This window comes from Myxocyprinus asiaticus, chromosome 29 (genome assembly GCF_019703515.2).
Source record: "Myxocyprinus asiaticus isolate MX2 ecotype Aquarium Trade chromosome 29, UBuf_Myxa_2, whole genome shotgun sequence".
Taxonomy (NCBI): domain Eukaryota; kingdom Metazoa; phylum Chordata; class Actinopteri; order Cypriniformes; family Catostomidae; genus Myxocyprinus; species Myxocyprinus asiaticus.
The window spans coordinates 642,226-780,000 of NC_059372.1; the positions used below are offsets into that span (position 1 = coordinate 642,226).

General features: G+C 41.9%; 5 protein-coding genes across 16 annotated transcripts in view; 4 read left to right on the forward strand and 1 right to left on the reverse strand.

Annotated features, from left to right (window-relative positions):
- Positions 1 to 21,093, forward strand: part of LOC127419817 (kinesin-like protein KIF1C) — a 42,010-nt gene extending 20,917 nt beyond the window's left edge. Inside the window, exons 12-25 of one of the 3 annotated variants that reach the window (XM_051661574.1) lie at positions 1,111 to 1,189; positions 1,376 to 1,524; positions 1,669 to 1,871; positions 2,005 to 2,084; positions 2,272 to 2,347; positions 4,073 to 4,152; positions 7,398 to 7,492; positions 10,953 to 10,982; positions 11,084 to 11,167; positions 11,243 to 11,423; positions 13,317 to 13,389; positions 13,573 to 13,671; positions 14,712 to 15,233; positions 15,797 to 21,093. In XM_051661574.1, coding sequence (XP_051517534.1) covers positions 1,111 to 1,189; positions 1,376 to 1,524; positions 1,669 to 1,871; positions 2,005 to 2,084; positions 2,272 to 2,347; positions 4,073 to 4,152; positions 7,398 to 7,492; positions 10,953 to 10,982; positions 11,084 to 11,167; positions 11,243 to 11,423; positions 13,317 to 13,389; positions 13,573 to 13,671; positions 14,712 to 15,233; positions 15,797 to 16,687 — 2,642 coding nt within the window. In that variant the 3' untranslated portion in view covers positions 16,688 to 21,093. The remainder of the gene's footprint in view (positions 1 to 1,110; positions 1,190 to 1,375; positions 1,525 to 1,668; positions 1,872 to 2,004; positions 2,085 to 2,271; positions 2,348 to 4,072; positions 4,153 to 7,397; positions 7,493 to 10,952; positions 10,983 to 11,083; positions 11,168 to 11,242; positions 11,424 to 13,316; positions 13,390 to 13,572; positions 13,672 to 14,711; positions 15,234 to 15,796) is intronic. The other 2 variants (XM_051661576.1, XM_051661575.1) reach the window with 2 other exon arrangements.
- A 6,184-nt stretch (positions 21,094 to 27,277) lies between these two features.
- LOC127419825 (platelet glycoprotein Ib alpha chain) lies at positions 27,278 to 36,542 on the forward strand. Of its 3 annotated transcripts, XM_051661590.1 has the most exons (3): positions 27,281 to 27,479; positions 28,596 to 28,941; positions 30,125 to 36,542. In XM_051661590.1, the coding sequence occupies exons 2-3, from the start codon at positions 28,659 to 28,661 to the stop codon at positions 31,975 to 31,977; spliced, it is 2,136 nt and encodes a 711-aa protein (XP_051517550.1). In that variant the 5' UTR covers positions 27,281 to 27,479; positions 28,596 to 28,658; the 3' UTR covers positions 31,978 to 36,542. The 3 variants fall into 3 exon arrangements, with proteins under 3 accessions (XP_051517551.1, XP_051517550.1, XP_051517552.1); XM_051661591.1 differs by having other exon boundaries at positions 27,278 to 28,941; XM_051661592.1 differs by having other exon boundaries at positions 27,291 to 28,763.
- Positions 36,543 to 36,950: 408 nt separating this feature from the next.
- Positions 36,951 to 88,341, reverse strand: LOC127419841 (proteasome subunit beta type-6-like). Of its 2 annotated transcripts, none has more exons than XM_051661613.1 (6): positions 88,199 to 88,341; positions 42,673 to 42,740; positions 42,430 to 42,561; positions 42,220 to 42,349; positions 37,245 to 37,389; positions 36,951 to 37,149 (listed from the first exon to the last, which is right to left on the reverse strand). In XM_051661613.1, the coding sequence occupies exons 1-6, from the start codon at positions 88,295 to 88,297 to the stop codon at positions 37,022 to 37,024; spliced, it is 702 nt and encodes a 233-aa protein (XP_051517573.1). In that variant the 5' UTR covers positions 88,298 to 88,341; the 3' UTR covers positions 36,951 to 37,021. The 2 variants fall into 2 exon arrangements, with proteins under 2 accessions (XP_051517573.1, XP_051517572.1); XM_051661612.1 differs by lacking the exon at positions 88,199 to 88,341 and adding an exon at positions 46,235 to 46,377.
- On the forward strand, positions 54,414 to 113,931 carry LOC127419848 (voltage-gated potassium channel subunit beta-3-like). 6 transcript variants are annotated; one of them, XM_051661620.1, is made up of 14 exons: positions 54,415 to 54,911; positions 55,245 to 55,288; positions 55,682 to 55,713; positions 62,580 to 62,659; positions 62,749 to 62,793; positions 62,899 to 62,942; positions 69,654 to 69,698; positions 69,928 to 70,014; positions 70,463 to 70,548; positions 70,666 to 70,786; positions 70,962 to 71,038; positions 109,128 to 109,248; positions 112,177 to 112,265; positions 112,757 to 113,930. In XM_051661620.1, the coding sequence occupies exons 1-14, from the start codon at positions 54,901 to 54,903 to the stop codon at positions 112,832 to 112,834; spliced, it is 960 nt and encodes a 319-aa protein (XP_051517580.1). In that variant the 5' UTR covers positions 54,415 to 54,900; the 3' UTR covers positions 112,835 to 113,930. The 6 variants fall into 6 exon arrangements, 1 of the variants encoding a protein (XP_051517580.1); XR_007893730.1 differs by lacking the exons at positions 55,682 to 55,713; positions 69,654 to 69,698; positions 109,128 to 109,248; positions 112,177 to 112,265; positions 112,757 to 113,930 and adding exons at positions 71,672 to 71,791; positions 75,712 to 75,800; positions 76,336 to 76,386 and having other exon boundaries at positions 54,414 to 54,911; positions 62,899 to 62,949; positions 69,928 to 70,719; XR_007893729.1 differs by lacking the exons at positions 55,682 to 55,713; positions 69,654 to 69,698; positions 109,128 to 109,248 and adding an exon at positions 71,672 to 71,791 and having other exon boundaries at positions 54,421 to 54,911; positions 62,899 to 62,949; positions 69,928 to 71,038; positions 112,757 to 112,807.
- LOC127419844 (trafficking protein particle complex subunit 1-like) lies at positions 88,986 to 90,614 on the forward strand. Of its 2 annotated transcripts, XM_051661615.1 has the most exons (4): positions 88,986 to 89,170; positions 89,258 to 89,328; positions 89,412 to 89,550; positions 90,468 to 90,614. In XM_051661615.1, the coding sequence occupies exons 1-4, from the start codon at positions 89,072 to 89,074 to the stop codon at positions 90,597 to 90,599; spliced, it is 441 nt and encodes a 146-aa protein (XP_051517575.1). In that variant the 5' UTR covers positions 88,986 to 89,071; the 3' UTR covers positions 90,600 to 90,614. The 2 variants fall into 2 exon arrangements, with proteins under 2 accessions (XP_051517575.1, XP_051517574.1); XM_051661614.1 differs by having other exon boundaries at positions 88,986 to 89,328.
- Positions 113,932 to 137,775: the final 23,844 nt, after the last annotated feature.

The following is a 137,775-nucleotide window of genomic DNA, read 5'->3' on the forward strand; positions in this document are numbered from 1 at the left end:
TTAAGTTTGCTGATGACACGACGGTGGTAGGTCTGATCACTGACAATGTTGAAACAGCCTACAGAGAGGAGGTGTACACTCTGACACACTGATGTCAGGAGCACAACCTCTCCCTCAACGTCAGTAAGACAAAGGAGCTTGTGGTGGACTTCAGAAGAAAAGATAGAGAACACAGTCCCATCACCATCAATGGAGCACCAGTGGAGAGAGTCAGCAGCTTCAAGTTCCTGGGTATCCACATCACTGAGGAACTCACATGGTCCGTCCACACTGAAGTCGTTGTGAAGAAGGCTCATCAGCCTACTGTATATTCAATATATACTATATATACTTTTTTTATTGAATAATGTGTATCTATATTGTGTGTATTGTATACTGTACAGTGTATGTTATTATTTGTATATTGTGTTGTGTGTAATTATGTGTATATTAGACTTTAATTGTGTTGTGTTAATTTGATGTTATTGTATATTGGTATATGTCTCATCACTGTCACGACTGCTATGTTGATCGGAACTGCACCCAAGAATTTCACACACCATTGCACTTGTGTATATGGCTGTGTGACAATAAAAGTGAAGTGAAGTAGAATAAAATTAGACTTCAGGTTCAAAGCTAGCTAGGTTGGGTACACTATTGCTAGTGAAACAGCTAGTTATAATCATCGATTAAACGAAAGTACCACACAAAGCCACCATAAATACAGAAATATTCTTAGCTATGCCATTATTATAATGATATGAGTTAATAGCCTGTAATAAAATGTTCGCCGCAAAGCCATGAGTTGGAAATGATCTCCTCAGCACGTAACCAGTCCAGTGAATCAGATAAAAGTGAAGCCCTCGGGTTTTTTGTGAATAATTGATTCTGTTTTTATGTTGTGTTTGCATGTTTTATGATTAGAATCAATAAAATTGTTCATAACAAAAAGAAATCCAATTAATTTTAGTGATCTGGTTTGTTTGGATGATTGATCGTTTAAACTTTAGTCTACTTATCAATTATGATATTGATTTAATCGGTTTACACTTATCAGGGAAAGAATGCTGCAAGGCACTGAACTGGGCACTCAAAGTGTAGATAGATTTGTTGATTGTGTGTGTGTTTCAGGTGGTAATTCTCGTACTGCGATGATTGCGGCTCTCAGTCCTGCTGATATTAACTATGAAGAAACTCTCAGCACACTCCGGTACATCCATCAATCAATCAATCAATCAATCAATCAATCAATCAATCAATCAATCAATCTGTTAACTGGTTTGTGACAGGACCGTCCTCTCACAGTCTCCTTGTTTGTTTGTGTGTGTGTGTGTGTGTGTGTGTGTGTGTGTGTGTGTGTGTGTGTGTGTGTGTGTGTGTGTGTGTGTGTGTGTAGATATGCTGACCGTGCGAAGCAGATCCGCTGTAATGCTGTAATTAATGAAGATCCAAACGCCCGTCTGATCAGAGAACTGAAGGAGGAAGTGAACAGACTGAGAGATCTGCTGCTGTCACAGGGACTCAGTCAACTCGTCACACAACCAGGTAAACACACACACACACACACACACACACACACACACTGAACCTGATCTATTCAACTAGTTATAATCTCAGCTAGTCCACAGACATTAGTTTGTGGGCATCACCACATACAGAAGCTCAAGTTTCTCTCTCTGTCTCTTTTAGCTGCTGAAGTCAATAATAATCGTGTTTGTATGAGTGTCTTGCCTGCTGGCCCTGGATCTAATGTAGCTCCACCAATCACAGCACCCGAATCAAGTGAAGGCTCCGCCTCTGAGGGTGACCCTGCCCCTGTGGATGCTGACAGCCAAATAGAAGAGTTTCAGGGGGAGATAATTACCAATGAGGAAGCAGTGGAGAGACTGAAGGTACGAGAGGGGCGGGGTTAATATGTTTGAGGGCGGAGCATGAATTTATTCTACTGAACTGCCCTGAAATCAGTTTGAATGGGAAGAATTAATGTGCGTGTGTGTGTGTGTGTGTATATGTGTGTGTTTGCAGGAAACAGAAAAGATTATTGCTGAGTTGAACGAGACGTGGGAGGAGAAACTGAGGAAAACTGAGTCTATACGACTGGAGAGGTAAAACACTCACATACAAACACACACTCCAAATCTGGCCCTGTTTTTACCTGGTATTAAGATGCGTTTCAGTTGATCTAATCACAAGTGGCCAGGCAAGACACTTCACCGTTTACACCTGGATGCTCACTAAGTTCACTAAGATTCTGTAAGTAATATGATCTTACTCTTGTGTGTTGTGCTGTAGAGAGACTCTTTTGGCTGAGATGGGCGTGTCCATTAAAGAAGATGGAGGAACTGTTGGAGTATTTTCACCTAAAGGGGTCAGTACACACACACACACACACACACACACACACACACACACAAACACACACACATTTGTTACACTATATTAGCAAAGGACATCTCATAGACATAGTTTTTTTTATTTTCACCTAATTTGAATGCCCAATTCCCAATGCACTCTAAGTCCTCGTGGTGGTGTTGTGACTCGCCTCAATCCGGGTGGCGGAGGACGAATCTCAGTTGCCTCCACGTCTGAGACCGTCAATCCACGCATCTTATCACGTGGCTTGTTGAGCACGTTAACGTGGAGACGTAGCGCGTGTGGAGGCTTCACGCTATTCTCCACGGCATCCACGCACAACTCGCCACACGCCCCACCGAGAGCGAGAACCACATTATAGTGACCACGAGGAGGTTACCCCATGTGACTCTACCCTCCCTAGCAACCGGGCCAATTTGGTTGCTTAGGAGACCTGGCTGGAGTCACTCAGCACACCCTGGATTCAAACTCGTGACTCCAGGGGTGATAGTCAGCAGGCCCCCTCAAAAGGTGTTTTTAAATATTTCCTGTTTCAGTGGCATACCCAAAATTAAAGGCTAATAACTCGGAAAAACAAAAACAAAACAGAAACAAGGAGGGTCAAGTGTTTGGTATCATTGTAAAGAAAACTTTTAATGATATAGATTATGATACATACTGAGACTCTCAACTTAAGAAACTGCTGAAAAATCACACAAATAAATTGAGCCAAAAATTTACTTCTTTTTCTTATTTGACTTTATATATCTCTGGGTGTAAATAAGGTGACTCCAAAAAAACTGCTTTTGTTTTGTTCCCAATCATGTCAACTGTATCTGAGAACATTTTTGTGTTGATACAGCAAAGCAATCAAAAGTTATAACATTACAAAAATAATTTATCATAGTGTCCAAAAACATCTCCAAACAAATAAAACATAATAATTGTACATAAGAACTAATTACACATGCAAACACAACAATGACTAAAGGTTTGTATAGCATGCAGACATGATTTTAGTAATGAGATTTCACAGAATGAGTTTCATTCTGTGTCATTTGAGTCATCATTGAGTCTGTGTCATATATTTGGCGCCATCTCCTGGTGGTCATATGTAACATTGTGCTTCATGTGGATTATCTAATGATCTATACATCTGATTATCTTGTGTGTGGACTCGTTTGAAAGATAATCACTTCCTCTAAGTAATGCTATGTGATATTTTATGTTCTGTTTATTTATCATGAAATTATAAGTGAAAATGCAGCATATAAGCAACACCAACATAATTGTCAAAGACATATACTTAACTATTACTCGCTATATTTGTGTCTGTGAGTAAAACAAATAGGCTGGTTGTATTCTACTCTTTGAGAGCTTTCCAACAACATATGACACATGACAATTTGATGAGATTGATGTTTTTACTGATTGTAATATTTACAGTACAATTTTTTTGGAACACTTCTGATTTATCTGCATATTTCAAAGCACTTGTTCAGTGTTGGTCATAATGTCTACATGCATTGTAAAGTAGAGCTTCTAAACTTTCAAACGATTAATATTTTGACAATTATTTTTCATCCGAGCTTAAAGCGTTAACTATATTAGTGGGGACATTAACACAAGTATAGCCAAACCTGTACATAGGAGAAACTGCAATCAGTCTTCACACTCGTTGTGGATATGACCATGTGTAATTAGATCAGTTATATTTTCATTATAATGATTGTTGTTTCAGACTCCTCATCTGGTGAATCTGAATGAAGATCCTCTGATGTCTGAGTGTCTGCTGTACTACATCAAAGAGGGAGTCACCAGGTAACTGTGTGTGTGTGTGATTTTCATCATTATTATGTAGTTCATGGTTTCAAGGCCACCACAATATGGTGAATTTGCCTTTGTTTTATTGTAAAAGAGAAAACACCATCCTGACGTTATTGACAACGTCGACAATAAAAAATTTAAACAAAAATGTTCATTGTCGAATAGTCGTTTGACCTCATTTAATGTAATATGAGATCATATGAAACTGTACTGCCGCACGTGCCTGATTGAGGAGAGGAAGAAAACGGCTCACAGTCCAGACGCGCTCCAAACTTTCCAAACAGCCTAAAAGGTGATGTAGATCGCAAAGTATGATGTATATTTTATGCATCCTTTATTAAAGTTCAGATAATAAGGGGGTAATGTAAATAAACTCTGAAACTGGCATTTCTCTGTGCGGTCAGAGCCACTTCTATGAGTCTCATGAAGTGACACAATCTAAGGAGGAGAGATTGAAACTGCAACCAGCTGATGCACAATCTAGCACACGTTTGCTGCAGCTAGACTATAACGTGATGGCTCGAAACATCAGTATACAACCCCAATTCTGAAAAAGTTGGGACAGTATGAAAAATGCTAATAAAAACAAACAGGAGTGATTTGTAAATTACATTCACCCTTTGCTATATTGAAAGCTCTGCAACTATACATGATATGATGTTTTACCTTATGAATTTTCATTGTTTATTTTATATACAGTAATTTCTAATCAGATGATTGCAACATGTTGAGTGTTTACCTCATTGAAACATCACCATTTCTTCTAATAACACTTATTAAGCATTTAGGCACTGAAGACACAAGTTTGTTAAGTTTAGAAAGTGGAATTTTGCCCTATTCATCCATTATGTAGGTCTTCAGCTGCACAATTGTACGGGGTCTTTGTTGCTGTATTGTGTGCTTCATAATGCACCACACATTCTCAATTGGAGATGTTCAGGACTGCAGGCCAATCTACCACCCGCACTCTCTGCTTATTCGGCCAGTATGTGGTTTGAAGTTGTCCTGCTTAAAATTCAGAGACGTCTCTGGATAAGACAGTGCTGGATGGCAGTATATGCTGCTCCAAAATTTGTTCATATCTGTCTGCATTAATGGTGATCTCACAGATGTGTGAGTTACCCATGCCATGGACACTGACACACCCCTGGCCCATATAGACACTGGCATTTGGACCTGATGCTGATATCAGCTTGGATAGTCTTTTTCCTCTATGGCCCGGATAACACGACAGCTTTGTCACTCAAAAACAATTTGAAATGTGGACTCATCAGAGCACAAAAAATGAGACCGAGCCCAGAGAAAACGACGGCTGTGTTTGATGAGTCCGAGCCCAGAGAAAACGATGACTGTGTTTGATGAGTCCGAGCCCAGAGAAAACGATGACTGTGTTTGATGAGTCCGAGCCCAGAGAAAACGATGACTGTGTTTGATGAGTCCGAGCCCAGAGAAGACGATGACTGTGTTTGATGAGTCCGAGCCCAGAGAAAACGATGACTGTGTTTGAGTCTGAGCCCAGAGAAAACGACGGGTGTGTTTGATGAGTCCGAGCCCAGAGAAGACGATGACTGTGTTTGATGAGTCCGAGCCCAGAGAAGACGACGACTGTGTTTGATGAGTCCGAGCCCAGAGAAGACGACGACTGTGTTTGATGAGTCCGAGCCCAGAGAAGACGACGACTGTGTTTGATGAGTCCGAGCCCAGAGAAGACGACGACTGTGTTTAATGAGTCCGAGCCCAGAGAAGACGACGACTGTGTTTGAGTCCGAGCCCAGAGAAAACGACGGGTGTGTTTGATGAGTCCGAGCCCAGAGAAAACGACGGGTGTGTTTGATGAGTCCGAGCCCAGAGAAAACGACGACTGTGTTTGATGAGTCGAGCCCAGAGAAGCGACTGTGTTTGATGAGTCGAGCCCAGAGAAAGCGACGACTGTGTTTGATGAGTCCGAGCCCAGAGAAAACGACGACTGTGTTTGATGAGTCCGAGCCCAGAGAAACGCGACTGTGTTTGATGAGTCGAGCCCAGAAAACGGACTGTGTTTGATGAGTCCGAGCCCAGAGAAGACGATGACTGTGTTTGATGAGTCCGAGCCCAGAGAAAACGACGACTGTGTTTGATGAGTCCGAGCCCAGAGAAAACGACGACTGTGTTTGATGAGTCCGAGCCCAGAGAAAACGACGACTGTGTTTGATGAGTCCGAGCCCAGAGAAAACGACGGGTGTGTTTGATGAGTCCGAGCCCAGAGAAAACGATGACTGTGTTTGATGAGTCCGAGCCCAGAGAAGACGATGACTGTGTTTTATGAGTCCGAGCCCAGAGAAGACGAGGACTGTGTTTGATGAGTCCGAGCCCAGAGAAGACGATGACTGTGTTTGATGAGTCCGAGCCCAGAGAAAACGACGACTGTGTTTGATGAGTCCGAGCCCAGAGAAAACGACGACTGTGTTTGATGAGTCCGAGCCCAGAGAAAACGACGACTGTGTTTGATGAGTCCGAGCCCAGAGAAAACGACGGGTGTGTTTGATGAGTCCGAGCCCAGAGAAAACGATGACTGTGTTTGATGAGTCCGAGCCCAGAGAAAACGACGGGTGTGTTTGATGAGTCCGAGCCCAGAGAAAACGACGACTGTGTTTGATGAGTCCGAGCCCAGAGAAAACGACGGGTGTGTTTGATGAGTCCGAGCCCAGAGAAAACGACGACTGTGTTTGATGAGTCCGAGCCCAGAGAAAACGACGGCTGTGTTTGATGAGTCCGAGCCCAGAGAAAACGACGGCTGTGTTTGATGAGTCCGAGCCCAGAGAAAACGACGGCTGTGTTTGATGAGTCCGAGTCCAGAGAAAACGACGACTGTGTTTGATGAGTCCGACAGTGTTGATGTATGGCTTCTCCTTTACAAAGTAAAGTCTTAACTTACATCTGTGGATTCAGCGGCGAGTGGCGTTGACTAACAAAGGTTTACTAAAGTAATCCTTGCTCTTGAAGGACTAGGCTGTTTTTGTTTAAGATGTTCATCATCGGACTCCAGGGCCTCATGAGATCGTGATAGATATGCCAATGCTGAAGAATTCAACAATCACAACATGTATTACTCGTATTATTTAGTAACAGGTTAGAACAGTACTTGAAATAACGTTCTGCAGTACATTTGGCAAAAGTTGTATCACAGTAGATAAATATGAATAATTAAATAATATTCCTGTTTATCACGATATATGTGTTTATGTGTGTGTGTTTCTCAGAGTCGGTCAGAAGGATGTGGATATTAAACTGAGTGGTCAGTTTATTAAAGAACAGCACTGTGTGTTTTACAGCTACATCAACCACAACGGAGAAGGTGAGACTATGTTAGTGTGTGTGTGTTTGTGCGCGTGTGTGTGTGAGTGTGCGTGTGCGCGTGTGCGTGTGTGTTTGTGCGTGTGTGTTTGTGCGTGTGCGTTTGTGCGTGTGCGTTTGTGCGTGTGCGTGTGCGCGTGTGCGTGTGTGTTTGTGCGTGTGTGTTTGTGCGTGTGTGTTTGTGCGTGTGTGTGTGTTTGTGCGTGTGTGCGCGTGTGTGCGCACGTTTGTGCGTGTGTACGTTTGTGCGTGTGTTTGCGCTTGTGCGTGTGTTTGTGTTGTGCGTGTTTGCGCGCGTGTGTGTGCGCGTGTGTGTTTGCGCTTGTGCGTGTGTTTGCGCTTGTGCGTGTGTTTGCGTGTGCACGCGTGTGTTTGCGCGTGTGTGTGTGTGTGTTTGCGCGCATGTGTGTGTGTTTGTGTGTGTGTGTGTGTGAGAGTGTGTGTGTGTGAGAGTGTGTGTGTGTGAGAGTGTGTGTGTGTTTATGTATGTGTGTGTTTATGTGTGTGCGTGTGTTTGTGCCTGTGTGTGTATCTGTGTGTGTGAGAGTATGTTTGTGTTTGTGCGTGTGTGTGTATATGTGTGAGTGTGTGTGTGTGTTTGTGCGTGTGTGAGAGTATGTGTGTGTTTGTGCGTGTGTGTATATCTGTGTGTGTGAGAGTATGTGTGTGTATCTGTGTGTGTGGAGTATGTGTGTGTGAGAGTATGTGTGTGTATCTGTGTGTGTGAGAGTATGTGTGTGTATCTGTGTGTGAGAGTATGTGTGTGTATCTGTGTGTGAGAGTATGTGTGTGTATCTCTGTGTGTGAGAGTATGTGTGTGTGAGAGTATGTGTGTGAGAGTATGTTTGTGTTTGTGCGTATCTGTGTGTGTGTGTGTGTGTGTGTGTTTGTGCGTGTGTGAGAGTATGTGTGTGTTTGTGCATATGTGTATATCTGTATGTGTGAGAGTGTGTGTTTGTGCGTGTGTGTATATGTGTGCGTGTGTGTGTTTGTGCGTGTGTGTATCTGTGTTTGTGCGTGTGTGTGTGTGTGTGTGTGTTTGTGCGTGTGTGAATATGTGTGTGTGAGAGTATGTGTGTGTTTGTGCATGTGTGTATATATGTGTGCGTGTGTGCGTGTGTGTGTGTGTGTGTGTGTGTTTGTGCGTGTGTGTTTGTGCATGTGTGTATATCTGTGTGTGTGAGAGTATGTTTGTGCGTGTGTGTGTATATGTGTGAGTGTGTGTGTGTGTGTGTTTGTGCGTGTGTCTGTATAAAGTCATTTAGCAGTTCTTGTAAAATTCTGGTTACATGGAATTTATGTGAGTAAAATGTTTTGGCTGATATATCACTGATATTCTCATTTGCATGTGAAGAAGCTGTCTGAGACATGTAAACGTCCAATCACAGTTGGTTTTGTTGTTACGTGCCATAGTGTTACTAAAGTAATAGACCGGCGTACAACAACGTCTCGTTTAAACTGTCCTGCGTATCAAAGTATGATGTTTAATGTGCTCACGTGTTTCATTCTCTCTCTCCTCAGCAGTTTCTTGTAACTGTTTTCTGTCTTGTCTAATGATAAAAAGGAAAATATCAGTAAAACTTCTATCCTATGCATTTTCAAATATGCGGATATCTCATTTAAACAGATTTAATTAATAAACTTCACAAAACGTAAGCAAATCCAGCGTTTTCTTCCTGTGTAGCACTCATAAATCTTCCTCTAAACCACGTATTCAGACTGGATCAAAACTCGTTTATCTGATTTACGAATGTTGCATGATGGTCAGTCCGTGACATTCCAAGCAGGCTATCCGGGCCATGTAAACTGAACGTTGTCAGGAGATTGCTGCTCGCTGGATCTGCACGAGAGCGAAAAAGCTCTTTTTTTAATTTGTTTTTATTTAATTTGTTTTATTATTAATATTATTTACAAAGTTAAAGTTTTGTGTGAAATTTTAAGTTAAGATATTGCTAAGTAAATGTTAATTTTTCTTTTTTTTTGGTGCAAATTTATGGAAGAGTTATTTACTATATTAATTTGTGTGATTTATCGGCCTATCGGTCACCTTGCTCTCTGGATATCGGCATTGGCCATTAAAAAACCCATATTAGTGAACCACCAGTAAAATGTGTGTAATTATCATGAATATAATTTCACAGTGCAAAACATTTAATGGTCCCAAAATCAGCTTCATTTTCTTAACCCCTTAAACACTATGGACCTGCCGGCGAGTCCAAAAGGGGGCGCTTTATTGCGAAAAAGTTTACGCTTAAAACATTAAAGTCTCCATATAAATAAATCAGGCATATGAGGTATCATTTGAAAGCTTAGAATCTGAACTTGTCAGAGATAACCATCACTTCTGCATTTGTGTTACTTAAAATAACAATATAAGGCCTCAAATAATTCGCGTTGATAAAGAGCGCCCCCTAGAGGTAATGAGGTAGAAATATTTATATAAATTAAAAGTCCTTAATATAACACATAAATGGACAAGTCATATATCAAATGAAAGCTCTCATTCTCAAGAATGTGACTGTGCAGTTTATTTTGTTGCACTAATACCACAGTTCAAAAGATTTTCAAAAGAATCACAAAGTGAAATATGATTTCTGTAAGTCATCAAATACAAACGTCTCTTTTCTGCTCTGATAACTGCTGCTGTAAACACCAAATAGCTAAAACTTTATATCTGCTTTTACCTTAGGCAGTTCCCTAAAAAATGAGCCGTTGTTTACTTGTCTGTGAGTTTGCTTGTGTGAATAATCCAATGTTATATCTTAGATGTCCAGAACAAAATATGCAGTCCCACAGGAAAAGCATGCAAAACAAATCATCAGAAATGTATGTTATCGACTATTGATGATAAAATGTTACATTTCAGATCTGTATATTGTGATGGAATGTGATAGAGGAAAAAAATATTTCTAGTGCTTTCTGCCATCTAGTGGAATAAAATGAGACTTTTATGAGTATTTAATATAACTTCTGTTAATCAACATCAGTAATAACAGCTCTACCTGAGACGTTTTCATAAGATTCACTCTTTATATCATCATAATTTAGAATTAGTCAACAGCCATTTACAACAAATATAATCAATAGTGTGTGCTGTACAGAAGACACTGTAGATGTGTGTGTGATTGTGTCAATAACACACACTCATGTGATGGTTTTCTCTCTGTCGGTGGAACAGTTGCTGGGATTTAACACAGGTATCATCTGAAAAAATCATAATTCATGAATTCTGTCCATCTGTTCCTCTCCAATCCACAAACAGTCTGTTCTCACATGTACCTGCTTGACCACTCATCCTCATTCTCCTCCTGTGACATTTAGACACTTGAATGTACATTTAATTCTTATTTTGCCACATACATTCTGTCTGTCTTGTATTCGATTTCAGTGTTAATGTGTTTTATTGGCATGATGAAAACTGTTCATGTGTATTTCCAACATGTTCGGCGCATTGCATACAGTGAGGAATTCTGCAAAACAAGGCAAACAAAGTAAAATAACAATAGTATAACGATATATTCTAGCAGGTAAATAAGGTGTGATCTGTCAGTTAAGTAACCACACACCTTCTCTCTGTCTGTCTGTCTCTCAGTGGAAGTGGCTCTGGAGCCGTTGGATGGAGCAGAGACGTATGTGAACGGGAAGCAGATCAATGAGTGTGTGCTGCTCAAACAGGGTGAGTGAGTGTGTGTGTGAACTCTGGATCTGAACTGACTGTCCGTCACCTGACCTTTAACCTCTTGTGCTGCAGGCAACCGTATTGTGATGGGTAAGAATCATGTGTTCAGATTCAATCACCCCGAGCAGGCGCGTCTGGAGAGAGAGCGCAGCACGTGTCTGGAGCAGCAGGGCGAGCCGGTGGACTGGAATTACGCTCAGAGAGAGCTGCTGGAGAAACAGGGCATCGACATCAAATTAGAGATGGACAGGAGGTGAGACACACAGGCCACTGAACACATGCCTTCTGAGCAGTGTTAAAGGAGTAGTTCACCCTGAAATTTAAATTCAGTCATTGTTTACTCACCCCTGTGTTGTTATAACCCTACAATAAAATGTTGTGCTCAGTTATGTCATACAATGGCAGTTTATGGTGACCACCTCTTCAAGCTTTAAAAGAACACAAAAGTATAATTCAGAAGTCTAATAAATTATTCATGAGACTCATGATTGTTATGAATGCATACGATAAGATCTGATGAGAAACAAACTGAAATCTAATGTATTATTTAGTGAAAATGTTCACTGACTGTTGATCTCATGTGTGCGTTCATGATAGGACACGAGAGCAACAGTTCACACAGACCCCTCGTGACATTGGGGGGCGTTCAAGTGAAAACTCATTTTGTTTATCTAAAAACAGATTCTCCACAGCGATAGTGACAACAGAACACAACACAGCTGCACACAAAACAGAGAACAGAACTTACTAAACATGTCTGAAGAGTTTGAGGTTGAAGAATTGATGCATTTCTATGCCCAGCCTTATTTTATTTTTCTCTTCTACAAACATGTTTTCAATGTTTATTGTGCACATGTCCCGCTTTCTTGCATGGCAAACTTCTAAAATTGCCCTTCATGATGCTTTCTGCAACACTTGTCATGTTGAGGGCAAAGCGGCACTTGACACGGGTGTCGAGCGAGTATTGACGCCCCGACACAAGCCATATGAAAGGCGCTTAACAAAAGGACTTTATTGAAACTCATGATATTTTTTATTAGGCTATTATTGTTGTCTTTTCTGATAAAATTCATGCTAAACAGTTTAAATACTGCAGAAAAATTATAGATCTGCTTTGTTCTCATAATTAGAGATAGACCGATATATCGGTTTTACCGATTAATCAGTGCCGATAGTTGCTTTTTGGAACTATCGGTTATCTGCAAAAATCTGTCAGTAGTTACTGATAGTTTTTTCATCATTTAGTAATTTCAGAATAAAAGTCCGCAGTGTCTTTCGGGCTTTTTATACTTAAAAGTCCCGTGTTATGCACCAAATCTGATTTTTTTCTGGTTATTATTTGGATTTTGGTGGAACCAAAAACTGCATCTGGGATTTTATTCATTTTGGACTCTTTGAAAAATAAGAATAAGATTTTTTTTACATTCTGTAAGTCAATTTGAAAAACTATCGGACAATGAATCAGTTATCTGCCTTTTCCACCATCTTATTTATCGGTATTGGCAAAATCCTCTATCGGTCGACCCCTACTTATGATGCTTAAACATTCTTTTGAAGTCAGTAGATTTGTAGACGTGTACATTTTAATAAAGTAGAAACTCATTATTGTTATTATTATTATTATTATTATTATTAGACTATTATTGTTGTCTGTTTGGATGAAAAGTCATGCTCAGCCATTCACAAACTGAAGGAAAATTATAGATCTGCTTTGTTCTTTTAATGCTTAAACACGATCATGTCTCTTGGTAGATTTCGGTCATGAACGACTCAAAATGATTTAATGACTCACTCATAGCACATAAGACACTCATTTTGCCACATAGTATCATCTCTAGAAGTTAGAGATGTAAGAAATGTGTGAAACAGAAGCAAGCCACACCAAAATACCCTTTGTTTTTGCAGCTAATTCTGCACAATTGTGCAGTTATTTTGCTATACTTGAATCATTAAAATAGCTGGAGTTAGTGCTTTTAGCTTAAATAAATATCCCCGTAAAACATGTTCGTGGACCAGTGATTGTCTCATCTTTTTTGACCTTCATGAGTTTGCATCCCTGATAAAAAAATAAGTCAAAATTAACACTGGTTTGGAGAATGTGTGTAATTTACCCTCACCTGTGTGTGTGTGTGTGTGTGTGTTTTAGGTTACAGGATGTGGAGATTCAGTATCGCAGAGAGAAAGAGGAAGCAGATCTACTGCTAGAACAACAGAGACTGGTGAGAGACAGACAGATAAAGAGACAGACAGACAGAAACAGTGATTGTGGGATTTTGCAGCAACTTGTGTGTTAATAGCTACTGTTACAAATCACACCGGAATACTTGATTTATAATTGCTGGATTAAGTTAAAATTTCAAAATAATCGTTTTAAGTGTGTGTGTGTGTGTGTGTGTGTTCAGTATGCAGATTCAGACAGTGGTGATGACTCTGATAAACGCTCCTGTGAAGAGAGCTGGAGACTCATATCATCCCTCAGAGAGAAACTACCAGCTAACAAGGTATTCCAGAAGAACACATGAGAGACTGTTGTACTCTGTTCCATTCCATTGTGGTCCATCTAGACCAGGGGTCGGCAACCTTTTTGACAGGGAGTGCCATTTTTTTATTTTCCTGGTCAATGGCTGTGCCGAATACAACCAGCCTATTTGTTTCACTCACAGACAAAAATATAGCTAGTAATAGCTAAGTATATGTCTTTGACAATTATGTTGGTCACAAAAAATAAAAGGAACATAAAATATCACATATCATTACTAGTGATGAGGTGATTATCTTTCAAACGAGTCCACACACAAGATAATCAGATGTATAGATCATTAGATAATCCACATGAAGCACAATGTTACATATGACCACCAGGAGATGGCGCCAAATACATGACACAGACTCAATGATGACTCAAATGACACAGAATGAAACTCATTCTGTGAAATCTCATTACTAAAATCATGTCTGCATGCTATGCAAACCTTTAGTCATTGTTGTGTTTGCATGTGTAATTAGTTCTTATGTACAATTATTATGTTTTATTTGTTTGGAGATGTTTTTGGACACTATGATAAATTATATTGTAATGCTATAACTTTTGATTGCTTTATCGTATCAACACAACATTTCTCAGGTACAGTTGACATGATTGGGAACAAAACAAAAGCAGTTTTTCTGAAACACCTTATTTACACCCAGAGATATATATGTCAAATCAGAAAAATAAGACAAAAAGTCAATTTTTGGCTCAATTTCTTTGTGTGATTTTTCAGCTGTTTCTTAGTCTGAGAGTCTAATTATGTATCATAATCTATATAATTAAAAACTTTGAAGTTTTCTTTACAATAATACCAAACACAACACTTTTTGTCGAGTTATAAGCCTTTAATTTTGGGTATGCCACTGAAACAGGAAATCTTTAAAAACACCTTCTGATCTTAAAGGGTTAAAAAACATTATTAAACCAGTCATTCAGGCTGGTCGACATCGAGAATGTGTACTTTTGCCCATTGTTACTCATCTGAACCCAGTTATTCTGTCTGTCTGTCAGGTGCAGTCTATAGTGAAGCGCTGTGGTTTACCCAGCAGTGGCAAACGCCGAGAGCCGTTACGAGTGTACCAGATACCACAGCGACGGAGAATCTGCAAAGACCCCGAGCAGGTGACCATGAGCGATCTAAAGTTACAGGCCGTCAAGGAGATTTGTTACGAGGTGGCGCTCGGAGACTTCCGGCACTCTCGCCGCGAGATGGAGGCGCTCGCCATCGTTAAGATGAAGGAACTGTGCCGCATGTACGGCAAACGTGCCGCCGCAGAGAAAGACACGTGGAAAGAGGTGGCGCAAGATGTGTGGGATACAGTGGGCATCGGAGACGAACGGGCTCATGAGACGACTGACGCCAACACGGACAGAGAAACCAGCAAAACCGGCGTGTACAATCTGAAAGCGCACATCGACAAACTGACGGATATTTTACAGGAAGTTAAAGAGCAAAATAACATGAAGGACGAGGAGATCAAAGCGCTCAGAGACAGAATGATGAAGATGGAGAGAATCATACCTGTACAACAGGTACACACACACACATACATGTACTCTAGGCCTGTTTGACTGACAGGAATTACAGGTGACTAGGTCCGTATGTGTTCTGAGAGTGTTTGATGAGTTGCGGTAATATGGAAATGCACCAAAATATGCACTTACTAGCTGATGCCGCTAGTCTTAAAGAGACAGTACTGATTAAACACGTGTTCTACATATCAATGTAAGTATTTGTAAGTAGTACAAATGAAACAAAAATAAATATGCAACATAATATATACAATTCAAGACATTAGTTGATGGAATAGACTGAATTTGAACATTTTCCAAAGCTAAAGTGTGACCAATTTGATGAAAAACTAATAAACAAATTATAATTTGTCAAATTGATATTTTCGAATTGTACCTAAAAAGATTGCCTAGAAGGTTTCTTTATAATTAAGAGCATTAGCTGAGAGAGAATTTATTTTATATGTAAGCAAAATGGACATAACTAAAATGTACCCAAATTAATTTGAATTGAATCAAGTGTATTCACACAAATATGCATAAACACGTACAGTGTTCAGTAACAATGTGTGACTGTGTTTCAGGAGGACGAATCATCAGAGGATCTGACTGTGGAGGGCAGTGAGGGGCGGGGCGATGAGGAGGATGAAAGTGGCTCTCTCCCTAAAGAGCAGCGAGTGTCACGATTGATGGAGGAAGACCCCGCCTTCCGAAGGGGCCGCCTGCGCTGGCTCAAACAAGAGCAGACGCGCATACACAACCTGCAGCAGCAGCAAATCACCAAGCGGCTGCGTAGAGGGGGCGGGGCTGGCAGTGGAGAGGGTGATGTCCACCTTCCCGGTACGGGCCGCTTTATTCCGCCGCAGGACCGCAAGCTGAAATTCCCCTTTAAGAGCAGCCCACAGCACCGGCTGTCCTGGGGCCCGAACACGTCCGCTGCACAGGACGACGGTAATGACGAGCGCGACGACGCTCGAGGCCCTGCCCCTGGCTTTCCGTTGCTTCCTATACCGTTCCAAGTGCCAGTCGTCATGCGCACGCCCTCTCCCAGTCGCCCCTGGCAGCCTCGCCACTACTGCAATGGCAATCAATTTCAACAGCAACAGTGGCGCTATCGGCGCAACTCGCTGGACGGCTCCACCCTGCCTGGCAACCAGGGTTATTATAGCAATGGTCACCACAACAATAACAACTCGCACCAACAGCAGGCGGGGCGTGGTCGTTACCGGCGACAGTCGCCGGGGCCTTGTGCGCACGGGGAAGGGGTGCGCGGCGCACCAGCATACACGCAAACATACAACAATCATCAGCGAGTCGCTCTGCAAACGTACCAGACTCTACCGCACACACATGCAGAACAACAGCACGCCGCAAGATGGACGAACAACCAAAAACACCAGGGCTACGTCACCCCCCCACGCATGAGGCGCCAATTCAGCGCACCTGACCTGAAAAGCAAAGAAACGCCCGTCTGATGCACGCACACCTGTGTGTGTGTGTGTGTGTGTGTGTGTGTGTGTGTGTGTGTGTTGTTGTCATGTCATGAAATGCGATTGTTTTCTGGGTTAGTTAACACACAGTCTTGAGTAGTTCGTTCCATATTACAGTTTATTCTGGCCATGAACCGCCCACGTACACAGGAAGAGACCTAATGTAAATGTAAAGATGTAAAGCGACCAATGACATTTCATTTTTTACATTTAGAGTAAATTTAAGGTAAAGTAGAATCTACATTTTTGCTGGAGGATCTCTAGTTTACTTGCTTTTACTGAAAGTCTCAAAACGCTCAATGCATTACAGCAGCCAATCGGATCAGAGCTTGTCATTTTGTGAAAGCTCTCACCATTATTATGAGCAATATGTATAATGTGGTCTTTGGGCGGTCCAAGGCTAGTTAACACAAACTGACCCAAACTCCGGTAACGTACAGTCGTCAGCGCCACTGTTTGCGTGTTTTAAGGAAGATATACCTCTCAGCAATAACTCTGCCTTTGTGTAAGTTTGTTCAGCACTAGATCTGGCCGTTTATATATTCTGCCTCAGTGCCTTAATGTGTGTGTGTGTGTGTGTGTGTGTTTGTGTGTGTGTGTTATAGATGGACAGATTTACTGTCTGTGTATCGGAAGGTGAAGATCTGGATGTTGTGGAGAGATGGAGAGGACAAATTGTTCTTTTTATGATTTGGTCGAACCGGATTGCGCAACTTTTAAAAGGGATAGTTCACCCAAAGTGAATATTCTCTCATCATTAACTCACCCTCATGCCATCCCAGATGTTTATGACTTTCATTCTTCTGCTGAAAACATTTGAAGAAAAATAGTAAAATATCTCAGATTAGAAGGTCATTATAATGCAAGTGGATGGTGATCAGACCATTTGAATCTCCAAAAAGAACAGACAGTCAACATAAACGTCATCCATACGACTCCAGCGGTTAAATTAATGTCTTATAAAACAAAACAATCGATTTTGGTGCAAAAAAGATAAATATTTAACCCTTATGTTGTGTTTGTTTTGTGCTAACACATTTTGTGTTCCCAGTCAAAAATGACCGGCCCACTAAGATTGTTAATAAATCTCTCATATTGCATATATTATCACCAGATATTGCATTAGATCTTTTTATCAACTTCTTTTTTACTAATTATGTAAATAACTAAATAACTAAATTAATAACCACTTGCTTGATCTGAACATAATAAGTGTCGTTTTAAAGCTTAGAATCTGGACTTTACAATGAATATAGCCGATCTTACCCATTCTTAAATAATTATTTTTAAATTGCTGACAAATAAGAACTGTTTCATCATTTGCAGATTTGTGACAATAACATATCGTAACTTACAGCAGACGATCCCGATTCAAACGAGCCCAAACACAACATAATATGATGAGGAGATCTTGAAATATTCCTCAAAGAGTGTGCATGGAAAGATGATGCACACATTGTGTCTGTGTCTGTGTGTGTCTCTGCGTGTGTTTGTGTCTGTGTGTGTCTCTGTGTGTTTGAGTGTCTGTGTGTGTGTGTCTGTGTGTGTGTCTGTGTGTGTGTCTGTGTCTGTGTCTGTGTGTGTCTCTGCGTGTGTCTGTGTCTGTGTGTGTCTCTGCGTGTGTCTGTGTCTGTGTGTGTCTCTGCGTGTGTTTGTGTCTGTGTGTCTCTGTGTGTTTGAGTGTCTGTGTGTGTCTGTCTGTGTGTCTGTCTGTGTGTCTGTCTGTGTGTGTGTCTGTCTGTGTGTGTGTCTGTCTGTGTGTGTGTGTGTCTGTCTGTATGTGTGTGTGAGTGTGTGTCTGTGTGTGTGTGTCTCTGTGTGTGAGTGTGTGTCTGTGTGCGTGTGTCTGTGTGTCTCTGTGTGTGTGTTTGTGTCTCTGTGTGTGTGTTTGTGTCTCTGTGTGTCTGTGTCTGTCTGTCTGTGTGTTTCTGTGTGTCTGTGTGTGTGTGTGTATGTGTGTGTGTATGTGTGTGTGTCTGTATGTGAGGTGTGTGTGTGTGAGTGTGTGTGTCTGTGTGTGTCTGTGTGTGTGTCTGTGTGTGTGTCTGTGTGTGTGTGTGTGTGTGTGTGTGTGAGTGTGTGTGTCTGTATGTGTGTGTCTGTGTGTGAGGTGAGTGTGTGTGTGTGTGTGTGTCTGAATGTGTGTGTGCTCATCTAAAGGATTGTGATGCTCCTGAAAACTTAATATTTCTGTCTAATCCATTCATTTCCAATAACTGGTCATTTTTGACCGGGAACACAAGTGTAACAAAGTGAAATAAAACTAGAAAATGGTTTTTAATCCAATTTTTTTGTGTGTTTTCAGATATCATATGTGAACAAAATCTTGGATTAAGAAATTATTTTAAAAAATGGTAAGAAAAAAGTAATCCGGGTCAAAACGACTGGAACACAACATAAGGATTAAGTACTTTTAACCGTAAATCATCACTTTCATTCAGCAGCAGTACATGCGTGTGACACAATCGCGTTGGAATGTTCATGTGAGAACAGACGCAGGTGTGACACAAGGAAGAGCAGCACTGTTTACAACAGAGTAGAAGGAACGCTGTACAGAAGCTTTGTTGGTTTTATCTGTTTGTTCACTCACAGTGGTGCGTTTGTGTGCTCATCCTGGATGTCTCAACCGAGACAAAAACGTGAGATTAAGTCCGTAACATGCCAACGATAATATGTCACACGAGAGACCGCGTGAACTCCACCCTGTTGTGAATTTATACAACCCCAATTCTGAAAAAGTCGAGTGATTTCCATCCACTTGCATTTTAATAACCTACTGATCTGAGATATTTTAATATTTTTCTTCAAATGTGTTCTGATGAAGAAAGAAAGACAAACACATCTGGGATATCATGAGGATGAGTAAATGATGAGAGAATTTTTATTTTTGGGTGAACTATCCCTTTAAGGGAAACTTTGGTTGTAAAACTGTAAAGTGGATTGGAATTATAAACAACAGTATTTGACACAAATCCAAGAAGGCTAGATAGTTTTATCTGGCACTTATCTGACCACTCAACCCATCCAATACTGCCAAAAACACATTTATTTGAACATACATGAACTGTCCTCCCAACACGAGGGGAAAAAGAAACGATAGAAAACAGAGTGGAATGTGAATGAAATATCTGCCTGTTAAAGAAGGTTTTCACAGTGCTGGAAAGATTATAGATTGATGATGCAAGTGATGTTTAGGGTTCAAAGGTCAATAGAATGAGGACATGGGATTGTAGTGAAGAGAGGTTTTTCCACATTTGGATTTTTAATGACAAGGATGTGTTTTAAACGATGAGTTGGTGTTATTTTCTTCAACAGGAGTTTTGAAAATGTTCTGTAAACTGGGAGAAAATTATTCGTGATTCTGAGACTCATGCTGGAACGTTTATTGTAGATCCCACTGCAGTGAAAAACACTAAACTACAGACACAATGAATGTTCAAAGAGACGGTTCACGAGTACATGAAGTGGATCTGCCATTTTCATATGCACAGGACGTGTTGTTGCGTTCATTAACAGACAAATGTTACAGTTGCAAACACTCAATACACTTCAAATGCATGCTCCGCCCCCAGCTTCTTCTGATTGGTCCATGTCTTTATAACTGACATGTATGCACGGTGTGTTTAAAAAAATTGCGTATCATCTTACATTTTGTGACATAATTTGCCACACAATGGCGTACATACACCGGCACTTTAAAAACAGCGCATTTAGAATGCGCCCTGTGTGAACGGCCGCTAAACACGTAGATGCGAACTTCACAGGGCCGTTTAGTTCGAGGCTGCTCTGCTGTGATTGGTTCAGCGATGTCACAAGTGGGCGGGGTTATGCGAGACTAAATGTCAGGACGTGGAGCACAGGATGGGGTTGAGAGGTGCTAAACGGAACGGTTTCTGACGATGACCTTTGACCTTTAACAAAACGTGACAATCTTTTGATTGTCATGTTTGACGATGATGATGATGTCACTTATTTACACTTTTGCAAATGATTTCCTGCCTTAATATGACGCTTGTTTAGTTTCATCTTTTATTAGTTTTTCAGTTTGATTATGATTTAATTAGTAGTTCATGTTTTGTTTAGCGTTTACATGTGTGCGCGTGAATGTGTTTGTGTGTTCACATTTGTCAGATGGGTTTTAAAACACGTGCAATGTGATTTTCATTTGCACACATTCATGCATCTTTACTGCAAATATACAGTGTGTGTGTGTGTGTGGGTTTGAGGGAAGCTGCTGCGCACAGATAAAGCGTTTGACTTCCTGTGTTCAAACATGATAAACCTCACGTGTCTCTGGACACGAACTGACGCTTCTGTTTTTATTTCTGTTGCTTTTTCTTTGGATTTTTAGTTTTAAAAATGGCAATAAATGAAAACATGCAAAACCGAAATTGTTTCAGGTTGTTTTTGAGCTTGAATATGTATTTATCCTGAAAACAGGGTACCCTTGCATCCTGGAAAACTTGGAATTTTGCAAAGCAGTTTTCCAGTCATGGAAAATGTAAAACAAATACACAAATGTCCTGGAAAATAATTCTTTTTCATGGAAAATATGTTAATATAATAAAACTGCGTAATATTAACTACGTTTCCATCCAAGGATTTTTTGTGAAAAACATTTCAGCGCATCAAAATTAAGCTGATGGAAATGCAAATTATCGCTAAGTGTCGACATAATATTTTTCCATTTAACTCTAGTGCATAAACTCTATGTCGATACATCAGATGTTGTGAAAAACTGGTTTGGAAACACTTTTTGTCGAGAAGATTGGCATTAACTAATAGAATTTGCCCCAATCGTTAGCCTGTGTTAATCATGACAACAAGGTATAGGATCCTTGAAAGCCAATTTATTGTATGTGATTATGGATTGATCTTAACGGCATAAAGATCCGATCACTGCAAACATGACACTTCCAGGAGTGCCAACACACATATCTCGTATCATGCACCAGTCATCGACAAGTACAAGGAGAACAAATGAATGGCCACTGTTTGCGATTAATCATGGTAGTCATACGTTTATTTTTTAAAGTTGCTTTTCCACACTATTCAAAATAATAGACAGCAGTCACGGAATTAGCCCACAATACAAAAAACATAATTTCTGTGCACAAAGATTTTTTAAATTATAAATAAATACACAATACTAGGAGAAAAACATCAGTGTGCTTTTCTGGAACACTAACATATAGCCCAATTCTATAAAATTATTCTTTAGTTTTTGAAAAAATGCTGGCACAATTCCCTGTATTAAATTAAATAAATTACCAAACAAAAAAAATATATATATTTTTAGACCTATATATTCCTTTTCTTTACACAAACTTAAATTAGCCGTACCCTGTTCTGTAGATGAATCAAGTCGGCTGAATGACATTTTCTACACTTCAGAACTATAAACTATCTGAACTATTTGTCCAGTGCTGAGTTCACTTTCAAAAAACGTCATGGTTACTTGTGTAACCTCCGTTCCCTGATGGAGGGAACGAGACATTGTGTCGATGTTGTGACATTAGGGGTCACTCTTGGGAGCCCGAGACACCTCTGGTCTTTGATAAAAGGCCAATGAAAATTGGCGAGTGGTATTTGCATGCCACTCCCCTGGACATACGGGTATAAAAGGAGCTGGTATGCAACCACTCATTTAGGTTTTATGCTGAGGAGCCGATATAAGGTCCGGCCATTTCAGCGGGTAGTTCAGCGTTGTGGCAGGAGGGACAACTCGACATTGTGTCGATGTAGTGACACTAGGGGTCCCTATACGAAACACCACAATTGGCTGAACTGTGTTACGTGAACTGGCAGTGTGTGGTGGGCAGACTACCGTGTGCCTCATAGCCAGCACACCAGGTCGACACGTAACCTCCCCCAACATAGTTATGAGTGTCGAACGGCCCTTTTTGGGGACAAGTCAACTACCCAAGAGATAGAGACAGGCTTAACCCAATTGTGGCCTCTTTTCCCCTTCTCTTTTTTCCACTCCCTAAAAAAGAAGGGGGATTATCCGACTGGGCCGCCAGGTCTAATTAGGGGGTGTCTCTCCCAAGGGGAAGACACAGCGGAGACCACACCTCGCCCAAAGTGAGGGTGGGATATTTAAGTGGAAGGATACGTCACATGGTCTGTCCAACCATGTGGAGAGTCTTCAAGGTAGATCCTGCCCTATGGGGAAGGAGTTATTACAAACATGGAGACTGGGGCAGAGGGGCTCTGCCCAAGGAAGACGCAGTTTGCCGACAGGGAAACGAATTAGTGGAAGATATACATCGCATGGGGCTAGCCTTACAGGGAACCACCACATATGGAGCACCTACCCCAGAACAGGACTCTTAGCACGTGTACTGGGCCGGCAGCGAATCTCTCCAAAAACTCGACTGCCACAGGGCTCGGAGGAAGTCAACCAGGGAACAAACTTGTGAACACTACTGGGAATTAATGGCGCACATCTTCAGCTCAAAAGGAGGTGGAAGGCGCTATGTGCAAGTGATGCACCCAGCCGGCTATCCCGGGCTTATCCGCTTGTGTTGCGTGCCACTACCTGGGACGAAACCGGTTCACCCGGAGGTTGTAGAACCTTGCAAAGGTGTTGGGTGTTGCCCAGCCCGCTGCTCTGCAAATGTCTGTTAGAGAGGCACCCCTGGCCAGGGCCCAGGAAGCCGCTACACCCCTGGTAGAATGGGCTCGTAGCCCTACTGGGGGCGGCATGTCCTGGGCGAGATATGCCATAGTTATGGCGTCAGTGAGCCAGTGGGCGATCCTCTGCTTGGAGACAGCGCTTCCTTTCCGCTGTGCAACAAAGCAGACAAAGAGCTGCTCAGAGGTTCTAAAGCTCTGCGTGTGATCCAAATAGATGCGTAAAGCGCGCACCGGACACAGCAACGACAGGGCTGGGTCTGCCTCCTCCTGGGGCAGCACTTGCAGGTTTACCACCTGGTCCCTAAAGGGGGTGGTGGGAACCTTAGGCACATAGCCCAGTCGGGGTCTCAGGATCACGTGAGAGTAACCCGGACTGAACTCCAGGCACGTTTTGCTGACAGAGAACGCTTGCAGGTCACCTACCCTCTTGATGGAAGTGAGCGCAGTCAGGAGGGCAGTCTTCAAGGAGAGTGCCTTAAGCTCGGCTGACTGCAAAGGCTCAAAGGGGGCTCTCTGTAGACCCTGAAGAACTACAGAGAGGTCCCATGAGGGAACGAGGCACGGTCTGGAGGGATTCAATCTCCTGGGTCTTCGCGTCGGGAAGAACACCACTTAGCGAACAGATGCCATTTAAAGGCATACAGGCTCCTCGTAGAGGGGGTCCTAGCCTGAGTGATCGTGTCTTCCACTGCAGGTGGTAGACCGCTTAGGTCTTCCGCGTCCGGTCCAGGGGCCAGACATGGAGATTCCAGAGGTCTGGTCGCGGGTGCCAGAGGGTGCCCCGTCCCTGAGAAGAAGGTCCTTCCTCAGGGGAATTCGCCAGGGGGGAGCTGTCGCAAGGAGCGTGAGGTCCGAGAACCACGTCTGGGTGGGCCAGTAGGGTGCTACCAGGACGACCTGCTCCTCGTCCTCCCTGACCTTGCACAGGGTCTGTGCAAGCAGGCTCACTAGGGGAAACGCATATTTGCGTAGGCCAGGGGGCCAGCTGTGTGCCAGCGCGTCTGTGCCGAGGGGAGCCTCGGTAAGGGCGTACCAGAGCGGGCAGTGGGAGGATTCTTGGGAGGCGAACAGGTCTACCTTTGCCCGTCCGAATCGACTCCAAATCAGCTGGACCACCTGAGGGTGGAGTCTCCACTCTCCCCTGAGGGTAACCTGCCGTGACAGCGCGTCCGCTGTAGTGTTGACCGGGGGAATCGCCGTATAGCCCCTGGCCGCCCCACCATCGAGGGTAGTGAGAGTGGGGGAACTGCGGAATTGGGGCCGGGCAGGAAAAGGTGCCTCCCACGACTTCGTCAGCTCCTCGTGCACTTCCGGGAAGAATGGCACTGGAGCGGGGCGTGGCTGCTTTGAGCAGTGCCGTGAGCCCTGGAACCAATCATTAAGCCACGAGGGTTCAGGGGAGAGCGGAGGGTTCCATTCTAACCCGACGCTTGTGGCCGCCCGGTAAAGCATGTCCGTCATTTCGGCATCGACCTGTGACTGGGCAATCGTCCCCGAAGGGGGAAGCCCAGCTGAGGCTTCTGCGTCCGACTGGACAAGCCTGTTCTCCGATGCTGCACTCAAGAGCTCATCATCTTCGCGGGCTCCGAACAAGAAGCCAGACTCACCGTGAGACGAGCCGGCAAACTCATCCGGAAGCCTGATTGGGGCAGATGAGCGTGCTGGGGCATGGGAGGTCCGCAGGGGGATACCCGGAGGAGACGATCCCATTGGGGTCCCCAAATCGCCCCCAGTGCTAGTCGCACTGGCCTCATACCCGTAGGTAGAAGGACCGAAGCGGAGAGCCGCTTGGGTGGTCTTACGAAAGCAAGCCGCGACCGCAACGTTGACATGGTCATGAACCATCCACAAACACTGCCTCCATGTGGGTCGCGCCCAGACATGAAAGACAGCGATCATGACCATCCGAAGTTGAGAGATAACGACTGCAACCAGGAGTAACACACAATCGGAAAGGCATCTTTAAAAAGACGCATCTTTAAAAAGACGTTCCATGTGTGCCGTTCTTTTAGAGAAATATATACTCTTTTAGAGGAGGAAAAGCTCTTTCAGAAAATATACTCTCGTTTTTCTGCTGAAGCGCCCAGGGGCGTTCTCTGCAGTGCACCAGTGCAGAGAAGGGAGAAGCCGCTGAAATGCGCCGTCAGATCCAGCAGAGGTGAATGAACAGTAGTATTCAGCTCAATGAGCATGACCGTTCGGCTCCGAAGAGAAAATCTGAATGAGTGGTTGCATACCAGCTCCTTTTATACCCGTATGTCTGGGGGAGTGGCATGCAAATACCACTCGCCAATTTTCATTGGCCTTTTATCAAAGACCAGAGGTGTCTCGGGCTCCCAAGAGTGACCCCTAGTGTCACTACTTCGACACAACGTTGAGTGAGTGACAGATAGGGAACCAGCTTTTGAACATTTTAAAACATTTAAATATTTTAAATCTAACCCTCTTTACCTCGGATCACATTTGCTGAGCTTCTTCAGAAAATGTAAATTGCATTATGACGCTAAAATTAATTTGAGATAATAATCAAGTTCAGTTTGTCGTTAAAAGTTGCTGGACAAATATGTGGGACATAATGCAGTTGTGATGGCGATGCTTTAGATTAGATGATTGTTCAAAATAGCATATTGAATATCAGGAATGTATCATAAACACTAATATTACACCGCATCAATGTTTCTTTAATAGCTGTGCACACAGCATATACACATCGATGGATGCTCCTTATACTAAGACCAAAAGATTCCCCTACTACTTGGTGCAGGTTTCCAGCTTGAACACGGCCATGACGATTCGCTTTTGGGTTGGAACCGATGACAACCTGCGATAGGCACAACATCAGGACCAATATTACAGTCCTATCAGAAGGACAACTGCTCTCTTTGATTGCAGTTCCTCCTCTACTGATTGCTTTTATTTCAGATTATTTCAGATACATTCAGATTGGCCCGGTTGCTAGGGAGGGTAGAGTCACATGGGGTAACCTCCTCGTGGTCGTGATTAGTGGTTCTCGCTCTCAATGGGGCGTGTGGTAAGTTGTGTGTGGATCGTGGAGAGTAGCATGAGCCTCCACATGCTGTGAGTCTCCGCGGTGTCATACACAACGAGTCACATGATAAGATGCACGGATTGACGGTCTCAGAAGCGGAGGCAACTGAGACTTGTCCTCCGCCACCCAGATTGAGGTGAGTAATCGCGCCACCATGAGGAAGTGGGAATTGGGCATTCCAAACTGGGGGGAAAAAGGGGATTAAAAAAAAAAAGTGTTTCGGTCAAAAATGACCGAAAACCATAGGAGGGTTAAATTACAGCTTTATGGAGATTAATAATCACACTGGGCCATGTAGTGAAATTCTTATCTGTAGGTAATAAACTACCAAAAACAAAAAGAAATGCCAAAATAAAAGCTACATTTAAATGGACATATGCATTTTTGCTTAAATATTATACTTGTTGGGCACATAAAATGTCCTGGAAAATTGTGCCTTGAAAAGAGTGGGAAGTCCCTCCAATAATTTTCACCTGAATAAATCCCATAGACTTACACTGAAGGGGAATATCACCCAGACTTGATATTGGAAACTTTTGTTTTGTCTTGGACCAGTAATAAACACATCTATCAGTGACCCACAACATTATAACATTGTGGCGGTACTTCACAAAAAAAAATGCTGCTCTTATTTTCTTCAGAAAATGTAAAAATACTGTTATTTTCAGTAAACCATTGCTTCATTATTGCTCATTATTTCCACAGCTCAAATTCTTCCAGGAAAGTTTATAACAATAGTACATGGAATTCAAAACTGATGTGTTTTCTGCATAGTGTGATGTGCAGCAGTGCATCCTGTGAAATGGAAAGAAGTTTGTGGTTTGTGTTTTACACTGAGGAAGAGAGATAGAGCTCTGGATTCAGCAGAACACACAACGTCTCCATCTCCATGTAGGGCTTTATATTGAGTCCATCTCTACAGCTGAAGACACATTCAGCTCTGATGACACCAGCTACAGCAGCACTGACATGAAACTGAACGTTAGACTCACACCTGCCTAGAAAACTACAGACATCATTCAACTCTCTCTCTGTGTGTGTGTGTGTGTGTGTTTCACTCAGGTCCAGTGTTGGAGAACTGCTTGTCAGGTAACAGGTTTCATTTTTATGACAATTAAGCTAATTTTCCCCCAACATTTTCATTACTGTAATGCAAAAAAACATGTAAATACATTAAAGAAGTAATTAAAATCATCCTGTATAAAAATAATTTAAATATATGAGTGTTTCTTCAGCTATGGGAACTTTAAACGTCCCAGGGTTTGAGTTTTATAAACAATTTGTTCTTTTGTTATATCAACATTAAAACTGAATTGGAAACGTTATTTATTTTTGGTACTTTTCAGTCCTTTTGATTTGACTGTTTTAGTCTTCAGACCCTAATTTTAATATTAATCTATGATAATCCATGATAAGAATACTAATTATTACATGTTTAAAACTATAATCATCTACACAAAGAGTGAAATAAACAATATTTATTGTGGGAAAAAGATTTCTATCAATTATTCAAACATTTCCAGCACACTAAATAATTTTATACCCCTAATAAAATAAAGTGTGTTCAAAAGTTAGTGTACTTGTTAATCAAGTGGAGTGAAGAGCATGAAATATGAGACAATGAAAAATCAAGGGAAATATCACTTGTGAGCTGTAAAAAGTGTGAAAATATGATTGAATTGTGTGTATTTCAGACACATCAAATGTTATCTAGGAAATTAATCTTCGCAACACAAATGAGTCGAAAAGCGTTAAAAATGTCATTTCCAGCACAGAATTCTATTCAACACAATCCAGAATTTGAGATATGCTGGAAATGACACAAAAATGACATAAATGTCCTGTGATACATGTACATACAGTGTTGCACATTGTTAGTAGACAAATTAAATCAACTAGTGAGAATGTGAACAATTGTTTTAACAAGACTTTACTTTCTAGAAGTGATAAAGTGCTTGAGGTTTCAGAAACGCACGTAAATTAAATTCATTACGACAGATATTACCACGATGTACACATGCAATTATTCTATGTACATTTTAAATATATTTTAACTGTTTTTCACAGTAGTAAATGGAAATTGGGGTACAATGTGTTTGTCATTAAAATGTCACAATGACGTCTTCATTTATTATTTATGCATAATATAATTTCTTATTTCTTTTGATTTTGGTGTAAAATATGACCCGGACATGTTCTTGACAGGTTTAGTGGGATTGTTTTGAACTGTTCAAACCTGAGTCGTCTTCATTTTCTCCAACCTTCATCATGGGATCCATCATCATTATCACCCTCCTCTTCTTCATGATGCAGTTCTGTGTCGTCATGAGCAATATCTGTCAGAGCGACAGGAATCCAGACCATAAGCTGCATGTGAGTTGTGTTAGTCAGGGTCTAACAGCCGTTCCTGAAGGGATCGATCCACTCACACAGGTTCTAGTTCTCTCAAAAAATCAGTTTAGTTCTCTGTCCTGGTCTGCTTATTCTGGATTCACACACCTGCATGAGCTGGATTTGAGCTACAATCAAATCTCTGTGATAGAACCACCAGGTAAACGCATAAACATATGTTCAAAGCCTGAAATTTGACATCTGTGAACTCTAACTTTAGAAGAGTATATTTATCAAAACACACAACGCATCTTTCACATGTTGCCACAGAACAGCACTATGAATCCTGGATTAACGTGAGGTAAAGTGTCTTGCTCAAGGGCACTATAGATTTCACTTCATGACTAACCCCGAACCCTAACCTCAAGGTTGCAATCTTTGAACATCACCATTACATTACTGTCCCATTGGAAAGAAATACATAATATATCCCCCATGTTTGAGCAATGAGATTAGAGGAGACACATGAGATTACTGGCCTCTGGTCTCAGGAGAAAAAACCTAAGCAAAAATGTGCTCTCTGTTTAGAGTTTTAAAAGAGATCTTAACTACATTTCAGACTTTGCATACTTTGGTATCTTAGCAAATCACACAGCAATAGACAGAAAAGAGACGTCAATATGAACTCAAATTATTTCTGCCAAGACAAAATGATGTGAGCTAAATGATCCGTATTCGCTTTTTCGTAATATTCTCTTACAGTACAGTATGCCAACAATTAAGTTTTTGTGTCTAGAGAGACAATTTAAAAATCATTTGTCTCAAGAATCACAATTTGTGGGGGCCTGGGTATCTCAGCGAGTATTGACGCTGATTATCACACCTGGAGTCACGAGTTCGAATCCAGGATGTGCTGAGTGACTCCAGCCAGGTCTCCTAAGCGACCAAATTGGCCCGGTTGCTAGGGAGGGTAGAGTCACATGGGGTAACCTCCTCGTGGTCGTGATTAGTGGTTCTCGCTCTCAATGGGGCGTGGAGAGTAGCATGAGCCTCCACATGCTGTGAGTCTCCGCGGTGTCATGCACAATGAGTCGCATGATAAGATGCACGGATTGACGGTCTCAGAAGCGGAGGCAACTGAGACTTGTCCTCTGCCACCCGGATTGAGGTGAGTAACCGTTAAACCAACTAAAGTAGTGGGAATTGGGCATTCCAAAACTGGGAGAAAAGGGATAAAAAGAAAAAAGAATCACAATTTGTAACAGAATCTATTTTTTTTCCACCCCTGTTCAATCCCAAACAGAATTGCAAAAATTGACACTTTTCACCATTAAATCAAGAGTCATTGTTTCTGTAGTTTCTGTTTCCAGATTTACTGAACCCTCTCTCTGTGTTTCTCTCAGGTCCAGTGCTAAAGAAATTGAGTGTGTTGAATCTGTCTGGTAACAGGTTGGCTGGTTTGGGTGGCAGGGTGTTCAGTTGTGCTCCAAGCCTGATGGAGATTTACTTGAATGAAAATGAGCTTCGTTCTCTTCATGACGCCACCTTCAGCGAATTGCCTTATCTGGAGGTTATTGAACTTTCTCAGAATAAGCTTACAGCCCTCCCTTCTCACCTTCTGGAGAAGATGTCTTCCATTAGCCTGAAGACATTTGATTTGGAGAACAACAGTTTGTCGCTCATGCCTGACGATTTCTTCTCCTCCAAACCTGATATAGCTTACGTTTACCTGTCCCACAACCCCTGGCTCTGCAGCTGTGCAATTGGATACCTCCACAGCTACCTGAATGATCAGGATTATAACATTTACATACATGAAGGTCCAAAAAGCATCACTCAAGGTCCTGAAACTGTAGTGTGTGCCAAACCGCCACACCTGACCGGACGGAGCATAATTGAACTGGAGAAAGATGTCTTCTGCCCACCAGAACCTACAAATCCTCCAGCCCTCTACCACAGAGGAGACATAGGTTTTGACATGGCTCTTGATATTTCAGGTGATTTGGACACTATCTCAATCACACACCTCCCACCTCCAAGAACCTGGCCGACCACCACACTGCACACAGTTGAGTCCTGGACCGACATTTGGTCCGAATTCTGGACAGACATTTGGACAGAGTCCTCATATTTTTCCTTAACAAAAATTCTCCCAGTAGTCACTTCAACAGAACCTTCAATAGATGTTCCCACTGAAGTTACCACCGAATCAGCACGATCAGACATCTCAAAAACAATCAGATATACCATCCGACCCGAACTACAAACAACTATTGCATCAGTTACAGCCCTACCTGAACATCCACCCACTGGACCAATTACATACAATTACAATCTGGATCGACCCAAACTACAAACCACTGAACCAATTACTGCCCAACCCCATACCACAACTGGATCACAATCTGACCAAACAAAACTACCAACCATTGGACCAATTACTGCCCAGCTGCAAACCACAACTGGACCAATAACAGCCCCACTCAAACTGCCAACCAACACCCAAACAAGCAGCTTGCCGAATTGGACTGAGGGCACAGATGCTTGGGTGGTGAATGAAAGGATGTTGCCATGGTGCTGGTGGTTATTTGCTGGGTTTGTGGTGTTGTGTGTGCTGTCCGCACTCACTTCCTGTTTCCTGTTCCTTTGGCTCCTAAAAAATTACCTTGGAGTTTACTGCCGACTCAAGCGGCATACCTCAACCTGCTCGGACTGCAAGGGGGTCACCTTACAGGCATACAGGCGCTCTGAAAACACGTCAGCACAAGGAGAGGACAACAAGGGCGAAAGAGTGACGTTTCTACCCCTAATACAGCTAAAAGACGTGCAAGCTGTATTCCGGAGCGTCCTCTACATCTCCAAAGAAGATGAGCGGGATGATGGACACGGAATGAGGGATCTACATGGAGGAGGAACTAAAGGAAGAGATGTTTCTACCAAAATAGAACTGGTGTCCATCACAGAGGAAGAGAGAGATAAACGGAGAGAGGATGCAGCACAGATGATGCACGGGGACGTTTTCAGGAAGACGCTGTACAGAGTGATTAGCCGAGAGGAGGAAACCGATGGATGGGTAGAAGAAGAGGAAAGCTGGAGGACTACTCGAGACCAAAGAACAGCTCGCTACAGTCTGATTCTGAGGGAGGAGAGTGAGGAGAGGACAGGCAATGAGTGGGTGGTTGGCGAGTGGCAGATGGGAGAGAGGGGCGCAGCCTATGAGAGGGCCTGCTCCCTAACTGGCCAAGTGGAGAGCTGACTGCCCTCCTCAGCTACTATGGAGTGAACCGCTTTTTATCCGATAACGATGGACATACAGGCATCTGTAAACTCTTCAATATTGATCATTGGTTCAAATCCAATAAATTATCCCTTAACAATATAAAATATCTTACATGCTCAATAGAACTGTTCAGCTGTGACTTCAATTTGTAGGCAAACACGGAAGTCTAATTCGTCATTGGTTCCCTCAGGGTGTTTAGAATGTAGGGATTTTTGAATTACTAGTAAAATAAGATCTGTGGTTAAAATAACTTGGAGACTTTCACGTTTTGTTCTAGGACATAAGTTACACACAGTCATACCTCAGTCGTGTATTTTAAACCCATTGATTTTGCTAACCTGTAGCTAAAAAAGGACTACAACAGTCATCTTATTTCGCAAAGCACTGAGCTCACATGCTGATGGTAGTTGTAGTCCTACTTTAGAGCGCAACAGGGCCCGCCCAATTTTTCAGCCGCCTGGGTTCCGGAAGTATTTTCCCCATTAATTTCTTACATAGACTTTTAATAAAACCCTTCATAAAATAGTTGTGAGTCATGAATCAAACCAACCAGCTCCGAGGTGAATCACAACATCACAAACTTTGTTTTGAGGCAAAAAGTATTTGAAATTTGGACATAAAGACAAAGATATGAGGGTACAAACTACAATCCCATGATGCACTGCGAATGATGTCATTGACTAAAAATGATGGGAATTTTATAAAACTATCTAAACGATTTTAGGTTGTTGATTATAAGTATAGAAACAGTATATTTTAAGTTTATTGCTAAATATTCTAAGTAGTTTAAGGGTGAGGTGAGACCGACTCGATTACGTCATTCACAGTGCATTATGGGAGCGTGCAGTCGCTCCGAGACACGTTTCATGGGTTTTGTTGGCCATGGTTCTCTGATTGGCGGATCTTATTCTGCTGTACCATGGGTAATGTAGTTGTTTACCATGAATTCTGCTATCAGACATGATTTTTAAATGATAACACAGACAGATGGCTTCAACAGAAGTATATACCATAGATGAACATCCTCGGAGCTCACGGTCTGTCTTTAAAGGTTTATAAGTTATCGTTGAATATCTATTAGTCTATGGGATAAAAGAATGGGATTTTTACTTCCGGAACCAGACTGTTGCACTCTATTGATGAAGCTAACTGTTGTTCTACAAACTTTTTTTATTTTTTTCAAAATACCTTTACTGCGAGAAAATTTCTAACTTCCTATTAAAGCTTTCAGTCTACATCCACCAAACTTGGTACAGACCTTCAGACTGTTCTGGAATAGTGTGCTATTCCTTTTCTAACTGATCGGACTCACGGTACAATCCGTACAATGCACAGCGGACAATCAAATATTGGGGAAAATCCCAGAGGCTTACATTGATGGAATGTTCAAACAGGTCAGTGGAATGCTCATTAATTCAAACTCCATCTGTCAAAAATTCAAATGTAAACAAACCCACAAAAGGCCTTTAATCTGCTTAAACTTGCTCTCTTTATCGATCTGTCTCAGACTTTTAAAACTAGTTCAAACTTTCAGTCAAGACTTTGCCAATCAAACATCAAAGTTTTTGTCTTGGGAAACGTTGCATATCTTGTTAGCACTGTGATGGCAACATGCATTTAAAAAAAACAATTATAGCTTCAAAATTAATCTGTAATGTATGACTGTTATTTATGTTCTAGAACAAAACGTAAAAGTCTATTCAAGTAATTTTAACCACAGACCTTATTTTGCTCATAAAAAAATAAAAATAAAAAGTGATAACTGCCATTACAAAACCCATGGCTTGAAAATGCAAATTGTCTTCTGGGTTTTGGACTACAACCTGCACAGCTCTGTAATCACGGAATTGATAACCCTTCTTCAGTTCTTATGTCCAATAGCTTCATATCCCGGTGCCATTACACAAAACTTCTTGTTATACAGTACTAATTGATGGTAAACTGTGGTAATCAGAGCAATATTATTTTTTTCCAGCAAAGATAGCTAAGAACATTGATGTTAGAAGAATGAAACCCCTTGGGTCGTATTACAGAAACATCCCAAATCTAGATACCTGTCTTATCTGTTTATTTCCCATGCTGATTTCAGTTAAGATCTCATTTAGGACAATACCTATTACAGAATAACATTTCCTAAGTGAACTACCCCACAGGGAACAGGTGTCACAAAAGCATCCTAACTTACCAGAAAATCCAAAAAATTGTCCTAAATTTAGTATAACTGCAGACAGTCATAGCAGATAAGATTTCTAATTTAAGGATTTGCTTCTGTAATACAAATTTGTGAAAAATACTAACTTGAACTTGTCAGATATTTAGACTCTAAAACACAATAATTCACACATGATATACCCGTACCTGTCATACTGCACCAACTGGAATAGTGTTTATTGAACCCTCCTATGGTATTCGGTAATTTTTGACCTAAATACATTTATCTGAGCAGTGCAAAACTTGGTGACTTTTCCTCCATTTGCCATCTGAACATAAAAAAAAAAAAAAAAAAAAAAAGCAACACCTTTGGTGTTCACGGTCAAAACTCACCGACCGTTAATAATGAATAGGAAAGAACAAAAAACAGCATTTTTTTAATTTGTCAAATACAATCAATAAATCAACCATAATGCAGAGAAAAACAGACAGGAATTACAGGTTGAGACTCTAAAACATCCTCAGAGCAAAACACACACACACACACACACACACACACACACACACACACATACACAGACACACATACATACACTTACACAGATACACACACACACACACACACATACATACACATACACACACACACACACACACATACATACACTTACACAGACACACACACACACACATACATACACACACACTTACACTCACACAAAAATGAACTGGTGAGACTATAACACAGAGCTTTTTTTTTTTTTTTAACATTTGTCAAACACACACACACACACACACACACACAAAATAAGTGGAGCTCTACAACCATCTTTTGATCATTGTTGACATTACTAGTCAACTGTTTTCCAGCTGATGACAGCAATCTGACACGCACACGCATGCACTCACACGCACACGTTTGCAAAATACATTTTTACTATAGCGAGTTTGAAATTGCAAAATGTTTACTCTGATTCCTCTGTTTGAAGGCGCAGTCACATACATTTGCACTGCAAAATTCCACGGGCAAAACACAGTCATCTTAATGGGAATCTGCGTAGTGAACTTTCCCCTTGTGGATTTCAAGTTTGGTGAACTTTGCGGTGAACTCGCCATGTTGACCTATAGGAAGTTGCTTGGTTTGGCAGTGACCGAATGGGCGGTGCTTCGTACACAGCTACACTGAATATACACAATGGATAAGGATATAATTTCATTGGCAGAGTTTTTTTTTTAACAAATCTGCCAGAGTATGAAGTGCAGCATTAAAAATTGACTGCTTGGCTGTAATATTTTTGCTGATTTCACAGGCGCTCAGCATCCGCCCACGTCATCTTCGCCTGCAGAATTTCGCCATGCAACGATATCTGCGCCTTTACGCTCTAATTTAATTTTCAGAAATTTGCAGTTCATTTCTGTTTCTTGATGTTTATTTTTTTGACATTATTGTGCATTTATATTTTTATGTTTAAAATAACTTATTGGTATAAAAATGCTTATTCTGTGTCTTTTTGTAACACCATGGTCAGGTTTGATTGCAAGCATAATGATATTAACTGCAAAGTTTGATAATGTTTAAATATATATCCAAATGCATATCTTGTAATAAAATATAAAATTAGGTTACAAGTCATCAGACTACACAGTATGTGTCTACAGTCATCTACTGGCTGTTACTGGATTTTACTGGTTTTCAAGTCATGTTATTTATATTTTGTTCACCAGAGAGCATCAGTCTGCCTCCAATTTATGTCACATTTATGTAGAAGAGTAGACTGTGATTTAAAAGAATAAAAATAAAATGTGCTTATTTGTATATGCAAATTAATAGTACAATTTAGAAATGTACATGTAAATAAGATCAAAATGGCATAAAATCCCAAAAGAAATGCATCATTTTATTGTTCTTGGGGGAAAAAAATGGTATCATTATCATAAAAAAGGATTACACATCTGACCCGTCCGGTCAAAAATGACCATAGGAGGAGTAAGTAAACTCTACAGTCTGCATCATCTCTAGAAACAATCATTTGAATCCTCTTCACACTATCTAGCAAGCTTCTGTCTGCTTTTTTCTCCAGAAAATATACATTCTCAATATAATGAACAAACTTCAAATGTCAATTAATTTTCAGTGTAACTTCCAGGTTCATCACCACGCTGCAAGATCTTCATATGTGTTAAATATTGTATTTCATGTTTTATTCTGTTTATTGTGAATTTTTATGGAGCAAACCACTGTCAAATTCTGTGCAAGTGCAAATTGGCCAATAAATGTGTATTCTCATTCTGATGATCTTTCCTGAGGACATTATTGCATCAATTTACACGTTCACACACAAAACATACAGCAAGTTAATGTCAGCTTAAGCTACAAATTCAATAAACATTGCATTGCCCCACGCACATTTAAGTATATCAAGTTAACTTAAAATCGGAACCTCAGTAATAAATATTTTATTGCTTCTGCAATTTAAGAAACATGACAGTGAAAAACAGACCCACATTATAGGCCAGACTTACAGTAAATGCAACACTTTATTTATGGTGTCTGGATCAATCTCGCTATCCACCAAAGGAACTGAAATTCAATCTGAAACTGTCTGCCACTTTGTTTGAAGAAATGTCTTAAATGTCTTTAACATTTGGTCATTCTCAGTATCTCATTCAACATTTTGTTTAGCCTGTAATTGTTTGCAATTTCTTTGCAAAGTTTCATTCCATTCCTCATGTATGGCACGAATAAACTTTATATGACTGTTAATCTTTAAGATTGAAATAAAAACAATTACAGCACACAGTTTTGAAGTCATGTTTATTTAAACATTGTATGACAAACATCTCCATAAACCACAGGTGAGTGTGAGATTCAGACGGTGGAGAACTGTGGTAACTGGTTCCCGAGGATGACCTGTCTCTCCACACCCTGTTCAGAGATGACAGCCAGTCTCACCACTCCTCCGCTGGAGCCGTCTCTCTCCATGGCCAGAGTCAACGCTACAGACAGACAGAACAAGGAGATAGACTCATTTATGTATATATATATATATATATATATATTGACAAGGATAAAGTAATATTTGTGGTGTCACCTCCAGCAGTGAACTTCAGACACTCTTCTTTGCTCATTCCAGCTTTATAGTTTGAATCCACATAGCCGTAGATGTAACTGCTGCCAGATCCACCGACAGACACCGGCTGCCTGGTCAACATCCCGCCAACGGGCACCGTGTACACCTGAACACACACACAGTGATATCTCACGTTTGTGATGCTCTGTTACGCAGCACTTTATTTGACAAAAATAACCGTTCAGAATACAAGCACATAATCTGATAGAAATTATACAATATTATGTTGAAAATTAATTGTTTCATGTTCATTTGATTAAAGAAAAAGCCTTCTGATGCTAAAATTGAATTAAACTGCTGAATATGGAATTCAGAAAAAAAAAAAAAAAATATATCAAACTGAAAACATGAAACTTCTAAATGGAATTTGGAATAAAACACAAATTAAATAAAAACATAAAAATACAATTAAAAATCAAATTTCATAGCCCTCCATGTCAAAATGTTAAGAAAATGTTTTCTTAAATCAGAAATAAAGAAAACAAAAATTAAGAAAGTTCTTGTTCTTAAAAAAAAAAGAAAAGAAAACAAGAATAAAATGTTTAAAAAAAACAATAACAAATAAATCAATATTTTCTTAAAAACCGTGGTAAATATCCAGTGTTGGGTAAGTTACTTAAAAATAGTCATCTGTATTTTTTTATACGTATAATACAGTATTTATTTATCATTGTTAATGTTCTTTAAAATAAAACATTTCACTGTTAATTTGTTAGTTCATAGTGCATTAATGTTAACATATAGAACTTTTGAAAAATGTGTTAGTATATGTTTGAATTAACATTAATCAAGATTGATAAATGTTGTAAAAGTATTGTTCATCATTAGTTCATGCTACCTAATGTTGTTAACTAATGTTACTATAGTAAAAACAATAGTTAAACAATGGTATTTGTATAGTAAAATCATGATACCCACAAAATTATGGACTCAAGATGGCGCCGAGTATGGCTGCTGCGTTGCGAGCTCCGACACAACTTAGTAATGTTTTGTTTGTTTTGTTCACAATTCTTATGTTTTTTGTCTTGGATGTTGTCTGCCTTATTGTCTACGACAGACAAACACTTTTGGACATTGGTTCAGCGATCTCACACCGTAAACCGGACTTCACATTCCTCAATGCCGACCCGCTGTTTACAAACACGCAAGCGGAGCCCTTTGTCTGGGCAGCACGGCCGCGGAAACGCAGGAGGAAAAGGGGAAACAGAGCCGGCGTTCTCATCAGAGTAAGACGCCGCGCAAATAGACCCCCGCTACCCACTATTCTACTGGCAAATGTTCAGTCTCTGGACAACAAGCTCTGCGAGCTGAAAGCGCGGATCTCTTTCCAACGAGAGACGAGGGACTGCTGCGTTATCTGCCTTACGGAAACTTGGATGTCTGCGGAGATTCCAGACTCAGCCATTGAACCCGCGGGGTTCTCCGTGCACCGAGCGGACAGAGCGAAAGACCTCTCAGGTAAAACTAGAGGAGGTGGTGTATGTTTTATGATCAACAAATCCTGGTGTGATCAGAGGAACATACATTCTATCAAGTCTTTCTGTTCTCCTGATCTGGAATTTCTTATGCTTCTGTGTCGACCATTCTGGCTACCGAGGGAATTCACAGCGGTCATTATCACTGCTGTGTACATTCCCCCACAAGCCGACACAGACCGGGCACTCAAGGAACTGTATGGGAGTATAAGTGAGCAAGAAACCGCGCACCCTGAGGCCGTGTTCATTGTGACCGGGGACTTTAATAAAGCCAGTTTAAAATCAGTCGCACCAAAATATCACCAGCACATTAGTTTCAACACACGAGGGGACCGGGTTTTGGACCATTGCTACTCTCCGTTCCGGGATGGCTACAAATCCCTCCCCCGCCCACCATTTGGAAAATCGGACCACTCTTCCATTCTGCTTCTGCCTGCTTACAGGCAGAAACTGAAACAGGAAGCACCCACCCTCAGAACGATCCAGTGCTGGTCGGACCAATCAGACTCTACGCTACAAGACTGTTTTGATCGCACGGACTGGGAGATGTTCCGGTCCGCCTCTGATGACGACATCGAGCTTTACGCTGATAGCGTAATGTGCTTCATCAGAACGTGTGTAGAGGAAGTGATTCCGACCAGAACTGTGCGAATCTATCCGAATCAGAAGCCGTGGATCAACAGCGATGTTCGCGCAGCACTTAATGTGCGGACCTCCGCTTTTAATTCCGGGAATGCGGAGGAGCATAAACAGACCAGTTATGCCCTCCGAAAAACTATCAAAACAGCAAAACGCCAGTACAGGAGTAAGATTGAAGGACAGTTTAACACCACCAACTCTAGAAGCATGTGGCAGGGAATTAACATCATCACGGACTTTAAAGGGAATAAAAACTCCGCCATGAACACCGCTGCCTCTCTACCGGATGAGCTAAATACTTTTTATGCTCGTTTCGAGGGAAATAACACCGCCCTCGCGGAGAGAGCTCTCACGGCCGAAGCTACAGAGGTTAGTTCACTCTCCGTCTCTGTAGCGGATGTAACCCGATCCTTCCGACAGGTGAATATCCGCAAAGCCGCGGGCCCAGACGGCATTCCGGGCCGCGTCATCAGAGCGTGCGCGAACCAGCTGGCTGGTGTTTTTACGGACATTTTCAACCTTTCCCTCTCTTTGTCTGTAGTCCCCACATGCTTTAAAACATCCACCATTGTGCCTGTTCCAAAACAATCGAAAATAACTTGTTTAAATGACTGGCGTCCTGTTGCTCTGACCCCCATCATCAGCAAATGTTTTGAGAGACTAATCAGAGATTACATCTGCTCTGTATTACCACTCAATCTTGACCCGCTGCAGTTTGCTTACCGTAACAACCGCTCCACTGATGATGCCATTGCATCTACAATACACACTGCTCTCTCCCACCTGGAAAAAAAGAACACTTATGTGAGAATGCTGTTTGTAGACTACAGCTCAGCATTCAACACCATAGTGCCCTCCAAGCTAGATGAGAAACTCCGGGCTCTGGGCTTAAACAGCTCGCTGTGCAGCTGGATCCTGGACTTCCTGTCAAGCAGAGGCCAGGTGGTTAGAATAGGCAGCAACATCTCCTCATCACTGACCCTCAACACTGGAGCCCCGCAGGGCTGTGTTCTCAGCCCACTACTGTATTCCCTGTACACACATGACTGTGTGGCAACACATAGCTCCAATGCCATCATTAAGTTTGCTGATGACACGACGGTGGTAGGTCTGATCACTGACAATGATGAAACAGCCTACAGAGAGGAGGTGCACACTCTGACACGCTGATGTCAGGAGCACAACCTCTCCCTCAACGTCAGTAAGACAAAGGAGCTTGTGGTGGACTTCAGGAGAAAAGACAGAGAACACAGTCCCATCACCATCAATGGAGCACCAGTGGAGAGAGTCAGCAGCTTCAAGTTCCTGGGTGTCCACATCACTGAGGAACTCACATGGTCCGTCCACACTGAAGTCGTTGTGAAGAAGGCTCATCAGCGCCTTTTCTTCCTGAGACGGCTGAGGAAGTTTGGAATGAACCGCCACATCCTCACACGGTTCTACACCTGCACTGTAGAGAGCATCCTGACTGGCTGTATCTCCGCCTGGTACGGCAATAGCACTGCCCACAACCGCAAAGCACTGCAAAGGGTGGTGCGAACTGCCAAACACATCATCGGAGGTGAGCTTCCCTCCCTCCAGGAAATATATACAAGGCGGTGTATGAAAAAAGTTCGGAGGATCATCAGAGACTCCAGCCACCCGAGCCATGGGCTGTTCTCACTGCTACCATCAGGTAGGCGGTATCGCAGCATCAGGACACGCACCAGCCGACTCCATGATAGCTTCTTCCCCCAAGCAATCAGACTTTTGAACTCTTGATCTCCCACGATCAAAATACATCATCCCTGCACTTTATTACTCTTTTATCTCACACCGGACTGTCATAAATTATATTACTGTCATTATATTATGTCTCTCTTAACAACTGACTATCAACCGACAGCCTGAATGTCAATACAGTACAATACTGTACATTCTATATATATACTTTTTTCATATATATTTTAATTTTTATTGAATAATGTGTATCTATATAGTATCTATATAGTAAAAAAAAAAAAAAAAACACAAAAAAACAAAAACAGCATATTGTATACTGTGCAATGTATGTTATTATTGTATATTGTTGAGTGTAATTGTGTATAACAGATGTTTAAATTGTGTTGTGTTAATTTGATGTTTTAAGTTGTGTAATTATGTATAACAGATGTTTAAATTGTGTTGTGTTAATTTGATGTTTATTGTATATTGGTACTGTCTCATCACTGTCACGACTGCTATGTTGATCGGAACTGCACCCAAGAATTTCACACACCATTGCACTTGTGTATATGGCTGTGTGACAATAAAGTGATTTGATTTGATTTGAAATTGAGGTTTTTATTACCATAGTTTTCGTTTTGCTGTATTATTACATGGTTTTACTCTGAATATCACGGTTAAAATAAGTTTACAGTAGTAAAACCATGGTTAATTTATTGCGAGGGAATGCAACACTCACAGCGAGGGAACGCAACACTCACTGCGAGGGAACGCAACACTCACTGCGAGGGAACGCAACACTCACTGCGAGGGAACGCAACACTCACTGCGAGGGAACGCAACACTCACTGCGAGGTATAAATAAAAATAGGTATAAAGGTAGTATACACTACATGGTAGTGGGGCACTAAATGTAACTTTTGTCTGAACAAAAATCATCATGATGATTTTCATACTGAGTGAGATTTTCTTTAGGGATAAATAACTGTCATGATGTCACAATGCAAAAAACCTTAATGGCCTCATTTTCTTGAAGACATTATAATTTTAATGCTACACAGTCGTATGTCTCAGATTTATTGAGAATCTCTTCAGAGACTACTGAAGTCATGTTGTACCTGTCCACCTCTGCGTCTGTCCCAACCCGCCACGATAATCCCGGCCATCAGCTCTTCTCTGTATCTGTAGCACATGTCTCGAAACAGACTGGCTGCCGTCTGGACCAGAGGAGCTTCATCCAGCTCGATACTGAATCATACACAACATGAGAGTTAACGCTCTGAAGCAGCCTGAAGATCCTGAACATTTACTAGCGGCTGCTGCAGTACCTGTGAAAGCCCAGCTGATAGGTGACAGCGTCTGCAATGGCCTGCGTGTCAGCTGCTGAACCGGAGCGGCAGCAGAAGATCCGGTCGTGGATGGGCGTGAGTTTATCCGTCACGCGGTTGGCAATGTAAGCGCTGCACAAAAGCACATGAAAACATCTGTTACAAGATCTTCTGTACGTATATATCTGACGCTGCTGGACTACATCATTTTACACACATAAATAATTAATCAGTGTGTCTCACCCAGTGGTTGTGCGCGAGTCAGCGCCCATCACAACTCCACCATCAAACTCCACTGCCATGATAGTGGTCTACACACACACACACACACGCGCACGCACACACCAGAATCACATTTATTTCTCATAATATTATTATAGGATTTATACAAAGATGTAGAACCTGAAGTACTGAACTGCCCCATCCAAAATCTGATTTGTGAACATAAAAACATATTCCTCATATATCTGAGCATATACCGTATATTTAAATTCTTCTTTTATTTAGGAAAATGTTACATATACACATAGCAACTTTTGTAGGATTTTGAAATATATGTATGTGTAATTTTGCCATATATTAAATTTCTGTACAAGGTTATTTTTACCCACCGGTGGGTCCAAAAGGAGTGCACTACGTTGCGAAAAATGTTTACGTTTTAAACATTAAAGTCTCCGTATAAATAATATGGCGCATATATATATATATATATATATATATAGCATATTGAGGTATCGTTTGAAAGCTTAGAATCTGAACTTTTTATTGATAACCATCACTTCTGCATTTATGTTTCTTAAAATAACAAAATAAGCCCTCAAAACATTCGCGTTGAAAATTAGTGCCCTCTAGAGGTAATGGGGTAGAAATATTATTATGAATATAAAAGTCCTTCATATAGCACCTAAATGGACAAGTCATATATCAAATGAAAGCTCTCATTCTCCGGAAGGTTTATTTTGTTGCCCTTATAGTACAATTCGAAAGATTTTCAAAAGAATTAATGTAAAATCTGATTTCTGTAAGTCATCAAATACAAATGTCTCATTTATGCTCCGATAACTGCTGCTGTAAAACCCATACACAGTTGTGCTCAAAAGTTTGCATACCCTTGGAGAATTGGTAATATATGCACCATTTTTAAAGAAAACATAAGTGAGCAGGCAAAACACATTTCTTTTATTTCTTATGGGATTCATATTCAACTGTAGGTTAGAACAGAATGGAACAATCATAAAACAAAACATGGCAACAAAGAAAAAAATGAAATGACCCCTGTTCAAAATTCTGCATACCCTTAGTTCTTAATACTGTGTATTGCCCCCTTTAGCATCAATGACAGCGTGCAGTCTTTTGTAATAGTTATCTATGAGGCCCCAAATTCTTGCAGGTGGTATAGCTGCCCATTCGTCTTGGCAAAATGCCTCCAGGTCATGCAAAGTCTTTGGTCATCTTGCATGAACCGCATGTTTGAGATCTCCCCAGAGTGGCTCGATGATATTAAGGTCAGGAGACTGTGATGGCCACTCCAGAACCTTCACCTTTTTCTGCTGTAACCACTGGAGGGTCAACTTGGCCTTGTGCTTAGGGTCATTGTCATGCTGGAAAGTCCAAGAGCGTCCCATGCGCAGCTTTCGTGCAGAAGAATGCAAATTGTCTGTCAGTATTTTCTGATAACATTCTGCATTCACCTTGCCATCAATATTCACAAGATTCCCCGTGCCTTTAGAGCTCACACACCCCCAAAACATCAGTGAGGCACCACCATGCTCCACGGTGGGGATGGTATTCTTTTCACTATAGGCCTTGTTGACCCCTCTCCAAACATAGCACTTATGGTTGTGACTATAAAGCTCTATTTTGGTCTTGTCACTCCAAATTACAGTGTGCCAGAAGCTGTGAGGCGTGTCAAGGTGTTGTCGCGCATATTGTAACCGGGCTTTTTTGTGGCATTGGCGCAGTAAAGGCAGCTCATTTTTGTTCAAGTATCGTCATATTGTGCTCCTTGCAACAACCACACCGTCTTTTTCCAGAGCAGCCTGTATTTCTCCTGAGGTTACCTGTGGGTTTTTCTTTGTATCCTGAACAATTCTTCTGGCAGTTGTGGCTGAAATCTTTCTTGGTCTACCTGACCTTGGCTTGGTATCAAGAGATCCCCAAATTTTCCACTTCTTAATAAGTGATTAAACAGTACTGACTGGCATTTTCAAGGCTTTGGATATCTTTTTATATCCTTTTCCATCTTTATAAAGTTCCATTACCTTGTTACGCAGGTCTTTTGACAGTTCTTTTCTGCTCCCCATGGCTCAGTATCTAGCCTGCTCAGTGCATCCATGTGAGAGCTAACAAACTCATTGACTATTTATACACAGGCACTAATTGCAATTTAAAAAGACACAGGTGTGGGAAATTAACCTTTAATTGCCATTTAAACTGTGTGTGTCACCTTGTGTGTCTGTAACAAGGCCAAACATTCAAGGGTATGTAAACTTTTGATCAGGGCCATTTGGGTGATTTCTGTTGATTTCTGTTGATTTAAAAAGGAGCCAAACAACTATGTGATAATAAATGGCTTCATATGGTCACTATCCTTAAATAAAAGACATTTTTTTTTTTTTTGCATGATCAGTCATATTTTCAAAATCAATGCCAAAATGTCACAATTTCTGCCAGGGTATGCAAACTTTTGAGCACAACTGTAGCTAAAAACTTTATATCTGCTTTTACCTTAGGGAGTTTAAAAACAATTAGACCAATTTTTGGCAATTAGTCCACTGTATGTGTAAACGGTGAGCTTTTAAATCTGAGTGTGAAAACTTGCTGGCGGCAGCCCAAAAATTCTCCAGAGTTGAAGAGGTTAAAGGGAATGATACATTTATATATTTAAGGCTCTGAAACCAGATTCTGGGCCTGCACACAGCTAAAATAATAATTTATATTACTGGAAAAAAAATGTTTTTACTTAACAACAAATGAAATTATTTCTTGCACATTGGTGTCTAGAACTATATTTCTGTTGCCAACTGCACTCAAAAAGAGATATTTCTAGCAGTTAAAATATTTTTGAGCGAAGCATAAGATTGTTTTATTTATTATTATGTATTATTAATTATAGACATTTTTCCAAGACTTTTTAAAAATTACTTAAATGAGTTTTCCAGGTTTGGAAATCACAATTTTAAAATTACCTGATATTTCAATTTTTTTTTTTCATGACAATGAGAATCATTAATTAACAATTAACAAACAATACTGACGTCTAAAGCCACTTTTTGTATTGTGTAATCACTTAAGCCACAATTATGTAATGTCTTTGAATTACATGAATTATTATATTTACTGTTATATTCATAAACATTTGGTTATTATAGGAATTATTTTTATTTGAGGGGCCTTTTAAAAAAAAAATGTAAGCAAATATTGATATTTGCGACTAATTGCGATTACTAAATCGTTATCTACTGTAATTAATTGTTTTAATTATTTTTGACTTAATAATGTGTTAATGTTGTAAATTCAAACGATTATTGCTTTAAAACTTCAGTGAGATTTGATCATTTGAATTAGGTAAACGTTCAGTTTAATGTTTAATTGTATTGCATTTTGTTATCCGTTTTGATAAATCTATAAATGAGACTATTTTCATCATTAAAATATTAATATATAATTATGTTCATGAGTTCATTCCGTTTCGCTGTTTCACAGTCTGCTGCATCATTCACTGAGTTTCATCATAATAAACGTGTTTCTCTTCATCATAACTCAATCATATGAGATTATTAATATCAGTCTGAATGTTTCTCACCCCTGTGCTGACTTCTCTGCTCGTCCAGTCTGGAAATAAATCATTATAATCATTTAAATGTGCAAGTTTATCAGGAAACTGCAGCGCTGCGGCCGCCATCTTTAATGAGAATAGTGAAGGACCCCACGAGAGCTGTCCGCAGATATTCCTGTCTCATAACTGCCTGACAGACGATAAAACACAACCGCTCAAATGTTTATTACAGCCTTTACACAATAACGTGCGGTGTTACCATGTATTAATGCATGTGTGTGGTGTTTTGAAGAGGTATATTTCAGAAGACAGTATGTGATATAAATTCAGGCAGGTGTCGCGTCAGTCTCGGGGCGGAAGGTAAATAACACATTTCATCCACATTTACTGCAAAACTAAACTCTAAAATTAAACTCAGTTAATAGAGATAACAGACTGCGTATTGTTCATGGTTTATCGTGTGTTGATCTCTTTATGGTACGCATTATGTTCAAACGCTAGAATATTTCTCCCATTTGATTTAATGACAATAGCTATAATAAAATAAAAAGATTTTGAGAGAAAAAGAAATATCGCTCAATCAACAGCATTTGTGTCATAATGTTGATTACCACAACAATTAATTTCCACTCGTCCCTCCTTTTCTTTAAATGTGTGTTCCAGTGAGACACTTACAATGGAAGTCAATGGGGTCAATCTGTAAACATTAAAATACTCACTGTTTCAAAAGTATAGACACAAGATATAAACTGTAGAGACACATTACAGCAGATATACAGCACTGTAAGAGACAGTACGGTGCACACTACAGATACAGCACTGTAAGAGACAGTACGGTGCACACTACAGATACAGCACTGTAAGAGACAGTACGGTGCACACTACAGATACAGCACTGTAAGAGACAGTACAGTGTACACTACAGATACAGCACTTTAAGAGACAGTACAGTGTACACTACAGATACAGCACAGTAAGGGACAGTTTAGTGTACCCTACAGATACAGCACTGTAAGAGACAGTACAGTGCACACTACAGATACAGCACTGTCAGAGACAGTACAGTGTACACTACAGATATAGCACAGTAAGAAACAGTACGGTGTACACTACAGATACAGCACTTTAAGAGACAGTACGTTGTACACTACAGATACAGCACTGTAAGGGACAGTACAGTGCACACTACAGATACAGCACAGTAAGGGACAGTTTAGTGTACCCTACAGATACAGCACTGTAAGAGACAGTACAGTGCACACTACAGATACAGCACTGTCAGAGACAGTACAGTGTACACTACAGATACAGCACAGTAAGGGACAGTTTAGTGTACCCTACAGATACAGCACTGTAAGAGACAGTACAGTGCACACTACAGATACAGCACTGTCAGAGACAGTACAGTGTACACTACAGATATAGCACAGTAAGAAACAGTATGGTGTACACTACAGATACAGCACTTTAAGAGACAGTACGTTGTACACTACAGATACAGCACTGTAAGAGACAGTACGGTGTACACTACAGATACAGCACTGTAAGAGACAGTACAGTGCACACTACAGATACAGCACTGTAAGGGACAGTACAGTGTACACTACAGATACAGCACAGTAAGGGACAGTTTAGTGTACCCTACAGATACAGCACTGTAAGAGACAGTACAGTGCACACTACAGATATAGCACTGTCAGAGACAGTACAGTGTACACTACAGATATAGCACAGTAAGAAACAGTACGGTGTACACTACAGATACAGCACTTTAAGAGACAGTACGTTGTACACTACAGATACAGCACTGTAAGGGACAGTACAGTGCACACTACAGATACAGCACAGTAAGAAACAGTATGGTGTACACTACAGATACAGCACTTTAAGAGACAGTACGTTGTACACTACAGATACAGCACTGTAAGAGACAGTACGGTGTACACTACAGATACAGCACTGTAAGAGACAGTACAGTGCACACTACAGATACAGCACTGTAAGGGACAGTACAGTGTACACTACAGATACAGCACAGTAAGGGACAGTTTAGTGTACCCTACAGATACAGCACTGTAAGAGACAGTACAGTGCACACTACAGATATAGCACTGTCAGAGACAGTACAGTGTACACTACAGATATAGCACAGTAAGAAACAGTACGGTGTACACTACAGATACAGCACTTTAAGAGACAGTACGTTGTACACTACAGATACAGCACTGTAAGGGACAGTACAGTGCACACTACAGATACAGCACAGTAAGGGACAGTACGTTGTACACTACAGATACAGCACTGTAAGGGACAGTACGTTGTACACTACAGATACAGCACTGTAAGGGACAGTACAGTGCACACTACAGATACAGCACTGTCAGAGACAGTACAGTGCACACTACAGATATAGCACTGTCAGAGACAGTACAGTGTACACTACAGATATAGCACAGTAAGAAACAGTACGGTGTACACTACAGATACAGCACTTTAAGAGACAGTACAGTGCACACTACAGATACAGCACTGTAAGGGACAGTACAGTGTACACTACAGATACAGCACTGTAAGGGACAGTACGTTGTACACTACAGATATAGCACTGTAAGGGACAGTACAGTGCACACTACAGATACAGCACTGTAAGGGACAGTACAGTGCACACTACAGATACTGCACTGTCAGACTGTGTACTACAGTAATTCTCTCTCTGTGTTTGTAGTTGTATGTGGAGTATATAGTGAGGAACCCGCTGTGTGTGTTGGGCGAGTCTTTACAGAGTGACATCTTCAACACTAAACTGGACTCGTTCTTCAGTGTGCGCGCCACGTGACACCTGCTCATGTGTGTCAGTGTTGTTATGAAAATAAATATTATCATCGTATATTTATATTGAACTGTCTGCTTCATTCAATTTATAAAATGTGTGTTAAATATAATAAAAAATCTATTTCATTGCTTGAAAGTTTTGATTCACACAAAAATAAAAACATTCTTTTTATGTAACCACTTTTTTCTATTTATTTGTCTGAATGATGATGTGTTTGCGGGTCATTGGTTAATCTTTTGGACCTCGATTCAGTGTGTATTATGTAATGGTGTTGTACAGTTACTGTGTGTGTGTGTGTGTGTGTGTGTGTGTGTGTGTGTGTGTGACCTACACAGCTGTTATTCAGATACAAATGCCCACAAGAGTGGAACTGAATTCAGGTTTGAACGACGATAAAATGGGGCTAATATGATCATATTTCTTGATCTAGTCAGCACTCTGGCTGCTGGATTTTGAACCAATTGAAGTTTATTTGTTGATCTTGCAGGACATCCTCCCAGTAATGCATTACAATTATCTAGTCTTGAGGTCATGAACGCATGAATTAGTTTTTCGGCATCAGCAACAGAGAGCATGTGTCATAATTTAGCAATATTTCTGAGGTGGAAGAATGCTGTTCTACAAACATTGGTAATTTGATTTTCAAAGGACAGATTGGTATCAAATATAACACCTAAGTTCTTCACTGTAGAAGATAATGAAACAGTACATCCATCGAGAGTGAAATGATATTTTAGTGTCTTATTTTTAGAGGTTTTTGGTCCAATAACTAGTACCTCTTTTTAGTCTGAATTGAGTAGAAGGAAATTTCTGGCCATCCAATCTTTGATTTCATTGATACACTCTGCTAATTTGGAGAATTGTGAAATTTCGTTGGGTTTAGAAGAAATATAAAGTTGGGTATCGTCGGCATAACAGTGGAAATTTATTCCACGATTCCTGATAATATCTCCCAGGGGTAGCATATATAAGGAGAAAAGCAGAGGCCCTAAAACTGATCCCTGTGGCACTCCATACTTAACTTTTGTTTGATTTGACAATTCCTCGTTTACACATACAAAGTGGTAGCGGTCTGATAAATAGGACCTAAACCATGCTAATGTAAGTCCACTAATGCCAACATAATTCTCCAGCCTATTCAAGAGAATGTCGTGATCTATGGTGTCGAAGGCAGCACTAAGATCTAAAAGCACTAGAAGAGAAATGCAGCCGCGATCAGATGATAAGAGCAAGTCACTTGTAACTCCGATATGTGCAGTCTCTGTACTGTAATGAGGCCTAAATCCTGACTGAAATTGTTCATATATACCATTTCTCTGTAGAAATGAACATAGTTGGGAGGACACAATCTTTTCTAGTATTTCTGACATAAATGGAAGATTTGAAATCGCTCTGTAATTAGCCAATTCTCCAGGATCAAGTTGTGGCTTCTTAATAAGTGGTTTGATAACTGCCATTTAAAGTTTCTTGGGACATGTCCTAAGGATAGCGAGTAGTTAATAATATTAAGAAGAGGTTCTGAGATTATAAGGAATACCTCTTTTAAGAGCTTAGTTGGTATTGGATCTAACATTCATGTTGTGTCTTTTGATGTTTCGATTAGTTTTGTTAGCTCTTCATGACCTATGACAGTGAAGGATTAAAGCTGCTCGTGAGGAAAATTATGAGACACTGTTTTCTGAGGTACTGTTGATTGCATCGTTCCAATTTTATTTCTGATTAATTTCATTTTATCAGTAAAGAAATTCATGAAGTCATTACTATTGTGCTGCGACGGAATATCTGGTTCAGTCGATGCTTTATTCCTAACCAATTTAGCCACAGTACTGTAGCTGCTCTCTTGACAGCATGAGTGTGATCATTGTACCATGGTGCGGGGCTTTTTTTTTTAAATTTTCTTTAATCAAGGGGGGCGACACTATGAAGAGTGCTAGAGAAGACTGTATTTATATTTTCTGTTATTTCATCAAGTTCTTCTAGGCTTTGGGGCTTACTGAGTATATGAGACAATTCTGGAAGATTATTAGTGAAGCTATCTTTAGTGGTCAAAAGAATTGTTCTAGCTGAATGATAGCATGGTGTAGATTGAGTGACATTAGCTGATCGCAGCAAACAAGAGACGAGGTAATGATCTGAGATGTCATCACTCTGCGGCTGAATTTCTATAGCATCAACATCAACTCCATATGACAGAATTAAATCTAGTGTATGATTATGGTGATGAGTTGGTCCTGTTACATTTTGTCTGACTCCAAGGGAGTTGAGAATATCAATAAATGCTAATTCCAATGTGTCATTTTCATTATCTATGTGAATGCTGAAGTCACCAACAATTAAAACTATCTACAGTAACTACTAGATCTGATAGAAAATTAGCAAATTCACCAAGGAAATCAGAATATGGCCCAGGTGATCTATATACTGTAGCAAGGGCAAAAGACAATTTTTTTATATATTTCTATCTGATGGTGTCACATTAAGCATTATTAGTTCAAAAGACTTAAACTTATATCCTGTCCTCTGAGTAACACCAAAAACTTAATGTAAATTGTAGCAACACTTCCTCCTCGACCCTCATGTTTATAACAATAACCTGGGGGAGTAGATTCATTTAAACTAATATATTCATCCAGTTTAAGCCAGGTTTCAGTCAAACAGAGTGCATCCAAACTACGATCTGTAATAATTTCATTTACAATTAGTGCTTTGGTAGAAAGAGATCTAATGTTTAGTAGCCCTACCTTTATATGATGTTTAGCTTCAATTATTTAGTTTTTTTTTCAAGTTTTACCTTAATAAATTTTTTTCTAAATGGTTTAGTGAGGGGTTTGTGTTTGGTAGTTCGGGGAACAGACACAGTCTCTATATGATATCTAGGTGATACAGTCTCTATGTGTTGTAGTTTATGTGACCTGTGTGACGTCTCAAGGCAGCTAGCAGACGTTCGGATTAGCCAGTTTGTCTGCTTCCTGACCTGGGCCCCAGTTAGTCAAATACTATCATTATTAAGACTATGAGCCAAATTACTAGAGAGGAGAGCGGCACCGGAGGGATGGAGTCCGTCTCTCTTTAGCAGGTCAGGTCTACCCCAAAAACTCTTCTAATTGTCTATAAATCCTATGCTATTATGCGGACACCACTCAGACATCCAGCCATTCAGTGACACTAATCTACTATAAACCTCATCACCATGATGAGCAGGGAGGGGGCCAGAGCATATTACAGTGTCTGACATCGTTTACGCAAGTTCACACACCTCTTTAACATTATCTCTAGTGATCTCCGACTGGCGAAGCCGGACGTCGTTAGTGCCGACATGAATAACAATTTTAGAAAATCTATGTTTAGCATTAGCCAGCACTTGTAAATTTGATCTGATGTCAGACGCTCGAGCCCCCGAAATGCATTTAACAATGGTGGCTGGAGTCTCTATTTCCACTTTCCTTACAATAGAATCAACAATTATTAGGGCTCTTTTAACATGATTCTCAGTGGGTGCATCACTGAGTGGGGAGAATCGAATGGAAACCCTAACAGGAACGGGAGAGTGGTGTCGATTTGCTGAGTGAGTATGCCGCCGAGACGTCACCAAATGCCCTGCTGCAGGGGCTCTACAGCCGGAACCAAAGTGTCTGTGTTGCTTGCTGTACTACCTGCATCCGAAACAGTATCTACCGGCTTAAGTTGCATTACATATTTAACATATAGTAAAATAAAAGGACACGCAGCAATTACACTTCCAGCGTTGAATCAGGACAACCCCAGAAAGTATAACTTTAGGTCAAGATGTTATGAGGTTTTAACAATTTATGTCCTTTTTTTTGTGCAATTTAAAAAACAAATTCTAACAGTATTACGATTTTGTGGGGAAATTGTTACAAAGCAAATTGTAATAACCTTTAATGACCAGGTATATATATATATATATATATATATATATATATATATATATATATATATATATATATATACAGTGGCAAGAAAAAGTATGTGAACCCTTTGGAATTACCTGTATTTATGTATAAATTTGTCTTAAAATCTGGTTTGATCTTCATCTAAGTTACAATACTGAACAAGTACAATCTGTTTTAACTAATAACATAAATTATTTTATTGTTCTTGTACATACTGAATACATAATTCAAACATTCACTGTGTAGGTTGTAAAAAGTAAGTGAACCCCTTGGACAATGATATCAACTAAAGCTAATTAGAGTCAGGAGTTGGCAAACCTGGCATCCAATTAACGAAGCAAGATTGGAGGTGTGGGTTAGAGCTACTTTGACTTATAAAAAGCACTCAAACATTTTGAGTTTGCTTTTCACAAGAAGCATCTACTGCCATGGACCATGCCTCACAAAAAAGAGATCTCAGAAGACCCACAATCAAGAATTTTTGCTTTGCATAAAGCTGGAAAGGGTAACAAAGTAATCTGGAAGAGTTTAGATATTCATCTGTCCACAGTTAGACAAACTGTCTATAAATGGAGATGATTTAGTACTGTGGGTACTCTCACTAGAAGTGGCCGTCCAGCCAAGATGACTCAGAGGGCACACCACAAAATGAAAGGAAGAATGGTCCAAAATTCCTTCTGAACTGTGAATGTTTAATGGGATGTGTTCAATAAAGATATGAAATATTATAATTGTTTGTGTGTTGTTATCTTAAGCACATTGTGTTTGTCTATACTTGTGACTTTGATGAAGATGAGATCACATTTTATGAGCAATTAATGCAGAAAACCAGCTAATTCCAAAGGGTTCACATACTTTTTCTTGCCTCAGTACATCATTTATATTATTAATTTAATTTAAGTGGATTTTGGGGAGAAAGGTGACCTGCGCATGTTTTCATGAGATTCACACACACACACACAAACACACACACACACACAAACAAATACTCTCACACACAAACACACACACACACACCACTCACACACAAACACACACACAGACACTCACACACACTCACACATACACACAAACACACTCACACACACACACACATAACACCACACACACACACACACACAAACACTCTCACACACAAACACTTACACACACACACACACACACAAACACTCTCACACACAAACACTCACACACACTCACACACACACACACAAACACACACACACTTTAATCCAGAAGTGTTTTTGGGGGGGATTTTCAGATTATGTCGGAACACACACAGATTTTAAAAATTATGCTGCATTCCTGTAATCTGTATACAGGTCAATCTGACCTTAAATTACATAACACAATAAACACACACAGATCTGAGTGTTAGCCATTGTGTGTGTGTGTGTGTGTGTGTGTGTGTGTGTGTGTCTTTTTTTTGTCAATTCTTTATATTTGATGGGGGACTGAAGCTTCATCCTAATCTGAGTATATATTCCAGATTACAGCCGGACAAGAGTACTTTCTCATCGAGATGACAGTTTGACTTTCAGGATAAATACAAGCAGGAAAGTTCGAGGATTTTTACTTCAACACTCGAAAATAACAGACTTTTGTCTGTCTTTTGTTTGTTTAGATTTTTGTTTGTGTTGTTATTTGTGTTGTGAGATGTGTTTGTCGGGCGAGCGGGCTCTGCAGTCGGGTTCAGAGTTCCAGGCGGGAAGTTTTCAGTGGCCGACCTGTATGGCTTAAACAGAAAACACAAAGGGTTCACTGAGGGGTCAGGACAGGGGGCGCTGCGGGCTCATGATGGACAGGGTCAAGTTCAAAGTTCAGGTGAAGACCTGGCATCACAGATCCTGGGAGCGGCACAAAGAAAGATGGAGAAGAGATGACTTGAGCTCTACCTGAGAGAATATGACCTGTCAATCACAAATTGCACTGCCCACCTCACCAACATGCCATACAGGTGAGTCTGAACATGCACACACACATAGGGGATATGCACACACACATAGGGGATGGCACCACATTTTTTCTGCAGTAAGTATACCGTGCACAGTGTACCTTAATATACTACATTTGCTAAAATGAGCACACTATCTGAGATACTGAATTCCAAAATGCAATGAGCTAAACATTACTACTGTGTGATGAATCAATACCAGTTGGGATTTTTTATCTCACTATTGTGACTCACTATTCAGGCTGCCAAAGACAGTTTTACATATTTAAAATTAGATAAAAAATTAAATAAAATTACTGAATGCAACTCACCTACTATTTTTTTTTTTTTTTTAAGGAATTTAGGGAAGTCTGGACTGAGAGTATCCTGTCTTGGATTAGGTGAGTCACTCCTCTATTCTGACCCACTGTCTCCCTCTCTCATAATGTTTTATTAATTATAGTGATTGCAGAATCTGAATTTAATGCAAAATCAGCATTGTCAAAGGACAATGTACTGTATAATTTCAGAGTAGATATTCATAGTTTAGACACTAGACCACACTTATTTTAGTCTCTCAAGCCTTATTTACAACATAACACAGTAACAGTTCTTGGTGTGGAGTCGGACAAGACAATTCCGAAAAAGTTGGGACAGTATGAAAAATGCTAATAAAAACAAGCAGGAGTGATTTGTAAATTATATTCACCCTTTGCTATATTGAAAGCTCTGCAACTATACATTATATGATGTTTTACCTTATGAATTTCATTGTTTTGTTTTTTTATGTACAGTAATCAGAAGATTGCAACATGATCCCAAAAAGGTGGGACAGTTGAGTGATTACCTCATTGAAACATCACCATTTCTACTAATAACAATTATTAAGCATTTAGGCACTGAAGACACAAGTTTGTTAAGTTTAGAAAGTAGAATTTTCCCCTATTCATCCATTATGTAGGTCTTCAGCTGCACAATTGTACGGGGTCTTTGTTGCTGTATTGTGTGCTTCATAATGCACCACACATTCTCAATTGGAGATGTTCAGGACTGCAGGCCAATCTACCACCCACACTCTCTGCTTATTCGGCCAGTATGTGGTTGAAGTTGTCCTGCTTAAAATTCAGAGATGTCTCTGGATAAGACGGTGCTGGATGGCAATATATGCTGCTCCAAAATGTGTTCATATCTGTCTGCATTAATGGTGATCTCACAGATGTGTGAGTTACCCATGCCATGGGCACTGACACACCCCTGGCCCATATAGACACTGGCATTTGGACCTGATGCTGATATCAGCTTGGATAGTCCTTTTCCTCTTTGGCCCAGAGAAAACGACGGCTGTGTTTGATGAGTCCGAGTCCAGAGATGTCAGCAGCGCTTCTGGACAGTGTTGATGTATGGCTTCTCCTTTACATAGTAAAGTCTTAACTTGCATCTGTGGATTCAGCGGTGAGTGGTGTTGACTAACAAAGGTTTACTAAAGTAAAAAAGAACAAACTAATAGGAGTCATTTGTTCAGAAATCCAACGTCAACTGTCCAGCATGTCTGTAATGCTGGCGAAGGTTGTGGCAGACTTGGAGGATCTTGCTGTAATACGTCGATCGATTACAGCGATGGAGACGAAATTCACTGAGTTGGTTACAAGAATCAGGGATGTCGAGAAATGGAGTGATTATCTGGAGTCATCTGAGAGGGAATTAGCTGCAAACCCGCTAGCAACCAAAGCAGATTTGGAGCGTCTCTGGGAAAAGTTGGAAGACTTAGAGAATCGTAATCAGCGAAACAACGTCCGAATTGTTGGAATTCCTGAGCATGAAGAAGGCTGAGATATGGTGAAATTCCTAGACGAGCTCTTCCCGAGTCTGTTCGACATAACAGGCCATAAGCTGGAAATCGAGTGAGCTCACAGGGTCCCGGCTGGGAGATAGGCTGAGGGAGACAGGCCCCGATCAATTCTGGCCAAATTTCTGAGATCATCCAATAAAGATCTCGTGTTACATGAGGCGAGGAGTAAAGGAAAGCTTTCTTGGAAGAACCACAGCATTTTCTTGTTCCCAGACTTTGCGAATTCGACAAGAGAGAAACGTGATCGAGAGAGAAACTCTTACATCAACGGAAGATTGCTTTTGCTCTGATGATTCCGGCCAAACTGAGAATAGATACTAAGGATAGCCGCAAAATATTTACATGCCCACAGCAAGCATTGTCTTTCATAGAGACAATGGGGTGAGTAAGCCATTTGGTGATTTTCATGTTGCCCCCAAGTGAGCCTGAATCACAGAACATTCACTTGACTGTCTGAGGAAGCTGGGCATCTTTTTTGTTTCTTTTTGTGCTGGTTCCGCTAGAGGCTGGAGTTTGTTTTATAGATTATCTTCTGTTGTGTAATTCTGTCTAACAGAATTTGTACAGAAGCACCGGACTTGAGCAATCCGAAGGCAAAGTTGTTGTGGGGGCTCTCGTAGGCGTACATGGACTGTTTGAGTTTAGAGGGGTGGATGCCGGTTGGCACTGTCATGTGTGGGGTTAATGTGCACGTTTTTCTTATTTCTGTTTGTTTGGTTCGGGGGGAAGTTCGGGGATTGTTTGTTGCACTAATGTTGCTATGTCGTCTTTACAATTTTATTTTTGACACACAATCTATTTTTTCTAATATGTAAAAATGTCAAATGTTAATATGAGTGGATTGTCTCTCTCCACGTGGAATGTGAATGGGTTGGGGCACCCCATAAAAAGAAGGAAGGTTATTTATTTTCTTAAATGTAAGAAATATGATATAGTGTTTCTTCAAATGCATCTTTCCCTGCAGGAAGCTGAAAAATTTGGGAAGATGTGGGGTGGATATGTTTTCTTTAGTGCTGGTTCAAGTAAGAGCAGGGGGGTCATTACACTGATAAGTAAACATCTACAATTCAAATGTCTCAAACAGATTAAAGATAAATTAGGAAGAGTCATTATTGTTTTAGCAGAAATTCAGGGACAAAGGTTGATTTTGGCTAATATTTACTCACCTAACGCTGATGATCAGGGCTTTTTTATAGATCTTGAAGGGATGCTGAAAGCCGCTGGCATCTCTCATGATATAGTATTGGGAGGAGACTTTAATCTTTTGATGGACTCAGTCCTTAATCATAGTGAAGCAAAAGTATGTAAGCCCCCTAGAGCAACATTGATGCTTCACAGGATGTGTAAAAATCTTGGTCTTACAGATATTTGGAGACTTTTGAACCCATCTGGTAGGGACTTTTTTTATCAGTCCATAAGATTTATTTTTGAATAGATCTTTTTTGATATCTAAGTCTCTCATTTCATCTGTTGTTGATTGCTCAATTGGAAACATCTTAGTCTCAGATCACGCCCTGGTGAGTTTAGAGGTGTTGCCACATATGGAAAAAAATAAATCATATAGTTGGCGCTTTAATGTATCCCTTTTGCAAAATCCTGAATTCCAACAAATGTTAAAGGCTGAAATCAGTGTTTATATGGAAACCAACTGGTCCTCAGTATACTCTGTGGGCATGGCTTGGGAGGAACTTAAGGTGGTTCTTAGGGTTCGGATCATACAGTATGCCTCATTCATCAAGAAATCCAAAGCATTAGAACTCGTGGAGTTGGAAGGGAATATTAAAAGTGCCGAGGCAGAGCTGAAGTGCCGAATGTCGTCTGATGGCCTCAGAGAATTGACCTGATTGAAATACAGATATAATACTATTTTGTCATGGAAGGTGGAGTTTTGGTTATTCAGGGCAAGACAGTCATACTTTGAGTCAGGGGACAAAGCAGGGAAGCTTCTGGCTAGATATATAAAACAGAGAGAGTATTTTTCTACGATTCCCTCAGTGAAATCTGCTAGTGGTGAAATATTTACCTCGGCCATTGATATTAATAATGCTTTTAAAGAATCTTGATCTTTATAGTTCCATGTCTTCGTCTACTGATGAAGATGTTAGAAACTTTGTGGAACCATTAGAACTCCCTAAACTGACGACTGAGCCCAAAAATTCTCTTGATTCTGAGATAACCTTGGAGGAGCTTGGCAAGGTAATTAAGGCCTTGCGTACAGGCAAGGCTCTGGGGCCAGATGGTTTTGCCGCTGAATTTTTTAGATCTTATGCTACAGAATTGGCTCCACTTTTGTTAGAAATTTATACGGAATCAATAAAAAATGGAAAGCTTCCGCCAACCATGACACAAGCCCGGATCAGTCTGATTCTTAAAAAGGACAAAGATCCAAGCGAGTGTAAGAGTTACCGTCCAATTTCCCTGATCCAGCTAGACGTTAAAATATAAGTACTGGCTAATCGATTAAGAAAAGTTATGACATCTCTTATACATATAAATCAGGTGGGGTTTATTCAGGACTGCAGCTCTTCTGATAATAATTTCAAGCAATTCGATAGCATAGCGAAGTCCTTCATTTGGAATAGTAAATGTCCCAGGTTACATTTCAATATGTTACATAGGCCGACTGACAAAGGTGGGCTAGGCCTACCCAAGATTTTGTTTTATTATAATGCATTTGGTCTCAGACATTTGGCTCATTGGTCGCTTCCACCTGAGAGAGCCCCTCCCTGGTTTTGTATTGAACAGGAATTTCTTGCCCCTATTTTGCCATTGTAAAGCCTTTGTATCAAACTAACCGGAAAATTTAAGTTACACCCCGTTATCTTGCATTTGCACTCGGTATAGACAAAAGTGTCCAGAGTGTTTAATTCAGACATTTATTTAAATGTTGCCTCGAGCATATGGCTGAACCCCAAATTATGTATTAATAAGTCCCCTTTCTGCTGGTCAGAGTGGATTGTGAGGGGGGTTAATATACTCGGTGACCTATATGAGAGTGGAGTGTTGAGATCGTTTGAAAATATGGTTCAACATTTTAGGATTCCTAGATCTCAGTTCTTTAGGTATTTACAGTTGCACCACCTGCTCTGTACTATTTTTGGGAGTAGCATACACCACCCTAAAGCGGCAGATACTCTGGAAGTGGTGATTACTGCTTTTGGAAAAGGTCATGAGGCATCAGTGTATTACTCCCTGCTAATTCACAGTCTGGGGGACGGAGCTTTACCTTCTATCAAGAGATTATGGGAGAAAGATTTATACTTGGTATTGGAAGAGGGAGTGTGGGCTAGGATTCTAAAAAACATCAAGTCTGCATTTAGAGATTCAAGGGTGTGCCTTATGCAATATATATATATATATATATATATATATATATATATATATATATATATATATATATATATATACGTATGTATGTTTTGCTTTTCTTTATTATTGTAAGTATTAATAAAAAAATTATTACAAAAGAATCGGACTACACTGGTTGCACTGTATGTTTCGTGCTGTCTATTAAAAATGAACCGACTCATAAGAGATTTTTCATTCAGGAATCAGACTACACTGGTCATGATTCATGTTTCAAGCTGTAGATTCAGTAACACTATCGTTGAACAGCAGCATAGGAAACAAAATGTCTGAGTAGTTTGGTACAGTGATCAGTCCGCAGAGAAAGGAGAATGTACATTCAAGAACCGTTAATAGAACCGAACGTTATGGAAAACATCCAATTCCTTACTTTAAAAAAATGGGTTCCCAACCTAACTGACTACAGATCAGTTCAGGCAAATGAATGCCTGTCGCTGCTTTGTTTTTTAGGTTGACTGTGATTTAAGCCAAATGCTATTTCACACCCTAAAGTGCCAAATGTAATCCAGATTTGGTCCAAACTCTTTTACTATCTGGGGTGTGTCAAGGTCTATTTAAATTTGTGTTGTTCTGTAGGCTATATGATTTATTTGTGTCTGTATTTTAGGCACCTGGGTGATGTTTGGTTCTCAAATCTCGGATGAGGTGAAATTATTGAAAAGTTTTGACTGTCAACCCTCTTTTATTCTGTGTGTCCTGTAATTAGTTTGAATACTGCGTTGAAAATAGTCGGTATAGACACACCTGTAACAAGACATAAAATGAATTCCATATTAATATGCCAAATATAAACAACTTATACACTGTTACAATATCTAACTGTATGACTTTATAGAATTGTTTATTGTGATTACAGTTTTTCTCGATTACTCAAACACTATAACCAGGCTTTTGAACTAAAATTTCAAAAACCATAATGCCATTGATCAAAATCACATCCATTTCCCTAAACTATAAACACCATTCCCCTGTTTTGACACATGAGTCAGATTTGTTGAACTGTCACTGCAAAACTCTATCACAAATCCCTTCATTTCTCATTGCCTACACCATGTGGTCATTTAGAAAGCACTAGCATTCAATATTGTTCACTCAAATCAGCACAGCTTGAGCTCAGTTAGCACACAATTACCCAGGTGGAAACACTAAGAGTCAAAATTGATCACACACCAATCAGAACCTTCAATAGATATTCGAGTCAGTTCATTCAGTTTTGGAACAATGGATCCAGAGAGACGTGAAGGAAGAGGTTGAGGACACTGGAGAGGAGGAAGAGCAGTAAGGAGTGGAGGAAGAGGTGAAGGAAGAGGAAGAGTAGGAGGTGGAGGAGTAGGGAGAGGAGGAGGAGGAGGAGGAACATAATTGGCCATCAGGCTATTGTGAATGTCCCTGGCCAGTGAGGAGGGAACGTCACTATGTGCACAGCCATCAGCCAGCGAGGGGTACTCCACTGCCATGCCATTCTTGGACCCTATAACACTATGCTCCTCCTTGGTTTCCTTGATGGTCTAAGAGAGTGTGTGTTTCAGCTTGACCAGAGGGAGCCAGCACAACCAGAGCAGCCTCGCTACATTGTTGTTTGGGATAACATCAGCTTCCATCACGCTGCTCTGGTTCGTGACTGGTTTACCAATAACCCGAGGTTTTCCAACATCTTTCTGCCTGCATACTCTCCCTTTCTAAACCCGATAAAGGAGTTTTTTCAGCATGGCAGTGGAAAGTGTATGACTGAGAACCTCACATCCGTGTTCACCTCCTCCAGGCCATGGAAGAAGCCTGCCTAGACATTTCAGTTGATGCGTGCCAGGGGTGGATCCGGCATGCAAGAGGATTTTACCCCTGCTGCCTGGCTAGGGCCAATATAGCCTGTGATGTTGACGAGATTCTCTGGCCTGTCCCAGACCAAAGACGGGATGCTGGGGCAGAATAATTGTTTTGTTGTTGTTTGGTGTATTGTACTGTACAGTACATTAAGGAATAAAAAATGTGCAAATGTATACATTTGTGTCTTTTGTTGTGTTCATCATGTGAAAAGGTTTTTGAGGGGGAGAACCACAAGCAACATAACTTAATACCGGTTTTTGTAGTATTGTTTTGAATTAATCTCACCATTGTGTAAGACTATGTTGTATTTTGTGTTTTTGAAGGCTTGTGTGTCATGTCTGAGGGCAAAGTTTGGTTTTTCAGCAAGATTGAATGGTTTTGAGTGGAAAGCTTCATTTTGACCTGAAAAGTTTGGGGAATTGGGTGAGAAGTTATGGATTTGTGTTTAGAGTTTCGAGAAAAGGAGGCATAATTTCAAGAAATGTGTTTAAGCAATTGAGATAAATATAATGTAATATAAGTAAATGTACTAATTTAGCCACTTGAAGCTGTTACAGTGACTTTAAGAACAGCCCATAACCTTAATAAAATCACTGTAATGTACAACCTTGACTGGCTTATTGATTTAATTAGTGTGTGTGTGTGTGTTGCAGATAGCAGAGAAAATCCTAACCATGTCGTATGAAAATGGAGTAAATGTCTTTGATACAGCAGAGATTTATGCATCAGGAAGGTTTGATTGTCTCTGTGTTTATTTCTTTGATTATAAAGTCTCCCTGAATATCCACAGTACTTCTTCAGGGTCTCTCTGTCTCTCTCTAGAGCTGAACTCACTTTGGGGAACATCATAAAGAAGAAAGGCTTGAGGTGTGTGTGTGTGTGTGAGTGTGTGTGTCTTTGACTTTCTGTTGTTGTGAAATTTGATCATAATTAGTCCTAACTCTCTTTCTTTCTTTTCTTCTTTCTGTCCAGATGGTCGAGCTTTGTGATCACCACAGAAATCTACTGGGGTGGACAGTGAATGTGTGTTTTTACATTTAATCATTTACATCTCAAGCAATTTGTTGCAAGATTCAAGAATTAATGAGAGTAGAACAGAAGCTGGAGAATAACCTAACCCTAACAGAAGAATATTGTTCCCTATCTGTCACTCACTCGACGTTGTGTCGATGTAGTGACACTAGGGGTCACTCTTGGGAGCCCGAGACACTTCTGGTCTTTGATAAAAGGCCAATGAAAATTGGCGAGTGGTATTTGCATGCCACTCCCCCGGACATACGGGTATAAAAGGAGCTGGTATGCAACCACTCATTCAGATTTTCTCTTCGGAGCCGAATGGTCATGCTCACTGAACTGAATTCCCACGACTGTTCATTCACCTCTGCTGGATCTGACGCCGCATTTCAGTGGCTTCTCCCCCCTCTGCACTGGTGCACCGCAGAGAATGCCCCTGGGTGCTTCGGCAGAAATAAAAGAGTATATTTCTCTAAAAGAGTATATTTCTCTAAAAGAGTATATTTCTCTAAAAGAGCGGCACACACGGAACGTCTTTTTAAAGACACGTCTTTCTAAAGATGCTTTTCCGATTGTGTGTTATTCTTGGTTGCGCTCGTCATCTCTTGCCTTCTGACGGTTACGATCACTGTCTTTCGTGTCTGGGCACCGCTTACGTGGAGACAGCGTTCGTGGATGGTCATGTTCTCATTGCGAGGACATGTCCATGGCAACGTAGCTGTCGCGGCTCGCCTTCGTAAGAAAGCAAGCCACCCCAGAGGCTCCCCGCCTCGGTCCTTTTACCTACGGGTATGAGGCCAGCGCGGCTAGCACTGGGGGCGAGTTGGGGACCCCAATGGGACCACCTCCGCCAGGTATCCCCCCGCGGACCTCCTATTCCCCAGCACGCTCGTCTGCCCTGATCGGGCTTCCGGATGAGTCCGCCGGCTTGTCTCACGGCGAGTTCAACCTCTTATTCGGAGCCCGCGAAAGTGATGAGCTCTCGAGCACAGCATCGGAGAGTGGGCTCGTCCAGTCGGAAGCCTCAGCTGGGCTCCTCCTTTCGGGGACGACTGCCCAATCACAGGCTGATGCGGAGATGATGACATGCTTTCCCGGGCGGCCGTGAGCATCGGCTAGAGTGGAACCCTCTGCTCTTCCCTGAACCCTGGCGGTTCGGTGATTGGTTCCTGGGCTCGCGGCGCCGCTCCAAGCCACGCCCCGCCCTGCCCCCATTCCTTTCTTCCCGGAAGTGCATGAAGAGCTGACAAGGTCGCAGGAGGCACTTTTTACTGCCCGGTCCCGATCTTTTCAGCTTCCCCGCACTCACTACCCTTGATGGTGGGGTGGCCAAGGGCTATTTGGTAATCCCCCGGTGGATAAAGGCACTCACGGTGCACCTATGCCCGCAGAGTGCCACCACCTGAGCCCCAGTCCAAGGCCTGTAGGTTTACGTCATCTCTGAAGGCCCAAGGCGCTAAAGGAACTGCACGAGGGTAGTTCCGCCCTGGGATTGATGCAGGAACTGCGCTCGGCGACCGACCTCGCTCTCCGAGCGACAGAGGTCACGGTGCACTCTCTTGGGCGGACGATGGCCACACTAGTGGTCCAGGAGCGCCACCTTTGGCTCAACCTGGTCGAGATGGGCGAGGCCGACAAGACACGGTTCCTTGCTGCCCCCATCTCCCAGGCGGGCCTATTCGGTGACACCGTCGAGGACTTTGCCCAGCAGTTCTCGATGATGGAGCAGTAGACGGATGCTAGCCGGCATATCCTGCCCCGGCACGGCTCAAGATCCCACACCCCATCTCCCGCCCCTTCGGCCAGGCCCCGGTGTGGAGCCCACCGCAGGAAGCAGACGTCACCCATCTCGCAGAGGCCCAGAACCCATGAAAGGCTTCAAAGTGCCCTTGAGATGGGCGACCCAGGGACAACGAAACCTGCTGCTCTGGAGCTGGTAAGCAGATCTCTCCATCTTTTTGTTACCTTTTGCATTTAATTGCACTGCTTGCCCAAGTGGCTGCAGTAATCAAGAGCTCAGCAAGAGCGGTTTCCTTGTTCCCTGGGTCACGTATCCGGTGTGCACGGCCGTCATCACGACCACCGTCCACCACTCTATTTGGCAGGTTTGGCGCTCCAGCGGTGGTCTCCCGCCCCTGAGCGCCCAGCTGTGGCACAAATCTGCCCCCGATGTGACAGTCTCCACAGGTCATAAGGACAGGCCTCTTCCTTCCCCTGTCCCAGGCTGTTCCGGGGTGGTCACAAGGAGCCAGGTAAGTGCTTTGATGTCCTTAGACTCAGCACGGCCACGACGTGGCGTGGCACCATGAACTCCGCCCCGCTGCGAGGCCTCACCTGCCGGTACGTCCGATGACGTTGTCCCTTTGGTCCCCCTTGCGCGGAACTCAGACGCATGGCTTGCGCTTTCCAATCCGTCACGAGGGCTGGTCTGGACCGTCCGACTCGGCTATGTGATTCACTTCGCCAGCCGTCCGCCCAGGTTCAGCGGTGTCCACTTCACCTTGGTGAAGGACGAAAACGCTGCTACCTTGTGTGGAGATCGCTACCCTCCTATGGAAGGGCGTGATAGAACCTGTCCCTCCAGCTGAGATGAAGAAGGGGTTTTTCAGCCCCACTTCATCGTACTGAAAAAAGGCAGTGGGTTGCGGCCAATCTTGGACCTGTGAGTACTGAACTAGGCTTTACACAGACTCCCGTTCAAGATGCTGACGCAAAAACGCATTCTGGCGAGTGTCCGGCATCAAGATTGGTTCGCAGACCTGAAGGATGCGTACTTCCACGTCTCGATCCTTCCTCGACACAGACCCTTCCTGCGGTTTGCATCCGAGAGTCAGGCGTATCAGTACAAAGTCCTCCCTTTCGGCCTGTCCCTGTCTCCTTGCGTCTTTATGAAGGTCGCAGAGGCTGCCCTTGCCCTGTTAAGGGAGGTGGGCATTCGCATTCTCAACTATCTCGACGACTGGCTAATCCTAGCTCATTCTCAAGACATGTTGTGCGCACACAGGGACCTGGTGCTCTCACACCTCAGCCGACTTGGACTTCGGGTCAACTGTGAAAAGAGCAAGCTCCTCCAGGTTCAGAGCATCTCTTTTCTCGGTTTGGAGTTGGACTCAGTCTCCTTGACGGCATGCTTTATGAATGAGTGCACCCAGTCGGTGCTGGCCTGATTGAAGGCATTCAAACTGAAAACAGCGGTTCCACTGAAACTTTTTCAGAGGCTCCTGGAGCATATGGCATCCTCAGCGGTGGCCACCCCGCTCGGGTTGATGCATATGAGGCCGCTTCAGCGCTGGCTCCAGACTCGAGTCCCGAGATGGGCATGGCACCACGGGACACGTCGCGTGGTCATCACGCGGGTCTATCACTGTCTTTTCAGCCCTTGGACCAACCTCTCGTTTCTACGGGCAGGCGTTCCTCTAGAACTGGTCTCCAGGCGCGTCGTGGTCATGACAGATGCCTCCAAAATGGGCTGGGGCGCTGTTTGCAATGGGCACGCAGCCGCCGGCCTCTGGACGGGTCTGCGACTGCATTGGCACATCAACTGCCTTGAGTTGTTGGCAATTCTGCTTGCCCTGTGGAGGTTTTGTCTGTTGATCCGGGGCAAGCACGTGTTAGTTCAGACAGACAGCACGACAACGGTAGCATGTCAACCGCCAAGGCGGTCTGCGCTCTTGTTGTATGTCATAACTCGCCCGCCGTCTCCTCCCCTGGAGTCAGCAGCACTTCAAGTCGCTGCAAGCCACTCACATCCCGGGCAACCTCAACACTACAGCGGACGTGCTGTCACGACAAGTTACCCTCAGGGGAGAGTGGAGACTCCACCCTCAGGTGGTCCAGCTGACTTGGAGTCGATTCGACAGGCACAGGTGCACCTGTTCGCCTCCCAAGAATCCTCCCCACTGCCCACTCTGGTACGCCCTGACCGAGACCCCCTCGGCATAAACGCGCTGGCACACAGCTGGCCCCCTGGCATACGCAAATATGCTTTTTCCCCAGTGAGCCTACTTGCACAGACCCTGTGCAAGGTCAGGGACGACGAGGAGCAGGTCGTCCTGGTAGCACCCTACTGGCCCGCCCAGGCGTGGTTCTCGGACCTCACGCTCCTCCTGACAGCCCCCCCCGGCGAATTCCCCTGAGGAAGGATCTTCTTTTAAGGACTAGGTGGTGAACCTGCAAGCACTGCCCCAGGAGGAGGCAGACCCAGCCCTATCGTTGTTGTGTCCGGTGTGCGCTTTACACATCTATTTGGATCACACGCAGAGCTTTAGAATCTCTGAGCAGCTCTTTGTCTGCTTTGGTGCACAGCGGAAAGGAAGCACTGTCTCCAAGCAGAGGATCACCCACTGGCTCATTGACACCATAACTATGGCATATGTCGCCCAGGACATGCCGCCCCCAGTAGGGTTACAAGCCCATTCTACCAGGGGTGTAGTGGCTCCCTGGGCCCTGCCCAGGGGTGCCTCTCTAACAGACATTTGCAGAGCAGCGGGCTGGGCAACACCCAACACCTGTGCAAGGTTCTACAACCTCCGGGTGGAACCGGTTTCGTCCCAGGTAGTGGCACGCAACACAAGTGGATAAGCCCGGGATAGCTGGCCGGAGGGATCGCTTGCACATAGCGCTTTCCACCTTCCTTGGAGCTGAAGACGTGCGCCATTAATTCCCAGTAGTGTTCACAAACTTTGTTCCCTGGTTGACTTCCTCCGAGCCCTGTGGCAGTCAAGTTTTCGGAGAGATTCGCTGCCGGCCCAGTACACGCGCTAACTAAGAGCTCTGTTCTGGGGTAGGTGCTCCGCATGTGGCGGTTCCCTGTAAGGCTAAACCCATGCGATAATATATCTTCCGCTAATTCGTTTCCCTGTTGGCAAACTGCGTCTTCCTTGGGCAGAGCCCCACTGCCCCAGTCTCCATGTTTGTAGTAACTCCTCCCCCATTGGGCAGGATCTACCTTGAAGACTCTTCACATAGTTGGAAAGACCATGTGACATATTTTTCCACTTAAATATCCCCCCCTCTCTTTGGGCGAGGTGTGGTTTCCGCTGTGTCTTCCCCTTAGGAGGGACACCCCCCAACTAGACCTGGCGGCCCAGTCAGATAATCCCCCTTCTTTTTTAGGGAGTGGAAAAAAAGAAGGGGAAAAGAGGCCACTACTGGGTTAAGCCTGTCTCTATCTTTTGGGTAGTCGACTTGTCCCCAGAAAGGGCTGTTCGACACTCATAACTATGTTGGGGGAGGTTACGTGTCGACCTGGTGTGCTGGCTATGAGGCACACAGTAGTCTGCCCACCACACACCGCCAGTTCACGTAACACAGTTCAGCCAATTGTGGCGTTTCATATAGGGACCCCTAGTGTCACTACATCAACACAACGTCGAGTGAGTGACAGACAGGGAATGTCATGGTTACTTGTGTAACCTCCATTCCCTGATGGAGGGAACGAGACGTTGTGTCCCTCCTGCCACAACGCTGACCTTATATCGGCTCCTCAGCATAAAACCTGAATGAATGGTTGCATACCAGCTCCTTTTATACCCGTATGTCCAGGGGAGTGGCATGCAAATACCACTCGCCAATTTTCATTGGCCTTATATCAAAGACCAGAGGTGTCTCGGGCTCCCAAGAGTGAACCCTAGACACAACGTCTCGTTCCCTCCATCAGGGAACGGAGGTTACACAAGTAACCATGACGTTAATGGGAATGGCCTTTGTTTATGGTCTAGGTTAAAGGGATAGTTCACCCCAAAAAAAATAAATAAATGATCTCATCATTTACTCACCCTCATGCCACCCCAGATGTGTATTTCAGCTCTGTAGGTCCTCACAATGCAAGTGAATGGTGACAAAAACGTTGAAGTTCGAAAAAGCACATAAAGGTAGTGTGACAAGTCATGAACTCTCTTTGAAGGAGGAAGCGAGGGCCAGGTGAACAGTCAACGTAAATCTTTTTATTTTTAACACAGGTTGGCTTTTCAGCGTAACACACATAAATAAATGCATACATTCACACTGCTGCGTGCAACTCTCTCTCTCCTCTGGTGGTCTGGATTGCCAATTTTATCTCTCTCCAGCTCTCAATGCAACACAGAACAGCTGTTAGAGAGATAATTTCCCACAGGTGTCAATCCTTACCGTTCTTGCTCTCTATAGACATCGCTTGGCCATGCCCCCATCACCACAGGTAGTATAAAAGTAATCCATAAGACTCCAGTGGTTTAATCCATGTCTTCAGAAGTGATATGATATGTGTGGGTGAGAAACAGATCAACATTTAAGTCCTTTTTTACTATAAATTCTTCTATCTGCCCAGTAGGTGGCGATATGCACGAGAAACAAAAGAAGAATGTGAAAGTGAAAGTGGAGATTTGTGGTAAAAACTTAAATATTGATCTGTTTCTCAGCCACACCTATCATATCACTTCTGAAGACATGGATTAAACCACTGGAGTTGTATGGATTACTTTTATGCTGCTTTTATGTGCTTTTTTGAGCTTCGAATTTCTGGTCACCATTCACTTGCATTGTATGCATCTACAGAGCTGAAATATTCTTCTAAAAATCTTAATTTGTGTTCTGCAGAAGAAATAAAGTCATACACATCTGGGATGGCATGAGGGTGAATAAATGATGAGACAATTTTCACATTTTGGGTGAACTGTCCCTTTAAGATAGTTAAGCACTGCGTTTTGATTTGTGAATGTGTTTCTTCCCCTGCGGGGCGGAGACAGAGAGCGGGCTTTCCAGGAAACATATTATTGAGGGTAATGACATCACTTCCAGTGTGAGGGAACAGTTCATTTGTTTACAAAAATGGAATTAAATAGAGCTAAAGATAATCAGAGTGTTATGCATATAATGAAAATAAGCCATAAGAACTGAGATTTTGTGACATACAATATGAATATGTTTTGAAATATATATGATTACTGTTCTGAACAAACAGTATATAGTAAAATGAATTTCTATTGTGTGTGTGTGTTTGTGTGGCAGGTCTTCAGGGGTCTCTGTCCAGACTACAGATGGACTATGTGGACGTTATGTTTGCAAACCACATGGACTTTAATACACCAATGGAAGGTCAGTGTGTGTTTAGTCACAATTCATGTTGTTCCATGAGGAGAATTTTTGAAACACCATAAAAGTATCATTAAGTATCATCAAAGTAGTCATTAGAACTCGTGCACTATATTCCAAGTCTTCTGAAGTCATACGGAAGCTTTGTGTGAAGAACAGACCCAAATTTAAGTCTGAAAATCTCTCCGCAGCTCTGAAATCTCATTCTCTATTCCATATATTCAAACTGGTGTCTTTGTGTTTGCTTTTGACACACGCAAGAATCAATAACACCGATCCTGAAGTGGCGCTTTAAAGTGTTTTTGTGGTGTTTTTTGGAGCTTTACAGACGTGGTCACTATGAACTGTTGTTTTCTCCTTTTGTGTTCCACGGAAGAAAGTCATGCGGGTTTGGAACGACATGAAGGTCAGTAAATAATGACAGAATAAATAAATAAAATTGTTGTTGTAGAGGTGGTCCGAGCGATGACATTTGTCATAGAGAACGGAATGGTGTTTTACTGGGGCACGTCTCGCTGGACACCAATGGAGATCATGGTGAGACCGTCCTGATGAAATATATAAATATACACAAATATTTATGAGACGTTATCATAATCAGTGAAGCAACTGAAGATGATTTTGACAATAATATTTCTATTCGTCTGTATGTAGGAAGCGTATTCTGTGGCACGGCAGTTTAATCTACTTTCTCCAGTGTGTGAACAGGTAGAATATCATTATTTTCAGAGAGACAAAGTGGAAATTCAGCTGCCTGAACTCTACCACAAGATCGGTAACACAATTAATGATGACATTTCCTACAGCATTACTTTTATGCATTTGCATTTTATCCACACAAACCTGTTCATGTCAGTAGACCTTCCTTTGCACACTAAAAGACATCATTAGTGAGGCAAAAACGTGTGTAAATCACTTTTGTAAAGTCTCATAACAGTCCTCTTTCTCAGGAGTGGGGACAGTGACGTGGTCTCCGTTGGCGTGTGGATTCATCACTGGGAAATACTCCTGCCGTGCAAACTTACAGGTGTGTGAGAGACACAGAGACAAATATTGATTGGAAGAATTTTTATATACAGTGGGGTCTAATTTAAACCTCATTCATGCTGTCATTAAAATAACAAAATACTGAGACATTTTCAAATTTTCAAATAATGTTCATTTTCATGTTAGCAGAATTAATTTAAATGTAATTTGTAATTAAAAAAAAGCTAAATCAAGCATTTTCATAAGTGGACTTATAAAACCCCACTGTACATATATACACAATATTGTGTGTGTTTGTGTGTTTTGTGTGTTTTGTGTGTGTCTGTGTGTGTGTGTGTGTGTGTGTGTCTGTGTGTGTGTGTGTGTGTGTGTGTGAGAATGTGTATGAGTGTGTGTACGGGTTTAACCTACATTGTGGGGCCCAGCCAGCGGTCCCCATGAGGGAAATGGCTTATTAAACGTACTCTACGATGTCTTTTTGAAAATGTAAAAATGCAAAAAGGTTTCTGTGAGGGTTAGGTTTAGGGGTGGGGTTATGGTTAGGGGATAGAAATTATCGTTATATCTGTATAAAATCCATTAATGCATGGAAGTCTATGGAGAGTCCCCACAATTATATAAAAACAAGTTTGTGTGTGTGTGTGTGTGTGTGTGTGTGTGTGTGTGTGTGTAGGATTATGAGTGGTTAAATGACAGGTTGGACTCTGATGAAGGCAGGAAACAGATGCTGAAGGTCAAACAGCTCCACCTGCGGCCAGAAACATGAACTGCACTGCTTCACAGTTAGCCATTGGTGAGTCACAGACACACACACTAGGGTACCCAAAAGTCCCGATATTACGAGCCACATCCTGACAGAGTTACATTTGGGACGCCTTCTGTTCTGATCATTTATCTTCACTTAAACGAATGTTAATTTGTTTAACTGTAACTGTGTCCACAGGTTAAATGAATAACTGTCTCCGATCAGTCAAGTTCGTCAAGATGAAATGCATCATCTTCCTAATATGCATCCACTGTGTAAATACATGAAATTACTATTATGCATTTGACAGATGCTTTTATTTAAAGCCACTTATGGTGCATTTAAAGTGTAAGTTTTTGTATCTTTTTGTGTGTTCCCTGGGGATCGAACTCGTGATCTTGGCAGTTGAGCTACAGGAACAACAACAAAGGTTTAGATTTGTCAAGGTCATCTGGTCTTTCTAACACACAAACACTTTTAATCAGCTACACAAAATGGAGTTCTTAACAAACGTTTGGGAGGAGCATGTTCATTTAATCCAACCAATCAACACTGGAGTAAGCGTATGTAAACCACTGCTTACCTCTATCCAGTGACAGTTCTTACGGCCTTTGGCCCCGCCCACTTACCCACGTCAGATCCATGCGACAGATAACCTACTATGCGCAAAGCATTTGCCCTCATCAGGTAGGCTCACGTTTTCAACAAAGCTGCCGCAGCAGCTCACCATTGACTTATTATCGTGGTAACAGCGATGTAAATAAATAGAAGGATAATAATATCAGAATTTAGAGATATGGGCTTGTAAACTATCACGCAACCGCAGAATTATGTGCCAGAGTCAGATAATTTTCTGACGTCAACATTTATAGCAAAAGAGTCAGTAAATCATTCACTTGTTGCTGTGTGTTGTTGTATTGAAGAGACGGTAATAAAATCTGCTTCTTTATCGAGATCGTGATGATGCAGTGTTTCTTATCGCCATGTAAACCTCCATTCATATGTACCTATGGAATAACGGGACCACTTCCGTCGAACGCTGTGTGGTCCCGTGCTTGAGGATTCAGCCCATTCGAAGCGCTGAGTGAGCTCTTGTTCTAAATCCAGAATCGATTACTTTCAGGTGAAAACCATAGGCTCTCCCATCAAACACCATGCAGTACCTTGCTTGAGGATTCAGCCCATTCATTTTGCAGAGTGAACCCTCCCGTTCGAATGACTTGCGTCTGGAGGTGGCTTAAGGTCAAGTTCAGGGCAAGGCGGCCCGCCTGCCAAGAGCAGAGCGGATCCATTCTTGGGGTGGACAGGCATGGGCATTACGGGGTCCTCTCCCTTCCCTGTGGTAGGGGGGAAATTGGGGGTGACGTCCCTGCCCGGGCTCCTGCGAGAGCTCAATTCCATGCGCCAGGTAACCGCCACCCAAGATGGCGAAGGCTACGTGCGTCTCCGAGATCTCTGTTATAGACCTTTTTCATTTGGAAGCATCAGAGCATCTGCTTAACATTTTGAAGATCAGATTAGATATAAACACACATTATAATGATACAAGATAATGCCGCATATGGCTGCTTCACTGTGGAGCTCTCTAGCGTTTTTGTTACTTTTGTTTGTTTGTCATGTTTTTATCACTTTCTCGATCAGTTTGACCAGGGATGAACTGCTGAATATTCAGCAGGGCACACCTGATCATTTTTTGCCAGTGTTTGATTATTCAGACTTTTTATTAGACATCTTAGTTGGAGGTGCAGCAGTGTTCTACAAATGCTCCAAGAGACACAAGTGAGGGAAGTGCGCAGGCGAGCTTGCGAAGCTTCGTCAGTGTGGCTTTAGGACTCCGCTGCCGAGTATTCATTTGCCGTATGTCCACTCCCTCTCCAACAAAACGGACAAACTGCTTCTGCTCACTCAAACAAATAAGGACTTTTCGAACTCCGCTGCTCTGTGTTTCGCGTTTTGGAATCATCTGGAAAAACGAGAGGCGGACATGCTTTTACATCAACGAAAGTTGGTGTACAGATGTAACAGCGTTGAAGAAAATGTGCTGTCTTAATTTAGAAGCATTCTTCATCAACTGTAAGCCTTTCTACTCACCGGGGGAGTTTTCCTTGTTTATTCTGGTGAGTGTATATATTCCGCCACAAGCATGCGTGAATGCAGCGTTGCAAAAGCTGGCTGATCACAGACATGGAGCAATAACACCCGGACTCACTTATCATTATTTTGGGAGATTTTAATAAAACTAACCTCACCCGTGAACTGCCAAAATACAAACAACACATCCAGAGACAGAAATATACTGGACCACTGCTACACCACTGTAAAGGATGCATAACGCTCTGTCCCATGTGCAGCTTTAGGAATCTCTGATCATTGTCTGTTTCATCATCTTCCGATCTACAGGCAGAAACTAAAATCAGCTAAGCCTGTAGTAAGGACTGTAAAGAGATGGACCAATGAAGCAGAGCTGGAACTACAAGCCTGCTTTGACTGCACTGATTGAAGTGTTGAGGCTGCAGCCACAGACCTGGACGAGCTCACAGATACTGTGACATCATATATCAGTTTCTATGCATCCCTACTAGGACATTTATAACAATAAACCATGGTTTACAGGAAAACTCAGACAGCTTCATCATGCCAAAGAGGATGCTTAGAGAAGTGGGGATAAAATATTGTACAACCAGGCCAGGAACACACTGACTAAGGAAATCAGAGTGGCTAAAAGAAGCTACTCTAAAAAGCTGAAAAACCAGTTTGCAGCCAACAATCCTACATCTGTGTGGAAAGGCCTAAAAAGCATCACCAAGAACAAGACACCTCCCCCTTGCTCTGTAGAGAGTCAACTAATGGCTGATGAACTAAATGTGTTTTACTGCAGGTTTGAAAAGCCCAGTCTCACACCCCTCCACACTCTGATCTGCTCATGACTGCTGAGAGGACTATTGGTGCCCCCCTGCCCACCCTCCAAGACCTGTATGCCTCCACAGTGAGGAAACATGCAAGTAGAATCACTCTGGACTCCACACATCCTGCCCACTCCCTTTTTGAACTGTTGCCCTCTGGCTGGCGCTACAGAGCACTCAGCACCAGGACATCCAGGCACAAGAGCAGTTTTTACCCTCAGGCCATTTTCCACATGAACAATTAAACTGCCTTCAGGACCCCCATAGTGCAATGATGTATAAATATGTCATGTACATTTGTAAATTCACTCATATTTAATTCAATAACTATACATAACCCTACCTTGCACATATATTACCACTTGCACATGTACATATGCCATTCTATGTTATATGTCCTATTTTTTGTGTGTCTATTAATACTTTTACCTTGTTTTATATTATGTGTCTCACTGTAATGCTCTGTGTGCACTTGTTTCTCCTATCACCAAAAAAAAATAAAAAATTCCTAGTGTATGTGAGCACAGTTAACATTAAAGCTCATTCTGATTCGTTTGTGGGTATGCATGTACATGTAACCAGACCTGCTCGACCCGCTCCGAGCGGGATTCGAACTGATGTCTCTGGCATGGGAGGCAAGGGCACCAACGAGGAGGCTAAAGGCTATAGCCTCTAGTGTCAGTCGCTAGTGCACCTCTTGAGGCCAGGGGAGTCAGGTTTACACACTGCACAGCTACCTACCAGCTGGCTACCGTTACACTCACCCCCCTAAACCTCACTCCCCTCCGGGTCACGGCACCACTGTAACCGGTCCTGCTCGACCTGCTCCAAGCGGGATTCGAGCTGGCGTCTCTGACATGGGAGGCAGGCGTGCTAACGAGGAGGCTAAAGGCTACAGCCTCTTGTCAGAAATTTTGGGGGGTACCTCGGCCTCGGATCAAGTCTCAAGCTCGAGCCCTCCATTATGGACAGCGAGCCATATATGTTTACCTTCTCTTCATTCAAATATTACATGAACATGTGAACTCATTAATACACTTACTGTGTTCTCCTTTGTGTGTGTAGCCTGGTGTCTCAGGAGTGAGAGTGTAGGTTCGGTTATTCTAGGTGTCTCGAGCCCAGATCAACTTCTGGAGAACCTGGGTGCTATCAAGGTAAAACACACAAACACACATACACACACACACACTCACACACACACAAAGACTCACAAACACACGAACACAGACACACACACACAAATGCATCCACAAACACACATACACACACACAAACACAAACAAACAAACACACACACACACACTCTCACACACAAAGACAAACAAACATACACGAACACACATGAAAACACACACAAACAAACACACACAAGCACACACGAACACACACAGACACACACATGAAAACACAGACACACAGACAAACAAGCACAAACACAAGGAGACACACACACACACACACACAGACAAACACACTCAAACACACTCACTCAAACATGCACATACACACACAAACACACTCAAACATACACACTTAAACACACACTCAAACATACGCATACATACACACACAAACACACACTCAAACACATACACAAACACACACACACACAGTTCTTGGTCAGACACTGAGTCTGAGATCTTCTCTACATTGTATCTCACTCATTCTTTTCTCTCATTCTCATTGCAGATTGTTTCTCTGATGACTCCAGAGCTGCTGATGGAGATAGACTCGATCCCCTGCAACAGGCCGCGCTCCAAAACATGAGCGAGAAATCTGATGAAGAATCCAGACGAAAGAGTCTTTACCTTTCCAATTAATCATGCACGCTGATTTTCAACACAGCTTCGTACATCCGTAGATTTCGTTTTTAGGCTGGAAGAACCTCCGAAACTTTGATCTCCTGAGAGGTGGAAAATAGACTAGGGATGTGCCGATTACGATATGTGTACGATATATTGGAATCGGGTCTGGTACTGCGCTCACTTTATTCGTACATGTAAAAATGATCAGATATAGAAAAACCATACTGTCTGACATACGAAAGTCATACTATGGAAGCCCATTTCTGCCACATAGAACAAAAAAATCGTGCTTTGGTAAGTCAAAATTAGGAGATACAAAGTCAAGTAGTAATAATGAGATAAAATAGTAAGAATTATTGCCCACAATCCCTTGCTCGACAGAAGGTTCCAAGGAAGGTTCACTTCAGAAATTCAACTGAAAAACGTGAAAACCAGAAACGGCAGTGAAACTGACGGTGCTTCATCAGTTCTTGTCATGTGCTAACATTCTTTAATCCTGTGAAAAGAAACTGTAGGATGAACACGGTGATCAGCTTATTAAAATACAAACGATCTACTGCTCCATTTACACAATGAATCATTCTCATCTTAACTGCATGCTTTATGTCCATCTACTGTATTTGTGTTGCTTATTGTGGGTGCTCTTGTGTGTGTTTTTAAGAGCTTTCTTTCTTGAAAATAATTTTTAAGGAAAAGTATCAAAGCCCCATTTAGATTAAAAGGCGAAAAAACTGTTAAGACAATTGTCTGTTCTCATTTTATTTTTGCCATTTAATGTATCACTGAAATATAGCAGAGTTCAGATTCTCTTTCATCGGACTGTTGAAATGATGCATTCGTAATGTGACACTCCCAAAAACAAGAAATAAAGTGATCCAGGACAGTGTCATGCAAATGTTCTATCCTTCTGATTTGGTGTAACATTCAAGATGTGGTAGATAATCCTCGATTTTTTTAACTTGATGAATCATAAGATAACACTGTTAAATTGATCAAAAAGATGTATTTACTGTTACGTGTTATATTAAATCTGCAACACATTGTGAACTTCACACATTCAATGAAGAGAATGTAAGTGAATTACATCAGCTTGGCTTGCATTAAATACACATTACTACATGCATCATGTGTAAAACATTAATGGATCTCCACATGAAAGACCCACGACAGATCTTCAACAACGCACCGCTTCTTCTCTCCAGTACGGTAGGAAGCATTATGATAGTGTGAATGAATGGCACAAGGAATAATAATGAATGAATGGTAGTAAAAATTAAATGAGGAATGTATATGTCTTGAAAACTGGATGATTGACAGATCAGTGTACGGTGACAGGATGCTTGAAACTATGCAACCAATTGATGGTTCTGTGGTTTCAAGACGCAATTAAATGGACTGCGTACTATTGAAAACCATCACGCAACTCCATCTGGACTCCCTGTGAAGAGAGGGAAACATATCTATATGTCTGTCTGTCTGTCTGATGCACTGTCAAGTCCAATGCTGGTGCTTCTTGTTCTTCTGATTTACATATATATATATGAAAACTATGGTTTTTCAACTGACAATTTGTCACAACGAACATTCGCACCAAATTTTTAATCTTGGTGTGAATAGGCCTTTACTCAAAGCAATCCACAACAGATTAATTCCATAAAACTAATCAGATTACGCTCCACAGCGCCCACCTGGAGGGTCCTATGGCCCACCTTAAATTTTAGAGCTAGAGCCGGGCCTAAAAATTGGAACGCAATAGTTATAATACCGGCAAAGTCAGCAACTTCACTAAGAAAAATCACTACAATACCAGGTGTAAACAGGGCCCTTACGTTTTAATAAACTGCTTGTCGAGCTCACAGTTCTTTAAGGCTTGGCACAATTCATACTTTCTACACTGCGAAAAAATTGAATTAATTCCATTCACAGAAATAAGATAAGCACTTCCAGTATATTAGATGATGCTATGTTTACTGCAAGCACACACAGCTCATTAGGTGCACAAATTTAAACAGGATGTTAATAATCAAATCTGTCTGTCACCAATGGTTCATTAATGAGCAGCCCAGGTGATGCCAATCTGTGTCACTTCTTGTTATTATAAAGCCTGTTTATTCTGGCAGACAAATTTGTTGAACTTGCAGTCAAGATGTGCTGTTTTAGAGGCATTATTTTGTTGTATCTCTACCACCAATGGATGAGTGATGGTGAGTTAACTTCATGTATGTTGATTTGTTAATTACTGGACTACTCCCTGTAATCTTGAGTTTTCTTTCAGTGCTCTGTTCCCCAATTAAACGTGACTCCCATGTGTTTGACCAGAGTGATGTCGGACAAGTCCTACAAGAAAATAAAGGTTTCCTTTACAGTTTACACTTTCTTTATTGGTGTACTGCCACAACACACAACCATAATGCTGATGAATAGAGCTGTCACAATTATGAAATTTGGCTGATTAACTGTCGTACTAAAGGTGTGTATTAAATGCACATGCATTGTAAGTCACTGTTTAACTTGTATCCTCGGTTTATCTTGATTTGTGATTAAGGTTTTAAAAATTAGGGAAATAATGCAGAGGGGTGACGTGAGAACAATATTTGCAAGTACTTAATGCATCAAACAACTTCAGTCTTGGTCAACTTTAAATTTACATGGTGGTTTTTGAAACCCAGCCATCCTATGATCTGATCTCCTGTGTCACTGCGAGGCATTAACACTGTGGACTTGACATGAAAGTGCTCTGCATTCTTTTAAAATCATCACTTATGTTTTCATGAGTTTGGTGCGAACCACTGCAGATGGAACGCACGGAGCAGCTTCAGGAGCTGCTCCAAGTGCGGGTCTGTGGGATGGTCTGAGTTAATTTCAAGTGGTCATGACCGTAAAGTGTGATTGGGATTAAGTGCTAATGCAAGACTGACCTAGAAGGTCATAAGCTCCCCATAAAGCAATGTATAGTCGCATAGTTAACTTTGCTGATCCAATCAGCAGCTTCCAGATATATGAATAGAAGCTGTGCATTTCAGTTGTTACAGGTTTCAAACCGCTTATTCTCAACTGAGCGTAGCAGAAATATACAAATATTTGAAATGTAAATAATTCTGAAACTGTATCCATTAATGAGGGGCAATAAATAGTCTGTATTAGACCGAAATAATCTATATTGTATGTTGCACATTTTGTAACCTCGCATGTCAGTGACCCAGGGCAGCGCACACCGGAACGTGTGTAGTTTAGATTCTGAAGAGCTGCCAAGTGGGTTTTTTTTTTTTTTTTTTTTTTCCCCACATTGTGTCCGCCATGTAAACCAGTGTAAATTGCAATATTTGTCTAAAGGATTGATGTCTTGCAACAAGCTCAATGATGTCATCCAATCAGTTTGTGTTTTTATTCCAGCCATTACATCTGGTCAGAGGCTTCCATAAGCTCAATTGTATAACATTCAAATATTTAGTAGCACACAAATTGCAACTTGGTGCTCATCTACACTATAACTCATCTAAAATGTGACTTAGGCATTACTGGTGCAACTGGCCACAAGTGATTTATCATGACTTGCCTACTGATGAATTTAGTTGCTGTTGAGTGTCCAAGCTTTTGGAATATTTTCCACTCTGTGGAATTGTTGCCACTTATGTATCTAACAGGTTTATACAAACTCACTCTTTAGAACTGGCTGGACCTGGGGCCGGATCTCAAGACCATAAGAAATTCATCATTTGGCATGAGAATATCCATAATGATGCTTCTAAAATGCAAAAACCCACTCCTTTCCATCTCTCTGAGAAATCCAGCACTGCTCCTGGGAAGAACCGGAAACGCAAACCTGAGACAAAGAGATTATCTATCCCAGTGAAGAAAGGTGCACACTTATCAAAAACCAGATACATGCCAGAAAAAATGTGTTCGAGTGCGGAGGCGGAAATTGGTTCTGTCCACACTAAATCCAGCTCTAAACTTGAAACATTTCCAATGAAACCCACTACTCTCCTCCCCACTGAGAAACCCACAGCACCAGTGGAACCCAGTACTCCCCTCCCCACTGAGAAACCTAATGCTCCTATTGAACCTGATCCTGAACCTGAGAAGCCAAGTCCACCAATTGAGCCCGCTGTTTTCACTGAGAAACCTACAGCACCAGTGGAACTCGGTAATCCCCTCCCCACTGAGAAACCTACAGCTCAGCTGGAACACCACATTTCCCTCCCCACTGAGAAACCTACAGCTCAGTTGGAACACCACATTTCCCTTCCCACTGAGAAACCTACAGCTCAGGTGGAACACCACATTTCCCTTCCCACTGAGAAACCTACAGCTCAGGTGGAACACCGTATTTCCCTTCCCACTGAGAAACCCAGTATTCCAACTGAACCCACTGAGAAACCTACAGCACCAGTGGAACTCGGTACTCCCCTCCCCACTGAGAAACCTACAGCTGCTGTGGAACCCGGTACTCCCCTCCCCACTGAGAAACCTACAGCACCAGTGGAACCCAGTACTCCCCTCCCCACTGAGAAACCTACAGCACCAGTGGAACCCAGTACTCTCCTCCCCACTGAGAGACCCAGTATTCCAACTGAACCCACTGAGAAACCTACAGCACCAGTGGAACCCAGTACTCCCCTCCCCACTGAGAAACGCAGTATTCCAGTTGAGCCCACTGAGAAACCTACAGCACCAGTGGAACCCGGTACTCCCCTCCCCACTGAGAAACCTACAGCACCAGTGGAACCCGGTACTCCCCTCCCCACTGAGAAACCTACAGCACCAGTGGAACCCAGTACTCCCCTCCCCACTGAGAAACCTACAGCACCAGTGGAACCCAGTACTCCCCTCCCCACTGAGAAACCTACAGCACCAGTGGAACCCAGTACTCCCCTCCCCACTGAGAAACCTACAGCACCAGTGGAACCCAGTACTCCCCTCCCCACTGAGAAACCTACAGCTTGGGTGGAACACCGTATTTCCCTCCCCACTGAGAAACCTACAGCTTGGGTGGAACCCAGTACTCCCCTCCCCACTGAGAAACCTACAGCACCAGTGGAACACCAGTACTCCCCTTCCCACTGAGAAACCTACAGCACCAGTGGAACCCAGTACTCCCCTCCCCACTGAGAAACCTACAGCACCAGTGGAACCCAGTACTCCCCTCCCCACTGAGAAACCTACAGCACCAGTGGAACCCAGTACTCCCCTCCCCACTGAGAAACCTACAGCACCAGTGGAACCCAGTACTCCCCTCCCCACTGAGAAACCTACAGCATCAGTGGAACACCAGTATTTCCCTCCCCACTGAGAAACCTACAGCACCAGTGGAACCCAGTACTCCCCTCCCCACTGAGAAACCTACAGCTCCGGTGGAACCCAGTACTCCCCTCCCCACTGAGAAACCTACAGCACCAGTGGAACCCAGTACTCCCCTCCCCACTGAGAAACCTACAGCACCAGTGGAACCCAGTACTCCCCTCCCCACTGAGAAACCTACAGCACCAGTGGAACCCAGTACTCCCCTCCCCACTGAGAAACCTACAGCACCAGTGGAACCCAGTACTCCCCTCCCCACTGAGAAACCTACAGCACCAGTGGAACCCAGTACTCCCCTCCCCACTGAGAAACCTACAGCACCAGTGGAACCCAGTACTCCCCTCCCCACTGAGAAACCTACAGCACCAGTGGAACCCAGTACTCCCCTCCCCACTGAGAAACCTACAGCACCAGTGGAACCCAGTACTCCCCTCCCCACTGAGAAACCTACAGCTCAGCTGGAACACCATATTTCCCTCCCCACTGAGAAACCTACAGCACCAGTGGAACCCAGTACTCCCCTCCCCACTGAGAAACCTACAGCACCAGTGGAACCCAGTACTCCCCTCCCCACTGAGAAACCTACAGCACCAGTGGAACCCAGTACTCCCCTCCCCACTGAGAAACGCAGTATTCCAGTTGAGCCCACTGAGAAACCTACAGCACCAGTGGAACTCGGTACTCCCCTCCCCACTGAGAAACCTACAGCTCAGCTGGAACACCATATTTCCCTCCCCACTGAGAAACCTACAGCACCAGTGGAACCCAGTACTCCCCTCCCCACTGAGAAACCTACAGCACCAGTGGAACCCAGTACTCCCCTCCCCACTGAGAAACCTACAGCACCAGTGGAACCCAGTACTCCCCTCCCCACTGAGAAACCTACAGCACCAGTGGAACCCAGTACTCCCCTCCCCACTGAGAAACCTACAGCTCAGTTGGAACACCACATTTCCCTTCCCACTGAGAAACCTACAGCACCAGTGGAACCCAGTACTCCCCTCCCCACTGAGAAACCTACAGCTCAGCTGGAACACCATATTTCCCTCCCCACTGAGAAACCTACAGCACCAGTGGAACCCAGTACTCCCCTCCCCACTGAGAAACGCAGTATTCCAGTTGAGCCCACTGAGAAACCTACAGCACCAGTGGAACCCGGTACTCCCCTCCCCACTGAGAAACCTACAGCACCAGTGGAACCCGGTACTCCCCTCCCCACTGAGAAACCTACAGCACCAGTGGAACCCAGTACTCCTCTCCCCACTGAGAAACCTACAGCACCAGTGGAACCCAGTACTCCCCTCCCCACTGAGAAACCTACAGCTTGGGTGGAACACCGTATTTCCCTCCCCACTGAGAAACCTACAGCACCAGTGGAACCCAGTACTCCCCTCCCCACTGAGAAACCTACAGCTTGGGTGGAACACCGTATTTCCCTCCCCACTGAGAAACCTACAGCACCAGTGGAACCCAGTACTCCCCTCCCCACTGAGAAACCTACAGCACCAGTGGAACCCAGTACTCCCCTCCCCACTGAGAAACCTACAGCACCAGTGGAACCCAGTACTCCCCTCCCCACTGAGAAACCTACAGCTTGGGTGGAACACCGTATTCCCCTCCCCACTGAGAAACCTACAGCACCAGTGGAACCCAGTACTCCCCTCCCCACTGAGAAACCTACAGCACCAGTGGAACCCAGTACTCCCCTCCCCACTGAGAAACCTACAGCTTGGGTGGAACACCGTATTTCCCTCCCCACTGAGAAACCTACAGCACCAGTGGAACCCAGTACTCCCCTCCCCACTGAGAAACCTACAGCACCAGTGGAACCCAGTACTCCCCTCCCCACTGAGAAACCTACAGCTGCTGTACAACCCAGTACTCTAATTGAACCCACTGTCCTCCCCACTGAGGAACCTAGTTCTTTAATGCCCATATCTTGTAAGAAATCAAATTCAGAATCTGAGAAGCCTAGTTCAACTTCATCTGTGAAGTCTCAATACCTACTTGTTCCTCTGAGCACAGGAAAAAACTGCCTTCTACAGGAGTGTAGTTCTAGACTTGTAAAATGTGACAAGTCATCTGTGGAATTGAGCTCGTACCCTTCTAGTTTATCCAATTCTGAATCTTCAAATTTGCTTTCATATTTTGAATCCAGTTCTCTTAAGATTGCTAATTCTGTTCTCTCTGGAAAATCACATTTTGGATCTTCGGAGTTATTCGGTTCTCCTCCCTCTGTATCTAGTTCCCCTTCAAGTGCTGTGTTAATGGAGGAATCTGGTTCTCTACTCTCAAAGATCCTTGCAACAGGAAGGCATGGCCTACCTAACACACTCGGTTCTATACCATCTGATAAATCCAGTTTTCACCGTGATTCTGTGAGAAACCCCTAGCCATTCTGTTCAGGTGTTTGGTTATTCTGCCTTGACGTTTTACCTGTACACAATGATGCCAAATAAAATTATTTTTCAGAATGCTTTTGTCCTTTTGTGTTAAGGCTGATAATTGGCTTGTGACTGCTAGTCTTTTGAAAATATTCAGTCCTTTTAAATGCTTCACCTAAAACTAAAGGAATGTTTATCCCAAAATTTAAAATTGTAATTGACTCCATGTTCCAAACCTGTTATGACTTTGGGGAAACCTGGAATTTATAAAGAATATAGAAGGCATATGCTAGGTATTTCCAGTAAAAGAGCAATGAAACCCTAATATGGGTTTGGAACAAGTGTAAATTTCAATTTTAGGTAAACTATTCCTTGATATTTGCTTGAGCTGCTGAATAACAATGAATGTAGATTGCTTTCCTCATTCAGCTGGCTGGCCAATGTGTAAACAAAAGATTACTGTCTGTTTGAGCATCAGTTGTACAACTCTGATTTGTGTACCAAAATGAATTACCTTGTGACTAGTGGTCTAAAGAGAAGGGAGGCATGGCCTGAAAATTGTTCTAAAATGTAAAAAATCAGATTACTAATCCATGTCCTACACAAAAATTACCAGATTTAATTTATTTTGGAAGTGAATTTGAATGGTATAAAAAGAAAACTACAACATTGAAGTGAGAGAACATTTCATTTCATACAGTTAAGACATTTGAGAGTACATGGTACTTTTGGTAAAATGTATAATTTATTCCAAAATTTCAAATTCTTACAGTTAAGACAATTTTATAAACTTCTATTAAAAGAAATAGTGTATCCACAAATCCTCCACTTGCAGCTATGAGACATCAGGCATTCTAGCAGATGATATTCAGGAGAAATTTAATTTTTTCCTGTAGCACTGCCCAAAGATTGAACTGGTTTGTAGGAGACATTTCTCAGATTTTAAAGATCAGACTTTTCTAACAGCTCAACCACCTTTCTTATTTGCTTATGTCAGATGTGGCTTTTTCTTTGAAAATCTACCTAAAAAGCCAACATCTCAGTCTTCTCCATTGTTGCAGATGAAACTGGTGTTTGGCATGTACTGATTTTATTTATACCCTCTTTTTGTCTGTTTTACCAAGTGTACAAACCAAATTACACACCTTGATGGACTTTAATAGCCAATGACATCTATTTCAGTGTAAACGGTATTTGGACACAACTGTGGTCTTTCATCTTTGTGTAGAGATGTCTCAATCACCATAATACAGTATATTCAAATGTCAAACAACTACAGTGGCAGCTGAATTTGAATATTGTATTTGCCTCCACACACATCAGGTTTTACCAGAAAACATTACCCGTTTATAAATGTGTACAAACACTTTTACTGGTGTGCGTGAACTGACACTCCAGTTGCCAAATAATTACTAATCCAAATGATTCAAAACTCTGCTTTGCAACCAATACACATTTATAATGAGTTACCTTTTTCAAATTTGTGTCTATCTTTTTTCTGTGGAATACAAAAAGAGATGTTAGACAGAATGCGAGTCTCAATTACCATTCACTTTCATTGTTTGGAAAAAAGATGCAATGAAACCCGCACAATGATGACCTTAAGACAATAGAGATATTACAGCTTCTTTTACTGTTAATGCATAATTTTCTGTAAAGCTGCTTTGAAATTATGTGTGTTGTGAAAAGCGCTGTACAAATAAAAATGACTTGACTTGGAAATTAATGGCAACTGAGCCTAACATCATCTTTTGTGTTCCAAAGAAGAAAGAATAAATATATATATATATATATACACACAGTTGTGCTCAAAAGTTTGCATACCCTTGGAGTATTGGTAATATATGCACCATTTTTAAAGAAAACATAAGTGAGCATGCAAAACACGTTTCTTTTATTTCTTATGGATTTCATATTCAACTGTAGGTTAGAACAGAATGGCACAATCATAAAACAAAACATGGCAACAAAGAAAAAAATGAAATGACCCCTGTTCAAAATTCTGCATACCCTTAGTTCTTAATACTGTGTATTGCCCCCTTTAGCATCAATGACAGCATGCAGTCTTTTGTAATAGTTATCTATGAGGCCCCAAATTCTTGCAGGTGGTATAGCTGCCCATTCATCTTGGCAAAATGCCTCCAGGTCATGCAAAGTCTTTGGTCGTCTTGCATGAACCGCATGTTTGAGATCTCCCCAGAGTGGCTCAATGATATTAAGGTCAGGAGACTGTGATGGCCACTCCAGAACCTTCACCTTTTTCTGCTGTAACCACTGGAGGGCCTTGTGCTTAGGGTCATTGTCGTGCTGGAAAGTCCATGAGCATCCCATGCGCAGCATTCGGGCAGAAGAATGCAAATTGTCTGTCAGTATTTTCTGATAACATTCTGCATTCACCTTGCCATCAATTTTCACAAGATTCCCCGTGCCTTTAGAGCTCACACACCCCCAAAACATCAGTGAGGCACCACCATGCTTCACGGTGGGGATGGTATTCTTTTCACTATAGGCCTTGTTGACCCCTCTCCAAACATAGCACTTATGGTTGTGACCATAAAGCTCTATTTTGGTCTCGTCACTCCAAATTACAGTGTGCCAGAAGCTGTGAGGCGTGTCAAGGTGTTGTCGGGCATATTGTAACCGGGCTTTTTTGTGGCATTGGCGCAGTAAAGGCAGCTCATTTTTGTTCAAGTATCGTCATATTGTGCTCCTTGCAACAACCACACCGTCTTTTTCCAGAGCAGCCTGTATTTCTCCTGAGGTTACCTGTGGGTTCTTCTTTGTATCCTGGACAATTCTTCTGTCAGTTGTGGCTGAAATCTTTCTTGGTCTACCTGACCTTGGCTTGGTATCAAGAGATCCCCAAATTTTCCACTTCTTAATAAGTGACTGAACAGTACTGACTGGCATTTTCAAGGCTTTGGATATCTTTTTATATCCTTTTCCATCTTTATAAAGTTCCATTACCTTGTTACGCAGGTCTTTTGACAGTTCTTTTCTGCTCCCCATGGCTCAGTATCTAGCCTGCTCAGTGCATCCACGTGAGAGCTAACAAACTCATTGACTATTTATACACAGGCACTAATTGCAATTTAAAAAGACACAGGTGTGGGAAATTAACCTTTAATTGCCATTTAAACCTGTGTGTGTCACCTTGTGTGTCTGTAACAAGGCCAAACATTCAAGGGTATGTAAACTTTTGATCAGGGCCATTTGGGTGATTTCTGTTGATTTCTGTTGATTTAAAAAGGAGCCAAACAACTATGTGATAATAAATGGCTTCATATGGTCACTATCCTTAAATAAAAGACATTTTTTTTTTTTGCATGATCAGTCATATTTTCAAAATCAATGCCAAAATGTCACAATTTCTGCCAGGGTATGCAAACTTTTGAGCACAACTGTAGCTAAAAACTTTATATCTGCTTTTACCTTAGGGAGTTTAAAAACAATTAGACCAATTTTTGGCAATTAGTCCACTGTATGTGTAAACGGTGAGCTTTTAAATCTGAGTGTGAAAACTTGCTGGCGGCAGCCCAAAAATTCTCCAGAGTTGAAGAGGTTAAAGGGAATGATACATTTATATATTTAAGGCTCTGAAATCTGATTGGATGGGCCTGCACACAGCTAAAATAATAATTTATATTACTGGAAAAAAAATGTTTTTACTTAACAACAAATGAAATTATTTCTTGCACATTGGTGTCTAGAACTATATTTCTGTTGCCAACTGCACTCAGAAAGAGACATTTTAAAATATTTTTGAGCGAAGCATAAGATTTTTTTTTTAATTATTATTAGTGAGATTTGATCATTTGAATTAGGTAAACGTTCAGTTTAATGTTTAATTGTATTGCATTTTGTTATCCGTTTTGATAAATCTATAAATGAGACTATTTTCATCATTAAAATATTAATATATAATTATGTTCATGAGTTCATTCCGTTTCACTGTTTCACAGTCTGCTGCATCATTCACTGAGTTTCATCATAATAAACGTGTTTCTCTTCATCATAACTCAATCATATGAGATTATTAATATCAGTCTGAATGTTTCTCACCCCTGTGCTGACTTCTCTGCTCGTCCAGTCTGGAAATAAATCATTATAATCATTTAAATGTGCAAGTTTAGCAGGAAACTGCAGCGCTGCGGCCGCCATCTTTAATGAGAATAGTGAAGGACCCCACGAGAGCTGTCCGCAGATATTCCTGTCTCATAACTGCCTGACAGACAATAAAACACAACCGCTCAAATGTTTATTACAGCCTTTACACAATAACGTGCGGTGTTACCATGTATTAATGCATGTGTGTGGTGTTTTGAAGAGGTATATTTCAGAAGACAGTATGTGATATAAATTCAGGCAGGTGTCGCGTCAGTCTCGGGGCGGAAGGTAAATAACACATTTCATCCACATTTACTGCAAAACACGATTAAACTCTAAAATTAAACTCAGTTAATAGAGATAACAGACTGCGTATTGTTCATGGTTTATCGTGTGTTGATCTCTTTATGGTACGCATTATGTTCAAACGCTAGAATATTTCTCCCATTTGATTTAATGACAATAGCTATAATAAAATAAAAAGATTTTGAGAGAAAAAGAAATATCGCTCAATCAACAGCATTTGTGTCATAATGTTGATTACCACAACAATTAATTTCCACTCGTCCCTCCTTTTCTTTAAATGTGTGTTCCAGTGAGACACTTACAATGGAAGTCAATGGGGTCAATCTGTAAACATTAAAATACTCACTGTTTCAAAAGTATAGACACAAGACGTAAACAATATTGTGTTAACATTTATTATTATTACACCAGATTGTGAGTATGTTTGTGAGTATGTTTGTTTGTGTGTGTGTGTGTGTGTGTGTGTGTGTTGGTACACTCTCCTCATCACAATAATCTTGTGTTCTGTCTAATATCTCTCAGATGACGGTTCATAACTTGTACATATTTGACCGCAACGGCACCTGCCTTCATTACGGCGAATGGAACCGCAAGAAACAAGCGGGAATCTCCAAGGATGAGGTACACATACATGTAACAGACATGAACAGCTCTTACTGTGTGTTTGAAGACTGTTTATTGTTTCTCTCTTTCTGTATTTGTGATCAGGAGTTTAAGTTGATGTACGGAATGCTGTTCTCCATCCGATCATTCATCAGTAAAATGAGTCCACTGGACATGTATCCTTCAACAGCTCTGCTCTTTAAGTGTTTGTGTGTCTGAAGTGTGTATTTGTGTGCGTGTCCTTGACTAAGTGCTTCAGGAAAGATGGATTCATGATGTTCCAGACCAGTCGTTATAAACTGCATTACTATGAAACTCCGACGGGGATCAAACTAGTGATGAACACAGACCTCAGTGTTCCGAACTGTAGAGACACATTACAGCAGATATACAGCACTGTAAGAGACAGTATAGTGTACACTACAGAAACAGCACTATAAGAGACAGTACGGTGCACACTACAGACACAGCACTGTAAGAGACAGTATAGTGTACACTACAGATACAGCACTATAAGGGACAGTACGGTGTACACTACAGACACAGCACTGTAAGAGACAGTATAGTGTACACTACAGATACAGCACTATAAGGGACAGTACGGTGTACACTACAGACACAGCACTGTAAGAGACAGTACGGTGTACACTACAGATACAGCACTGTAAGAGACAGTATAGTGTACACTACAGACACAGCACTGTAAGAGACAGTATAGTGTACACTACAGACACAGCACTGTAAGAGACAGTATGGTGCGCACTACAGATACAGCACTGTAAGAGACAGTATGGTGCACACTACAGATACAGCACTGTAAGAGACAGTACGTTGTACACTACAGATACAGCACTGTAAGGGACAGTACGTTGTACACTACAGATACAGCACTGTAAGGGACAGTACAGTGCACACTACAGACACAGCACTGTAAGAGACAGTATGGTGCACACTACAGATACAGCACTGTAAGAGACAGTATGGTGCACACTACAGACACAGCACTGTAAGAGACAGTATGGTGCACACTACAGACACAGCACTGTAAGAGACAGTACGTTGTACACTACAGATACAGCACTGTAAGGGACAGTACGTTGTACACTACAGATACAGCACTGTAAGGGACAGTACAGTGCACACTACAGATACAGCACTGTAAGGGACAGTACAGTGCACACTACAGATACAGCACAGTAAGGGACAGTACAGTTGTACACTACAGATATAGCACTGTAAGGGACAGTACAGTGCACACTACAGATACTGCACTGTCAGACTGTGTACTACAGTAATTCTCTCTCTGTGTTTGTAGTTCTATGTGGAGTATATAGTGAGGAACCCGCTGTGTGTGTTGGGCGAGTCTCTACAGAGTGACGTCTTCAACACTAAACTGGACTCGTTCATAAGAGCGCTGCCGTTCTTCAGTGTGCCAGTGTTGTTATGAAAATAAATATTATCATCGTATATTTATATTGAACTGTCTGCTTCATTCAATTTATAAAATGTGTGTTAAATATAATAAAAAAATCTATTTAATTGCTTGAAAGTTTTGACTCACACAAAAATAAAAACATTCTTTTTATGTAACCACTTTTTTCTATTTATTTGTCTGAATGATGATGTGTTTGCGGGTCATTGGTTAATCTTTTGGACCTCGATTCAGTGTGTATTATGTAATGGTGTTGTACAGTTACTGTGTGTGTGTGTGTGTGTGTGTGTGTGTGTGTGACCTACACAGCTGTTATTCAGATACAAATGCCCACAAGAGTGGAACTGAATTCAGGTTTGAACGACGATAAAATGGGGCTAATATGATCATATTTCTTGATCTAGTCAGCACTCTGGCTGCTGGATTTTGAACCAATTGAAGTTTATTTGTTGATCTTGCAGGACATCCTCCCAGTAATGCATTACAATTATCTAGTCTTGAGGTCATGAACGCATGAATTAGTTTTTCGGCATCAGCAACAGAGAGCATGTGTCATAATTTAGCAATATTTCTGAGGTGGACGAATGCTGTTCTACAAACATTGGTAATTTGATTTTCAAAGGACAGATTGGTATCAAATATAACACCTAAGTTCTTCACTGTAGAAGATAATGAAACAGTACATCCATCGAGAGTGAAATGATATTTTAGTGTCTTATTTTTAGAGGTTTTTGGTCCAATAACTAGTACCTCTTTTTAGTCTGAATTGAGTAGAAGGAAATTTCTGGCCATCCAATCTTTGATTTCATTGATACACTCTGCTAATTTGGAGAATTGTGAAATTTCGTTGGGTTTAGAAGAAATATAAAGTTGGGTATCGTCGGCATAACAGTGGAAATTTATTCCACGATTCCTGATAATATCTCCCAGGGGTAGCATATATAAGGAGAAAAGCAGAGGCCCTAAAACTGATCCCTGTGGTACTCCATACTTTTGTTTTATTTGACAATTCCTTGTTTACACATACAAACTGGTAGCGGTCTGATAAATAGAACCTAAACCGTGATAATGCAAGTCCACTAATGCCAACATAATTCTCCAGCCTATTCAAGAGAATGTCGTGATCTATGGTGTCGAAGGCAGCACTAAGATCTAAAAGCACTAGAAGAGAAATGCAGCCGCGATCAGATGATAAGAGCAAGTCACTTGTAACTCCGATATGTGCAGTCTCTGTACTGTAATGAGGCCTAAATCCTGACTGAAATTGTTCATATATACTATTTCTCTGTAGAAATGAACATAGTTGTAAGGACACAATCTTTTCTAGTATTTCTGACATAAATGGAAGATTTGAAATCGCTCTGTAATTAGCCAATTCTCCAGGATCAAGTTGTGGCTTCTTAATAAGTGGTTTGATAACTGCCATTTAAAGTTTCTTGGGACATGTCCTAAGGATAGCGAGTAGTTAATAATATTAAGAAGAGTTTCTGAGATTATAAGGAATACCTCTTTTAAGAGCTTAGTTGGTATTGGATCTAACATTCATGTTGTGTCTTTTGATGTTTCGATTAGTTTTGTTAGCTCTTCATGACCTATGACAGTGAAGGATTAAAGCTGCTCGTGAGGAAAATTATGAGACACTGTTTTCTGAGGTACTGTTGATTGCATAGTTCCAATTTTATTTCTGATTAATTTCATTTTATCAGTAAAGAAATTCATGAAGTCATTACTATTGTGCTGCGACGGAATATCTGGTTCAGTCGATGCTTTATTCCTAACCAATTTAGCCACAGTACTGAATAAACACCTAGGATTGTTGTGGTTATTTTCCATGAGTTTGCTAAAAATATGCTGACCTGGCAGCTTTTATTGCCTGTCTGTAGCTACAGACACTATCCTTCCATGCACCACAAAATACCTCTAATTTTGTATTCTTCCACTTGCACTCCATTTTCTGAGCTGCTCTCTTGACAGCATGAGTGTGATCATTGTACCATGGTGCGGGGCTTTTTTCTTTAATTTTCTTTAATCAAGGGGGTGACACTATGAAGAGTGCTAGAGAAGACTGTATTTATATTTTCTGTTATTTCATCAAGTTCTTCTAGGCTTTGGGGCTTACTGAGTATATGAGACAATTCTGGAAGATTATTAGTGAAGCTATCTTTAGTGGTGAAAAGAATTGTTCTAGCTGAATGATAGCGTGGTGTAGATTGAGTAACATTAGCTGATTGCAGCATACAAATGACGAGGTAATGATCTGAGATGTCATCGCTCTGCGGCTGAATTTCTATAGTATCAACATCAACTCCATATGACAGAATTAAATCTAGCAAATGATTATGGCAATGAGTTGGTCCTGTTACATTTTGTCTGACTCCAAGAGAGTTGAGAATATCGATAAATGCTAATTCCAATGTGTCATTTTCATTATCTATGTGAATGCTGAAGTCACCAACAATTAAAGCTCTATCTACAGTAACTACTAGATCTGATAGAAAATTAGCAAATTCACCAAGGAAATCAGAATATGGCCCAGGTGATCTATATACTGTAGCAAGGGCAAAAGACAATTTTTTTATATATTTCTATCTGATGGTGTCACATTAAGCATTATTAGTTCAAAAGACTTAAACTTATATCCTGTCCTCTGAGTAACACCAAAAACTTAATGTAAATTGTAGCAACACTTCCTCCTCGACCCTCATGTTTATAACAATAACCTGGGGGAGTAGATTCATTTAAACTAATATATTCATCCAGTTTAAGCCAGGTTTCAGTCAAACAGAGTGCATCCAAACTACGATCTGTAATAATTTCATTTACAATTAGTGCTTTGGTTGAAAGAGATCTAATGTTTAGTAGCCCTACCGTTACATGATGTTTATCTTCAATTATTTAGTTTTTTTCAAGTTTTACCTTAATCATTTTTTTTCTAAATGTTTTAGTGAGGGGTTTGTGTTTGGTAGTTCGGGGAACAGACACAGTCTCTATATGTTACTGTATCTAGGTGATACAGTCTCTATGTGTTGTAGTTTATGTGACCTGTGTGACGTCTCATGGCAGCTAGCAGACATTTGGAATAGCCATTTTGTCTGCTTCCTGACCTGGGCCCCAGTTAGTCAAATACTATCATTATTAAGACTATGAGCCAAATTACTAGAGAGGAGAGTGGCACCAGAGGGATGGAGTCCGTCTCTCTTTAGCAGGTCAGGTCTACCCCAAAAACTCTTCCAATTGTCTATAAATCCTATGCTATTATGCGGACACCACTCAGACATCCAGCCATTCAGTGACACTAATCTACAATAAACCTCATCACCATGACGAGCAGGGAGGGGGCCAGAGCATATTACAGTGTCTGACATCGTTTATGCAAGTTCACACACCTCTTTAACAATATCTCTAGTGATCTCCGACTGGCGAAGCCGGACATCGTTAGTGCCGACATGAATAACAATTTTAGAAAATCTACGTTTAGCATTAGCCAGCACTTGTAAATTTTATCTGATCGCCCGAGCCCCCAAAATGCATTTAACAATGTTGGCTGGAGTCTCTATTTCCACTTTCCTTACAATAGAATCAAAAATTATTAGGGCTCTTTTAACATGATTCTCAGTGGGTGCATCACTGAGTGGGGAGAATTTAATGGAAACCCTAACAGGAACGGGAGAGTGGTGTCGATTTGCTGAGCGAGTATGCCGCCGAGACATCACCAAATGCCCTGCTGCGGGGGCTCTACAGCCGAAACCAAAGTGTCTGTGTTGCTCGCTGTACTACCCGCATCCGAAACAGTATCTACCGGCTTAAGTTGCATTACATATTTAACATATAGTAAAATAAAAGGACATGCAGCAATTACACCTCCAGCGTTGGATCAGGACAACCCCAGAAATATAAAGAACCAAGAAGTATAACTTTAGGTCAAGATGTTATGAGGTTTTAACAATTTATGCCCTTTTTATGTGCAATTTATAAAACAAATTCCAACAGTATTAAGATTTTGTGGGGAAATTGTTGCAATGCAAATTGTAATAACCTTTAATGATCAGGTATATATATATATATATATATATACAGTGGCAAGAAAAAGTATGTGAACCCTTTGGAATTACCTGCATTTATGAATATATTTGTCTTAAAATCTGGTTTGATCTTGATCTAAGTTACAATACTGAACAAGCACAATCTGTTTTAACTAATAACACAAATTATTTTATTGTTCTTGTACATATTGAATACATAATTCAAACATTCACTGTGTAGGTTGTAAAAAGTAAGTGAACCCCTTGGCTAATGATGTCAACTTAAGCTAATTAGAGTCAGGAGTTGGCAAACCTGCCATCCAATTAATGAAGCGAGATTGGAGGTGTGGGTTAGAGCTACTTGGACTTATAAAAGCACTCAAACATTTTGAGTTTGCTTTTCACAAGAAGCATCTGCTGACGTGGACCATGCCTCACAAAAAAGAGATCTCAGAAGACCTACGATCAAGAATTTTTGCTTTGCATAAAGCTGGAAAGGGTAACAAAGTAATCTGGAAGAGTTTAGATATTCATCTGTCCACAGTTAGACAAACTGTCTATAAATGGAGATTATTTAGTACTGTGGGTACTCTCACTAGAAGTGGCCGTCCAGCCAAGATGACTCAAAGGGCACACCACAAAATGAAAGGAAGAATGGTCCAAAATTCCTTCTGAACTGTGAATGTTTAATGGGATGTGTTCAATAAAGACATGAAATATTATAATTGTTTGTGTGTTGTTATCTTAAGCACATTGTGTTTGTCTATACTTGTGACTTTGATGAAGATGAGATCACATTTTATGAGCAATTAATGCAGAAAACCAGCTAATTCCAAAGGGTCCACATACTTTTTCTTGCCTCTGTACATAATTTATATTATTAATTTAATTTAAGTGGATTTTGGGGAGAAAGGTGACCTGCACATGTTTTCGTGAGATTCACACACACACACACACACACACACACACACACACAAACACTCTCACACACAAACACTCACACACACTCACACACACACACACAAACACACACACACTTTAATCCAGAAGTGTTTTTGGGGGGGATTTTCAGATTATGTCGGAACACACACAGATTTTAAAAATTATGCTGCATTCCTGTAATCTGTATACAGGTCAATCTGACCTTAAATTACATAACACAATAAACACACACAGATCTGAGTGTTAGCCATTGTGTGTGTGTGTGTGTGTGTGTGTTCTTTTTTTGTCAATTCTTTATATTTGATGGGGGACTGAAGCTTCATCCTTATCTGAGTATATATTCCAGATTACAGCCAGACAAGAGTACTTCCTCATCGAGATGACAGTTTGACTTTCAGGATAAATACAAGCAGGAAAGTTCGAGGATATTTACTTCAACACTCGAAAATAACAGACTTTTGTCTGTCTTTTGTTTGTTTAGATTTTTGTTTGTGTTGTGAGATATGTTTGTCGGGCGAGCGGGCTCTGCAGTCGGGTTCAGAGTTCCAGGCGGGAAGTTTTCGGTGGCCGACCCGTACGGCTTAAACAGAAAACACAAAGGGTTCACTGAGGGGTCAGGACGCTGGGGTGCTACGGGCTCATGATGGACAGGGTCAAGTTCAAAGTTCAGGTGAAGACCTGGCATCACAGATCCTGGGAGCGGCACAAAGACTGATGGAGAAGAGATGACTTGAGCTCTACCTGAGAGAATATGACCTGTCATTCACAAATTGCACTGCCCACCTCACCAACATGCCATACAGGTCAGTTGGGATTTTTTATCTCACTATTGTGACTCACTATTCAGGCTGCCAAAGACAGTTTTACATATTTAAAATGAGATAAAAAATGCAATAAATTTTTTTTTTTAAATAAAATTACTGAATGCAACTCTCCTACTATTTTTTTTTTTTTAAGGAATTTAGGGAAGTCTGGACTGAGAGTATCCTGTCTTGGTTTAGATGAGTCACTCCTCTATTCTGACCCGCTATCTCCTTCTCTCATGATGTTTTACTAATTATAGTGATTACAGAATCTGAATTTAATGCAAAATCAGCATTGTCAAAGGACAATGTACTGTATAATTTCGGAGTAGACATTCATAGCTTAGACACTAGACCACACTTATTTTAGTCTCTCAAGCCTTATTTACAACATAACACAGTAACAGTTCTTGGTGTGGAGTTGGACAAGACAATTCCGAAAAAGTTGGGACAGTATGAAAAATGCTAATAAAAACAAAAAGGAGTGATTTGTAAATTACATTCACCCTTTGCTATATTGAAAGCTCTGCAACTACAAATTATATGATGTTTTACCTTATGAATTTCATCGTTTTTTTTTATATACAGTAATTTCAAATCAGATGATTGCAACACGATCCCAAAAAGTTGGGACAGTCGAGTGATTACCTCATTGAAACATCACAATTTCTACTAATAACAATTATTAAGCATTTAGGCACTGAAGACACAAGTTTGTTAAGTTTAGAAAGTGGAATTTTGCCCTATTCATCCATTATGTAGGTCTTCAGCTGCACAATTGTACGGGGTCTTTGTTGCTGTATTGTGCGCTTCATAATGCACCACACATTCTCAATTGGAGATGTTCAGGACTGCAGGCCAATCTACCACCCGCACTCTCTGCTTATTCGGCCAGTATGTGGTTTGAAGTTGTCCTGCTTAAAATTCAGAGACGTCTCTGGATAAGACAGTGCTGGATGGCAGTATATGCTGCTCCAAAATTTGTTCATATCTGTCTGCATTAATGGTGATCTCACAGATGTGCGAGTTACCCATGCCATGGACACTGACACACCCCTGGCCCATATAGACACTGGCATTTGGACCTGATGCTGATATCAGCTTGGATAGTCCTTTTCCTCGTTGGCCCAAAGAAAATGACGGCTGTGTTTGATGAGTCCGAGCCCAGAGAAGTCAGCAGCGCTTCTGGACAGTGTTGATGTATGGCTTCTCCTTTACATAGTAAAGTCTTAACTTACATCTGTGGATTCAGCGGTGAGTGGTGTTGACTAACAAAGGTTTACTAAAGTAAAAAAGAACAAACTAATAGGAGTCATTTGTTCAGAAATCCAACATCAACTGTCCAGCATGTCTGTAATGCTGGCGAAGGTTGTGGCAGACTTGGAGGATCTTGCTAAAATACGTAGATCGATTACAGTGATGGAGACGAAATTCACTGAGTTGGTTACAAGAATCGGGGATGTCGAGAAATGGAGTGATTATCTGGAGTCATCTGAGAGGGAATTAGCTGCAAACCCGCTAGCAACCAAAGTAGATTTGGAGCATCTCTGGGAAAAGTTGGAAGACTTAGAGAATCGTAATCGGTGAAACAACATCCGAACTGTTGGAATTCCTGAGCATGAAGAAGGCCGAGATATGGTGAAATTCCTAGATGAGCTCTTCCCGAGTCTGCTCGACATAACAGGCCATAAGCTGGAAATCGAGTGAGCTCACAGGGTCCTGGCTGGGAGATAGGCTGAGGGAGAATTTCTGAGATCATCCAATAAAGATCTCGTGTTACACGAGGTGAGGAGTAAAGGAAAGATTTCTTGGAAGAACCACAGCATTTTCTTGTTCCCAGACTTTGCAAATTCGACAAGAGAGAAACGTGATCGATTCAAGGAATGCAAGAAACTCTTACATCAACGGAAGATTGCTTTTGCTCTGATGATTCCAGCCAAACTGAGAATAGATACTAAGGATGGCCGCAAAATATTTACATGCCCACTGCAAGCATTGTCTTTCATAGAGACAATGGGGTGAGTAAGCCATTTGGTGATTTTCATGTTGCCCCCAAGTGGGCTTGACTCACTGAACATTCACTTGACTGTCTGATGAAACTGGGTGCCTTTTTTGTTTCTTTTTGTGCTGGTTCCGCTAGAGGCTGGAGTTTGTTTTGTGTAGTAACACTCCTTCAAGAAACTCTTGCATCACGGGGGATCGCTTTTGCACTGATGTTTCCGGCCAAATTGAGAATAGATACTAAGGATGGCCGCAAAATATTTACATGCCCACAGCAAGCATTGTCTTTGAATGTAAGTAAGCCATTTGGTGATTTTCATGTTCCTTTTCAAGCTGGGCGTCTTTTTGTTTCTTTTTGTGCTGGTTCCGCTAGAGGCTGGAGTTTGTTTTGTGGAGGAACACACCTTTGGGACAGTTTTGTGAATGAATCTACACGTTCTTTGTGTTTATTCTGCCTATTGGCTGGAATTTGTTTTATAGATTATCTTCTGTTGTGTAATTCTGTCTCACAAAATTTGTACAGAAGCACCGGACTTGAGCAATCCGACAGCAAAGTTGTCGCGGGGGCTCTCGTAGGCGTACATGGACTGTTTGATTTTAGAGGGATGGACGCCGGTTGGCGCTGTCGTGTGTTGGGTTAATGCACACATTTTTCTTTTTTCTGTTTGTTTGGTTCGGGGGGAATTTCGGGGATTGTTTGTTGCACTAATGTTGGTATGTCATCTTTATAATTTTATTTTGACACATAATCTATTTTTTCTATTATGTAAAAATGGCAAATGTTAATATGAGTGGATTGTCTCTCTCCACGTGGAATATGAATGGGCTGGGGCACCCCATAAAAAGAAAGAAGGTTATTTCTTTTCTTAAACGTAAGAAATATGATATAGTGTTTCTTCAAATGCATCTTTCCCCACAGGAAGCTGAAAAATTTGGGAAGATATGGGGTGGATATGTTTTCTTTAGTGCTGGTTCAAGTAAGAGCAGGGGGATCATTACACTGATAAGTAAACATCTACAATTCAAATGTCTCAAACAGATTAAAGACAAATTAGGAAGAGTCATTATTGTTTTAGCAGAAATTCAGGGACAAAGGTTGATTTTGGCTAATATTTACTCACCTAACGCTGATGACCATGGCTTTTTTATAGATCTTGAAGGGATGCTGAAAGCCCCTGGCACCCCTCGTGATATAATATTGGGAGGAGACTTTAATCTATTGATGACTCAATAGTGACACTTCACAGGATGTGTAAAAATCTTGGTCTAACATATTTGGAGACATTTGAACCCATCTGGTAGGGACTTTTTTCATCAGTCCATAAGATTTATTCTAGAATAGGTCTTTTTTGATATCTAAGTCTCTCATTTCATCTGTTGTTGATTGCTCAATTGGAAACATCTTAGTCTCAGATCACACCTTGGTGAGTTTAGAGGTGTTGCCACATACGGAGAAAAAGAAATCATATAGTTGGTGCATTAATGTATCCCTTTTGCAAAATCCTGAATTCCAACAAATGTTAAAGGCTGAAATCAGTGTTTATATGGAAACCAACTCCTCAGTATCCTCTGTGGGCGTGGCTTGGGAGGAACTTAAGGCGGTTCTTAGGGGTTGGATCATACAGTATGCCTCATTCATCAAGAATCCAAAGCACGAGAACTCGTGGAGTTGGAAGGGAATATTAAAAGTGCCGAGGCAGAGCTGAAGCGCCGAATGTCGTCTGATGGCCTCAGAGAATTGACCCGATTGAAATACATATATAATACTATTTTGTTGTGGAAGGTGGAGTTTTGGTTATTCAGGGCAAGACAGTCATACTTTGAGTTGGGGGACAAAGCAGGGAAGCTTCTGGCTAGATATATAAAACAGAAAGAGTATTTTTCTACCATTCCCTCAGTGAAATCTGCTAGTGGTGAAATATTTACCTCAGACATTGATATTAATAATGCTTTTAAAGAATCTTGATCTTTATAGTTCCATGTCTTCGTCTACTGATGAAGATGTTAGAAACTTTGTGGAACCATTAGAACTCCCTAAACTGATGACTGAGCAAAAAATTATCTTGATTCTGAGATAACCTTGGAGGAGCTTGGCAAGGTAATTAAGGCCTTGCCTACAGGCAAGGCTCCGGGGCCAGATGGTTTTGCCGCTGAATTTTTTAGATCTTATGCTACAGAATTGGCTCCACTTTTGTTAGAAGTTTATACGGAATCATTAAAGAATGGAAAGCTTCCGCCAACCATGACACAAGCCCGGATCAGTCTGATTCTTAAAAAGGACAAAGATCCAAGCGAGTGTAAGAGTTACCGTCCAATTTCCCTGATCCAGCTAGACGTTAAAATATAAGTTCTGGCTAACCGATTAAGTAAAGTTATGACATCTCTTATACATATCGATCAGGTGGGGTTTATTCAGGACTGCAGCTCTTCTGATAATTATTTCAAGCAATTTGATAGCATAGTGAAGTCCTTCATTTGGAATAGTAAATGTCCCAGATTACATTTCAATATGTTACATAGGCCGATTGACAAAGGTGGGCTAGGCCTACCCAAGATTTAGTTTTATTATTATGCATTCGGTCTCAGACATTTGGCTCATTGGTCGCTTCCACCTGAGAGAGCCCCTTCCTGATTTTGTATTGAACAGGAAGTTCTTGCTCCTATTTTGCCATTGTAAAGCCTTTGTATCAAACTAACCGGAGAATTTAAGTTACACCCCGTTATCTCACATTTGCACTCGGTATGGACAAAAGTAAATGTTGTGTATATATATATATATATATATATATATATATATATATACATAAATAACGTATTACAAAAGAATTGGACTACACTGGTTGCACTGTATGTTTCGTGCTGTCTATTAAAAATGAACCGACTCATAAGAGATTTTTCATTCAGGAATCAGACTACACTGGTCATGATTCATGTTTCAAGCTGTAGATTCAGTAACGGTGTTGCACTGTCATTGAATAGCAGCATAGGAAACAAAATGTCTTTGAGTACAGTGATCAGTCCGCAGAGAAAGGAGAATGTACATTCAAGTACCGTTAATAGAACCGAACGTTATGGAAAACATCCAATTCCTTACTTTAAAAAAATGGGTTCCCAACCTAATGGACTACAGATTAGTTCAGGCAAATGAATGCCTGTCGCTGCTTTGTTTCTTTAGGTTGACTGTGACTTAAGCCAAATGCTATTTCACACCCTAAAGTGCCAAATGTAATCCAGATTTGGTCCAAACTATTTTGCTATCTGGGGTTTGTCGAGGTCTATTTAAATTTGTGTTGTCCTGTAGGCTATATGATTTATTTGTGTCTGTATTTTAGGCACCTGGGTGATGTTTGGTTCTCAAATCTCGGATGAGGTGAGATGATTGAAAAGTTTTGACTGTCAACCCTCTTTTATTCTGTGTGTCCTGTAATTAGTTTGAATACTGCATTTGAATATAGTTGGTATAGACACACCTGTAACAAGACATAAAATGAAATCCATATTAATACGGCAAACATAAACAACTTATACACTGTTACAATATCTAACTGTATGACTTGGCAGAAGAATTGTTTATTGTGACTACAGTTTTTCTCGATTGCTTAAACACTATAACCAGGCTTTTGAACTAAAATTTCAAAACCATAATGCCATTGATCAAAAAGCACATCCATTTCCCTAAACTATAAACACTATTCCCCTGTTTTGACACATGAGTCAGATCTCACTGCAAAATGTCCTGGTTACTTGCATAACCTCCGTTCCCTGATGGAGGGAACGAGACGTTGTGTCGAGGTAGGGACACTAGGGGTCACTCTTGGGAGCCCGAAACACCTCTGGTCTTTGATAAAAGGTCTATGAAAATTGGCGAGTGGTATTTGCTTGCCACTCCCCTGGACTACGTGTATGAAAGGAGCTGGTATGCAACCACTCATTCATGTTTTATGCTGAGGAGCCGAGACAAGGTCCGGCCATTTCAGCGGGTAGTTCAGCATTGTGGCAGGAGGGACACAATGTCTTGTTCCCTCCATCAGGGAACGGAGGTTACACAAGTAACCAGGACGTTCCCTATCTGTCACTCACTCGATGTTGTGTCGATGTAGTGACACTAGGGGTCCCTATACAAAACGCCGCAACTGGCTGAACTGTGTTACGTGAACTGGCGGTGTGTGATGGGCAGACCACTGTGTGCCTCATAGTCAGCGCACCAGGCCGACACGTAACCTCCCCCAACATAGTTATGAGTGTCGTACGGCCCTTTGGGGACAAGTCAACTACCCAAAAGATAGAGACAGGCTAACCCAGTCGTGGCCTCTTTTCCCCTTCTTTTTTCCACTCCATAAAAAAGAAGGGGAATTATCCGACTGGGCCGCCAGGTCTAGTTGTGGGGTGTCCCTCCCAAGGGACACCGTGGAGACCACACCTCGCCCAAAGAGAGGGGGGGATATTTAAGTGGAAAATATGTCACATGGTATTGCCGACCATGTGGAGAGTCTCATGGTAGATCCTACCCAACAGGGGAGGAGTTGCTACAAACATGGAGACTGTGGCAGAGGGGGCTCTGCCCAAGGAAGACGCAGTTTGCCAACAGGGAAATGAATTAGCGGAAGATATACATCGCATGGGGTTACCTTACAGGGCGCCGCCACATGCGGAGCACCTACCCCAGAACAGGGCTCTTCGTTAGCACGTGTACTGGGCTGGCAGTGAGTCTCTCCGAAAACTCGACTGCCACAGGGCTCGGAGGAAGTCAACCAGGGAACATAGTTTGTGAACACTACTGGGAATTAATGGCGCACGTCTTCAGCTCAGAGGAGGTGAAAGGCGCTATGTGCAAGCGATACACCCAGCCGGCTATCCCGGGCCTATCCGCTTGTATTGCATGCCACTACCTGGGATGAAACCGGTTCCACCCGGAGGTTGTAGAACCTTGCAAAGGTGTTGGGTGTTGCCCAGCCTGCTGCTCTGCAAATGTCTGTTAGAGAGGCACCCCTGGCCAGGGCCCAGGAGGCCGCTACACCCCTGGTAGAATGAGCTCGTAGCCCTACCGGGGGCGGCACGTACTGGGTGTGATATGCCATAGCTATGGCGTCATTGAGCCAGTGGGCTGCTTGGAGACAGCGCTTCCTTTCCGCTGTGCACCAAAGCAGACAAAGAGCTGCTCAGAGATCCTAAAGCTCTGCGTGTGATCCAAATAGATGAGTAAAGCACACACCGGACACAGCAATGACAGGGTTGGATCCGCCTCCTCCTGGGGCAGCGCTCGCTGGTTCACCACCTGGTCCCTAAAAGGGGTCGTGGGAACCTTGGGCACATAGCCCGGTCGGGGTCTCAGGATCACATGAGAGTAGCCCGGACCGAACTCCAGGCACGTTTCACTGACAGAGAATGCTTGCTGGTTTCCTACCCTCTTGATGGAAGTGAGCGCAGTCAGGAGGCAGTCTTCAAAGAGAGTGCCTTGAGCTCAGCTGACTGCAATGTGCTCAAAGGGGGCTCTCTGTAGACACTGAAGAACTACAGAGAGGTCCCATGAGGGAACGAGGCGTGGTCTGGAGGATTCAGCCTCCTGGCTTCTCTCAAGAACCTGATGATCAGGTCGTACTTCCCTAAGGACTTACCATCCACTGTGTCGTGGTGTGCTGCTATAGCAGCAACGTACACCTTACTCTGGGGTCTTCCCGTCGGGAAGAACACCACTTAGCGAACAGACACCACTTAAAGGCAAACAGGCACCTCGTAGAGGGGGCCCTAGCCTAAGTGATCGTGTCTACCACCGCGGGTGGTAGACCGCTTAGGTCTTCCATGTCCTGTCCAGGGGCCAGACATGGAGATTCCAGAGGTCTGGTCGCGGGTGCCAGATGGTGCCCCGTCCCTGAGAAAGAAGGTCCTTCCTCAGGGGAATTTGCCAGGAGGGGCTGTCGTGAGGAGAGTGAGGTCCGAGAACCACGTCTGGGTGGGCCAGTAGGGTGCTACCAGGACGACCTGCTCCTTGTCCTCCCTGACCTTGCACAGAGTCTGTGAAAGTAGGCTCACTGGGGGAAATGCATATTTGCATAATCCAGGAGGCCAGCTGTGTGCCAGCACGTCTATGCCGAGGGGTGCCTCGGTCAGGGCATACCAGAGTGGGCAGTGGAAGGATTCTTGGGTGGCGAACAGGTCTACCTGTGCCTGTCCGAATCGACTCCAAATCAGCTGGACCACCTGAGGGTGGAGTCTCCACTCACCCCTGAGGGTAACCTGCCATGACAGCGCATCCGCTGTAGTGTTGAGTGCACCCGGGATGTGGGTGGCTCGCAGCGACTTGAAGTGCTGCTGACTCCAGAGGAGGAGACAGCGGGCAAGTTGTGACATACAATGAGAGCGCAGACCGCCTTGGCGGTTGACATATGCTACCTTTGCCGTGTTGTCTGTCCGAACTAACACGGGTTTGCCCTGGATCAATGGCAAGAACCTCCGCAGGGCGAGCAGAATTGCCAACAACTCGAGGCAGTTGATGTGCCAATGCAGTCGCGGGCCCGTCCATAAGCCGGCGGCTGTGTGCCCGTTGCAAACAGCACCCAAGCCAGTTTTGGAGGCGTCTGTCGTGACCACGACGTGCCTGGAGACCTGCTCTATGGGAACACCTGCCCGTAGAAATGAGAGGTCAGTCCAAGGGCTGAAAAGACGGTGACAGACCGGCGTGATGACCACGCGATGTGTTCCGCGGCGCCATGCCCATCTCAGGACTCGAGTCTGAAGCTAGTGCTGAAGCAGTCTCATATGCATCAATCCAAGCGGGGTGGCCACCGCTGAGGATGCCATATGCCCCAAGAGCCTCTGAAAGAGTTTCAGTGGAACCGCTGTTTTCTGTTTGAACGCCTTCAAACAGGCCAGCACCGACTGTGCACGCTCGTTCGTGAGGCACGCTGTCAAAGAGACTGAGTCCAACTCCAAACCGAGGAAAGAGATGCTCTGAACCGGGAGGAGCTTGCTCTTTTCCCAGTTGACCCGAAGCCCTAATCGGCTGAGGTGCGAGAGCACCAAGTCCCTGTGTGCACACAACATGTCCCGAGAGTGAGCTAGGATTAGGCAATTGTCAAGATAGTTGAGAAAGCGAATGCCCACTTCCCTTAACGGGGCAAGGGCTGCCTCTGCGACCTTCGTGAAGATGCGAGGGGACAAGGACAGGCCGAAAGGGAGGACCTTGTACTGATACGCCTGCCCCTTGAATGCAAACCGCAGGAAGGGTCTGTGTCGAGGTAGAATCGAGACGTGGAAGTACACGTCCTTCAGGTCTACCGCCGCGAACCAATCTTGATGCCTGATGCTCGCCGGAATGCATTTTTGCATCAGCATCTTGAACGGGAGTCTGTGTAAAGCCCGGTTCAGTACTCGCAGGTCCAAGATTGGCCGCAACCCACCGCCTTTTTCCGGTACGGTGAAGTAAGGGCTGTAAAACCCCTTCTTCATCTCGGTCGGAGGTACAGGTTCTATCACACCCTTCCGTAGGAGGGTAGAGATCTCCGTACGCAAGGTAGCAGCATTTTCGTCCTTCACCAAGGTGAAGTGGATACCGCTGAACCTGGGCGGACACCTGGTGAACTGAATCGCATAGCTGAGTCGGACGGTCCGGACCAGCCATCGCGACGGATTGGAAAGCGCAAGCCACGCATCCAAGTTCCGTGCAAGGGGGACCAAAGGGACAACGTCGTCGGACGTACCGGCAGGTGGGGCCTCGCGGCGGGGTGGAGCTCGAGGTGCCACACCATGTCGTGGCCATGCTGAGTCTAGGGACTTCGAAGCACTTACCTGGCTCCTTGTGACCACCCCCAGAACAGCCTGGGACGAGGAAAGAAGAGGCCTGTCCTCGTAACCCGTGGAGACTGTCACTTCAGGGGCGGAGAGGTGGTGGTGCTCTGTGGGCATAGGTGCACCGTAAGCGCCTTATCCATCGGGGGAATCGCCGTATAGCCCCTGGCTGCCCCGCCATCGAGGGTAGTGAGAAATTGGGACCGGGCAGTAAAAGGTGCCTCCCACGATTTTGTCAGCTCCTCGTTCACTTCCGGGAAGAAAGGCACTGGAGCGGGGCGTGGCTGCTTTGAGCGGCACCGTGAGCACAGGAACCAATCATCGAGCCGCGAGGGTTCAGGGGAGAGCGGAGGGTTCCACTCTAGCCCGACGCTCGCGGCCGCCCGGGAAAGCATGTCTGTCATCTCTGCATCAAAGGGGAGAGCCCAGCTGAGTCTCCTGAGTCCGACTGGACAAGCCCACTCGCTGATGCTGCGCTCGAGAGCTCATCAGCTTCGCGGGCTCCGAACAAGAGGTCGAACTCGCTGTGAGACGAGCCAGCGGACTCATCCGGAAGCCCAATCGGGGCAGACGAGCATGCTGGGGAATGGGAGGTCCGCAGGGGGATACCCGGCAGAGGCGATCCCATTGGAGTCCCCAAATCGCCCCCAATGCTAGCCGCACTGGCCTCAAACCCATAGGTAGAAGGACCGAGACGGGGAACCGCTAGGGTTAGGGTTAGGGTTAGACGCCTCCAAAACGGGCTGGGGTGCTCTTTGCAACGGGCACGCAGCCGCCGGCTTATGGACGGGCCCGTGACTGCATTGGCACATCAACTGCCTCGAGTTGTTTTTTACTATAAATTCGTCTCTCTGCCCAGTAGGTGGCGATATGCATGAGAAGTGCAAATCAATAAAAACAAAAGAAGAATGTGAAAGTGAAAGTGGAGATTTATGGTAAAAACTTAAATATTGATCTGTTTCTCAGCCACACCTATCATATCACTTCTGAAGACATGGATTAATCCACTGGAGTTGTATGGATTACTTTTATGTGCTTTTTTTGAGCTTCGAATTTCTGGTCACCATTCACTTGCATTGTATGGATCTACAGAGCTGAAATATTCTTCTAAAAATCTTCATTTGTGTTCTGCAGAAGAAATAAAGTCATACACATCTGGGATGGCATGAGGGTGAATAAATGATGAGACAATTTTCATATTTTGGGTGAACTGTCCCTTTAAGATAGTTAAGTGCTGCGTTTTGATTTGTGAATGTGTTTCTTCCCCTGCAGGGCAGAGACAGAGAGCGGGCTTTCCAGGAAACATATTATTGAGGGTAATGACATCACTTCCGGTGTGAGGGAACAGTTCATTTGTTTATAAAAATGGAATTAAATAGAGCTAAAGATAATCAGAGTGTTATGCATATAATGAAAATAAGCCATAAGAACTGAGATTTTGTGACATACAATAGGAATATGTTTTGAAATAAATATGATTACTGTTCTGAACAAACAGTATATAGTAAAATGAATTTCTATTGTGTGTGTGTGTTTGTGTGGCAGGTCTTCAGGGGTCTCTGTCCAGACTACAGATGGACTATGTGGACGTTATGTTTGCAAACCACATGGACTTTAATACACCAATGGAAGGTCAGTGTGTGTTTAAAGGAATATGTCACAATTCATGTTGTTCCATGAGGAGAATTTTTGAAACACCATAAAAGTATCATTAAGTATCATCAAAGTAGTCATTAGAACTCGTGCACTATATTCCAAGTCTTCTGAAGTCATACGGAAGCTTTGTGTGAAGAACAGACCCAAATTTAAGTCTGAAAATCTCTCCGCAGCTCTGAAATCTCATTCTCTATTCCATATATTCAAACTGGTGTCTTTGTGTTTGCTTTTGACACACGCAAGAATCAATAACACCGATCCTGAAGTGGCGCTTTAAAGTGTTTTTGTGGTGTTTTTTGGAGCTTTACAGACGTGGTCACTATGAACTGTTGTTTTCTCCTTTTGTGTTCCACGGAAGAAAGTCATGCGGGTTTGGAACGACATGAAGGTCAGTAAATAATGACAGAATAAATAAATAAAATTGTTGTTGTAGAGGTGGTCCGAGCGATGACATTTGTCATAGAGAACGGAATGGTGTTTACTGGGGCACGTCTCGCTGGACACCAATGGAGATCATGGTGAGACCGTCCTGATGAAATATATAAATATACACAAATATTTATGAGACGTTATCATAATCAGTGAAGCAACTGAAGATGATTTTGACAATAATATTTCTATTCGTCTGTATGTAGGAAGCGTATTCTGTGGCACGGCAGTTTAATCTACTTTCTCCAGTGTGTGAACAGGTAGAATATCATTATTTTCAGAGAGACAAAGTGGAAATTCAGCTGCCTGAACTCTACCACAAGATCGGTAACACAATTAATGATGACATTTCCTACAGCATTACTTTTATGCATTTGCATTTTATCCACACAAACCTGTTCATGTCAGTAGACCTTCCTTTGCACACTAAAAGACATCATTAGTGAGGCAAAAACGTGTGTAAATCACTTTTGTAAAGTCTCATAACAGTCCTCTTTCTCAGGAGTGGGGACAGTGACGTGGTCTCCGTTGGCGTGTGGATTCATCACTGGGAAATACTCCTGCCGTGCAAACTTACAGGTGTGTGAGAGACACAGAGACAAATATTGATTGGAAGAATTTTTATATACAGTGGGGTCTAATTTAAACCTCATTCATGCTGTCATTAAAATAACAAAATACTGAGACATTCTCAAATTTTCAAATAATGTTCATTTTCATGTTAGCAGAATTAATTTAAATGTAATTTGTAATTAAAAAAAAGCTAAATCAAGCATTTTCATAAGTGGACTTATAAAACCCCACTGTACATATATACACAATATTGTGTGTGTTTGTGTGTTTGTGTGTGTGTTTGTGTGTGTGTGTGTGTGTGTGTGTGTGTGTGTGTGTGTGTGTGTGTGTAGGATTATGAGTGGTTAAATGACAGGTTGGACTCTGATGAAGGCAGAAAACAGATGCTGAAGGTCAAACAGCTCCACCTGCTGGCCAGAAACATAAACTGCACTGCTTCACAGTTAGCCATTGGTGAGTCACGGGCACACACACTAGGGTACCCAAAAGTCCAGATAAAACCAGTCCTAATATTACGAGCCACATCCTGACAGAGTTACATTTGGGACGCCTTCTGTCCTGATCATTTATCTTCGCTTAAATGAATGTTAATTTGTTTAACTGTAACTGTGTCCACAGTTTTAATGAATAAATGTCTCCGATCAGTCAAGTTCGTCAAAATGAAATGCATCGTCTTCCTAATATCTTTGTATCTTTTTGTGTGTTCCCTGGGGATCGAACTCGTGATCTTGGCAGTTGAGCTACAGGAACAACAACAAAGGTTTAGATTTGTCAAGGTCATCTGGTCTTTCTAACACACAAACACTTTTAATCAGCTACACAAAATGGAGATCTTAACAAACGTTTGGGAGGAGCATGTTCATTTAATCCAACCAATCAACACTGGAGTAAGCGTATGTAAACCACTGTTTACCTCTATCTAGTGACAGTTCTTACGGCCTTTGGCCCCGCCCACTTACCCACGTCAGATCCATGCGACAGATAACCTACTATGCGCAAAGCATTTGCCCTCATCAGGTAGGCTCACGTTTTCAACAAAGCTGCCGCAGCAGCTCACCATTGACTTATTATCGTGGTAACAGCGGCTGCTACTTTTCTGTCATGTCTTTCTTTCCAATCTTTCCTCAACGAAGCAGACCCTGGCATTGAAGCTGCCTCCACAAGCGGGCACTGCTTCACTATATCCACCTTATTCTGCAAGGGTGAAGTAAGAAGCGGCTGCATTTCCGGCGAAGGTGACAAAGTTCTGCTGTCATTGACCGCAATGTAAATAAATAGAAGGATAATAATATCAGAATTTAGAGATATGGGCTTGTAAACTATCACGCAACCGCAGAATTATGTGCCAGTGTCAGATCATATTCTAATGTCAACATTTATAGCAAAAGAGTCAGTAAATCATTCACTTGTTGCTGTGTGTTGTTGTATTGAAGAGACGGTAATAAAATTTGCTTCTTTATCGAGATCGTGATGATGCAGTGTTTCTTATCTCCATGTAAACCTCCGCTCATATGTACCTGCATAACCTGATGATGCCTTTATTTATTTATTTCCAATGGAGATGTTTCATAAGCCATGTTCGATCTGCGTGTCTGTTTACTATACACCGCTAAGAAAGAGAGAGCTTTAATTTGAGGCAAGGGAATCAAAGATCAGCATTGATTTCAAACTTATTCCAACACACTCCAGTTTCAAACTGGTTCTCCCGCTCAGGCGTTTTATTCCTCTCAGCCCTGATTACCTCACTGTGCAACCTGTTTTAGGGTGTGTTCCATTCAGAAGCAATCATCCCTATGCCCTATGCCCTATTCCCTTCGAAGACTTTTCAATCCACTGTGAGGCTACACGATATGGGTCTTTTGGAACTCACCTTTTAAGCCTTTTTGGATGATTCAGCCTCGCATTTTGCTTTTATCCTTAGAATATTTCTGTCCGCTTGGACCTACCGATCACCATTATGGCTGCTCATGCACTTCTATTATACAACTGTTTAAATGTTATTCCCTCTATATCCCACAGGCCTCTGATGGCTGTTATTTAAGCCTAAATAAGAAAAACTGAACACGTTAATTTGCCGTGATCCGCAAATCAGTACAGTGCCCTTGAACTACTTGCTAGACATTCTTCACTCTTGATGGCTCGCAGGCTATTGAATTTAGCACCACTTCTCTACCAATAATAAGCAGTAATAATTATAGAAATCATAAGTGTCTATTGCCTTCCCCCAAAGGTGTCCGCAGATGCTATGATTCATTCTTTCTCCTTCAACAAGCGTTTGAACACAGCTACTTTGTTCTACACATGTCTTCAGGTGTCTTGCAACACCTAATCGTGCTACACAATCTTAAAGTAATGTGTCATGATGGTCTCAGAAGCGGAGGCAACTGAGATTCGTCCTCCGCCACCCGGATTGAGGCGAATCACTAAGCGACCACGAGGACTTAAAAAGCGCACTGGGAATTGGGCATTCCAAATTGGGTGAACAAGGGGAAAAAAAAAATAAAAAAATGTTGACACATCCTTATAGAAGTGCATCTACAGGGGATTCCAGAACAGTGAAAAAACAGCAGTAGTTCCACTCCTAGCCCCCACCAGAGCTCCTTTTACCACACCCTCATTTACCATTCCAGTTCAAATGCTCAACCGCTACAGCAGTGCTTTAAACTCTGCTCCTGCAGGAGCCCACCTTTTACTATTCTGGCTCAACTATTCATTAATAACCCTAATCGCCAGTGCCTCTTCATGCTAGGCGTTTCTGCAAATGTATAATTTACACATTAAATTATCTGTAAATGTTGTATTATCCGCAAACACTTTGCTCCATGAAGCAGCAAGTAGTGTTAGCCCTCATGCCAATGTTTCTGATAACGAAGACACCTGTTATCAGAGTGCTGGGCAGGGCTGTGATCTCAGCAGAATGCAGATGCATGCCCAACCTTGAGCCCCTCTTAGCCGCAATATTAGCTGCTGACTGATGTGATCTATGTTCGACCATGCTTCGGGTTTCTTCTGCCTCATTCATTAATGGTTCAAATGCCACAGTATTTTAGCATGCTTCTGCTGAAGCATTTTCATCGATGCTTCACCGCAGCTGTAATGAGCACCAGCTTTGCGAGTGCTAATCCCCTTCTCCTCCAACACATACATACTACCCTTGTACCTCACTGCAAATCATCTCCTCAGGCAGTGCATTAAAGTCTGACAACACCGTAACCATGGTGCTCCTGCTCCTGGGGGGTACCTCGGGCTCGGATCGAGTCTCAAGCTCGAGCCCTCCATTATGGACAGCGAGCCATATATGTTTACCTTCTCTTCATTCAAATATTACATGAACATGTGAACTCATTAATACACTTACTGTGTTCTCCTTTGTGTGTGTAGCCTGGTGTCTCAGGAGTGAGAGTGTAGGTTCGGTTATTCTAGGTGTCTCGAGCCCAGATCAACTTCTGGAGAACCTGGGTGCTATCAAGGTAAAACACACAAACACACATACACACACACACTCACACACACACAAAGACTCACAAACACACGAACACAGACACACACACACAAATGCATCCACAAACACACATACACACACACAAACACAAACAAACATACACGAACACACATGAAAACACACACAAACAAACACACACAAGCACACACGAACACACACAGACACACACATGAAAACACAGACACACAGACAAACAAGCACAAACACAAGGAGACACACACACACACACACACACACACACACACAGACAAACACACTCACTCAAACATGCACATACACAAACACACTCAAACACACACACTTAAACACACACTCAAACATACGCATACATACACACACAAACACACACTCAAACACATACACAAACACACACACACACACAGTTCTTGGTCAGACACTGAGTCTGAGATCTTCTCTACATTGTATCTCACTCATTCTTTTCTCTCATTCTCATTGCAGATTGTTTCTCTGATGACTCCAGAGCTGCTGATGGAGATAGACTCGATCCCCTGCAACAGGCCGCGCTCCAAAACATGAGCGAGAAATCTGATGAAGAATCCAGACGAAAGAGACTTTACCTTTCCAATTAATCATGCACGCTGATTTTCAACACAGCTTCGTACATCCGTAGATTTCGTTTTTAGGCTGGAAGAACCTCCGAAACTTTGATCTCCTGAGAGGTGGAAAATAGACTAGGGATGTGCCGATTACGATATGTGTACGATATATTGGAATCGGGTCTGGTACTGCGCTCACTTTATTCGTACATGTAAAAATGATCAGATATAGAAAAACCATACTGTCTGACATACGAAAGTCATACTATGGAAGCCCATTTCTGCCACATAGAACAAAAAAATCGTGCTTTGGTAAGTCAAAATTAGGAGATACAAAGTCAAGTAGTAATAATGAGATAAAATAGTAAGAATTATTGCCCACAATCCCTTGCTCGACAGAAGGTTCCAAGGAAGGTTCACTTCAGAAATTCAACTGAAAAACGTGAAAACCAGAAACGGCAGTGAAACTGACGGTGCTTCATCAGTTCTTGTCATGTGCTAACATTCTTTAATCCTGTGAAAAGAAACTGTAGGATGAACACAGTGATCAGCTTATTAAAATACAAACGATCTACTGCTCCATTTACACAATGAATCATTCTCATCTTAACTGCATGCTTTATGTCCATCTACTGTATTTGTGTTGCTTATTGTGGGTGCTCTTGTGTGTGTTTTTAAGAGCTTTCTTTCTTGAAAATAATTTTTAAGGAAAAGTATCAAAGCCCCATTTAGATTAAAAGGCGAAAAAACTGTTAAGACAATTGTCTGTTCTCATTTTATTTTTGCCATTTAATGTATCACTGAAATATAGCAGAGTTCAGATTCTCTTTCATCGGACTGTTGAAATGATGCATTCGTAATGTGACACTCCCAAAAACAAGAAATAAAGTGATCCAGGACAGTGTCATGCAAATGTTCTATCCTTCTGATTTGGTGTAACATTCAAGATGTGGTAGATAATCCTCGATTTTTTTAACTTGATGAATCATAAGATAACACTGTTAAATTGATCAAAAAGATGTATTTACTGTTACGTGTTATATTAAATCTGCAACACATTGTGAACTTCACACATTCAATGAAGAGAATGTAAGTGAATTACATCAGCTTGGCTTGCATTAAATACACATTACTACATGCATCATGTGTAAAACATTAATGGATCTCCACATGAAAGACCCACGACAGATCTTCAACAACGCACCGCTTCTTCTCTCCAGTACGGTAGGAAGCATTATGATAGTGTGAATGAATGGCACAAGGAATAATAATGAATGAATGGTAGTAAAAATTAAATGAGGAATGTATATGTCTTGAAAACTGGATGATTGACAGATCAGTGTACGGTGACAGGATGCTTGAAACTATGCAACCAATTGATGGGTCTGTGGTTTCAAGACGCAATTAAATGGACTGCGTACTATTGAAAACCATCACGCAACTCCATCTGGACTCCCTGTGAAGAGAGGGAAACATATCTATATGTCTGTCTGTCTGTCTGATGCACTGTCAAGTCCAATGCTGGTGCTTCTTGTTCTTCTGATTTACATATATATATATATGAAAACTATGGTTTTTCAACTGACAATTTGTCACAACGAACATTCGCACCAAATTTTTAATCTTGGTGTGAATAGGCCTTTACTCAAAGCAATCCACAACAGATTAATTCCATAAAACTAATCAGATTACGCTCCACAGCGCCCACCTGGAGGGTCCTATGGCCCACCTTAAATTTTAGAGCTAGAGCCGGGCCTAAAAATTGGAACGCAATAGTTATAATACCGGCAAAGTCAGCAACTTCACTAAGAAAAATCACTACAATACCAGGTGTAAACAGGGCCCTTACGTTTTAATAAACTGCTTGTCGAGCTCACAGTTCTTTAAGGCTTGGCACAATTCATACTTTCTACACTGCGAAAAAATTGAATTAATTCCATTCACAGAAATAAGATAAGCACTTCCAGTATATTAGATGATGCTATGTTTACTGCAAGCACACACAGCTCATTAGGTGCACAAATTTAAACAGGATGTTAATAATCAAATCTGTCTGTCACCAATGGTTCATTAATGAGCAGCCCAGGTGATGCCAATCTGTGTCACTTCTTGTTATTATAAAGCCTGTTTATTCTGGCAGACAAATTTGTTGAACTTGCAGTCAAGATGTGCTGTTTTAGAGGCATTATTTTGTTGTATCTCTACCACCAATGGATGAGTGATGGTGAGTTAACTTCATGTATGTTGATTTGTTAATTACTGGACTACTCCCTGTAATCTTGAGTTTTCTTTCAGTGCTCTGTTCCCCAATTAAACGTGACTCCCATGTGTTTGACCAGAGTGATGTCGGACAAGTCCTACAAGAAAATAAAGGTTTCCTTTACAGTTTACACTTTCTTTATTGGTGTACTGCCACAACACACAACCATAATGCTGATGAATAGAGCTGTCACAATTATGAAATTTGGCTGATTAACTGTCGTACTAAAGGTGTGTATTAAATGCACATGCATTGTAAGTCACTGTTTAACTTGTAGCCTCGGTTTATCTTGATTTGTGATTAAGGTTTTAAAAATTAGGGAAATAATGCAGAGGGGTGACGTGAGAACAATATTTCCAAGTACTTAATGCATCAAACAACTTCAGTCTTGGTCATCTTTAAATTTACATGGTGGTTTTTGAAACCCAGCCATCCTATGATCTGATCTCCTGTGTCACTGCGAGGCATTAACACTGTGGACTTGACATGAAAGTGCTCTGCATTCTCTTAAAATCATCACTTATGTTTTCATGAGTTTGGTGCGAACCACTGCAGATGGAACGCACGGAGCAGCTTCAGGAGCTGCTCCAAGTGCAGGCTGTGGTGCGGGTCTGTGGGATGGTCTGACTTAATTTGAAGTGGTCATGACCGTAAAGTGTGATTGGGATTAAGTGCTACTGCAAGACTGACCTAGAAGGTCATAAGCTCCCCATAAAGCAATGTATAGTCGCATAGTTAACTTTGCTGATCCAATCAGCAGCTTCCAGATATATGAATAGAAGCTGTGCACTTCAGTTGTTACAGGTTTCAAACCGCTTATTCTCAACTGAGCTTAGCAGAAATATACAAATATTTGAAATGTAAATAATTCTGAAACCGTATCCATTAATGAGGGGCAATAAATGGTCTAATACAGACTGAAATAATAATCTATATTGTATGTTGCACATTTTGTAACCTCGCATGTCAGTGACCCAGGTCAGCGCACACCGGAACGTGTGTAGTTTAGATTCTGAAGAGCTGCCAAGTGGGTTTTTTTTTTTCCCCACATTGTGTCTGCCATGTAAACCAGTGTAAATTGCAATTATTTGTCTAAAGGATTGATGTCTTGCAACAAGCTCAATGATGTCATCCAATCAGTTTGTGTTTTTATTCCAGCCATTACATCTGGTCAGAGGCTTCCATAAGCTCAATTGTATAACATTCAAATATTTAGTAGCACACAAATTGCAACTTGGTGCTCATCTACACTAACTCATCTAAAATGTGACTTAGGCATTACTGGTACAACTGGCCACAAGTGATTTATCATGACTTGCCTACTGATGAATTTAGTTGCTGTTGAGTGTCCAAGCTTTTGGAATATTTTCCACTCTGTGGAATTGTTGCCACTTTATGTATCTAACAGGTTTATACAAACTCACTCTTTAGAACTGACTGGACCTGGGGCCGGATCTCAAGACCATAAGAAATTCATCATTTGGCATGAGAATATCCATAATGATGCTTCTAAAATGCAAAAACCCACTCCTTTCCATCTCTCTGAGAAATCCAGCACTGCTCCTGGGAAGAACCGGAAACGCAAACCTGAGACAAAGAGATTATCTATCCCAGTGAAGAAAGGTGCACACTTTTCAAAAACCAGATACATGCCAGAAAAAATTTGTTCAAGTGTGGAGGCGGAAATTGGTTCTGTCCACTCTAAATCCAGTTCTAAACTTGAGGAAACATTTCCAATGAAACCCACTACTCCCCTCCCCACTGAGAAACTCACAGCTCAGGTGGAACACCATATTTCCCTTCCCACTGAGAAACCCACAGCACCAGTGGAACCCAGTACTCCCCTCCCCACTGAGAAACCCGTATCAGCTGACCAGGTGGAAGCTCAGGTGACACCATACCCTCCCCACTGAGAAACCTACAGCTGCTGTGGAACCCACTACTCTCCTCCCCACTGAGAAACCCACAGCTCAGGTGGAACTCGGTACTGCCCTCCCCACTGAGAAACCCACAGCTCAGGTGGAACACCGTATTTCCCTTCCCACTGAGAAACCTACAGCACCAGTGGAACCCAGTTCTCCCCTCCCCACTGAGAAACCCACAGCACCAGTAGAACCCAGTACTCCCCTCCCCACTGAGAAACCTACAGCTCAGGTGGAACTCGGTACTCCCCTCCCCACTGAGAAACCTACAGCTCAGGTGGAACTCGGTACTCCCCTCCCCACTGAGAAACCTACAGCTCAGGTGGAACTCGGTACTCCCCTCCCCACTGAGAAACCTACAGCTCAGGTGGAACTCGGTACTCCCCTCCCCACTGAGAAACCCACAGCTCAGGTGGAACATCATATTTCCCTCCCCACTGAGAAACCTACAGCACCAGTGGAACCCACTACTCTCCTCCCCACTGAGAAACCCACAGCTCAGGTGGAACTCGGTACTGCCCTCCCCACTGAGAAACCCACAGCTCAGGTGGAACACCATATTTCCCTCCCCACTGAGAAACCTACAGCTGCTGTGGAACTCGGTACTCCCCTCCCCACTGAGAAACCCACAGCACCAGTAGAACCCAGTACTCCCCTCCCCACTGAGAAACCTACAGCTCAGGTGGAACTCGGTACTCCCCTCCCCACTGAGAAACCTACAGCTCAGGTGGAACTCGGTACTCCCCTCCCCACTGAGAAACCTACAGCACCAGTGGAACCCAGTTCTCCCCTCCCCACTGAGAAACCCACAGCTCAGGTGGAACACCGTATTTCCCTTCCCACTGAGAAAACAGCACCAGTGGAACCCACTGAGAAACCCACAGCACCAGTAGAACCCAGTACTCCCCTCCCCACTGAGAAACCTACAGCTGCTGTGGAACTCGGTACTCCCCTCCCCACTGAGAAACCCACAGCACCAGTAGAACCCAGTACTCCCCTCCCCACTGAGAAACCTACAGCTCAGGTGGAACTCGGTACTCCCCTCCCCACTGAGAAACCCACAGCTCAGGTGGAACACCATATTTCCCTCCCCACTGAGAAACCAACAGCTCAGGTGGAACTCGGTACTCCCCTCCCCACTGAGAAACCCACAGCACCAGTGGAACCCACTACTCCCCTCCCCACTGAGAAACCCACAGCACCAGTAGAACCCAGTACTCCCCTCCCCACTGAGAAACCCACAGCTCAGGTGGAACACCATATTTCCCTCCCCACTGAGAAACCCACAGCACCAGTGGAACCCACTACTCCCCTCCCCACTGAGAAACCCACAGCACCAGTAGAACCCAGTACTCCCCTCCCCACTGAGAAACCCACAGCTCAGGTGGAAATCCATATTTCCCTCCCCACTGAGAAACCTACAGCACCAGTGGAACCCAGTTCTCCCCTCCCCACTGAGAAACCTACAGCTCAGGTGGAACTCGGTACTGCCCTCCCCACTGAGAAACCCACAGCTCAGGTGGAACACCATATTTCCCTCCCCACTGAGAAACCTACAGCTGCAGGTGGAACACCGTACTTCCCTCCCCACTGAGAAACCTACAGCACCAGGTGGAACACCAGTACTCTCCCTCCCCACTGAGAAACCTACAGCTCAGGTGGAACACCGTATTTCCCTCCCCACTGAGAAACCTACAGCTCAGGTGGAACACCGTATTTCCCTCCCCACTGAGAAACCTACAGCACCAGGTGGAACACCAGTATCTTCCCTCCCCACTGAGAAACCTACAGCACCAGGTGGAACACCGTAGTTCCTTCCCACTGAGAAAACAGCACCAGTGGAACCCACTGAGAAACCCACAGCACCAGTGGAACCCAGTACTCCCCTCCCCACTGAGAAACCCACAGCTGCAGGTGGAACTCGGTACTGCCCTCCCCACTGAGAAACCTACAGCACCAGGTGGAACCCAGTACTGCCCTCCCCACTGAGAAACCCACAGCTCAGGTGGAACACCATATTTCCCTTCCCACTGAGAAACCAGCAGCTCAGGTGGAACTCGGTACTCCCCTCCCCACTGAGAAACCCACAGCACCAGTAGAACCCAGTACTCCCCTCCCCACTGAGAAACCTACAGCTCAGGTGGAAACCTACCTCAGGTGACCATACTTCCCTCCCCACTGAGAAACCTACAGCACCAGTGGAACCCAGTTCTCCCCTCCCCACTGAGAAACCCACAGCTCAGGTGGAACACCGTATTTCCCTCCCCACTGAGAAACCAACAGCACCAGTGGAACCCAGTTCTCCCCTCCCCACTGAGAAACCTACAGCTCAGGTGGAACACCGTATTTCCCTCCCCACTGAGAAACCTACAGCTCAGGTGGAACACCGTATTTCCCTCCCCACTGAGAAACCAACAGCTCAGGTGGAACTCGGTACTCCCCTCCCCACTGAGAAACCCACAGCTCAGGTGGAACACCATATTTCCCTCCCCACTGAGAAACCCACAGCTCAGGTGGAACACCATATTTCCCTCCCCACTGAGAAACCTACAGCACCAGTGGAACCCCGTTCTCCCCTCCCCACTGAGAAACCTACAGCTCAGGTGGAACTCGGTACTGCCCTCCCCACTGAGAAACCTACAGCTGCTGTGGAACTCGGTACTCCCCTCCCCACTGAGAAACCCACAGCACCAGTAGAACCCAGTACTCCCCTCCCCACTGAGAAACCCACAGCTCAGGTGGAAATCCATATTTCCCTCCCCACTGAGAAACCCACAGCTCAGGTGGAACACCGTATTTCCCTCCCCACTGAGAAACCCACAGCTCAGGTGGAACACCGTATTTCCCTCCCCACTGAGAAACCTACAGCTCAGGTGGAACACCGTATTTCCCTCCCCACTGAGAAACCTACAGCTCAGGTGGAACACCGTATTTCCCTCCCCACTGAGAAACCTACAGCTCAGGTGGAACACCGTATTTCCCTCCCCACTGAGAAACCTACAGCTCAGGTGGAACACCGTATTTCCCTCCCCACTGAGAAACCTACAGCTCAGGTGGAACACCGTATTTCCCTCCCCACTGAGAAACCAACAGCACCAGTGGAACCCAGTTCTCCCCTCCCCACTGAGAAACCTACAGCTCAGGTGGAACACCATATTTCCCTCCCCACTGAGAAACCTACAGCACCAGTGGAACCCAGTTCTCCCCTCCCCACTGAGAAACCTACAGCACCAGTGGAACCCAGTTCTCCCCTCCCCACTGAGAAACCTACAGCACCAGTAGAACCCAGTACTCCCCTCCCCACTGAGAAACCTACAGCTGCTGTGGAACTCGGTACTCCCCTCCCCACTGAGAAACCTAGTTCCTTAATGCCCATATCTTGTAAGAAATCAAATTCAGAATCTGAGAAGCCTAGTTCAACTTCATCTGTAAAGTCTCAATACCTACTTGTTCCTCTGAGCACAGGAAAAAACTGCCTTCTACAGGAGTGTAGTTCTAGACTTGTAAAATGTGACAAGTCATCTGTGGAATTGAGCTCGTACCCTTCTAGTTTATCCAATTCTGAATCTTCAAATTTGTTTTCATATTTTGAATCCAGTTCTCTTAAAATGGCTAATTCTGTTCTCTCTGGAAAATCACATTTTGGATCTTCGGAGTTATTCGGTTCTCCTCCCTCTGTATCTAGTTCCCCTTCAAGTGCTGTCTTAATGGAGGAATCTGGTTCTCTACTCTCAAAGATCCTTGCAACAGGAAGGCATGGCCTACCTAACACACTCGGTTCTATACCATCTGATAAATCCAGTTTTCACCATGATTCTGTGAGAAACCCCTAGCCATTCTGTTCAGGTGTTTGGTTATTCTGCCTTGACGTTTTACCTGTACACAACAATGCCAAATAAAATTATTTTTCAGAATGCTTTGCTTTTGTCCTTTTGCGTTAAGGCTGATAATTGGCTTGTGACTGCTAGTTTTTGAAAATATTCAGTCCTTTTAAATGCTTCACCTAAAACTAAAGGAATGTTTATCCCAAAATTTAAAATTGTAATTGACTCCATGTTCCAAACCTGTTATGACTTTGGGGAAACATGGAATTTATAAAGAATATAGAAGGCATATGCTAGGTATTTCCAGTAAAAGAGCAATGAAACCCTAATATGGGTTTGGAACAAGTGTAAATTTCAATTTTAGGTAAACTATTCCTTTATTTGCTTGAGCTGCTGAATAACAATGAATGTAGATTGCTTTCCTCATTCAGCTGGCTGGCCAATGTGTAAAACAAAAGATTACTGTCTGTTTGAGCATCAGTTGTACAACTCTGATTTGTGTACCAAAATGAATTACCTTGTGACTAGTGGTCTAAAGAGAAGGGAGGCATGGCCTGAAAATTGTTCTAAAATGTAAAGATTACTAATCTATGTCCTACACAAATTACTGGATTTAATTTATTTTGGAAGTGAATTTTAATGGTATAAAAATAAATCTACTTTAACATTGAAGTGAGAACATCTCATTTAATACAGTTAAGACATTTGAGAGTACATGGTACTTTTGGTAAAATGTATAATTCCAACATTTCAAATTCTTAGTTAAGACAATTTGATTAAATTTCTATTAAAAGAAATAGTGTATCCACAAATCCTCCACTTGCAGCTGAGACATCAGGCATTCTAGCAGATGATATTCAGGAGAAATTTAATTTTTTCCTGTAGCACTGCCCAAAGATTGAACTGGTTTGTAGGAGACATTTCTCAGATTTTAAAGATCAGACTTTTCTAACAGCTCAACCACCTTTCTTATTTGCTTATGTCAGATGTGGCTTTTTCTTTGAAAATCTACCTAAAAAGCCAACATCTCAGTCTTCTCCATTGTTGCAGATGAAACTGGTGTTTGGCATGTACTGATTTTATTTATACCCTCTTTTTGTCTGTTTTACCAAGTGTACAAACCAAATTACACACCTTGATGGACTTTAATAGCCAATGACATCTATTTCAGTGTAAACGGTATTTGGACACAACTGTGGTCTTTCATCTTTGTGTAGAGATGTCTCAATCACCATAATACAGTATATTCAAATGTCAAACAACTACAGTGGCAGCTGAATTTGAATATTGTATTTGCCTCCACACACATCAGGTTTTACCAGAAAACATTACCCGTTTATAAATGTGTACAAACACTTTTACTGGTGTGCGCGAACTGACACTCCAGTTGCCAAATAATTACTAATCCAAATGATTCAAAACTCTGCTTTGCAACCAATACACCACATTTATAATGAGTTACCTTTTTCAAATCTATGTGTCTATCTTTTTTCTGTGGAATACAAAAAGAGATGTTAGACAGAATGCGAGTCTCAATTACCATTCACTTTCATTGTTTGGAAAAAAGATGCAATGAAACCCGCACAATGATGACCTTAAGACAATAGAGATATTACAGCTTCTTTTACTGTTAATGCATAATTTTCTGTAAAGCTGCTTTGAAATTATGTGTGTTGTGAAAAGCGCTGTACAAATAAAAATGACTTGACTTGGAAATTAATGGCAACTGAGCCTAACATCTTTTGTGTTCCAAAGAAGAAAGAATAAATATATATATATATATATATACACACAGTTGTGCTCAAAAGTTTGCATACCCTTGGAGTATTGGTAATATATGCACCATTTTTAAAGAAAACATAAGTGAGCATGCAAAACACGTTTCTTTTATTTCTTATGGATTTCATATTCAACTGTAGGTTAGAACAGAATGGCACAATCATAAAACAAAACATGGCAACAAAGAAAAAAATGAAATGACCCCTGTTCAGAATTCTGCATACCCTTAGTTCTTAATACAGTGTATTGCCCCCTTTAGCATCAATGACAGCATGCAGTCTTTTGTAATAGTTATCTATGAGGCCCCAAATTCTTGCAGGTGGTATAGCTGCCCATTCGTCTTGGCAAAATGCCTCCAGGTCATGCAAAGTCTTTGGTCGTCTTGCATGAACCGCATGTTTGAGATCTCCCCAGAGTGGCTCAATGATATTAAGGTCAGGAGACTGTGATGGCCACTCCAGAACCTTCACCTTTTTCTGCTGTAACCACTGGAGGGTCAACTTGGCCTTGTGCTTAAGGTCAATGTCATGCTGGAAAGTCCATGAGTGTCCCATGCGCAGCATTCATGCAGAAGAATGCAAATTGTTCTGACATGCTGCATTCATCTTGCCATCAATTTTCACAAGATTCCCCATGCCTTTAGAGTTCACCCCCAAAACATCAGTGAGGCACCACCATGCTTCACAGTGGGGATGGTATTCTTTTCACTATAGGCCTTGTTGACTCCCCGCCAGACATTAGCACTTATGGTTGTGACCATAAAGCTCTATTTTGGTCTCGTCACTCCAAATTACAGTGTGACAGAAGCTGTGAGGCGTGTCAAGGTGTTGTCGGGCATATTGTAAACGGGCTTTTTTGTGGCATTGGCACAGTAAAGGCAGCACATTCTTGTTCAAGTATCGTCATATTGTGCTCCTTTAAACAACCACACCGTCTTTTTCCAGAGCAGCCTGTATTTCTCCTGAGGTTACCTGTGGGTTTTTCTTTGTATCCCAAACAATTCTTCTGGCAGTTGTGGCTGAAATCTTTTTTGGTCTACCTGACCTTGGCTTGGTATCAAGAGATCCCCAAATTTTCCACTTCTTAATAAGTGATTGAACAGTACTGACTGGCATTTTCAAGGATATCTTTTTATATCCTTTTCCATCTTTATTAAGTTCCATTACCTTGTTACGCAGGTCTTTTGACAGTTCTTTTCTGCTCCCCATGGCTCAGTATCTAGCCTGCTCAGTGCATCCATGTGAGAGCTAACAAACTCATTGACTATTTATACACAGGCACTAATTGCAATTTAAAAAGCCACAGGTGTGGGAAATTAACCTTTAATCACCATTTAAACCTGTGTATGTCACCTTGTGTGTCTGTAACAAGGCTAAACATTCAAGGGTATTTAAACTTTTGATCAGGGACATTTGGGTGATTTCTGTTATCATTATGATTTAAAAAGGATCCAAACAACTATGTGATAATAAATGGCTTCATATGATCACTATCCTTAAATAAAAGACAGTTTTTTTGCATGATCAGTCATATTTTCAAAATCAATGCCAAAATGTCACAATTTCTGCCAGGGTATGCAAACTTTTGAGCACAACTGTGTATATATATATATATACATACAGGTGCATCTCAATAAATTAGAATGTCGTGGAAAAGTTCATTTATTTCAGTAATTCAACTCAAATTGTGAAACTCGTGTATTAAATAAATTCAGTGCACACAGACTGAAGTAGTTTAAGTCTTTGTTTCTTTTAATTGTGATGATTTTGGCTCACATTTAACAAAAACCCACCAATTCACTATCTCAACAAATTAGAATACATCATAAGACCAATAAAAAAAACATTTTTAGTGAATTGTTGGCCTTCTGGAAAGTATGTTCATTTACTGTATATGTACTCAATACTTGGTAGGAGCTCCTTTTGCTTTAATTACTGCCTCAATTCGGCGTGGCATGGAGGTGATCAGTTTGTGGCACTGCTGAGGTGGTATGGAAGCCCAGGTTTCTTTGACAGTGGCCTTCAGCTCATCTGCATTTTTTGGTCTCTTGTTTCTCATTTTCCTCTTGACAATACCCCATAGATTCTCTATGGGGTTCAGGTCTGGTGAGTTTGCTGGCCACTCAAGCACACCAACACCATGGTCATTTAACCAACTTTTGGTGCTTTTGGCAGTGTGGGCAGGTGTCAAATCCTGCTGGAAAATGAAATCAGCATCTTTAAAAAGCTGGTCAGCAGAAGGAAGCATGAAGTGCTCCAAAAGTTCTTGGTAAACGGGTGCAGTGACTTTGGTTTTCAAAAAACACAATGGACCAACACCAGCAGATGACATTGCACCCCAAATCATCACAGACTGTGGAAACTTAACACTGGACTTCAAGCAACTTGGGCTATGAGCTTCTCCACCCTTCCTCCAGACTCTAGGACCTTGGTTTCCAAATGAAATACAAAACTTGCTCTCATCTGAAAAGAGGACTTTGGACCACTGGACAACAGTCCAGTTCTTCTTCTCCTTAGCCCAGGTAAGACGCCTCTGGCATTGTCTGTGGTTCAGGAGTGGCTTAACAAGAGGAATACGACAACTGTAGCCAAATTTCTTGACATGTCTGTGTCTTGATGCCTTGACCCCAGCCTCAGTCCATTCCTTGTGAAGTTCACCCAAATTATTGAATCGATTTTGCTTGACAATCCTCATAAGGCTGCGGTTCTCTCTGTTGGTTGTGCATCTTTTTCTTCCACACTTTTTCCTTCCACTCAACTTTCTGTTAACATGCTTGGATACAGCACTCTGTGAACAGCCAGCTTCTTTGGCAATGAATGTTTGTGGCTTACCCTCCTTGTGAAGGGTGTCAATGATTGTCTTCTGGACAACTGTCAGATCAGCAGTCTTTCCCATGATTGTGTAGCCTAGTGAACCAAACTGAGAGACCATTTTGAAGGCTCAGGAAACCTTTGCAGGTGTTTTGAGTTGATTAGCTGATTGGCATGTCACCATATTCTAATTTTTTGAGATAGTGAATTGGTGGGTTTTTGTTAAATGTGAGCCAAAATCATCACAATTAAAAGAACCAAAGACTTAAACTACTTCAGTCTGTGTGCATTGAATTTATTTAATACACGAGTTTCACAATTTGAGTTGAATTACTGAAATAAATGAACTTTTCCACGACATTCTAATTTATTGAGATGCACCTGTATATATATATATATATATATATATATATATATATATATATATATATATATATATATATTATTATTACACAACAATTAGTTCCGATCCTCGAATCTGATTGGACAAGAGACATTCCATGAGTACTGATGGTCTCACACCATCAGCACTCGGACGCTTTACTGTTTGTATCACTCCGCTTGCGTTTGTACCATTCTAATCTTAAGTGTAAGAGTAGTGCATATGTTTTAAGAGCTATATGTGACTCTTTACTTTTAATTTTGTGACATTACATATTTTAGCCAGCAGAAGGTGTCAAAAGACCATTTTTGTGTGTAATATGAGCCAGGTGATGTGAAGTGAGTCAGCGTCAGTCATTCATGTTTTCATTCATCAGCAGTGCACTATGTGATCGCTTGGATAACGACTAAACTACTAAAACTAGGAAATAGCCTTAAATGGCTTCAAACTTCAGCATTAAGGCTCATCACAGCTGAGAGATACAACAGACTTATTACTTACACAAACTCAAGGTGCTTACCTCTTACCGGAGTTTCCACATTGTAGAGGAAATCCTGTTCAAAATGGCGGAGGAGATTGTGGTTTCTACAGTAAATGGCTCTTGCACACCAGCTACCACAAAATAATGACTCTTGAGCACCAGCTACCACAAAATAGGGAGGAATACCCCATCCCCGCTTGGATGGCTATTTTTCTACTGAGAAAATAGGATGTATTTGACCAAAATGACATTATCTTCAGAAAGCTGACTAACACACTACAGCATCTCTGCTTGGGAGTGGCAACAGGAGAGGCACACGCTCCATCTCTTTCTCTCTCTCTCTCTCTCTCTCTCTCTCATCACACACACACACACACACACACACACACACACACACACACACACCCTTGTTTCTCCAATAACTTGTTAGAAACAGCCCAAGCCGTGATACTAGTTCTAAAGTGACATTTTTTAATTACTAACGAAGGCTTGGACACATCATTTGGTTTGAACTAGCAACGGCAGTTTCTGATCCACGGCGTAAGAAAGTAGTTCCATGCACAAATGCGTTTTTTATCACGTAATCCTACGTATTTTTTTAAAATGTACTTGTTCATTGAACTGTTGTGTATAAGCAATATCACACTCACAATCGTGCTATATGGCCCTAAATCAGGGCAAAGTCCAAAAATCATTGCAAACAATTTACTGTCATTAGTAAGTAAACTAATGGGCCTCCAATTTTCAATAAATAATTTGTCTTTATTGGGTTTCAGAATCAATGTTATAATCCCTTGTTTTAATTAAGCAGGCAATTCGACTTTATTAATCGCTTCTATAAACACTATCAGTAGGAAGGGTGCAAGTTCATTAAAACAGTTAACCCATCATTACCTGGTGATTTATTACTTTTGAGAGAGATGATGCAATCTATTAATTCCTTATTGTCCATCTCTTTATCACACAGATTATGGAAGTTCTGGTCTATTTTTTGTTTCATTTGAGAAACAATTAAAAAAAAAAAAAAAACATCAGTGTTGGAAGTAACCAATGTCGAAGAATGTAAATGATTAAAAAACAGAACAACATACTTTGAAATAACTGATGAGTTATCCACTATTGTTCTGTAAATCATTAGTTTTGAAACTGAGGCAAAGTCACTGTTCTGATTCACTATAAACGAGGGGACTCAACTGACGCTGCCTCTCGCGTAACGTAAGCATGTTGGCATGTTCACGCAAGAAATGATGTAATACAACTGGAAGTGCAGCTCAATTTGTTTACAAGAGAAAGCGGTTCACAACTTCATTGGTTTTGATTTGAATTTGAACATGCCAGCACACTTACGTCAGCAAGATCAGCGAGAAGCAGCAAGAACCAAGTCCCTTCATGGATGCACATCGGAGAGTGACCGAAAGTAAACAATTATAGTGAAAAAGCTTAAATATTGATCTGTTTCTCACCCAAAGCAATCGTTTCGCTATACAAGACACTAATTTAACCACTGGAGTTGGATGGATGGTGTTTACAACGATTGTCTGTGCTTTTTGGAGCTTTAAAGTGTTGATCACCATCCACTTGCATTGTATGGACCTACAGAGCTGAGATATTCCTCTAAAAACCTTCATTTGTGTTCTGCTGAAGAAAGAAATTCATACACATCTGGGATGGCATGATGGTGAGTAAATGATGAGAGAATTTGTATTTTTGGGTGAACTATCCCTTTAAGAATATCACAAATACCTCTGGCATTGATAGAAAACAAAGAAAAAGACAGAATACAAAAAGAATGACTGAAGTAGATAAAGTGACTAGATAACCTAGACTTTAAACAATGGGTTTCATACAAACGAACAAGGCAAACATCATGTAATCTTTGCTTAATCATTTGAAATATAACAAATACTTTTAGATCAATAGATCTAATAACTGACAAAATCAAACCTCTTCCAAAACAGAGGAAATCAGCATTGTCTTTGAAGACAACCACCAACATCAATTACCTTCAACTTTGGCTTTGCAGGCATATGAGTGTCATTGATGTTTCTTGTCTCTTTTACAGTCTCAATTTCCATCTCTGCATCAAGAATAGCATGCTACAACATTCTGCTATGAACTGTAGCAAACAAACTGATGGTATTGACGGTGATCTTGTAATTATACTGTTTGCAACACCCAATTCAGTACTTGGTCAAGATTTGCTAACCAGTAACAGTTTTATGAATGTTTATTTGCAAATTTATGTCAATAGTTTTTTTCATTTGTGAGAAGTACCCAACTTTGTTCCTCAGCTAAGAGAACCACCACCGCTCACGATGGCATCTTAAGCCGCCTTCGGAAATCTTCAACTCTGATTTCGCCGAAATGCAGGTGCGTGACGTCACACAAGAATGTTGGCACCCAGGAAGTTCCTACATTACATAATGTTAAAGCTTGTTTAACAAACATTTGCAGAGACAGGTGTACAAAAAATGGTAAATTCTACTCTCTTTCGATAATCGAACTGTAGCACAAATGCATTGCAGCATTGTTTATCAATTTGATTGTACTCCTTGTCCCAAAGGAGTGCTGCCACACAAAACAAACTCCAGCCGCTAGGCGGAACCAGCACAAAAAGAAACAAATAAAGATGCTCAGCTTCCTCGGACGATCAAGTGGATTTTCATTGAGTCGGTCCACTTGGCTGCAACGTGAGAACCACAAAATTACTTACTCAGTTCATTGACTTTATGAAGGACATCGCTTGCTGGGGACATGTAAATACTTGACGGTCATCCTTAGCATCTATTCTCAATTTGGCCAGGAACATCAGTGCAAAAGCGACCTCCCATTGATGTAAGAGTTTCTTGCATTCCTTGAATCGATCACGTTTCTCTCTTGTCGAATTCGCAAAGTCTGGGAACAAGAAAATGCTGTGGTTCTTCCAAGAAAGCCTTCCTTTACTCCTCGCGTAATGCAAGATCTTTATCCGATGATCTCAGAAATTTGGCCAGAATTGATCGGGACCTGTCTCCCTCAGTAAATCGCCGAGCCGGAACCCTGTGAGCTCACTCGATTTCCAGCTTATGGATTTGGTTGCTTAGGAGACCTGGCTGGAGTCACTCAGCATGCCCTGGGATTCAAAATATGGCCTCTTATTTTGAGCAGACTTGGAAAGAACCCAACCAGGAATTTCACCATATCCCAACCTTCTTCGTCCTCAGGAATTCCAACAATTTGGATATTATTCCACCAGTTATGATTCTCCAAGTGCTCCAGCTTCTCCCAGACGCACTCCAAATCCTCCTTGGTCGCTAGCGGATTAGCAGATAATTTCCTCTCCGATGACTTAAGATAATCAATCCATTTCTCGACATCCCCCACTCTTGTAACTACCTCAGTGAATTTCGTCTCCATGGCAGTGATTGATTGACTTATTACAGCAAGATCCTCCAAGTCAGCAATGACCTTCGTCAGCATTGCCGACACGTTTGACAATTCTCACCGAATTTCCTTCACTTCTCCAGCCAATTCGGCTCCTGGGCTTGTGGCCTGCTGCGGGGCATCAGCTTGAACATGTAAATTACTTTTAATGTCTCCAGAGCCCGAGGATTTTGAATTCTTTGACATATTGTCTTCCTAGAACAGTTAAGGATCAGGGTGTATTGAATTTTGTGTTATGACATAAAAAGTATTAAAACTAGCAGTCCGAACCCAAGTGCTGACTAATGCTAAACGTAGATTTTCTAAAATTGTTATTCATGTTAGCACTAACGATGTCCGGCTTCTCCAGACAGAGATCACTAGAGATAATGTTAAAGAGGTGTGTGAACTTGCAAAAACAATGTCAGACACTGTAATATGCTCTGGCCCCCTCCCTGCTCGTCGCGGTGACGAGGTTTATAGTAGATTAGTGTCACTGAATGGCTGGATGTCTGAGTGGTGTCTGGAGAATAGCATAGGATTTATAGAAAATTGGAAGTTTTTGGGGTAGAGCTGACCTGCTAAAAAGAGACGGACTTCATCCCTCCAGGGAGGTTGCCACTCTCCTCTCTAGTAATCTGGCTCATAATCTTAATAATGATAGTATTTGACAAACTGGGGCCCAGGTCAGGAAGCAGACAAACTGGCTAATCTGAATGTCTGCTAGCTGCCTTGAGACGTCACACAGGTCACATAAACTACAACACATAGAGACTGTATCACCTAGATATCATATAGAGACTGTGTCTGTTCCCCGAACTATCAAACACAAACCCCTCACTAAATCATTTAGAAAAAATGTGATTAAGGTCAAACTTGAAAAAGCAAAAAAATTAAGATAAACATCATATAAAGATAAGGCTACTAAACATTAGATCTCTTTCAAACAAAGCACTAATTGTAAATTAAATTATTACAGATCATAGTTTGGATGCACTCTGTTTGACTGAAACCTGTCTTAAACCGGATGAATATATTAGTTTAAATGAATCTACTGCCCCAGTTTATTGTTATAAACATGAGCTTCATCTGAAGGGTCGAGGAGAAGGTGTTGCTGCAATTTACAGTGAAGTTTTTGGTGTTACTCAGAGGACAGGATATAAGCTTAAGTCTTTTGAACTAATAATGCTTAATGTGACACCGTCAGATATAAATAAAAATTTCTGTCGCCTTATACCCTTGCTACAGTATATAGATCACCTGGGCCATATTCTGATTTCCTTGGTGAATTTGCACATTTTCATCAGATCAAGTAGTTATTGTAGATAGAGCTTTAATTGTTGGTGACTTCAACATTCACATAGATAATGAAAATGACACATTGGAATTAGCATTTATCGATATTCTCAACTGTCTTGGAGTCCGACAAAATGTGGCAGGACCAGCTCATCACCATAATCATATGCTAGATTTAATTCTGTCATATGGAGTTGATGATGATACTATAGAAATTCTACTGCAGAGCGATGACATCTCAGATCATTACCTCGTCTCTTGTCAGCTAATGTCACTCAATCTACACCACGCTATCATTCAGCTAGAACAATTCTTTTGACCACTAAAGATAGCTTCACTAATAATCTTCCAGTATTGTCTCACATACTCAGTAAGCCCCAAAGTCTAGAAGAACTTGATGTAATATCAGAAAGTATAAATATAAAGTTATAAATAACCACAACAATCCTAGGTGTTTATTCAGTACTGTGGCTAAATTGGTTAGGAATAAAGCCTCAAATGAACCAGATATTCCATCGCAGCACAATAGTAATGACTTCATGAATTTCTTTACTGATAAAATTGAAATAATTTGAAATAAAATTGGAATTATGCAATCAACAGTCAGAGTACCTCAGAAAACAGTGTCTCATAATTTTCCTCACGAGCAGCTTTAATCCTTCACTGTCATAGGTCATGAAGAGCTAACAAAACTAATCGAAACATCAAAAGACACAACATGAATGTTAGATCCAATACCAACTAAACTCTTAAAAGAGGTATTCCTTATAATTTCAGAAACTCTTCTTAATATTATTAACTCCTCGCTATCCTTACGACATGTCCCAAGAAACTTTAAAATGGCAGTTATCAAACCGCTTATTAAGAAGCCACAACTTGATCCTGGAGAATTGGCTAATTACAGAGCGATTTCAAATCTACCATTTATGTCAGAAATACTAGAAAAGATTGTGTCCTCCCAACTATGTTCATTTCTACAGAGAAATAGTATATATGAACAATTTCAATCAGGATTTAGGCCCATCACAGTACAGAGACTGCACTTATCAGAGTTACAAATTACTTGCTCTTATCATCTGATCGTGTCTACATTTCTCTTCTAGTGCTTTTAGATCTCAGTGCTGCCTTTGACACGATAGATCACAATATTCTCTTGAATAGGCTGGAGAATTATAAATCAAACAAAAGTTAAGTATGGAGTGCCACAGGGATCAGTTTTAGGGCCTATGCTTTTCTCCTTATATATGCTTCCCCTGGGAGATATTATCAGGAATCGTGGAATAAGTTTCCACTGTTATGCTGACGAAATTTCCTTCTCAAGTCCGACAAAACGGAGGTATTAGTTATTGGACCAAAAACCTCTAAAAACAATCCGCTAATATATAACTTGATTCTCAATGGATGTACTGTTACATCATCTTCTACAGTGAAGAACTTGATACCAATCTGTCTATTAAAAATCAAATTATCAATGTTTGTAGAACAGCATTCTTCCACCTCAGAAATATTGCTAAGTTACGACACATGCTCTCTGTTACTGATGGCGAAAAACTAATTCATGCGTTCATGACCTCAAGGGAGGATGTCCTGCAAGTTCAATAAATAAACTTAAATTCGTTAAAAATGCAGCAGCCAGAGTGCTGTCTAGAACCAAGAAATATGATCATATTAGCCCCATTTTATCATTGTTACATTGGCTACTGTTAAATTTCATATTGATTTTAAAATTCTGTTCACTACATACAAAGCTTTGAATGGTCTAGCTCCACAGTACTTAAGTGACCTCCTCACACGCTATCTTCCATCACGTTCATTATGATCGCAAAATTCTGGCCTGTTAATAGTCCTAGAATATCTAAATCCACAAAAGGAGGTAGATCCTTTTCCTATTTGGCTCCTACACTATGGAATAATCTCCCTAACACTGGGATGCAGACACACTCACTGAGTTTAAGTCTAGACTAAAGACTCATCTATTTAGCCAGGCATACACCTCATTTATCCTTCAACTCACAATTAGGCTGCTTTAGTTAGGTCTGCCGGAACCAGAAACATTTATCATGATCTATAACTCTGCAAAAAATTTAATGGCATCTACACTAATTCTATCTAATAATATTATTCTATTTGTTTCCATGTCTCAATCTCAGGACTCCTATCCTGAGGACACCAAAACCGGCCAGATCCAGCTCAATTCCTGCTTGGTGTCAGATTCTACTGCTACGTGTCTCTGAGTGATGATGACTAATAGCAGCCGGTGCCAGTCAGACATCACTTCAGTCTATTACGATGGACTTCACAGAGGATGAACTGATGCCAACTCCAACTGTAAGACATGGGATACTTCATATGCCACTGCCTGAACCTTGGACTTAAGATAGACCTCACCGAACCTCACTGAAATGACCTGCCAGTTGAACTGCGATGCACCTCATTGATCTCTGTCTGCATCACCTTTGTCTATTGATGGACTACACTCTTATAATGGAATACATAGACTATCATTTAATAGCCAACAAAACCCTTCATCAGCCAACTAACAAAGGACAATTCATCAATGTGAACTTCTGCAGTTAATCCAGGATGAACTTCAAAGACATTAGTCATTAATCTTACAGTTCATATAAAATCTTTGATTAAACACTGACCCTTAACACTTACTTAGTTTACTCATTTTAAACCATGACTTGCACTATACATAAGTAATATTGTCATTATATTCATGATGTTAGTCAGAGGTGAACTGGCCCCCACAGTGAGTCTGGTTTCTCTCAAGGTTATTTTTCTCCATTAATCAACATCTTATGGAGTTTTGTGTTCCTTACCACAGTCACCTTCAGCTTGCTCACTGGGGTTATAAATACAATTATTATTGAATTACTTATTTTTATACACACTTCATAATCATATTTAATCAAATTACACAATGATTACTCTAAGACTTGATATTACAGTTTCATTTTTTGTAAATGCTTGATTTCCTGTAAAGCTGCTTTGAAATGATGTGTGTTGTGAAAGGTGCTATACAAATAAAAATGACTTGACACAGATGAAACAGTAGAAAAGCGGAAAAACCTGAAGCACGTGGTAAAATGGCAAAGGATAAAACGATGAACGTATAAGAATAAGCAATGCTAAGCAGGCTAGCAAGCTACAAACACTTGTGTAGCGTGCTGTCAGCAACAGGAACAGGAAGTGACATCAGGAACAGGAAGCCAACAGCTTATCAGATCAGATGTCTAAGAGTGTTTCATCTGTAAAACATTTCGTTCTATTTGACAAACCTCTTTAAAGAGCGGTTTTACATACATTTTAAATCATAAAGGTCTCCAAGACATCTGCTGAATATACTTTCAAATCTGAGAGGAAATGTCTTATAGATTTGCAGATGAGCAAACATATTTGTCTCCCAGACATTAATATTCACATCAAATAGATTTCTGGGTGAAGTGCATGTGCTATTTGGGAGTAATACTGAAACCGATTCTGTTACACCACATTTGTGTTTACAAGCTTCTGTGTTCTCTCAGCTCTTGGTTCTCCAGTTGAAAATGGCTCCTTTGACCTGTCCTGGAGTGCTATTAGGCGAGCTGTCTCAATTTTTTGAGAAAAAGAAGGTGTGTATTGTTCCCTCATCTGACGAGTGCGCACATTATTCTTTTCTTATCATGGTTGGGACTTTCCAATTACTTTATTGTTTTTGTATATGTGTATGTATGTATATATATATATATATATATATATATATAAAATTATACACCGTATACTGCGATCTTATTATTTTACCATCCCCTATCCCTCAAACATTTCTGCATTTTTAATTTTTCATTCAAACATTTAGTGTTTAAGCAGTTTTCCTTGTGAGAACCTTTGGCTGGTCCACACTGTGTGAATTTATCTGAAGTTTTGATAATCTTTGTGGGGACATTTTGGTCACAATGTAGGTAAAACCTGACCCACATAATGACTACTTTAAAGGGGAAGACTAATTTTAACATTTTTTAAATCAAAAGTTGTTTTAACACATTTAAGTCGTTCATTAATTCATAAGTTAACCACACATTAACCTAAATAAAAAGATGCTGTAAACATGTTCAGTGTTAATTCATGATACAAAATGCATTAATGTTAACAAAATGAAACCTTATTATAAACTAATTTAACTATTGACTGACCTTACCCTTAAATCATTTTTGCCGACCATGAATACCCACCCCCACTGATTAAAGTGATAACTTTTTTTTAAAGATGTTTAAGTATTAAAATTGTAATTTGTATTGTAATTGTAAATTTATTAAGCTCCCGACACAACTGCTAACACTGCCTTGACCCAGGACGCACCTGAAAGCAACACTACCTTGACAAAGGACGCACTTGAAGGCAACACTACCTTGACCCAGGACGCATCTGAAGGCAACGCTGCCTTGACCCAGGACACACCTGAAAGCAACACTACCTTGACCAAGGACACACCTGAAGGCAACACTACCTTGACCCAGGACGCATCTGAAGGCAATGCTACCTTGGCCAAGGACGCATCTGAAGGCAATGCTACCTTGACCAAGGATGCACCTGAAGGCAACACTACCTTGACCCAGGATGCATCTGAAGGCAACGCTGCCTTGACCCAGGACACACCTGAAAGCAACGCTGCCTTGACCCAGGACACACCTGAAAGCAACGCTACCTTGACCAAGGACGCACCTGAAGGCAACACTACCTTGACTCAGGATGCATCTGAAGGCAATGCTACCTTGACCAAGGATGTACCTGAAGGCAACGTTACCTTGACCCACGACACACCTGAAGCCAACGCTACCTTGACCCAGGATGCACCTGAAGGCAACGCTACCTTGACCCAGGACGCACCTGAAGGCAGCGCTACCTTGACCCAGGATGCACCTGAAGGCAGCGCTGCCTTGACCCAGGATGCACCTGAAGGCAACGCAATCTTGACCCAGGACAAACCTGAAGGCAATGCTACCTTGACCAAGGACACACCTGAAGGCAACGCTACCTTGACCAAGGACGCACCTGAAGGCAACACTACCTTGACCCAGGACGCATCTGAAGGCAACACTACCTTGACCCAGGGCGCATCTGAATGCAATGCTACCTTGACCAAGGATGCACCTGAAGGCAACGTTACCTTGACCCACGACACACCTGAAGCCAATGCTACCTTGATCCAGGACGCATCTGAAGGCAACGCTACCTTGACCCAGGACCCCCTAAAGGCAACGCTACCTTGACCCAGGACGCACCTGAAGGCAATGCAACCTTGACCCAGGACAAACCTGAAGGCAACACTACCTTGACCGAGGACGATTCTGACGCATCTGCCAATGCTACCTTGACCCTGGACACACCTGAAGGCAATGCTACCTTGACCTAGGGCACTCCTACAGGATCTGGTTCTGATGATCACCACTTCAGCCCTTAGTGAAGTATACAACCCTGGCCATTGTAGCACTCTTGGGCAGGATGTTTAAGTGCCCTCTTCTGGTGCACCACGTGCATCTTTACCCCATAATGTCAGTCGTTTATGATGCTGGACACTCATTCTGCAACTGACTTGTAGATCTGTTGACTGCCTTAAACAATGGTTGCTGCTACTAAAAGCCAGTTTGCTCTCTTGCTTTTTTGTCAGTTAACTTTGTTTAAGATTTGCACAGCAGTTTGTGTTGTGGTGAGTTTGATTAGATGTCAGTTCTTAACTTTCACTTGCATTCAGTTTAATTGTATCCTTTCATACCGACTCCCTGATTTTGATTTGTGTGGTAAACTCATAAACTCAAGCACTTAACTGGCCAAGCCTGTACATTTTTAGATCATTTTAAGTGAGGTCAATATACATTTTCAGTTTAGTAAACCCAAATGGCATTGTCAACTAAGGTTTTTGAAGTAATATTGCTTAAAAAGGGGCTTGCAAAAATGTTTTTAATGTCCAGCAAATAATTAAAGTGAAGTTTTCTTCCTCATTGATAATATGGCATCTCAAGGAGTTTATCTTTGCCCCTGTTGCCTTTGGAGGGTTTGTAAGGCACTTTTTCCTGTAAAACTGCTTCAAAACAATATGTATTGTAAAAAGCACCATACAGACTGAAACTGGATTGAATTGAAATATTCTTGGTTCATGAGAGTCATCAGAAGGTGGCGCTGTGAACACTAAAGCACACTGAACTACTGAAGCTGCATTCCTCACTGAATTCCCCTACATGTCAAAACTCATCAGCAGATGTACGTGCAGAAGTGTGCGTGACATTTAACATTTTGTGACACTGTTTCCTATTTAGCAGCTTACAGTAAACTTACAGTACACTTATCACATGCTCTGGAGTAACCTGAGGGGAAACACTGTTGGCCACATGTTTAGTGTTAAAGGATGATCACAGAAATTCTGCAGTTCATGAAACAATTGGGGAAAAATTTAAAATGTACTCACCCTCATGTTGTTCTAAACCTGTATGCTGTTATTTTTTCCTGGAGAAATGTAATGCAGCTCTTTTCCACATTATGTCAATGAATGTCGAGCTTAAAAAATGGGGCAAAAATAGTAAAAATGACTATATATTCTAAGTTTTACATCTGAAGTCATACGATAGCTTGAGAAACTGACCTTTTCAGGTTTCAGAGCTTTGCTGGAGGGGAACACAATAAGAGCAACTATTTAAATGTGAGTCTGTTTCTCACACAAAGCTATCATGTTGTATGGACCGCTTTTATGGTGAATTTTGGTCATTTTTGGAGCTCGACAGACACTGG

What these genes read in the sequence shown, in the direction of transcription:
- LOC127419825 (XM_051661591.1), top strand. Translation starts at nt 28,659, where the DNA reads ATGGGATCCATCATCATTATCACCCTCCTCTTCTTCATGATGCAGTTC. An exon ending in CTCTGTGATAGAACCACCAG is followed by an intron (nt 28,942 to 30,124) that starts GTAAACGCATAA and finishes TGTTTCTCTCAG; the next exon opens with GTCCAGTGCTAAAGAAATTG.
- LOC127419848 (XM_051661620.1), top strand. An exon ending in ATAAAGAAGAAAGGCTTGAG is followed by an intron (nt 62,794 to 62,898) that starts GTGTGTGTGTGT and finishes CTTTCTGTCCAG; the next exon opens with ATGGTCGAGCTTTGTGATCA. An exon ending in TGAACTCTACCACAAGATCG is followed by an intron (nt 70,787 to 70,961) that starts GTAACACAATTA and finishes CCTCTTTCTCAG; the next exon opens with GAGTGGGGACAGTGACGTGG.
- LOC127419841 (XM_051661613.1), bottom strand. Translation starts at nt 88,297, where the DNA reads ATGGCGGCCGCAGCGCTGCAGTTTCCTGCTAAACTTGCACATTTAAAT. An exon ending in GCAGAGAAGTCAGCACAGGG is followed by an intron (nt 42,741 to 88,198) that starts GTGAGAAACATT and finishes GTGTGTGTGTAG; the next exon opens with ACCACTATCATGGCAGTGGA. An exon ending in TCTGAAGTTCACTGCTGGAG is followed by an intron (nt 37,150 to 37,244) that starts GTGACACCACAA and finishes GTCTGTCTGTAG; the next exon opens with CGTTGACTCTGGCCATGGAG.
- LOC127419844 (XM_051661614.1), top strand. Translation starts at nt 89,072, where the DNA reads ATGACGGTTCATAACTTGTACATATTTGACCGCAACGGCACCTGCCTT. An exon ending in AAAATGAGTCCACTGGACAT is followed by an intron (nt 89,329 to 89,411) that starts GTATCCTTCAAC and finishes TAAGTGCTTCAG; the next exon opens with GAAAGATGGATTCATGATGT. An exon ending in TACAGCAGATATACAGCACT is followed by an intron (nt 89,551 to 90,467) that starts GTAAGAGACAGT and finishes CTGTGTTTGTAG; the next exon opens with TTCTATGTGGAGTATATAGT.